The following is a 144,179-nucleotide window of genomic DNA, read 5'->3' on the forward strand; positions in this document are numbered from 1 at the left end:
ATCGTTACTGTTTTGCAATTCTTTCATTCATGTTTTCTATATATCTCTCCATCACCGTCTCGTTTCCTTTTCCCCTGACGCGAAACGTTGCCTCTCCAGAGATATATAAGAAAATAACTGCAGATGCTGGTACAAATCGAAGGTATTTATTCACAAAATGCTGGAGTAACTCCAGAGATGCTGCTTGATCTGCTGAGTTACTCCAGCATTTTGTTTCTATCCCCTACGGACAGTACTCGCCATGTGGGTAACCCTGCAGGAGGTCAGCCATCTTATAGTTCGTACTAGATGGTATCATGAATGGACAGAGCAACGAAGGACAGCTGCTCGTAATGATGGGGTGCATAATACACACAGACCACACAGGGAAGCACACAGAGGCCCTCGTCACTACAGTGTGACGACCTCAGAGAGATCCCCTCACTTGTCATAGATGATATTGCATGGAAACAGGCCCTTCAGCCCAACTTGCCCACACCGGCCACCATGTCCCAGCTACACTAGTCCCACCTGCCCGCGTTTGTTCCATACGCCTTCAAACCTGTCCTATCCATGTACCTGTCTAACTGTTTCTTAAATTACCTCCCCTGGCAGCTTGTTCCATACACCCACCACCCTTTGTGTGAAAAAGTTACCCCTCAGATTCCTGTTAAATCTATTCCCCTTCATCTTAAACCTATGTCCTCTGGTCCTCGATTCACTTACTCTGGGCAAGAGACGATATACCCGATCTATTCTTCTCATGATTTTATGTTCCTCTATAAGATCATCCCTCATCCTCCTGCGATCCAGCGGATAGAGTCCCAACCTACACAACCTCTCTTTTTAGCTCAGACCCTCTAGTCCTGACAACGTCCTTGTAAATCTTCTCTGTACCCTTTCCACCGTGGTCAGGATATCCCCAAATGGCGGTAGACTGCTCACTGCAACCAGACAGTGTGAGGTGCCCGCAGCGTGACGCTGGGCTACCCCGCTAATCCTCTCTGCACAGTGCCTGGTTGCCGCTGGCGCGATGCCAGCGCAGGTTTCGACGCAGTCAGATTGCAGTGCGGTTGCGTGTTGCTGCCCGGGCTGCCCGCCTGTATCTGCCACTTGTACGTCATCGTGTGTGTGTGCGGGCTTCCCAAGCACGCTGCATCGACCCAAGCACGGCTCCTCGCCTCATCCATTATTGATGGCTCCAGTCAACTCAGCTGCCAGCCTCCGCCGGAAACCCCCTCACAGGGAATACCGAGCACGCCGCACACCGCGAGCACCAGTGGCTGGCAACTACACGGCAACAGGTGCCCCCTCGCATCCCCACCCAGCCCCCCCCCCCCCACACACACACACCGCGAGCACCAGTGGCTAACAACTACACTGCAACAGGTGCCCCCTCGCATCCCCACCCCATACACACACACACTCACACACCACACACACACACCACACACACCACATACACACACACACACCACACACACATACACACACACACAGACACACGCTCACACACACACATACATACACACACACACACACACACAGACACACACACACACATACATACACACACACAGACACTCACACACACACACATACATACACACACACAAACACACACTCACACACAGACACAGACACACACACACACACACCGCGAGCACCAGTGGCTGACAACTACACTGCAATCCCCCGTGGACACATCCCCGCCCCGCACACACACACACACACACACCGCGGCCAGGACCCCCCCCCCCCCCCCTGTTCCCCGCACTGAGCGAGCAGCTTTGCCCTGGTTGCTGCCAGAGCGCCGGTTCGCAGCGCCTGTACTCGCTGCCACGCACCGAGACTTGGGTGCCAACATTCACCTTCTGCCGCGGAGAGGGGAGGGGCGGTCTGAGACTCGTGGGAAGGAACTGCAGATGCTGTTAACACCGAAGATAGACACAAAATGCCGGAGTAACTCAGCGGGACAGGCAGCATCTCTGGAGAGAAGGAATAGGAACCCATCTTCTCGACCCGAAACGTCAGCTTTGTGTGACTGTCCAGCCTGAGACTCCGTGGGATCCAGTCCGGACTCCAACCGGGACACGGGCTACACTCGGAACTGACGGGAATCGCGTGAGGGAGGGATCGCACCGGTGTATAAGCGCAGATAGCCGCACTCAGCTCGGGGCACACTGTCGCTACACACGGGACTGCAGCGCGGACTTTACGTTCAACGGTGCGAGGAGGCAATCGCCGGGGACACGCCAACAGAGTGTGTAGATAGAGGCATATTTATAGGGCAAGAGACTTCAGCAAATGCAGTGGGTTGATGACTGACGGGGGAAAGGTGAACGGGGAAGATGCGGCGGCCGAGATGAGCATCTCAGTCTGAAGAAGGGTCTCGACCCGAAACGTCATCCATTCCTTCTCTCCAGAGATGCTGCCTGTCCCGCTGAGTTACTCCAGCATTGTGTGTCTATCTCTCCCTGGGCATCCAACATCGCAGACTCGGGACGTTGACTGTGCCTCTTTCCGCAGGTGCGGTCTCATCTGAGCCTTTTCCAGCCTGTTGTTTTAGTTCTGATTCTCAGCACCGGCATTTTGTAACTGTTCTCCCACAATGTAAAACTTGGTTGATTTATAACATTTCCCGGGAATGGGCGACCTGTTTATTTCCACAGATGCTGCCTGGCCGGTAGACATATTTGCTTCCCACACACGTGAAGGCCATTCGCTCTATCACTGGCCATGCCAGCTCCCACTCCCCCACAACCTATTTCCCCCACATTTCCCATCAACTCCCCCAGTTTCTACGCTTCACCTGCACGCTAGCTCTTTACAGCGGCCAACTTACCCACCGATCTGCACGTCTTTGGGACGTCGGAGGGAGGAGACGGGGCATCGCAGGAACCCACTGGGTCACCCGGAGAGCGTGTAACCACCACACAGATATCTGTCAAGGTCATGATAGGACCCGGGCCAGCGCCCTTGAGGCAGTAACTCTGCCGTCTGCGCCACTGTCCCGCTCATCGCTGCTACATCCAACCTACATTTTACCTCGTTTTTCGAGAATTTTCAGTGATTTGCCTTTGGAAATAGTCCAAGCGGTAATCTACAATGGGACACGAGTATTGATCAAGAAATTATAGCGGGCTGCCACTCAATATTTGCGCTTTTCCCCCCACAGATCGCGGAGATGGGATTGGCCAATTCAACATAGATTAGAAGTCTGTGCAATACCAAATGCCACTTTCCGTGAACAACTCATAGCCCAGCCAGCGACCGGGACGGCGGAGGCTGAACCGCGTGTGATGAGGTGGGACTAATCGATGGTCCGAGAGAAAGATTAAAACATGGCAGTGATGGGAGAACATCACTGCAAGGGGAGAGTTGGCTGGTGCATTAGGGGAAATATCGGCATCGGAGATAGAACATAGATACACAGGAACAAGCCGTTTCTGAACTTGCCGAAAATGGGGCCCGAGCAAACTAATCTCTGTCTGCACGTAATTCATATCCACCCATTCCCTGTGTATCCATGAGTCTATCTAAAAGCTTCTTAAATGTCGTGATCATGTCTGCCCCCACCACTTCCCCAGGCACCCGCCACCTTCTGTGTAAAACACCTGCCCGCACGTCTCCTGTAAACCTCTCCCCTTAAAGCTGTGCCCTTTAGATAGGACTGGTCGGCTACATGGTCGGTCGTGTCTGCTCCACCTTGTCCGTTAGATCGTGGCTGGTCTTTTACCTCAACCCCACTTTTGTGCACTAACCTGGGATTTCATTAATATCCAAAAGTTGACCAATCTGTTTTGAATACGCACACGGACTGAGCATCCGAAGCTTTCGAAAGCGTTTCCATTCGCCGCGTGAAATTTCATTTCTCAGTCCAGAATGGCTGAGAGCCAACAATTGACTTTATTTGAAGATACAACAAGGAAGGTCAACAAGAATGGTGTATTTGACGTAATGGCGCAAGTTGTTTGCCAGGGCTCCAAATGGCAACATAAGATATAAAAACGCTTCTGGGATACAAAGGAGAGTGGCAAAATGTGTCCAACATTGGCGCAGGGTCCCAGAAAGATGTGCGAGATGGGCTTCATAATATCATAAGTGATAGGAGTAGAATTAAGCCATTCGGCCCATCAAATCTACTCTGCCATTCAATCATGGCTGATTTCTCCCTCCAAACCCCATTCTCCTGCCTTCTCCCCATAACCTCTGACACCCGTACTAATCAAGAACCTATCTATCTCTGCCTTAAATATATCCACTGACGTGGCCTCTGCAGCCGTCTGGGACACAGAATTCCACAGATTCACCACTACAGGCTTCGGACTGTAGGTGGGCTGGTCTGCTGGTGGCTCTGTCGTCAGTGGAACAGAAAAAAATGGGCCATGCAATTTAATTCAAAGAAGTGGGAAGTGCAATGGGACAAAATAGTGTGCCATGAATCGGAGGTTATTGAAGGCTGTAGAGAACAGAGGAACTTTGTAATGGGTACTAAAGGCTCTCTCAAAGTAGCAGCACAGATCAAATTGACATCTGGTTTCACCAAGGAGTAGGCCAAGGAGGACGGTGTGATCAGTGTAGACAATACTAACATGCAAGAGTTTGAAGAGGAGGAGTTTTGGGGCCTTTGAAGAGATTTCAGATGGATGTCCTCAGGGCCTGTTGCCATCCATCCCAGGTTAGTGAGAGAGGCAAAGTAGGACATTGCAGGAGATCTTGGTCATTGCATCTTCTCTAACTACAGGTGAGGCCCAGGGAATGTTGCTAATATTGTTCCTTTGTACAAGAGACAAAATCCAGGGAATTATAGGGCGGTGAGGCCCATGTCAATGGAAGGGAAATGTTTGGAGAAGATTCTTTGGGATAGGATTTATTCCCATTTGGAAGAGATTGGGTTAATCGGGGATAGTCATCATGGGTTTGTACATGGCTGCTTATGTCTTACCAACTTGACAAGTTTTTTGAGGAGGTGGTAAAGGTGATTGATGAGGGTAGGGCAGGTAGATGTAATCTACATTGATTTTAGTAACGCATCTGATAAAGTCCCCCATACTCGACTAATCCAGAAGATTAAGATGCATGGGATGAACAGTAACTTGATTGTACGGATTCAGCATTGACATACTGATCGAAGACAGGTGGAAGGACAATATTCAGGCTGGAGGTTTGCAACCAGTGGAGTTCTGCAGGGAAACGTGCAGGGACCTCTGTTGCTGTTGCTGGGGTGGGTAGTCGGTTTGCAGATGGCACCAAGATTGCTGGGACCACGAACTGTGAGGTGTGGGTGTCATAGTGTACAGCGAAGCATAGATCAGCTACGGAAATGGGCAGAGAAATGGTACAAGGAGTTTAATGCAAGAAAATGTGAAATGTTGCACTTTGGGTGGTCGAATGTAAGGGGAAACTATATAATTAATGGGAACATGCTCTATGGCATTTATGTACAAAAGGATCTTGGGGTCCAAGACCATAACTCCCTAAAAATGGCAACACAAGTAGATAGAGTGGTGAAGAAGGCATATGGAATGTTTACCTCCTTGGCTGGGGCATTGGGTATAAGAGTCAGGAAGGCATGATGCAGCTGTATCAGACTTTGGTTAGATTGCATTTGGAGTATTGCACAGTTCTGATCGCCCCAATACAAGAACAATGTGGAGGCTTTGGAAAGGGTGCAGGGGAAGTATTCCACAATGATGACTGGTTTAGAGGGCATTTGCTGCAGGTGGTGGTTAGACAGACTTGGATTGTTTTCTCTGGAGAGCCAGAGGTTAAGGGGAAAGTATATAATATTATGAGAGGATGGACAGTCAGAATCAGAGAATTCCACAAATTCACAACTCTCTGGGTGAATTCACAACTCTCTGGGTGGGTTTATAATTAGATATCAGTGGGTTTGTAATAGATGTCAGTCAATAGTCTGTCTCCTGTGATGGAGACAGTGAGATCTAGAAACGGTAGGGAGATGTCAGAGATGGTCCAAGTGCATTTGAGTGCAGGATGGAAATTAGTCGTGAAGTTGATGAAGTCAGTGAGTTCTGCATGGGTGCAGGAGGCAGCACCGATGCAGTCGCCAATGTAGCGGAGGTAGAGTTCGGGGATGGGGCCAGTGTACGCCTGGAACAGTGATTGTTCTACGTACCCGACAAAGAGGCAGGCATAGCTGGGGCCCAGACGAGTGCCCATAGCTACACCTTGGATTTAGAGGAAGTGGGAGGAGTCGAAGGAGAAGTTGTTAAGGATGACCAGCTCTGCTAGGCAGAGGATATATCTCTGTGACCTCAAGATAGCTGCAAAGTAAGAGATGTGAGGGAAACAGGGAAAAGTAAACCATGTGGAACAGGTGTGGCACAGCGGCGCAGCATTGCAGATTGCTTCCTTACAGCGCCAGAGACCTGGGTTTGACCATGACTACAGGTGCTGCCTGTACGGAGTTTGTATGTTCTCCCTATATCTAAAGCATGGGCTTTCTCCAGGTGGTCTGGTTTCCTCCCAAATTCCAGACGAGCAGGTTTGTAGAGTCATTGGCTTCTGTAAATTCTTCCTAGTGTGTAGGATACAACTAGTGTACGAGTGATTGTTGGTTGATGCGGACTTGGTGGGCTGAAAGGCCCATTTCCATGCTATATCCCTAAAAAACTAAAACAAAAAAATGGATGGCGAGAACATGAGAGCAATGAAGAGGGAAGAACAAAATAAAGAAGAAAGGAACAAAAGGTAAAGAGATAAATGGTGGAGGAGGGGTGAGGACCAATGTGGTGCTTGTGCTCACAGTGCATTTGGAAGCAGTACACATCAGACTCTCGATACACCAGTTACGCAAGTGATCACAGATAAATCATGGCTTCATGGTTTACAAACTTTCACAGTGCAGCATGCTTTACAAAATGGAACAAAATGGTTCTTTAAGAGTTTCTCGATACTCCACAGGCACGCAATAGAAAATCACTGTCTAGAAATTGCTTCCTGGTTAGATTCCAGACCTTTGTCCAACAGTGACACATGCACCAGCTGAAGACCAGGCAACACCAAGAAGCTGTCTCCAGTTGCAGTCTGTCCCATTGGGAGGATGGCACTTTTGATGCATCTGAAATGCTATATAATGTTTTCAAAAAGCTGTAGGGATCTCATGATATTTTCATCCTGTAATGAAGCAGAGACATAAAAGGTAATTGTCATACTGGGAACATGATTGGTATTTGTTTTGGTTATTATTTTCACATATACCAAGATACAGTGAAAAAAGATTGTTTTGCGTGCTGTCCAGACACGCAGAGGAGCAGTAGGAGGAAGAGGAAGATGTGGAGAAGAAGCAGGAAGCGGAGAAGATGCATGAGAAGGAGGAGGAGGAAGAGAAGGAGAAAGGGGAGCTCGATGAGAATGAGGAGGGGAAGTGTAGCAAAGCTATTGGAGAGGATTCCTAGGACAGGATTTATTCACATTTGGCAGGGTGAAGATGAATGATGAGGGCAGGGCAGTGGATGTCTACATGGACTTCCCTCAACTACATGACAAGCTCCCTCGTGGTAGGCTGATCCTAAAGATTAAGATACTTGCGATCCAGTGACTTGGTAACTTGGATTCAGAACTGGATTACCCAGAGACGACAGGAGTTTGTGATGAAAGGGTCATTCTGGTGGAGGTCTGAGACCAGTGGTGTTGCACAGGTATCAGTATTGGGGCCTCTGTTGTTTGTAATATGTATAGAGTCATATAGCATGGAAACAGGCCCTTCGGCCCAACTCTTCCATGCCGACCAAAATACCCCAACTAAGCTATCCCATTTGGCCGTGTTTTGCCCTTATTGCCCTAAATCTTTTTTATTCATGTACCGGTCCAAATGTCTATTAAACATTGGTTTTGTATCAGCCTCAACTACCTCCTCTGGCATCTCATTCCATATACCCACCACCATCAGAGAACAAAGAGACAACATTCATTGCCCTACTCTGATCATTCATCTTCATCACCTCCTCAAAAAACACTGTGAAAATGTTGCCCCTCATTGCCGATTAACTCTTTCCTCTCTCACCTTAAACCAATCTCATCTGGTTCTTGATTTCCTTAGTCTGGGTAAAAGACTACTTTCAACATTCTATTCCACTCTTTAAGATTATCCCTCAGCTTCCTGTGCTACAAGGAATAAAATTCTAGCCTCCAAATCTCTCCCAATACCTCAGGCCCTTGAGTTCTGGCAACAACCTTATAAATCCTTGCTGCGCTCTTGCCAGAATTACCCTTGCAACATAACACACAATACTTCCTGTAACACATTACTCCAAATGAGGCCTCACCAATGTCCTGTGCAACTGTAACATAACCTCTCAACTGCTATACTCAATACCCTGACTGATGAAAGCCAATATAATGGACGGATAAATATGTAGATCGGTTGATTAATATGTTTGCAGACAAGGGAGCAATGGCGGTTGTTACTAGGGGCCACAGTCTAAGAATAAAGGGGAGGCCTTTTAAAACTGAGGTGAGAAAAATCTTTTTCACCCAGAGAGTTGTGAATTGTGGAATTCTCTACCACAGGAGGCAGTGGAGGCCAATTCACTGGATGAATTTAAAAGAGAGTTAGATAGAGCTCTTGTCTAGGGGCTAGTTGAATCAAGGGATATGGGGAGAAGGCAGGCACAGGTTACTGATTGTAGATGATCAGCCATGATCACAATGAATGGCGGTGCTGGCTCGAAGGGCCAAATGACCTCCTCCTGCACCTATTTTCTATGTTTCTATGTAATAGAAAAATTCTGTAATTGCAGGCAGTGAGGAAGGCCACCGAAAAATACCAGTGAAAGATCAGCTACAGATGTGGGCAGCAAAATCACAGATGGAGTTTAATCCAGAAAGCATGTGGTGTTGCACTTTGGGAAGTCAAATGTAAGGGGAAAGATTACAGTTAACGCCAGGAGCCTTAGCAGCATTGATGTAGTGAGATCACAGCACCCTGGAAGCCGCAACCCAGGTTGATAGTGTGGTAAAGAGAGCGTATGGTATCTCACCTTCATTGAGTATAAGAGTCAGTAGGTCATTTTGCAGCGTTATAAATCTTTGGTTAGACTGCATTTGGAGTATTGGGTGCAGTTCGGGTCACCCCATCACAAGAAAGATGGAGAGGATGCAGAAGATTGCCCAGGATGCTACCCAAATTAGGGGTATTAGCTACAAGGAGAGGTTGGAAAAACCTGGATTGTTTTCTTGGGAGCATCGGAGACTGAGGGGAGACCTGATATAATTTTATAGAATTATGAGGCAGGGTTAGGGTGGACAGTCAAAATATTTTCCTAAGGGGGGAAATGTCATATACTAGAGCGCATGGCATTAAGGTGAGAGGGAGATGCTTAAAGGAAACTGAGCGAAGAGTGAAATGAATATTGCCCATCTGTATTTGCCATGGAGATGAACATGGAGATTGATAAATATGTATCGTTAATCCATATGTGAGGTACTGGAAGACTGGAGGGTGTCAAATGTTGTGACTTTATTTAAGAAGTGCTGCAAGGACAAGCCAGGGAATTAGTAGGCCCTGAGCCTAATAACAATGCTCGGAAAATTGCTGGAGTGGATTCTATGAGATAGGTCTTGCCGGTTTTTGGAAAGTTAAGAGGAAATCAGGGATAGTCCTTACTTCAGCACTTTTAGGAATAGACAGCATGCTTTGTACCTGGTACAAACATTCTTTGTAGTTTAGCAAGGCCTTTGACAAGATCTCACATGCTAGATTACATGCGACCCAGGGTGAGATATCCAATTGGATACAAAATTGGCATGGTAGAAGGAATCAGAGGGTGGTTGTGGAGGGTTGTTTTTCAGATTGGAGGCTTGTGACTAGTGGTATGCTGCGGAGATTAAGATTGGATTCCCTGCTCTTTATCATACGCAGTAATGATTTGGTGAGAATGCAGGTGGTAGTTTGAGGATAACACCTACATTCATGGTGTGGCAGATAGCAAAGAAGATCGTTGAAGATTATAACAGGATCCAGCTGAACTGAAGCAGATGGAATTAAACTCAGATCAATGTAAGTTGTTGTGTTTTGGTAAGTTAAACCAGGGCAGGACATACATAGTTAATGGCAGGGCCCTGAATAGTGTTTGTAGAGTAGCGAGACCAAGGAGTACAGATACATAGTTCCATGAAAGGGGCAACATAGGTCAACCAGGTAGTGAGGATACCATTTGGAACCCTAGGCTTCATCGGTCACACCAACTTGGTCAGCATGGACGAGTTTGGTGAAAGGTCCTGTTTCTGTGCTGTACTCTGTTCTGTGCCATGACTATAAAGCTGGATAGCTATCGGGGGGTGAAGGGACAGGAAGGCGTCAAGGGAATATAAAAAGGTTTATGAGCGGTGATGAATCAGATGGTTCATAATATGAAAGGGGGTAACATCATCCACATTAGTAAAAACATAGAAAGGCAGAATATATTTTAGACCATGTAGAATTGAAGTTGTTGGTGTTCAGAGCAACCTTGGTTTTCTTGTAAATGAATGATTCAGAATTAATATACAGGAACTGAAAGCAATAAAGAAGGTAAATGGTCTGGTGGGTTTTAGAATCATAGAGTTATACAGTACAGAAACTTCTTTTTTCCCCATCTTCTCATTGTAGACCAAGATGTTTGTCTAAGCCAGTCCCACTTGTCACCGTTTGGTCCATATCACTCTGAACATTTCCTTTGCATGTACCTGTTTGAATGTCTTTTAAATGTTGTGATTCTACCCACCTCTATTGCTTTAGCAGCTCATTCCATAGCTGCACCTTCCTCTGTGTGAAATGTTGCCCCTCAGATCCTTTTTAATTCTTCCCCCTCTCAGAAATCTAGGCCTCTAATTTTGGACTCCCATACCCTGAGAAAAAGACTGTGACCGCCTACTCCTCATGAATTTATATACCTTTGGTTGGTCACCTTTCAACCTCCAATGCTCCAGGGAAAATAGTCCCAGACTATCCTTATAAATCAAGCCCTCCAGACCTGGTAACATCTTGGTGATCTTTTTCGAACATAGTACAGTATAGTAAAGGAACATGTCCTTTGGCCCATAGTTTAGTTTAGTTTAGAGATACAGCGCAGAATCAGGCCCTTCGGCCCACCAAGTCCGCACCGACCAGCGACCCCCGCACATTATAGTATAGTACAGGAACATGTCCTTCGGCCCATAATGTCTGTGCCGACCATGATGCCAAGATAAATTAATCACATCTGCCTGCACATGATCCATATTCCCCCCTTCCCGGCATATTCATGTGTCTATCTAAAAGCCTCTTAAACGGCACTATCATATCTGCCTCCACCACCCCCCCCCTCTATGTAGAAAGATTAAACGTTGCTTTTCCCACCTTAGCTGCAGCCTCCAGTCTGTGATATGTCCACCCTGGGGAAGTGGTTCTTTTCCAGCTTAACGATGTTTCTCCTGCAACCAAGTGACCAGACGGCACACAATACTCTAACTCTCGTCTCAACAATGATTCGTACAGTTGCAACATGACATTCTAACTCCTATACTCAATACCCTGACCCATCAGGGCAAGCATGCCAAACACCTTCTTCACGTTTTGTCTGCATGTGCTGTATGTAATGTCATGGAAGTTTGTACTTGCAACCGTAAGTCTCTCTGTTCCACCACTTTGCTCAGGGCCCTACCATTTACTGTGTAAGTCCTGCCCTGCTTTGTCCTACCAAAGTGCAACTCATTGCATTTATCTGAATTAAACTCCATCTGCCATTCCTCAGTCCATTGGCCTAGTTGATCAAGATCCCATTGTAATCATTGATAAACTTCTTCAATGTTCACCATACCACCCATTTTAATAGTGAGCAAATTTCACCAGCAAACCATGCCATCTACATTCACATCCAAATCATTATTATAAATGACAAACAACAGTGGAACCAGCACCAATCACTTGTGGCAGGCTTCAGTCTGAAAATTAACCCTCTTCCACCATCTCTGTGTCCCACCTTCAAGCCAACTTTGTATCTAATTAGCTGGTTTGCCCAGGATCCCATGTGATCTAACCTGTGGACGGCTCGATTGTAATCATGTATAGTCTTTTCACTGAATGGTTAGCATGCAGCAAAAAGCTTTTCACTGTAAGTCGGTACACGTGACAATAATAAACTAAACTAAACTAATGCTTCCAGATCGGCCTATCATGCAGTACCTTGTTATAGGCCCATGTAAGCAACATCTTCTGCATTGCAGTCAATATTCTTGGTCATTTCTTCAAAATGCTCAATTAAATTGGTGAGATGTGATTTCCCCACACACAAACCCAAGCTATCTCTAATCACTCCATGCCTTTGCACATGCATGTGAATCCTGTCTTTCAGAATTCCCTCTAAAAACATACCCACCACTGATGTAAAGGTCTCCTGCAGTTTCCAGGCTTCTCCTTGCAGCCTTTATAAAATAGAGGCACATTAGCCATGCTCCAGCATCTCATCCGTGACTATCAATAATACAAATATCTCTGCCAGTGGTCCTGCAATTTCATCCGTAGCTTCCTACAATACCCTAAGATACACTTGAGCAGGTCCTTGGTATTTATCTGTGCATTTTGCTTTTTAATGCATTTTAAGAACGGTAGCACAGCAGGAGAGTTGCAGCCTTACAGTGCTGGAGACCAAGGTTCGATACCAACTACGGGTCCTGGCTGTACGGAGTTTGTACGTTCTCCCCGTGACCTGCGTGGGTTTTCTCCAAGATCTTTGGTTTCCTCCCACACTCCAAAGACGTACAGGTTTTTAGGTTAATTGGCTTGTTATATGTGTAAATTGTCCCTAGTGTGTGTAGGTAAGATAGTGTTAATGTGCGGGGATCGCTGGTCGGTGCGGTCTCGGTGGGCCGAAGGGCCTGTTTCTGCGCTGCATCTCTAAACTACACAAAAATATCAAGCCATCACTATCAACTTCCCCAGGTTCCAAATATCCATATAGAGTCATAGAGTGATACAGTGTGGAAACAGGCCCTCTGGCCCAACTTGCTCACACCGGCCAACAATGTCCCAGCTACACTAGTCCCACTTGCCTGCGCTTGGTCCATATCCCTCCAAACCTGTCCTATCCATGTACCTGTTTGTTTCTTAAACGTTGGGATAGTCCCAGGCTCAACTACCTCCTCTGGCAGCTTGTTCGATACACCCACCACCCTTTGTGTGAAAAAGTTACCCCTCGGATTCCTATTAAATCTTTTCCCCTTCACCTTGAATCTATGTCCTCTGGTCCTCGATTCCCCTCCTCTGGGTAAAATACTCTGTGCATCTACCCAACTATTCCTCTCATGATTTTGTACACCTCTATAAGATCTCTCCTCATCTTCCTATGCTCCATGGAATAGAGACCCAGCCTGCTCAACCTCTCCATATAGCTCACACCCTCTAGTCCTGGCAACATCCTTGTAAATCTTTTCTGAACCCTTTCAAGCTTGACAATATCTTTCCTATAACATGGTGCCCAGAACTGAACACAATATTTTAAATGTGGTCTCACCAACGTCTCATACAACTGCAACATGACCTCCCAAGTTCTATACTCAATACTCTGACTGATGAGGGCCAAAATGCCAAAAGCCTTTTTGATCACCTTATCTACCTGCGACTCCACCTTCAAGGAACCATGCACCTGTACTCCTAGATCCCTCTGCTCTACATCACTACTCAGAGACCTACCATTTACTGTGTAGGTCCTGCCCTTGTTCGACGTCCCAAAATACAACACCTTACACTTCTCTGTATTAAATTCCATCAACCATTCCTCTGTCCACCTGGCCAATTGATCCAGATCCTCCTGCAATCTTTCACAACCATCTTCACTGTCTGCAAAACCACTCACTTTTTTTATCATCAGCAAACTTGCTAATCTTGCCCTGTATGTTCTCAACCAATGACAAACTGTAACGGGTTCAGCACCGAACACTGAGGCACACCACTAGTCATCTCTCTCCATGGTATATGCAGGTGAGAAATATTCATTTAACACCTCACTCATCTCTTGTGCCTCCACACATAGGATAACTTCATTAATCTTTACTGGGCCCCATCCTCTCCTAAGTTACTATTTTGCCCTTAATATATTTGTAGAATTTCTTTGCCTTCCACCTTGCCTTATCTGCCACAGCTACTTGTACCAACAGCACATCTGGATAAAGAAACATTCTGTGTTAATCCAACTTGATTTGGACGAGAACATACAGGGCAAGATTAGCAAGTTTGCTGATGAGAAAAATGTGAGTGGTTTTGCAGACAGTGAAGATGGTTGTGAAAGATTGACCCGAAACATCACCCATTGCTCCTCTCCAGAGATGCTGCCTGTCCTGCTGAGTTACTCCAGCATTTTGTGTCTATCTGTGGAATAAGAATGCTCTTCCAATCCGATGACCTTGCTTTGCCTGAGGACTCCTGGCCTTCAATCGCCTCGGGAACTAGGAGCAGGTGAGACGTGTGGAATGTGCTTGCCATGTCAAGGCACTTACCAGAAGGCAGGATTCTATAAACTCGTCGAGAGTCACTACGCCATCTTTGTTTTTGTCCATTTTCTGTGAAGGTAAAGGTATTAGATTTCATTAGGAACTGCCGCCACATGATGCTGCAGACTTGACAGTACTCTGTTCCAAGCAAGGAGCGACCACAGTCAGTCCTAATCTTAAATTCCTGAGTGCATTAAGACTGAAATAATTTGAGAAAGTTAATCGCTTCATGTCCACACTCATCACTCAGAGGTCGAGGGTCAAAGGTGCATGATCTTCAACCTACTTGCAGTCATCAGATGAAAATGTTGAACTCTCCTGGACCTTCAGTGCACGGTCCAGGCCACTTCCCAAAGGGAGTGCTGTTCACCAATGGTGTAAATCTGGAGCACACAGCTCATGTGAATGATCAAATGTTATTACATTTACACCATCCCCTCATCCAAATCATTGATATAGATTATGAAACGCTGGGGTTCCAGCACTATTTGTCTATGGTTCCAACTGGCCAATTTGAGTGTGACCTCTTTATTCCCAGTCTCAATGTTATATCTATTAATCAATCCTCGGTCCCCACCAGAGTATCACCACACAATACTAAACCTGTTCCATGGGAATGGAGCCTTCCCTTGTAACGACTGCACTCAGGATCAGCCACATTGCTGGTCAGGTACCTACTCACAACAGTTTAATGGTGGTTTTCACTATCCTACTGAACAATGCCGAGATTGTCCACAACTTTCCTGCAGACGTTTGGCTAATTCCGCTCCTCGTGGCTTCAGGGCTACTCGGCAATGCAGCAGTGGGTTCTCCTGTGGACGGATCAATGCAGCCACTCTGTGACTGTACTGCTCATGGGACATGCATCTGAGGGTGAAGCCCCTGAAGAGTCAGCCACCTGCACAAGCTGCAGTGCAAGTGGTATCAATGCTGCTAGCCAAGAGAAGCCTCTTTGTGCACTCATAACCTTTGTATGTCCTGGGCTGCCTCATGGCCAGTGACCAACCTGCTGCGGACTGGTGCTTCCCGCTGTGCAATACCAGAATGAGTTCCATTGGTGGAGATGCAGGGACTGTGATGGGCCAGGGAGTGCTAGCTGCGATATATCAATCATCATTAGATGCGGGTGAGGTGCTGGATGAACGGAGGGGTGCCTAATAATGGAGGGGCCAGCAGGGCGGATAATGGTGCCTAATAATGGAGGGGCTTACTAGGCAGAATATGCAGGAAGGAACAAAGACAGACACAAAAAAGCTGGTGTAACTTAGCAGATCAGACAGCATCTCTGGAGAAAAGGAACCCTTTTTGTTAGAAATGCTATCTGACCCGCTGAGTTACACCAGTAGGTAGGTAGATAGGGTTCCGAGGCATGACATATATACATTTGGAAAGACAGGAGCTGATTAGTGATACATTTTGTACATGGGAAAATCATGATCGAGTTTTTCGAAGAAGTAACTAAAAAGGTTGTCGAGGCAAGGCTGTAGCAATCAATATGGACTTCAGCAAAGCCTTCCACATGTTAGGCTGCTTTGGAAGGTCAGGAGCATGAGATCCAGGGAGAGCTAGCTAACTGGATACAACATTGGCTTCATGGAAGGAAGCAAAGGATGGTGGTAGAAGGTTGTTTATCGGACTGGAAGCCTGAGACTGGTGGTGTGTTTCAGGGATCTGTGCTGGGCCCATTGCTGTTTGTGGTTTACATCACCGATTTGGATGAGAATGTACAAGGCATAATAAGTAAGTTTGCAGATGACACAAAAGTAGGTGGTATCTTAGACAGTGAAGATGATTATCAAAAATGACAACAGGATCTTGATCAGTTGGGCAAGTGACCAGAGGAATGGCTAAAAGATTTTAATGCAATTAAGTGTGAGGTGTAGGATTTTGGGAAGTTTTACCAAGGACTTTCAAAGTGAATGGTTTAGCCCGGGGGTGTTTTGTAGAGTACACGGATCTGTGCATACAGGTACATAGTTCCCTGAAAGTGGCATCATCGGTAGAAAGTTTGGTAGAATGGGATTTTGGTACCTTGGCCTTCATCAGTCAGGGTATTGAGTACAGAGTACAGTCTGAAGAAGGGCCTCGACCCGATACGTCACCCATTCCTTCTCTCCAGAGATGCTGCCTGTCCCGCTGAGTTACTACAGCATTTTGTGTCTGTTATTGAGTACAGAAATTAGGTGACTTGTTGTACAAGATGTTGGTGAGGCCGCCTTTGGTGTAATGTCTTCAGTTTTGGTCACCCTGCTACAAGAGGGAGGTCATTAAGTTGGAAAGAATGCAGAGAATATTTACAAGGATGTTGCCAGGACTCGGGGGCCTGAGGCATAGGGAAAGGTTGGTCAGGCTAGGACTTTATTCCTTGGAGTGCAGGAGGATGAGGGGTGATCTTATAGTAATGTATAAAATCATGAGCAGAATAGATAGGGTCAATGCAAAGAATATTTTACCCAGATAAAGAAAATCAAGAGCCACAGAATGTACGTTCATGGTGAGAGGGGCATGATTTAATAGAAACCTGAGGACCAACTTTTTCACTCTGAGGATGATGAGTATGTGGAATGAGGTGTCTGAGGAGGTAGTTGAGGCAGGTACCAAAACAGCATTTAAAAAACATTTTTAACAGATACATGGCTAGGAAGGTTTTGGCCCATGGAAGGATATGGGGCAAATGGGACTTGCTTCGATGGGGCATCTTGGTCGGCATATACGAGTTGTGCCAAAGGGGCTGGTTCCATGCCGTATGGTTCCATGGTGGCACGATGGCGCAGTGGTAGAGTTGCTGCCTCACGGTGCCAGAGACCCGGGTTCCATCCTGACTGTGGGTGCTGTCTGTACGGAGTTTGTCCTGTGATTGCATGGGATTTCTCTGGGTGCTCTGGTTTCTTCCCACATATAGATTTGTAGGTAATTGGGGTTCTATAAAATTGTAAATTGTCCCTACACTATATATGTGTGATAGTGCGATGATATAATGTGATTGCAGGTCTGCGTGGCTTCGGTGGGCCGAAGGGCTTGTTTCCACACTGTTTCTCTGAAGTCTACAGACTCTAGGTGGCCATGCCACATCATCCTGCGCATCACAGGTACTAAATGAATCCAAGACCACTATCCCCAGTGCCCCCCCCCCCCCCCCCCCCACCATCCACTTACGCACAGTGGCGCAGCGGTAGAGTCGCTGCCTTGCAGACCCAAGTTCGATCCTGACTACACGTGCTGTCTGTACGGAACCCATACCTTCTCCCTGTGATTGCATGGATTTTCTACGGGTGCTCCAGTTTCCTCCCATATTCCAAAGATGTACAGGTTTGGAGATTAATTGGGTTCTGTAAAATTGTCCCTAGTGTGTAGGTTGGAACTAGTTCCAGGGTGATTGCTGGCTGCACAGGCTTGGTGGACCTTAGGGGCTCTTTCCACACTGTATCTATAAACTTAAACAAAACCTGGGTCCCTTCATGGCAGATCATATGCCCCTCCTGCAAAGATGCCTGAAAGGGGCCTTACCTGAAAGAAGGTGTCCACATGATGCCTTGGAGCGTCATCCTTGAGCACGGGATAAGTGTACTTCCCCATCATGTTGTAGATGGCCCTCACAATGTCCGTCATCTCCTGCAGCATTGGCAACACAAACAGCTTACAGCCCCTTTTGCCTGCACCCTCCAGTTATGCACTCCATCGCCTCACAAGCAAATGTACTCACAAGGCCCTAGCTGCCCTCCCCATTTCCAACAACATACAAGTGAATGTCCGCCCTTCTCATCGACAGTGTCTCTGCCGACATACACACATCTGTCCTTCTACTCCATCTCCCGCCACTTTCCTTTCTTCTTTGTGGTGCAATCATTCAGCTTCCAAATGAGTTCCAGTCCACCTGTACACTTAAGCTCTATAAGAAAATAACTGCAGATGCTGGTACAAATCGATTTATTCACAAAATGCTGGAGTAACTCAGCAGGTCAGGCAGCATCTCGGGAGAGAAGGAATGGGTGACGTTTCGGGTCGAGACCCTTCTTCAGACACTTAAGCTCGTTGTGAGGTGTGGCACTTTGGGAGGTCGAATGTAAGGGGAAAGTATTCATTTATTGGCAAAAGCCTTAACAGCATTGATGTACTGAGGGATAAACAATAGACAATAGGTGCAGGAGTAGGCCATTTGGCCCTTCGAACCAGCACCGCTATTCACCGTGATCATGGCTAATCATCCACAATCAGTACCTTGTTCCTGCCCTCTCCCCATGTCACTTGACTCCGCTATCTTTAAGAGCTCTATCTAACTCTCTCTTGAAAACATCCAGGGAATTGGCTTCCACTGTCTCCTGAGGCAGAGAATTCCACAGCTTCACAACTCTCTGAGTGAAAAAGTTTTTCCTCATCTCCGTTCTAAATGGCCTACTCCTTGTTCTTAAACTGCGGCCCCTGCTTCGGGACACCCCCAACATCGGGAACATGTTTCCTGCCTCTAGCGTGTCCAATCCCTTAATAATCTTATATGTTTCAATAAGATCCCCTCTCATCCTTCCAGAGTATACAAGCCCAGTCGCTCCAGTCTTTCAATGTACCATCTTGGGGTCCAATTCCATATCTCCCTTAAAGCAGCAAAATAAGTAGATAGAGTGGTAAAGAAGGAGCATGGTATGCTTGCCGTCAATGAGTGGGCCATTGTCTCACCCGTGTTTTTATCCTTTTGCGAGCAAAGCACCAAGGCAAATTCCTTGTATGTATACATACTTGGCCAATAAAATCTTATTCATTCATTCATTCATTCATTCATTGAGTATTGGAGTCAGGAAGTCATATGCTGCTCTATAAGACTTTGGTTAGACTGCATTTGAGTACTACAGTTCTGATCACCCCATTACAGGAAGGATGCGGATGTTTTGAAGGCGCACAAGAGTTTTACCAGAATGCTGCCTGGATCAGGGGGTATTCGCTATAATCAGAGGTTGGACAGATTTACATTGTTTTCTCTGGAATGTCAGAAGTTGAGGAGAGGCCTGACAGAAGTATATAAAGTTATGAGAGGTATTTACAGGGTAGACAGTCAGAACCAACAAAGATTTGTCACAAAACAAAGATTTTCACTGTACACCCGTGCACATAATCTCTCTGTCGCTTTCTCTCTCTTCGTCTCTCTCTCTTTCTGTCTATCTCTCCACAGATATTGTCTTGATTCCGTGGTGTATCTCTGAACTAAACAAGTGTACGGGGTGATCGCTGGTCGGCGTGGACTCGGTGGGCCGAAGGGCCCGTTTCCGCGCTGTATCTCTGATCTGAACATAATGATAATAATAAAACAAACCAATCTGCCAAAGCTATCTGATATCCTATTTTTGCCATGCTGATTTCCAATGTACTCCTACTTCTCTTAAACTGCTCATGGTTTGCTTGATCCCAGCTGACTATACTTGATAGATGCATTCTTTTTCCCGACTAGCGTCTCAATATACAGGCACATGAGTGAGGTAAATGGAAAGAGGAAAAGATCCGAGCGCTTGTACAAGCGCTGGGGGTCAAAAATGTACACACAAATTTACCAGTTTCAAGCCTCTTTTAGTGCATTTCAAAGTAAAAACAGACATTACAAAATAATGTCAATATGTCACTGTACACTAATAACATTTTGAAGTAAATTCGCACATTAATTGATAATCAGCCCAAAAAGGTGGTAATTGGCTTTTCTGCTGTGTTTTATATTTTAACCCTGTCTTAATTAATTTAGTTATATAATCTTGCACTTAAATTTAATATTTACTCATTAAAGTTCCACCACTGATTTTCTGGCACTCTTGGTTCCAGAACTTTGCTGGTTTATCCAGCAGGCCAAGGAAGTTGGCTATGGGGATATATTTGCTGGCTCTAGCTGGGCTGGAGTTCCAGAACCCAGGCCGCAGGTTGCAAATTCAACCCACCGATCAGCCGTGTAAGTCCCGATGAGGTTGAGATTGGCTGCCTTACCCAGCCTAGGTGGCATATTTCCAGGGAGACTTCCATGGGGGGGGGGGGGGGGGGGGGGTTTCTCGCGGAACCCCTAGAGACCTCTAGTGGAACCTAGTGTTCATTACAAGTCTATACATCGTTTTAAAAAAAAATTCTTTCTTTTTTCGATGCGATTTCTCCGTTTATTTGGCAAAGTGAAAAATGCGGAAACCAAGCAAAAAGCGCGGAAAATGGATTTAAAAATTCACATGCCTGAATATACCCAGTCAACTAGAGCTCCTTAATCTTGCCATCTTTATCGATCACTCGAGCTGGCCCTGAATTTTCCCCAGCTCAGTTGTGGAAGCCTCTCTCTTACCAGATGTCCTTTTACCTGTTAACAGCCTCTTCCAATCAATTCTTGTCTAATGCCTTCAAAACTTACCTACCCAATTTAGGATTTTGATTATGGACCAGTCCTATTTATTTCTATAACTTTTAAAATTGATGGAACTATGGTCACTGGTCACCATGTGGTCACTGGTCACCATGTGGTCACTGGTCACCATGTGGTCACTGGTCACCATGTGGTCACTGGTCACCATGTGGTCACTGGTCACCATGTGGTCACTGGTCACCATGTGGTCACTGGTCACCATGTGGTCACTGGTCACCATGTGGTCACTGGTCACCATGTGGTCACTGGTCACCATGTGGTCACTGGTCACCATGTGGTCACTGGTCACCATGTGGTCACTGGTCACCATGTGGTCACTGGTCACCATGTGGTCACTGGTCACCATGTGGTCACTGGTCACCATGTGGTCACTGGTCACTGGTTATGGAGTGGCTCTACGTGAGCCACTCTACCACGGCTACTCTCTTGTTCCAAATATGCTTACAGAATGGCTTAGAATTCTCCTTAATCCAAGGATATTACATGGCCTCTTTCTGCCCACCTGGTTTTCTTCTTAAGTTCTATCCTAAACTCTTTATATTGCAATAAGCATTTGGGGCAGCACGGTGGCACAGCGGTAGAATTGCTGCCTTATAGTGCCAGAGACCCGGGTTCGATCCTGACTACGGGTGCTGTCTGTATGGAGTCTGTGACCGCGTGGATTTTCCCCGAGTGCTCTGGTTTCCTCCCACACTCCAAAGATGTACAGGTTTGTAGGTTAATTGGCTTCAGTAAAAGTTGTAAATTGCCCGTAGTGTGCAGGATAGAGCTAGTGTACGGTCAGCGTGGCCTTGGTGTGCTGAAGGGCTTGTTCCCGCACGGTATCTCTACCTCTAAACTAAAATAAAGGAACTCTCTGAATTTTAATTGCCTGCTTCCTTTCAAATACTTTTTTCATGATCAAACCTTGAATAATCTGTTATCCAAGGTTCCTTAATTTGAACACCTTTGCCTTTCACCATTATTGGAACATGCTGGCAATGAACTCTTGTCAACATGCTTTTAAAAGATTCACACTTGTCAGGTGTTGGTTTACACATAAGCATCTGCTCCCAATCTATTTTTGCCAGATCATTTGTTTTGCTATTGAAATCAGCCTTCTCTCAATTCAAGATCTTAACTCAAGGACTAACTTTCTTCACAGAAACATAGAAACATAGGTGCAGGAGTAGGCCATTCGGCTCTTCGGGCCAGCACTGCCATTCAATATGATCATGGCTGGTCATCTAAAATCGGTACCCCGTTACTGCTTCTTCCCCATATCCCTTGATTCCTTTGGCCCTCAGAGCTAAATCCAACTCTCTCTTGAAAACATCCAGTGAATTGGCCTCCATTGCCTTCAGTGGCAGAGAATTCCACGGATTTGTCTAGTGGCTGGTGGCATGGGGAGAGGGGAAACGGGGGGAAGAAGAGAAGAAGAGTCATTCCATAACTACCTTGATGTTACAGAATTATGCTCAATATTCCTACAGTTACCCACCCACTGACTCTTCCACTACCTGCCCACAATGGGTACAGCCTGGTCTCTCGTGGACTATCCACATATTGTCTCAAAAAACTCTCCTGGATGCACTTAACAAATTCCATCCTTTATAATTCCACAGCACTAAGCCAATCACAGTCAATACTGACATGTAAAAACCCTCCATGATGATAACTCTATGGCTCTGACACCTGTTCTCTGATGTGCTTACATATCTGAACTCAAATATAGAACAGTATAGGAACAGACCCTTAACCCCATCATGTCTGTGCCAATCAGGAAATAGGGGTGTGTGTGTGTGTGTGTGGGGGGGGGGGGGGGGACTGCCATGAGGAGGGAGGGGGACGGGGGGAACAAAGGAGAACTTGGCGTGGGATACTTTGCAACTTTGTCCTTTATGTGGTGACTCTTTGCATACCTTGGGTAGGCAATACAAAGAATATCACAGTGGCTTGTCACATGACAATAAAGTGCTCATTCATTCATTCATTCATTCATTCATTCATTCATTCATTCATTCATTCATTCATTCATTCAAAGTGATTGCCCCTCCCCTTTTCCTAATTTTTTCTCATACGGCCTCTTTGGACTGTCCCTCCAACATACCCTCCCTTTGTACCATTGCAAAGATATCCCTAATCAGTAATATAATTCCTCTTGTTCTTCTTGATTCAGATATATCAGCCAGGACTCCTGCTATTTCTTCTCTAGCTTCCCACAGTGTCCTTAAATATATCTGATCTGGCTGAGGAGATTTATCTACCTTCATACGTTTTGGGAAATCCAGCATCTCCTTGACTGTAATACAGACTATGCTCCATTTCTCCAGTTTCCTAGACTTCATATCTTTCTCCACAGTAAAACAGAAACAAATGTTCATTGAAGCCTTTCCCACCACTTCCACATATAGATGACCACTGTGGTTTCTGAAGGCCCCATTCTCTCTCTAGTTATCCTTTTTCTCTTAATATAGATTTAGATTTTAGATTTAGAGAAACAACGCGGAAACAGGCCCTTCGGCCAACTGGGTCCGCGCCGCCCAGCGATTCCCGCACATTAATACTATCATACACATACTAGAGACAATTTTTACATTTGCCCAGCCAATTAACCTACAAACCTGTACGTCTTTGGAGTGTGGGAGGAAACCGAAGATCTCGGAGAAAACCCACGCAGGTCACGGGGAGAACGTACAAACTCCATACAGACGGCGCCCGTAGTCAGGATCGAACCTGAGTCTCCGGCGCTGCATTCGCTGTAAGGCGGCAACTCTACCGCTGCACCACCGTGCCGATGTATATAAACTCCTTTTGGATAATCCTTAATCTTCTATGCCAGAGCTATCTCATGTACCTTTTTGCCCTCCTGATTTTCTAAGGCCTTCAATTCCCTATACTCCTCCAGGGATACACTTGATCCCAGCTGTCTATACACAACCTATGCCTGATCAGAGCCCCCAATTTTTCTCATCATTCCTACCTGCCTTTTCTTTCACACCAACAGGAACATGTCGAATATTTGCTGTGACCCTTTTTAAAACATCCCACTTTCTGGATGTCCCTTTGAATACAAACAACCTATTCTCATTAACTTTTGCAAGTTATTGTCTAATACCATGTTTCCCTTGCCCCAGTTTATAACTTGAGGACCACACCTGTTCTTATCCATAACTACTTTAAAGCAAACAAAACTGTGGTTGCTGATCCCAAAGGGCTCACCGACTTACACTTCAGTCACTTGCCCTGCCTAACTCCCACAAAAGTAGTCCTTTGTAGTGCCCTCCACATATTGCCTGAGGAGACTTTCACCACGCTTGACAAATTCCACTCCATCTGAGCTCTTGGCACGTTGGCAGTACACGACTCCCCATCTACTCCGAAAGGAAGCATGCAGGTACAGCAGGCAGCGAAGAAAGCCAATGGAATGTTGGCCTTCATAACGAGAGGAGTTGAGTATAGGAGCAAAGAGGTCCTTCTGCAGTTGTACAGGGCCCTAGTGAGACCTCACCTGGAGTACTGTGCGCAGTTTTGGTCTCCAAATTTGAGGAAGGATATTCTTGCTATTGAGGGCGTGCAGCGTAGGTTTACTAGGTTAATTCCCGGAATGGCGGGACTGTCCTATGTTGAAAGACTGGAGCGACTAGGCTTGGATACACTGGAATTTAGAAGGATGAGAGGAGATCTTATCGAAACGTATAAGATTATTAAGGGGTTGGACACGTTAGAGGCAGGAAACATGTTCCCAATGTTGGGGGAGTCCAGAACAAGGGGCCACAGTTTAAGAATAAACCTTCAGTATATCATCGTGGAATTTTGCTGTGATGTGCTCCTTAATCAACAAAGCAACCCCCTCCCCCCCTCCACTTTTACCCCCACCTCTATCTAGTCTATAGTAACTGTATCCTGGAACATTAAGATGTCCCTCTCAGCCAGGTTTCCATAATGGTTATGATGTCCCAGTTGCATGTAGCTATCCACAACGTGAATTCTATCAGGCCGCTAGCATTGAAATAAATACAATTTAATCCAACTGTCTTCTCTCACTCCCTGCCATGCTCCTGCCTATCCTGTTCATTGAACTTGCTGTCTTTGACGTCCCCGTGACTTCCAGCCTTCTACCTGCTGCACTGCTGCGTAGGATCCCGTCCCCCTGCCAATCTCATTTGGGCCCTCCCCGAATAGCACCAGCAGCCTCCCTGCTCAGGGTGCCCTCCGCCACTAGTGCACAACACTGCAGTGTGTACGATGATCACGATGCAATGCAGCAACTAGACACGGCTTACCTGACCAGGCACCTGTCCTCCGCCCCTCACATGCCGAGGCCATGCCAATGGGACCATTATTGCCAAGTTCCTCTCCAGGAAGCACCCTTTCTGATGTTGACATCTATTGTTAGTGTTTCCTGGTTGCTTGGTCAAGATCCTAGCACCATTGAGTAATCTGTGCTTAGATTGTGGCCCCCAAATCTGTCCCACACTCTGCCACCGTGTTACTGGATGCTCCCCTGCATTAAACCCCACATTACCATGTGCAGATTCTTTCCTGACAAACTATCCCTCATGCCCACTGCACTCAGGGCCTCATCCTTCCTTTGGTCCCTTCACTAACCTGGTTACAACCACCCTTTCCAATGTGACAGTCCCCCTCCCGTGAATCCCAGCCGACTGAACCGACATGGCGAAGAAACCCCCTCACACTGAAGCCCACGTCAGTGAACTCCAAACCTTCTGGTGATGTAGCTATCGGGTTGCTGTCTTACAGTGCCAGAGACCTGGGTTCGATCCTGACCATGGGTGCTGTCTGTACAGAGTTTGTACATTCTCCCTGTGACTGCGTGGGTTTTCCCCGGGTGCTCTGGTTTCCTCCCACACTCCAAAGATGTACAGGTTTGTAGGTTAATTAGCTTCGTTAAAATTGTAAATTGTCCCTCATGTGTGTAGGATAGTCTTAGTGTACGGGGTGATCACTGGTTGGTGTGGACTCGGTGGGCCGAAGGGCCTGTTTCCACGCAGTATCTCTAAACTAAACATTCTGATGTTCCAGTTCTCCCCATGAATATGTCCAAGTGATCAATCATTCAACCTTCTCCGAATGAAGCATATTTCCTGAGCACCTTCTCATCCAAACCATCCAACCTGGAGTTCCTGGCCTCTCCCCACACATTTGCTGCATGGCAAAGCAATGCCACCGCATCAGAGATCTTGCGACAGGCAGCCGAGCAATCTAGTTGCTTACCTCTTTATTGATAAATCCATCCTTGTTAATGTCATACAGATTAAAGGTCCATGTCAGCTTCTCATGAGCGGTTCCTCTCAGCAACATCGAAAGAGCCATCACAAAGTCCTGAGCATACAAAAGAAGAAAATGGATCACCCCTTGAATGTTAGCCCCAGGAAGAAGGGTCTTGACCTGAAACTTCACCCATTCCTTCTTTCCAAAGATGCTGCCTGTCCCACTGAGTTACTCCAGCTTTTTGTGTCTTTCTATGAGCCCTAGGATCCTGCTACCACTGATAAGCCCTGAGCCCTCATCCCACTCCTGGAGTGGGCTGCAATGCAGACAGTCTAACAAAGGGGGAGGAGGGATGGGCTGTGACAACATCCTGATTACAGTGAGGCTCATCCAAATACTGCAGATGTTGAGAAACCGAGATAAACAGAGTGCTAGAAACACTCAGCCTGTCACACAGCTTCTCACTGAGTCATAGAGGTATACAGCATGGGAGAGACCCATTGACCTAAACACATCCATATTGAGCTTGTTCTATTTGTCTGTATTTCGCCCAGATCCCACCAAGCCTTTCCTGCCTATGTGTTTATCCAAAAATCCTTTAAATGCTGCAATTGTACACACCTCTCCTCCCTCATCGAGCAGCTCATTCCATACACCCATCACCCTCTGTGTAGAAAAAAAACCTGCCCCTCACATCCACTTTAAATCTTTCTCTTCTCATCTGAAACCTACGCCCTCCACGCTGGCAAAATGACTGTGACCATCCACTTATCTATGTCCCCCATGATGTTATAAAACTCTATAAGGTCACCCTGAGCCATCTTCGCTCCAGGAAATATCATCCCAGTCTCTCCTTATAAGTTAACAAGTCCTGGCAACATCCTTGTGATTCTTTTCTGCACTCTCTCTAGCTTAATTGCACTCTAATATTTTGAACATCCTTCCATTATGATCATTGTGAACACTGAGTGTAGAAGTTGGGAGATCATGTTGCAGTTATACATGACGTTGGTGAAGCCACATTTAGAGTATTGTGTTCGTTTTGGGCACCGTTATAGGAAAGATGTTGTCAAGTTAGAAAGGGTGCAGAGAGGATTTCCAAGGATTGGAAAGACTCAAAAGCCTGAGATATAGGGAGAGGTTGAGCAGCCTAGGACTGTTCCTTGGAGAGAAGGGGGATGTGGGGTGATCTTGTAGAAGTGTACAAAATCATGTGAGGAATAGTTTGGTAAACGCACAGTCTCTCGCCCAGAGTAGGGGAATCGAGAACCAGAGGACATAGGTTTAAGGCAAGGGGAGAAAGATTTAATAGGAACCTGTGGGGTAACTTTTTTATACAAAGGGTGGTGGGTATATGGAACGGGCTGCCGGAGGAGGCAGTTGATGCTGGGACTATCCCAACATTTAAGAAACATATAGCCAGGTACATGGATAGGACAGGTTTGGAGGGATATGGGCCAAACACAGGCAGGTGGGACTAGTGTAGCTGGGACATTTTGGTCGGTGTGGACAAGTTGTGCCAATGGGTCCGTTTTCATGCTATGTGACAATGACTCTCTATGACTCTAATGTGTAGAATATCAAGTGTGATCACTCTCCACAATGTGAACAGCATCAGAGTGTAAACACTCAGTATGGAAATCCTCTAAATAAAGGTACACTCAGTGTGTACATTCAGTGTGAATATCCGCACAGCACAATCACCCTCATACAGTGAACATGTGATCACTTGCAATGTGTACAAAATCAAAGCAAGAACACACTCACAGTGTGGACACTGTCACATTGTGAACATCCTCACAGTGCAAACACACTCATGTGTGCACACTCTCACAGTATGTGCATCTGAACAATCTCTCGGTGTGAAAACACTCACCATGTTAACATTAACAGTGTGAACACACTCATTGTGTGCACACTTACAATGGGAACACTTACAGGGTGAAAACCTGCAAAATTAACGTCCTTGCAAAGTGAACACTCCCACGGCGTGTACAAGTTCAAGTGTGAACATCCTCCTATTGTGAACTTCCACAGTGTGCGCACACACACTGCAAGAACACACCCAGAGTATGAACATCCTCACAACACAATCACGCTCAGAGTGAATGCCCTCAAAATGGGTTCACTCTCATAATGTTTTGACATTTAGTGTCAACAGTCTCGTGCTGTGAGTACTCTAACAGTGTAAACATTCCAACAGTGTGAACAATCTCGCAATGTGAACATGAACAGTGTGCATATTCTCAGTGTGAACATTCATAGTCTGAACACATTTGAAGTGTGAACACCCTCATAGTGAACTGTGAGTGAACTAATACAGTGTGAACTGCATTACAATGCGAACATTTTTAGTGTGAAAACACTGAAGTTGATCACTCTCACGGTGTGAACATCCTTACAATGCTGTCACCCTGAAATCATGACTGCCCTCCAAACTTCACCACCCTTACAGTGTGAACACTCACAGTTTAAACACCCGCACAGTGCAGACTCTCAGAGTGAAAACAAAAGCTCACAATGCACTCATAATGTGAATAGCCCACAGAATGAAAACGCTCAGTGTAAACATTCTCACAGTTCGAACACTCACTGGGTGACCACACTTCAAATATGAACACACTCAGTGCAAATGCTCTCACAGAATGAACAGTGTGAGTACACTAACAGTATTAACATGCTCACAATAAATACCCGCACACGTCTGAAGTCACTCATTGTGTGAACGCCTTCACATTCTGAACACTCTCACACCGAATACAATTTCACAGTGTGAACACATGGTGTGAACACACACTGCGTGAAAACCTTCAGTGTGAACACATTCATAGATTGAGTGTGAAAATATCTCAGTAATATTATTCTCAAAGTCTGAACACACTCACCTTGTGAACAGACGCACAGTGTGAACACCTTCATAGATTGAGCACGTTCGTGGCACGAGCACATTTTCAGTGCAAATACATTCAGTCTGAATTTACTCAAAGTGTGAAGACTATCAGTGTAAAAGTTTGATGCGATGAGCATGTTCACAGTGTGAATACCCTCAGTGTGAACACTCACCGTGCAAACACCCTCACAGTGTGAACACTTAGTGTGAACACTCAAAGTGCGAACCCTCGCAGTGTGAACACCCTCAGTGTGAACACTCAGTGTGAACACCCTCAGTGTGAACACTCTGTGTAAACACCCCCAGTGTGAACACATGTGCATAGTAAGGAGGGCGGCACGGTAGCGCAGCGGTAGAGTTGCTGCTTTACAGCGAATGCAGCGCCGGAGACTCAGGTTCGATCCTGACTGTGGGTGCTGCACTGTAAGGAGTTTGTACGTTCTCCCCGTGACCTGCGTGGGTTTTCTCCGAGATCTTTGGTTTCCTCCCACACTCCAAAGACGTACAGGTATGTAGGTTAATTGGCTGGGTAAATGTAAAAATTGTCCCTAGTGGGTGTAGGATAGTGTTAATGTACGGGGATCGTTGGGCGGCTCGGACTTGGAGGGCCGAAAAGGCCTGTGTCCGGCTGTATATATATGATATGATGATGATAACACACGTGCAGTGTGAACATTCTCAGTGTGAACACCCTCACTGTGTGAACACTCAGTGTGAACACCCCAAGTGTGAACACCCTCAGTGTGCACACACATGTGCAGTGTAAACACCCTCAGTGTGAACACACTTGCAGTGTGAACACCCTCAGTGTGAACACTCAGTGTGAACACTCAGTGTGAACACTCACAGTGAACACCCTCAGTGTGAACACCGTCAGTGTGAACACTCAGTGAACACACTCACAGTGAACACCTTCAGTGTGAACACCCTCACGGTGTGCACACACATGTGCAGTGTAAACGCCCTCAGTGTGAACACCCTCAGTGTGAACACCCACAGTGAACACCCTCAGTGTGAACATGCACAGTGTGAACTCAGTGAACACCCTCAGTGTGAACACTCAGTGTGAACACACTCACAGTGAATACCCTCAGTGTGAACACCATCAGTGTGAACACTCAGTGTGAACACACAGTGAACACCGTCAGTGTGAACACTCAGTGTGAACACACTCACAGTGAACACCCTCAGTGTGAACACGCACAGTGTGAACACCCTCAGTGTGAACACCCTCAGTGTGAACACTCAGTGAACACCCTCAGTGTGAACACCCTCGCAGTGTGAACACCCTCAGTGTGAACACACTCAGTGTGAACACCCTCGCAGTGTGAACACCCTCAGTGTGAACACACTCACAGTGAACACCTTCAGTGTGAACACACTCACAGTGAACACCCTCAGTGTGAACACCCTCGCAGTGTGAACACCCTCAGTGTGAACACTCATTCACACCCTCAGTGTGAACACAGTGTGAACACCCTCACAGTGTGTACTCAGTGTGAACACCCCAGTGTGAACACACTTGCAGCTTGAACACCCTCACAGTGGAAATACCGTCAGTGTGAACACCCTCATAATGCAAATACTCACTTCCATAGTGAACAAGCTCACAACTGAAAAGCCTCAAAGTGTGAACACTCTCACCATTTGAACACTCTCAACATGTGATCACACTTACAATGTGAACACACCCATGGTGTGAACACTTACAATTTGAATACTCACAATGTTAACATGCTCACAATAAACATACTGTTTGTGCTATCTCATTGTGTGAACACCTTCACAGTGTGAAGACTCAGTGTGCACACACTCACCATGTGTACACAGCATGGTGTGAACACACTCATAATGTGAACGCATCCACAGTGTGAGCGCATTCACAGTGTGAACATACTCATAGTGTGAACACATTCACAGAATGATCACACTCACCACTTAAACATTTTCACAGTGCAAACATTCTCACAGTGTGAACACTCATAAATGCACACAAATGTAAATACAGATACAAGGAACTGCAGATGCTGGGTTTCAAAAAAAGACACAAAGTGTTGAGGTAACTCATCCGGTCAGGCAGCACCTCTGGAGGACATGGATAGGCGACGTTTGAGTCAACACACTCAAAATATGAACATTCTTAGTGTAAACACACTAACTGTCCAAATATCACAGCATGAATTCTCTCAGTGTGAACACATACATTGTGAACACTTACATTGTGAATATACTCACAGTATTAACATCTGTGAACATCTCACAGTGTGAACTCACTTGAACATAAATACACACAACTGTAAATGGAGAAACAATGACCTGAAGATACTGGGTTACAAAAATACACACAAAATGTTGGGGTAACTCATTGGGTCGGGCAGCATCTCTGGAGAACGTGGATAGGTGATGTTTCGGGTCAGGATCTTCAGGTAGATTGTGGGGGGGGGGCGGTGCAGAAATCTGGTAGGGAGGAGGGGAAGGACAAAGCCTGGCGAGTGATAGGTGGATACAGGTGGGAGGGATTTTTGATAGGCACATGGTTCGATAAAGACCAATAATGAAAAGAGAAAAGATGTGAGGTGAAGATAGACGTGGATTGTAAAGCTGAGGCAGGAATATAGGTGGAAGGGGAAGGGCAAAAATGGGTCCAGGTTGGGCTCAAGGAAGGGGGGTGGGGAGGACAAATAAAAGGGTTGTTTGAGGGTTAATTAGAAAATTCAAAGATAGTTATGTTCTAAGCTGGAGTATGAGGTGTTGTTCCTCCTGTTGTGTGTGGCCTCACTCTGGCAATGGAGGAGGCCAAGGACATAATGGGAGTGGGAAGGGGAGTTTAAAATGATTAGCAAGTGGGAGCTCCAGCAGGCCCTGGAGGACCGAGCACAAGTGTTGGGCAAAAGTCTCCTGGTCTACGCTTGGTCTCGCCGAAAGGAGGCCACATCGGGAACACCGGACGCAGCAGATAAGGTTCGAGGAGGTGCGTGTGAACCTACACGGACAGGTGTTATCTCTCCTGCGGTTTGTTGGGGAAAGTTCCTGGGGAAGGAATAGTTTGAGTGTGAAGGAACGAGTGAACCAAGGAGTTGCAGAGGGAGTGGTCTCCACAGCTGGCAAAGGGGGAGGGGATGGGAAGATGTAACTGGTGGAGAGAGCATGCAGGGATGTGCTTGCAATATGAATGGTCCTGCAACATGTACAGCAAGAGCAGAGCAACAAGGAGGCCCCCCTAAGGCAGCACAGTGGCACAGCTGGTAGAGTTGCTGACTCACAGCGCCAGAGACCCGGCTTCCATCCTTACCTCGGGTTTTCTCTGAGTTTTCTCCGGTTTCCTCCCACTTTATTTTTAGTTTAGTTTAGTTAGTTTATTGTCACTTGTACCAAGGTACAGTAAAAAGCTTCTGTTGCATGCTAACCAGTCAGCAGAAAGACCATATATAACAGTCAAGCCGTCCACAGTGTACAGATACAGGATAAAGGGAATAACGTTTAGTGCAAGATGAAGTCCAGTAAAGTGCGATTAATGGTAGTCCGAGGATTTTCAATGAGGTAGATGGGAGGTCAGGACCGCTGTCTAATTGGTGATCAGTAGCCTGATAACAACTGGGAAGAAACTATCCCTGAATCTGGAGGTGTGAATTTTCGCACTTCTGTACCTCTTGCCTGGTGGGAGAGGGGAGAAGAGGGGATGCAACTCATCCTTGATTATGCTGCTGGCCTTGCCGAGGCAGTGTGAGCTATCAATGGAGTAAAAAAAAGGGAGGTTGGTTTGCGTGATGGTCTGGGCTGCATCCACAATTCTCTGCAATTTCTTGCGGTCTTGGATGGAGCTGTTCCCAAACCAAGCTGTGATGCATCCTGATAAGATGCTTTTTATGGCGCATCTGTAGAAGTTGGCGAGTGTTGTTGGGGACATGCCAAACCTCCTAAGCCTTCTAAGGAAGTAGAGGCATTTGTGAGCTTTCTTGGCCATTGCTTCGATATAGGTGGTCCAGGACAAGTTGGCAAAAATGTGTGAATTTGTAGTAAATTGGCCTCTGTAAAACTGCCCCTAATATTTTGCATGTGAACGTAGAAGTGGGATAACGTAGAACTTGTGTGGTGACTGATCGATGGTCGGTGTGGACCCGGTGGACCAAAGGGCCTGTTTCCATGCTTTATCTCAAAATTAAACTAAACATGTGAATGAGCTCAGAATGTGAACACAACTACAACATGAATGAGTCTGCAATGTGAATGGCTTACAATGTGAATGGCTTACAATGTGAATGACTTACAATGTGAATGGCTTACAATGTGAATGGCTTACAATGTGAATGACTTACAATATGAATGACTTACAGTGTGAATGACTTACAATGTGAATGACTTACAATGTGAATGACTTACAATGTGAATGACTTACAATGTGAATGGCTTACAAGGTGAATGACACACAATGTGAATGGCTTACAATGTGAAGGACTTACAATGTGAAGGACTTACAAGGTGAATGACTGACAATGTGAATGGCTTACAATGTGAATGACTTACAATGTGAATGACTTACAAGGTGAATGACTTACAAGGTGAATGACTTACAAGGTGAATGACTTACAAGGTGAATGACTTGCAAGGTGAATGACTTACAAGGTGAATGGGCCTGCAAAGTAAATAGGCTTACAATGTGAATAGGCTTACAATGTGAATGGGTTTACAACATGAACAGGTTTCATTGTGAACGGGCCTACAATAGGAACAGACCCACGTCATCAGGTTTACAACATGAATGGCCTGCAATGTGAACTGGCCATTAGGTAGATATGTGCTGTCAGGTGGTTTCAAATAGTCATAGACACATATAGCATGGAAACAGGCCCTTTGGCCCAACTTGCCTATGCCGAACAAGGTGTCCCATCTGCACTAGTACTACCTGCCTGCCCATGTTCCTCTAAAGACTTTCTGTCCATGTACCTGTCCAAATGCCTTTTACATGTTGTTGCAGTATCCTGCCTCAACTACCTTCTCTAGTAGCACATTCCACATACAGTATCTTCCATCCTCTGTGTGAAAAAGTTGCCCCTCAGAATCCTATTAAATCATTCCCCTCTCACCTTAAACGTGGTTCTTGATTCCCCTACTCTGGGTATAATACTTTGTGCATCTATTCTATCTATTCCCCTCATGATCTTATACACCCCTCATCCTCCTGCACTCCAAGGAATAAAGTCCTCGCCTGCCATACATACCTCCCGGTAGCTCAGGCACTCAAGTCGTGGCAACGTCCTCATAAATAGTCTCTGCACTCGTTAACAACATCTTTCCAATGGAAGGGTGACTAAACCTGAACGCAATACTCCAACTGTTGCCTCAGCAACGTCTTGCACAGCTGCAACATAACATTCCAACTTGTACACTTAAAGCCCTGACTAATGAAGGCCAATGTGCCAAAAGCCTTCTTGATGACCTTATCCACCTGTGATGCCACTTTCAAGGAACTATGTACCTGCGCTCCTAGATCCCTCTGCTCTACAACACCTCCCAGAGCCTTGCCATATAGAACCCTGGTTCTGTAGTGTCATTTCTCAGCTGTGTCATGACCTCACTGATTGCCGGCTCAGTGTTGGCAAATGACCAGCCCGCAGATGGTGGCATAATTGTTGGCAGACCCCAGTTCTCACTGGGTGACCCCCTCCTGCCCCGGCGAATGATATCCATAAAGCTCCCCTACATCACCAATCTGTCATCCTGCACAGTTGGAGGCCTTGGCTCATGAAAAATACAGAAGCATCTTTAAATCAAAGGGGGTGGTGAAGGAAGAGATGAGAGATTTCTGGATGCGGATGCAGATTTTCTTCGTTACCTCAAATTTGATGGCTCCATTGTGAGTGCAGTCAAACGTATTGAAGAGGTAATGGGCGTACATGCTGGCATCTAGAAGGAAGAAACAGCGGTCGGTCATTACTCTGTCACCACTCCCTTGGTTCATTACAGCCTATCACTCCTACAAAAATCAATGTTACGTCACCTATCCCAATTGTTATTTAGCACAGAAGTTTTCGATCTCCATAATAGTTACGCACATCCACAGAAATCTCATCGTTCACACAATTCTTTTGATTATTTGTTGTTGTGTGCAGTGAAATCCACTACTTCATTCTGGTTGGCAGCATCATAATAATACATATCACTCCCTTTCTCAGTCCCACCCTCACACTCCCTCCCAGCACTGGTAGGGTCCCCAACCTTGTGGGGTGATTCTGCAGCGGCTCCTCCAACCCCCAAAAACACCCTTCCTCTCACTCCTTCCATCCATCACACCCCCTTCCCCTCACGCCCTCCCTCCCTCACAAATCCCGCCGCATCAGCCTCTCACTCTGTCACCCCTCACATCCCCCTCCCTCCTCTGAACACCCTTCATATCCCTCCCTCCATCTGAAACCCTTCCTCTCTATCACATCCTTCCTCCGTCCCCCTCTGCTCCTCACATCCCTCCCTCCACTTCACACACTCACTCCTTTTCCACACATTTCTCCTTCCCCCATCACACCCTCCCTCCCCCACACCCCTGCCTGCCCCTGATCCACCATCACAACCAGTCCTCCATTCATACCCTCCCTCCCTCATCCCCCTCTCCCTCACACATACTCACATGCCTCCTTCTCCTTCACAGCTTCCATCCCTCACATTCTTCCCTTCCCTTAAATCCCTCCTACTCTCCTCATTATTCTCCCATCCCTCCTCTCCCTACTTCCTCCCTACATCCACTCACACCTTGTCATCCTCTTCACACCCATCCACCCTCCCCTTCACATTCCTCCCTCCCCCTCACATCCTATGGCACGGTGGCACAGTGGCAGAGCAGCTGCCTCACAGACCCAGGTTCCATCCTGACGTCAGGCGATGTTTGTGAGGAATTTGCACATTCTCCCTGTGACCGCGTGGGCTTTGTCCGGGTGCTCCGGTTTCCTCCCATATCCCCGAGATATGCAGGTTTGTAGGTTAATTCTGTGAATTACCCCTAGCCTGCAGGAGTACAGGTGATCAATGGTAGGCGTGGACCGACGGGCCTGTTTCCAGGCTGTATCATTAAACTAAGCATTCCTCCATTTCTTCCCTCACAACCCACCTAGTCTGGTAGTGGGATGTGTTCCAGGAGCCCGACCCCTGTAGCTGGAGTCCTGACTGTATGTTGTCGAATCCTCACTGAGTTCAACCCTTTTGCCTGTTTTTGGCCCTTATCTCATGTACATGAGAGGCTGGATGAACTGGGCTGGAACGTACGAAGCTGAGGGGTTACTTTGTAGATTTTTGTGAAATCATGAGGGGAGTAGATAAAGTGGTCATATTCTTTTCCCCTGGGCGGGGAAAACTGTCCTTAACTGTCTTTTAAATCTTGTAATTGAACCTGCTTATACCAACTCATTTCCACATACCCATCCCAACCCCTTTTACCTTAAAGCTATGCTCTCTAGTTTTAAACTTCCCCGCCCAGGGGAAAAGAATATGACCACTTCATCTACTCCCCTCATGATTTCACAAAAATCTACAAAGTAACCCCTCAGCTTCGTACGTTCCAGCCCAGTTCATCCAGCCTCTCCTTATAGCTCACACTCCCAGTCCTGGTAACATCCTCATAAATCTTGTCCACTCCCTTTCTAGCTTAATCTCGTCCATTCTGTATGACCAGAGCTGTGCAGAATACCACAAGTATGGTCCGCTACCTATCCAGTTCTTGTAGATCGTGTTGTAATCTTAAATAACCTTCTTGATACCACCAGTTTTGGTGTTATAATGGAGGGCAAAATTCACTAACAATGCCAACATTCGGCACAGAATTTCTTAGCAGTTTCCAAGAGGGGTTTCTTGAAACAGTATGTGGATAGTACAACTCGAGGGACGACTATATTGGACCCTGTTATCCATCTATCCCAAGTTACCGAGAGAAAGAAGAGAGGAAATTGAAGGAGCCTTGACGAAGATCGTTCTACCTTCGTTAGCCGCAGGTGAGAACGGGAGAATAGCTAATGCAATTTATTTGTGTAAGAAAGGAAGTAGAGATAAATTATAGTCCCATATAGTATGCTATCCGGGAAGTTATTGAAGAGGATTCTTCAGGATATGATTTGCTCGCATTTGGAAGAGAATGGGCTAATTAGGGATAGTCAACATGACTTTGTCTGTGGCAGGTCAAATCTCCCAACTTGAATGAGTTTTTTGAGGAGGTAAGGAAGTTGATTGATGTGGGTGGGGCACTGGATGTTGTCTGCATGGATTTTATGAAAGGCATTTTATTTTTATTTATTTTATTTTTTAGATTTTTAGATACGGCGCGGAAACAGGCCCTTCGGCCCACCGAGTCCACGCCGCTCAGCAATCCCCGCACATTAACACTATCCTACACACACTAGGGACAATTTTTACATTTACCCAGTCAATTAACCTACATACCTGTACGTCTTTGGAGTGTGGGAGGAAACCGAAGATCTCGGAGAAAACCCACGCAGGTCACGGGGAGAACATACAAACTCCGAACAGATTATGGTCTGATTGTTACTTTATGATAAGCTGATCCAGTAGATTAAGATGGTATCATTGATGACTAGGTCATTTGGATTCAGATCTGACTTACTCATGGAAGACAGAGTTTGTGGTGGAAGGGTGTGTGACTGGAGGTGTAAGACCAGTGATCTATGCTGGGACCTCTGTTGAAGGCCTGTGCTGTAATGTGCTATGTTTAATGTTAACAACATTGTCATGCGAATCGTGAATGTATTTGGCAGTGGATGCAGCGCCAATCCCCATTGCACACCACAGGTCACAGAAAGAAACCCTCCACCACTGGACTCTGACTCATTCCACCAAGCCCATGTTTAACCTTAAACTTCAACTATTTATTTGCCCCCAATGATGCTGCTCAACACGCTGTGTCGCTCCAGCAAACTATTTGTTGCTCCAATTTTCCATCCAGTTGGGAACTCTCCCTGGATCCCATGTGATCTAACCTCTTGGACCAGCCTACCACGCAGAACCACACCAAAGGCCTTGCTAAAGTTATTGTACATGGTGTCCACTGCATTGCACTCATTAATACCATTCGTTGCCTCTTAAAACAAGTCATTAAAATTTATGAGATGGATTTCCCAGGCATGTTGGTTGGAGGATGGGCGATGTACGTTGAGAGGTGGGTTATGGTGTTGGGGAGGGATGTGTGACGTGGGTGGGGACAGGGGTTGTGAGGGTGGGGGCTGCATGATGTGAATGGGGAGATCTGTGAGGAAGGTGGAGGAGAGTTGTGTAATATGGATGGGAAAGTAGGTGACATGGGTAGTGGATATATGGATGAAGTTGATGATGTATTTGGCAAAGTGGATGTGGAGATAAACATAGCACAGTACAGCGTACAAACAGGTTTTTTCATAATGTGCATGTCCAATATGAACCCAACTTAAACAAATCACTTCTGCCTGCATGTGATCCATATCCCTCTACCCTCTGCATTTCCATGTGCTGAATCAAAAGCTTCTGAAACACTACCACTGCTTCGTATCTGCTTCCAGCACCACTACAATGCGTTCCAGGCACCCATCACTCCCTGTCTAAAAGAAATGTGCCCTGCACAGGGCAACACCGTGGCACAGCATTAGAGTTGTTGCCTTACCGCGCCAGAGACCTGGGTTCGATCCTGACCACGGGTGCTGTCCGTACCGAGTTTGCATGTTCTCCCCGTGACCTGCGTGGGTTTCCTCCCACACTCCAAAGACATGCAGGTTTGTAGGTTAAATTGGCTTCTGTAAAATATCCCTAGGCTGTAGGATAGAACTAGTTTTAAGTGTGATCATTGGTCGGCACTGACCTGTGGGGAAAGGCCTGTTTCTACGCTGTTTCTCTAAACTAAACTAAACTTTAAATTTGTAGGAAGGAACTGCAGATGCTGGTTTAAACCGAAGATAGACACAAAATGCTGGAGTAACACAGCAGGACAGGCAGTATCTCTAGAGAGAAGGAATGGGTGACGTTTCGGATTGAGAAGATGGGTCTCACCCCAAAACATCACCCATTCCTTCTACCCAGAGATGCTGTCTGTCCCTCTGAGTTACTCCAGCTTTTTGTGTCTATCTAAACTTTAAAATTTCTCCTTCTCAACTTAAAACTGCACCTTCTAGTCTTTGGCGTTTCAGCCCTGAGAGAAAGGCTTTGGCATATTCCACCTACGCCTCTCATAAGATTATATACTTCTATCAGGTCTCCCCTCATTCGCTGACCTCCAGAGAAACAATCTGTTTATCTAACCTGTGATCACACTCACAATGTGAACACACCCAAGGTGCGAACACTTACAATGTGAATAGACTCACTTGAGATTGTGGTGATGCGGTGAGATGAGATGTGGTGTGGGCAGTGAGATGGACAGTGTGGCCAGTGAGACAGTCAGTGAGGGCATTGACAGGGACAGTGTGGAGAGTGAGATGGACAGTGTGGCCAGTGAGACAGTCAGTGAGGGCATTGACAGGAACAGTGTGGAGAGTGAGATGTATGGAGTGGATGGTCTGGGTGGTGGGATGGACCGTGAGATAAAAGGTGTAGGTGGTACAATGGATCGTGTTATTGGTGAGACAGATGGTGAAGGGTGGTTTGACAGTGGTGTGGGTGGTGTGACGGTGGTGTGGCAGTGGTGTGAAAGTGGTGTGAGTGGTGTGAGTGGTGTGAGTGGTGTGAGTGGTGTGAGTGGTGTGACAGTGGTGTGGGTGGGTGGTGAGGGTGGTGTGGGTGGGTGGGTGGTGAGGGTGGTGTGGGTGGCTGGGTGGTGTGACTGGCTGGGTGGTGTGGGTGGCTGGGTGGTGACGGTGGTGTGGGTGGTGACGGTGGTGCGGGTGGTGTGGGTGGTGTGACTGGCTGGGTGGTGTGACAGTGGTGTGGGTGGGTGGTGAGGGTGGTGTGGGTGGTGAGGGTGGTGACGGTGGTGTGGGTGGTGTGGGTGGTGACGGTGGTGTGGGTGGGTGGGTGGTGCGGGTGGGTGGGTGGTGTGACAGTGGTGTCAGTGGTGTGGGTAGTGAGGTAGTCGGTATGGGCATTGACGAATGGTGTGTGGGCATTGAGATGGACAATGTGGTTGGTGAATTGGGTGGTGTGCATAAGAGGTTTACCAGAATGCTACCTGGATTTGAGGGGATTAACGTGGACTGTTTATTTCTGGAGTGCTGGGGGGTGGGGTTGAGGGGTGACCTGACAGAAGCATGTTGAATTGTGAGGCATAGAAATTGTAGACTGTTGGAACCTTTTCCCAATGGGGGAAATGTCAAAGACGGGAGGATGTAGCTTTAAAATCAGAGAGGAAACGTTTAAAGGAGATGTGAAGGGCAAAATAGTTTTGTTTGTAAAGGCAGAATTGGATGGCAGCCTGGAAGGTGCTGACAGGGGCAGAGATGGAGACAGATACTACAGTGGTGTTTAAGAAGCTTTTAGATAGATATATGGATATGCAGGGTATGGGGCATGTGCAGGCAAGGAAATTAGATGGGCATCATGTTCGACACAGACATCATTGGCAAAAGGTCAATTTCTGAGTGTGTTGTTCTGGGCAGCAACACTGCCAGAGAGGGCGGTGAGACAGAGGATGTAGGCAGTCAGATGGACCTTGTGGGCAGAGAAACGGATAATGTGGGTGGGAAAGAAACAGACGGTGTAGGTAGTGTGATCTTGACAGTGACAGACGGTGTGGGCAGTGAGACGGTGTGGGCAGTGAGACGGACAGTGTGGGCAGTGAGACGGTGTGAGCAGTGAGACAGATAGTGTGGGCAGTGAGACAGTGTGGGCAGTGAGACAGTGTGGGCAGTGAGACAGTGTGGGCAGTGAGACAGTGTGGGCAGTGAGACAGTGTGGGCAGTGAGACAGTGTGGGCAGTGAGACAGTGTGGGCAGTGAGACAGTGTGGGCAGTGAGACAGTGTGGGCAGTGAGACAGACGGTGTGGGCAGTGAGACGGTGTGGGCAGTGAGACGGACAGTGTGGGCAGTGAGATGGACAGTGAGATGGACAGTGCGACGGACAGTGTGGGCAGAGATGGACAGTGTGGGCAGCGAGATGGTGCGGGCAGTGTGATGGTGTGGGCAGTGAGACGGACGTGTGGACAGTGTGATGGTATGGACAGTGAGGTTGTCTCCACCCCAGGAAGAGGTTAGCTTTGCCTGTGATGGTGCCCCGTTACCTGGAGTCTGGCTGCGGTCCCAGGGCACACTGGCGCTATCTACATGCATGGACACTCTCCCCTTGCCATGTGAAGCAGCCTCCCACAGGTGCTGAGTTCCAAGGGCACACAGCAGTCCAGTGTAGACAGAAGCAGATGCAAGATACAGGGCAAGGTCAAAGAGTAAAGTTGATTGCCCCACTGCTGCCCAGCTGCCACACCTGCAGTGAGATGGCCACTGGGCAGAGGTGACTGTCTTCCCCAGCGGACAGTGTGGCTGCACAAAGCCCACATGACCCTTACTCTGTGTGGAGAGGAACTGCAGATGCCAAATACAGACACAATATGCTGAAGTAACTCAGAGGGTCAGGCAGCATCTCTGGAGAGAAGGAATGGATGACATTTCGGGTGTAGACCCATCTTCGGTAAACCAGCATCTGCAGATCCTTCCTACAACATTCTGGGAAATCTCGTCTGCTCTCTCTCCAATTAATTCTGTGCAGTAATATGGTGAGCATTGCTCAGTGTTATCAGACTGGTGTTTTATACAAATTCCAGCATGACTTCCCAGTTCTCAGCATTTAAAAAATATTTTCATCCTTGGCATTAGGGCATCGCTGACAAGCCCAGCATTTATCCCATCCCTAGATGGATGTGAGAAGGTGGCAGTGATCTGCCTTCTGGATCCGCTGTGCTGTCACTTCTCTCACTGCAACATTATAATATAATAAAAAGGAACTGCAGATGCTGGTTTATACCAAAGATAGGCACAAAATGCTGGAGTAACTCAGCGGGTAAGGCAGCATCTCTGGAGAACATGGATCGGTGATGTTTTGAGTCGGGATCCTTCTTCAGACTGAATGTGGGGGAAAGGGAACTAGAAGCAAGAAAAGACCAGGACAAACCAGGGCCGGCAACTGATAACCTCAGGCAGGGAGGTTCCCTGATAGGCTGATTGGTGTCTCGGGACAGGTGATCCCAAGAGGGATATATCGTTGGGAAGTGTGGAACTGGTTCACCAAATATTAGTGGTGCAAGGGGGGGCAAGGGGGAGGGCGGGGGGAAGAGGGTGGGGGGAGGGGAGGGAAAAGTATGTAAAAGTTACCTAAAATGTGAGATTTCAACATTCATACCGCTGGGTTGTCAGCCACCCAAGCAAATGATGAGGTTCTGTTCCTCCAGTTTGCTTGTGGCCTCACACTGGCAATGGAGGAGGCCCAAGACAGAAAGGTCAGTATGGGAATGGGAAGGGGACTCAAAATGGCGAGCAACCAGGAGATCCGGTGGTCCTTGGCTGATTGAGTTCTCTCACTGTATTGTTTCAGCCCTCTGGACCTGCGCTGTCATTCACTGTGATCATGGCTGATCCAAGTCAAGTCGATTGCTTGAATGGCTCAATATCCTTCAAGAGGAAAATGCTCCAATGGTGGGAATCACATAGGAAGATGGCAGTGGGTGTTGGAGGCCATTCACACTGGACATCACTACAGGAGTTCCCCAGCACAGTGTCCACAACCCAGCCATCTTCAGCTGCTTCATCTGTGACCTCCCTTTAGCAGAAGGTCAGAGGTGGTGATGTTTGCTGATTGTTCCTTTTCATTCACATCTCCTGATCAAATGCAGCAGCCCACACCTTCATGAAAGAGGACTGGGACAACATTCAGACATCAGCTGATCAGTGGCAACAAAGTTCTGCACCTCCAGAATGGCAGGCAATGAGCATGTCCAACAGCGGGAGTCAGTGGCATTGCCATGACTGAGTGCCTCAGTGTCACCAGTGTCACAGACTCACCTGCACCGGCTGCAGAAATGCTATGGCTACAAGAACTGGCTGGGTATTGTATGAGGCGTGACTCACTCCCTGACACCGCAAGGTCTTTCCACCATCTGCAAGGGGAGTAAGGAGTACTCTCCACTTGACAGGATGAGTGGCGTCCAACAACTCTGAAGAAGCTTGACACCATCCAGGACATTCTGCTTGTTTGGCACCTCATTTCAGCTGTGCTCGGGTGGAAAACCTCATCTTGGGAACCAAGACAGAGATATTGAGTGTAAGGGATGGCGTTCATGTACAAGAGACAGGGTGGGGAGGGGGGGGGGGGGGGGGGGGAGGTCTGGCCAAGGTAATTGTGGGAGTTGATAGGTTTATAGGAGATGGCAGTCAATAAATAGTCTGGGGTATGTTTGGAACAAGAACTGTTTGAGGAAACCAACTGGGATAGCAGCGGCCCATGCAAGTGACCATGGCTACATCGTTGATTTGAAGAATGTGAGAGGAGTCAAAAGAGAAGTTGTTAAGGGTGAGGACATGCGGAAGAGAGCGTTAGTTGAAGAGTACTGATTGGGTTTCTGTTCAAGGAAGTACCAGAAGGCTCTGAGGCCTTCCTGATTTGGGAATAGTGGTGTAAAGGGAGTTTGTAAAGCTGAGACGATGGTGGTCGAGGAATGATAAGTTATTGAAGTGGTGAAGAGGCTGTGAAGTGTAGGTCAGGAGAAACTGGACAAGGGGCACAAGATAGAATCTATGTACTTGGTAGTTAGTTTGGTGGGGCAGGAGCAAACAGAACCCGAGGGGTCTACCAAGGCACTTGCTGCTCATGGATTTTGGGAAGGAGATCGAAACAGGCAGTGCGGGGCTAATGAATCTGGATTGATAGATGGTAGCTTTGCTAAAAGATGTTAGTCAACATGATAGCTTTCTCCACCATTCTGGTTATTTCATGGTCACTGCTACCAGTGACCATTGGAATTGACATATTTTTAAATTCTAGATTATTCTGAACAAAATTCAAATTCCACAGCTACACTTGTGGATTGTAACTCGAGACTTCAAATAGTCTGTAACTGTTGTAATCTTTATACACCTTAGTCCATACCTATTGCCATTTAATTAATTACAGTCCATGGCTATATACTTCCTGACAACATCAAGGAGTTCTGAGAATTCACCAGTCATTTTAACCATTCTATAGACAATAGACAATAGGTGCAGGAGGAGGCCATTTGGCCCTTCGAGCCAGCACTGCCATTCAATGTGATCATGGCTAATCATTCTCAATTAGTACCCCGTTCCTGCCTTCTCCCCATACCCCTTGACTCCGCTATCCTTAAGAGCTCTATCTAGCTCTCTCTTGAATGCATTCAGAGAATTGGCCTCCACTGCCTTCTGAGGCAGAGAATTCCACAGATTCACAACTCTCTGACTGAAAAAGTTTTTCCTCATCTCCGTTCTAAATGGCCTACCCCTTATTCTTAAACTGTGGCCCCTTGTTCTGGACTCCCCCAACATTGGGAACATGTTTCCTGCCTCTAACGTGTCCAAGCCCTTAATAATCTTATACGTTTCGATAAGATCCCCTCTCATCCTTATTCTGTTCTGTGCTTCACTCTGTAGCTATCAGTGTCACCTTACACCATATGGCAAATGCAGCAGCAAGCTCCCATCACTTCACAGCTGTGTTGTGACAACAATTAACACCACTTGATGTGAAGAAATGTTGGAATGCAAGTCTAACATTTGTTCAGCAGGCGGGTTTCAGAGACAGTCTCGAGAAATGAGGGCTTGGCCAGTGAGTTCTGATCTATAACTAATTTCATTAATGTACACCAGTCTGCGCCTGCATACCATTTCTCAGCTGCTCGTCATTATGTCTGTGTTCATTCACCTTATTCTCCAGGGTTCTCCAAAATAAGGCCAATTGTAAAGGTACGAAAGAAAAACGGTCTGGAGTTTCCAGAGGAGGTACCTTAAGGGATAGAGTAAATAAGTAATGACAGATGTTTGAGCAAAATGCTTGATGGAATTTATCCTAATCAGAAAGAGTATCAGTGAGAAAGATGAGCTATCTGTGGTTAACAAAGGAGGTCAAGGAAAACATTCAATTTAAATCTAGAGCTCATAAAATGGCACGGCTAGTGATAGACTGGAGCACTAAAAGGCAAATAAGGAGGGAAAAAATTTGATTATGAGAGAAAAGTGGTATTATCAAAAAAAAGAGCAAGGACTTCAATGGATAAATAAGAAGGATGAGTGTGGACAGTGAGACTGAGGAATTAGTCGGGGAATGAAGGAAATGGTAAATGTTCAACCAATTACCGGGGGGGGGGAGGGGGGGGGAGAAGGAAAGAGGCTGCAAATAGCCAAAACAAATTTGATGGGCTAATTTCAAATATCCTGGAGGATACTATGGATATGATGTTCAGGGCATTGAGTCAGGAAGCCATGATGCCACTTTAGTTTAGTTTAGATACAGCATGGAAACAGGCCCTTCGGCTCACTGACTCCGTGCCGACCACTGTTCTTCGTACACTTACACTATTCTACACACGCTAGGGACAATTTACAATGTTACCAAGCCAGTTAACCCACAAACCTGTACGTCTTTGGGACGTGGGAGGAAACCGGAGCACCCGGGGAAAGAGCGTACAAACTCTGTACAGACAGCACCTGTGGTTAGGATGGAACCAAGGTCTCTAGCACTGTGAGGCAGCAACTCTACCGCTGCACCGTGCTGTAAAAACTCTGATGGGGCTGTATTTCCATTACTAACTGCAGTTTAGGTTGTTGTCTCACGGGAAGAATGTGGAGGCCTTGGAAGGGCTTTCCCCGAGGTCCCTCTTAAATCTCGCTCCTCTCAGCTTAACCCTATGCCCTCCAGTATTTGAGAATCCTCTACCCTGGAAAAAGACGGCAAGTGTTCATTTTACCCATGTTCCTCACAGTCTTATATGCCCCAATAAAGTCATCCCTTAGCCTCCTAAACTGCAAAACAAAGTTCCAGTCCGTCCAAGTTCATACCAACCTTATTGCCTATCTAGTCTTTCTATGCCGTGTCTACTCAAGTGCCTGCCGAAATGTCTCCTGAACTTCACCAGCTACTCTGGCAGTGAGTGATAACAACATGATGGATGGATCATCTTATGCCACTCACCTCCATGTGGAAAGAACTGAGAGTATATTTGTTTAAAAGTATCCTCGCTAACAACTCCACTGGGACATTCCTGGAAAGAAAAGAGAATTAAGAGCAAGGGTGGTTGTGGATCTACCATCCCACCCCCCCCCCCCCCCTCACTCCCACCCCTCTTCCCCCCCCCCTCACAACAGGGAGAGGAAATTCAACCGCCTCACCATGGATGGCCCTAGCAAATAAATGACACACCACGTGCCGTGCAACTCCTTGTCACTGCATCTTAGAATACACACCGGCAGAGAGTAGGGTGTGGAGAAAAAGGATGGTCTATGGTTTCTGTGAAGGATTCGACAGTGGAGCCACTATCCCACAGTCCAGAGACCCGGGTTTGATTCAGACCTCTGGTACCGTGTTTGCACGTTCTCCCTGTGACTGCGTGGGTTTCCTTAGGGTGCTCCCGTTTCCTCCGATGTCCCAAAGGCATGTGGGTTGGTGAGTTAATGCTGGGGTCCCTCGTGTGTAGGTGAGGCGTAGAACTAGGTGGGAGGGAGTGGTGCGTGGGAATCTCGGGGGAGGTAAATGGTATTGTATAAATAGGCATGGGCAGCGTGGGCTGGACAGCCTGTTCCTGTGTTAGTCTGGTTCATTACTCACCAGTACGTTGTGGGAAGTGCGGTGCCTGAGGTGCAGGGCTAGCTCAGTACTTCCCTGGCGTGAGAACCCTGCTCTCTGCTGTGGTAATCGCTGTCATAATGGTTCGGAGCCGAGGCAATGTACATTCTCTCTATCTCACCAATGGTAACACCAGTGCTAATGCCACCAAAGACATTGGCTTGAGTTGTTCAAACTGTGGCCTGATCACCATCCTCTGCTCTCTCCCCTGAGACTTGACCCCCACTGCACTGAGCTTCCCCAGTGGTTGAAGCACACAGAAGTCCAGCTTCTCCTCACTCTCCCCATCAACAAGCTGTCCCTCAATGTGATTTGCAACATAAGTGTATGACCCTTCAGCTAAATTAAACCCAGCCTGCCTCCTGTGGGGAGAACACACTGCTGCAGTGTATACGAGGCACACTTACGTTCTTGAATCCTCTGTACAGCACCTGGATCTCTCCCCTGGTGAAGTTGGTCTGTGCCTGCAGCTGTCCCAAGTCTTCAGGCCGATGGCAGACCGTGTGCATTTCCAGCTCATCTTCTATTTTGTCTGCAAGAAGAAAGTGGAAAAACTGTGAGGGGAAAACAAGAGAGAATGGATCTCCCGAACAAAGCAGAACCGCTCAGCCAAAGGTCACAAGCCCACAGCCCTGGCCGAACTAAGAGCGGAAGCTGAACCAGAGCAGTGAGCATTGGGTAAATGTGACTGCGATCTCCTTGTGTTCATTGACAGAATGTGTGAAGGGATGGCAATCATTGCCTGCTCCTAATTACCATTGAGAAAGTTATGGCGAGACAATACTTCTGTTCAAGGAGCTCCTAACAGGGCTGTTGGGAGTTCCAGCATTTAGTTCCAGTGACATTGAAGAACTAGTGATATATTTCCAGGTCAGGATGTTGAACGTGGATGTGGTGAAGGGGAACCTGCACTTGATGTTTCCATGTGTTTGCTGCCCTGCCCTTGGTGCTAGTACACATGGGGTGACAGATGCTGCCTGAGTGATCTGGGCAAATAGGCGTCATGTGCATAATAGATGATGCAGACTGTAGCCACCGAATGTAGCAGATGGAAACAGTGATTGTTTAGGAGGGTGGATGGTGTGCTCCATTATTCCAAGACGAGGTTGTCGTAAAAATTAACGGATCCCAGAATGAAATCAGTCACCTGCCAGTTCTGTTGAAGGATCCCAGTTCTGAACCTTGAACTACATCTCTTTCTATAGATGCTGCTGACTTGAGAAGTCTTTGTAGAAAGTTAAATCCAAGGAAAAGGCATATAAATTGGCCAGAAGATGCAGCAAACCGGTAGACTGGGAGAAATTTAGAAGTCAACAGAGGCGGACAAAGGGGTTAATTAAGAGGGGGATAAAGGAGCATGAACGAAAACCTGCGGGGAATATGAAAACGGACTCTAAAAGCTTCTTTAGATATGTAAAAAGGAAAAGATTAGTGAAGACAAATGTAGGTCCCTTATTAGGAGACAGGTGAATTTACAATGGGAAACAAAAAAATGGCAGAACAGTTAAACGAGTACTTTGGTTCTGTCTTCACTGAGGAAAACACAAACAATCTCCCAGAAATACTAGGGGACCAAGGATCTAGTGGGAGGGAGGAAGTGAAGCAAATCCACATTTGTCAGGAAATGGTGTGAGGTAAACTGTTGGGACTGAAGGCCGATAAATCCCCAGGCCTGATGGTCTGCATCCCAGAGTACTCGAGGAGGTGGCCTTAGAAATCATGGATGCATTGGTGATCATTTGCCAATGTTATCTAGACTCTGGATCAGTTCCTGTGGACTGGAGGGAAGCCAATGTAACCCCACTTTTCAAGAAAGGAGAGAGGGAGAAAACGGGAAATTATAGACCAGTTAGCCTTACATCGGTAGTGGGGAAGATGCTTGAGTCAATTGTTAAAGATGTTACAGCAGCGCATCTGGAAAGCAGTGATAGGATTGAGCAAAGTCAGCATGGAATTATTAAGGGGAAATCATGCTTGACTAATCTTCTGGAATTTTTTGAGGATATAACAAATAGAATGGATAAGGGCGAGCCAGTGGATGTGGTGTATCTGGACTTTCAAAAAGCCTTTGATAAGATCCCACACAAGAGATTAGTGTGCAAAATTAGAGTACATGGTATTGGGGGTAGGGTATTGACATGGATAGGGAACTGGTTGGCAGACAGGAGCAATGAGTAGGAATTAATGGGTCCTTTTCAGAATAGTAGGCAGTGACTAGTGGGGTGCCGCAAGGCTCAGTGCTGGGACCCCAGTTATTTACAATATATATTAACGATTTAGACGAGGAAATAAAATGGGACATCTCCAAGTTTGCGGATGACACAAAGCTGGTCGACGCAGACTCGGTGGGTCAGAGGGCCTGTTTCCACGCTGTATCTCTAAATTAAACTAAACTAAATAAAGAGCTGCAAATGCTGGTTAACACACAAAAGGGCACAAAATGCAGGAGTAACGCAGCAGGCCAGGCAGTATCCCTGAAGAACATGGATGGGTGATGTTTCAGCACAAGACTCTTCTTCAGACTAGATATAAGCTTCCTGGCAGGTAGGTTTGCTTGACCTACTAGGGGGACTTTACACTGGATTGCCAGGGGGCGGGAGGGGGTGGAGTGGGATGCAAAACAACTGTGAAGCATTTGAGAGGCTGGAAGTTGATATACAAGTCAATGATCGCACATTCAGTAGACAGGACAGGTGGAGTGAGGAAAGACTGTTTGGTTCAATTGCATTTATTTCAATGTAAGATGCCTGTCATGTAAGACAGGTAAACTCACGGCATGGGTAGGTGCGTGGGATTGGGATATTTCTGACCTTACAGAAACATGGTTAAGAGAGTACAGTGCCGGCACTCAATGTTCCAGCTACAGAGAGGATAAAGGTGGAGGAAAGGGAGGGGGAGTTGTATTTGATTAAGGAGAACATCGCAGCAGTGATCCGAGATGAAATTACAGAGGGTTCATCCAGTGAGGCTTTATAGGTGGAGCTGACAAAAACCAAGAGGATAGTACTATAATATATAGGGGATTTCACATTTTGGCATTGTGCAAAAGGCCCTAAATAGTCAACGAGGATTAGGGCAACTAATATGCAGGAGATTGCAGAGAGTTGCAATGATAGTATGGTAATAATAGTTGGGGATTCAAACTTTTTGAATATAGACTAGGAGCGCAATAGTGTTAATGGCTTAGATGAGGTAGAATTAGATGAGTGTGTTCAGGGAGTTTCCCCAGACAATAGGTTGTCCCCAGACAGAAGGTTCTCTGTAGGAAGGAACTGCAGATGCTGGTTTACACCGAAGATAGACACACAATGCTGGAGTAACTCAGCGGGACAGGCAGCATCTTTGGAGAGAAGGAATGGGTGACATTTCGGGTCGAGTCCCTTCTTCAGTCTGAAAGTCAGGAGAGAGGGAGACTCGAGATCATAAGTGATAGGAGTAGAATTAGGTCATTCTGCCCATCAAGTCTATCCGCCATTCAATCATGGCTGATTTATCCAGCGCTCCTAACCCCATTCTCCTACCTTCTCCCCATAACCTCTGGCACCTGTACTAATCAGGATTCTAGCTATCTCTGCCTTAAAAATATCATCCGACTTGGCCTCTTTATTCTGAGTCTATGACCTCTGGCCCTAGACTCTCCCACTAGTGGAAACATCCTCTCCACATCCACTCTATGCAAGCCTTTCACTATTTTGTATGGTTCAATGACGTCCCCCCTCATTCTTCTAAACTCATGTGGAGATATGGAAAGGCAAGGTGAAAAAACGACAGATAAAAGCAGACAATGATCAAAGAAATGTAGAATGGCTCACCGAGAAAACAGACGTGGCTGTGGTAGGGAGTATGGGTTAAAACATGGGCGTCGAGCTGGAGGCGGCAAGTCTTGACCAATCTTGTGAAATGGGGCAAGGCAAGTGACTGAGGTGTCAGTGGGGGAGCACTTTGGGACCAGTGACTACAGTTCTATTAGTTATTAAATAGTTATGGAAAAACACAGAACTGGATAACAAGATAAAGGTGTAAATTGGGGCCAGGCAAATATTGATGAGATTAGACAGGATCTTGCACAGGTTGATTGGAGGAAATGGTTTGCAGGCAAAGGGATGCCTGGCAAGGTTTGTAAAAGTGAGAATTAGGTCTGCATGTTAGAGTGAAATGGCAATGCAGGCAGTAGTAGGGAATCTTGGATGACCAGAGATATCGAGACTTTGTTGAGATAAAGGAGGCAAGGATGCAAGAAGCTGGAATCAGGTGAATCCCTGGAGTAAAGGGGATGCAGGGATATACTTTAGAAGGATATCAGGAGAGCAAAAAGAGACAAGAGATAGCTTTGGGAGAAAAGATCAAAGGGAATCCAAAGAGATTTTATGGAAATTAAGATGGAAAGGGTACAGAGAAAATTCAAGCTGGAAAGGGAACTGAAGATTTACGAGGATGTTGCCAGGACTAGAGGGTCTGTAGGAAGAGGTTGAGTAGGCTGGGTCTCTATTCCTTGAGGCGCAGGAGGATGAGAGGTGATCTTATAGAGGTGTATAAAATCATGAGAGGAATAAATCGGGTAGATGCACAGAATCTCTTGCCCAGAGTAGGGGAATCGAGGCCCAGAGGACATAGGTTCAAGGTGAAGGGGAAAAGATTTAATAGGAATCTGAGGGGTAACTTTTTCACACAAAGGCTGGTGGATGTTTGGAACAAGCTGCCGGAGGAGGTAGTTGAGGCTGGGACTATCCCAATGTTTAAGAAACAGTTAAACAGGTACATGGATATGCCAGGTCTGGAGGGATATGGACCAAACGCGGACAGGTGGGACTAGTGTCGCTGGGAAGTGTTGGCCAGTGTGGGCAAGTTGGGCTGAAGGGCCTGTTTCCACACTGTATCACTCTGTGACTATGATTAAGGGAAAAAGAGTAACCAGAGAGAGAATAGCAGCTGAAAAGACCAGTGCCCATCTAAGTAGGCATTTGCAAGCTTGACATTAGTGGTAGGTAAAGTACTGGAGGGGATTCTGATGGATAAGACATGTATAAATTTGGAAACAGAGGGGTTGATTAGAGATAGTCAGCACAACTTTGATAGTCAACTTGTGTGATTGAGTGTCACAAATTCAACTGAGTTTCTTGAAGAATCAACCAAGAAGGTTGTAGACTAACCAAGTCAGGGTGGTAGATGTGGTCCATGTGGGCCATATCAAAGCCTTTAATAAGGTTTCGCATAGTAGGCTGCTCTGGATGGTTACACGTGTGGTCCTGGGGAGTGAGTAAATTGGGTACATAATTAGCTTGATGTTAGAAAGAAGAGAGTGATGGAGGAACGTTATTTCTCTGACTAGAGTCACGTAACCAGTGGTGTGCATTAGGGATCGGAGCTGGGCCCTTTGCTGTTTGTCATCCATATCAACGATTTGGATGAGAATGTATAAGGTATGATTAGTAAGTTTGCTGATGATACTATAATAGGTGAAACCATAGATAGTGAAGAAGATTATTAAGAATTATATCAGGATCTTGCTCAGTGGGGTAAGTGGGCCAATGAAAGGCAAATGGAGCTTAATTCAGATAAGTGCGAAGTGTTTCATTTAGGTAAGTCAAACCAGAGTAGTTCTTTGAAAGTGAATGGCAGAGGCTTGGGGAGTGTTGCACACCAGTGGGATCGAGAAAACCATTGCATTGTTCCCTGGGAGTGGCATCAAGCGTGGACAGGGTAGCGAAAACTACATTTGCCCCACTAGCCTTTATCAATCAGGTCATTTAATACAGAAGCTGGATTGTTCATGTTCATAAGTATGATAGGAGAAGAATTAGGCCATTTGGCCCATCAAGTCTATTCCGCTATTTAATCACGGCTGATCTATCTTTCCCTCTTAACCACGTTCTCCTGCCATCTGCCCATTGAGGAGGCAAACAAGAAGATTGATAAGGCAAGGCAGCAGATGTTGTCTGTATGAACTTCACCAAGGCATTGGACAAAGTCCTGCAGGGTAACCTGATCCAAAGATTTAAGGCACACGGATACCAATGCAGGCTGGCTAACTGGATCCAAAATTGGTTTGGTGATGGGAGTCAGAGGGAAATGATGAATGGACGCTGTTTTTAAAAAATTGGAAGTCGGTGGCATAACCAGGGTTCATACACTTGGAACAGCAAAAAATTCAAGGACTTTTCAAGGACTTTCAAAGGTCCAAAAATCCAATTTTCAAGGACCACAATCCAGCAAACATTGATAAGAGGCTTGATGGTAAAGCAAATGAACTTAGGTCATGGTTAGGTACGTGCGACTGGGATGTTGTAACCATTACAGAAACCTGGTTAAGAGATGGGCGGGACTGGCAGCTCTATGTTCTAGGGTACAGGTGCTACAGGAGAGATAGAAGTGATGGTAAAAGAGTAGTTGATGTTCATGTACTGATTAAGGAGAATGTCACGACAGTAGTCCGAGATGACATTACTGATGGTTTGTCCAGTGAGGCCATATGGGTGGAGTTGAGAAATAAGAAAGGGATGATCACCTTGTTGGATGTTTACTACAGGGCCCCAAATAGTCAACAGGAATTAGAAGAGCAAATATGCTAGGAGAATGCAGGCAACTGCAGGACTAATAAGGTTGTCATTTTCTGGGGCTGGGACTGTCATAGTGCAAAGGTCTTAGCCTACAAACCTGCACGCGTTTGGAATGTGGGAGGAAACTGGAGCACCCGGTCACAAGAAGAATGTACAAACTCTGTACAGACAGCAACTGTAGTCAGGATTGAACCCAGGTCTCTCCCGCTGTAAGGCAGCAGTTTTACCGCTACGCCACCATGCCTGGCGACTTAGGGGTGGAATTTATCAAATGTGTTCAGGAACATTTCCTCAGGCAATATGCAGAGGGCCCTACACAGGCGAGGGAATATTGGAGGATGGCTAATGCTGTTGCCTCTATTGAAGAAGGGCTGCAAGGAAGAGCCTGGGAACTATAGACCAGTGAGCCTAACATCAGTGGATAAGATCTGAGGGATAAGATTTATTTGCATTTAGATAGACAGTGGCTGATCAGAAAAAAACAGCATGGATCTGTACGTGCGAGACCGTATCTCACAAATATGAGTCTTTTGAAGATGTAACCACAAAGGTTGATGAGGGCAGAGCCACTGACGTTGTCTATATGGATTTCAGCTAGGTATTCGATAAGGTTCTGCATTGCAGGCTGGTCTGGATGATTAGATCGCATGGGATCAAGGAAGAACTAGCCAACGGGATAGAAAATTGTCTTCATGGAAGGAAGCAGAGGGTGCTGATGGAAGGTAGTTTTTGGACTGGAGGCATGTGACTCGTGGTGTGCTTCAGGGATGTGATTAGTGGTGGGATGATATTGCAGGTGATGTAAATGTCGGAGGATGAAGTGTTGGATGCGGAGGCTGGTGGATGAATGGTGAGGTCCAGGGGAACTCTGTCCTTGTTGCATCTGGGGGGAAGAGAGAGCAAGAGCAGAACTACAGGACACAGATGAGCCATGTGTGAGGGATCCATCTATGACAGAAGGGGGAAAACACATTCACCAAGGCAAGAGGCAGTGTGGGAACATAGTCCAGATAACTGAGAGTCAGTAGCAGACCTCCCAACATTTGATTTTACAAATTCATAATTTTGATGTCCAAAATTCAAAATTTCACACCAAAATTCAAATATGGCACGTAATGCAACTTTTCAGCAAAAGAAAGGTATGTAGGGCAAATGCGCATACGTATTGCGCTACATTCATGTGTGAAAATCGACTATTATTTCCAACAGTCTGTAGTTCTTGGACTACATGTACAATGTCGGGCCTATCATGAGTATACTCTGCTATTTATAGAAAGGCTATTGAACCGAGTTACTTTTTGCAACGCAAAGAAAAAATTGTTTTGTTTTGTTTTTTCTATTTTGCTTTTTCCTTACACATCCCAATTCTCTTGGTATTGAATAAAAGAACAGTCATAAAATATATGATTAAGTTATGAAGAAAGAGTTGATACATGCGACTCGACTAAGCATACGGAAGTACTTGTGAAGTAAATTCGCACATTAATTGATAATCAGCCCAAAAATGTGGTAATTCTGCTGTGTTTTATATTTTAACCCCGTCTTGATTAATTAATATGGTTATATAATCTTGTACTTAAATTTAACATTTACTCATTACAGTTCCACCACTGATTATCTGGCACTTTGCTGGTTTATCCAGCTGGCCAAGGAAGACAGCTATGGGAATAAATGTGCTGGCTCCAGCTGGGCTGGAGTTCCAGAGCCCCGGCCGCAGGTGGCAAATTCAACCCACCGATCGTCCATGGAAGTCCCGATGAGGTCCAGATTGGCATCCTTGCCCAGCCTAGGTGCCACATTTTCGGGGAGACTTCCAGGGAGGGGGGATTTCTCGCGGAACTCTTAGTGACCTCTTGCGGCCGAATTGACAAATTGGCCATGGAAGTCCCGATGAGGTCAAGATTGGCTGCCTTGCCCAGCCTAAGTGCCACATTTTCGGGGAGACTTCCAGGGTGTGGGGGATTTCTCGCGGAAACCCTAACGACCTCAATTGACAAATTGCAATTACCGACTGTTCTGCAGAAAAATTGGAGACAAAAATCAGAATGGCGGAAATGAAATAAGAAAGTGGAAACTTTCCGCCAAATTCGGAAGGGTTGGGAGGGGTGCAATAGGTTCGTAGTTGACGTCAGTTGAAAGTCATAGTCATAGAGTGATATAGTGTGGAAACAGGCCCATCGGCCCAACTTGCCCACACCGGCCAACAAGTCCCAGCTACCCTAGTCCCACCTGCCCGCGTTTGGTCCATATCCCTCCAAACCTGTCCTATCCACGTACCTGTCTAACTGTTTCTCAAACGTTGGGATAGTCCCTGCCTCAACTACCTCCTCTGGCAGCTTGTTCCATACACCCACCACCCTTTGTGTGAAAATAGATTCCTATTAAATCTTTTCCCCTTAAACCTATGCTCTCTGGTCCTCGATTCACCTACTCTGGGCAAGAGACTTTGTGCATCTACCCGATTTATTCCTCTCATGATTCGATACACCTCAATAAGATCACCCCCTCATCCTCCTGCGCTCCAAAGAATAGAGTCCTAACCTGCTCAACCTCTCCCTATAGCTCAGACCCTCTAGCCCAGGCAACATCCTTGTAAATCTTCTCTGTACCCTTTCCAGTTTTTCCATAACATGGTGCCCAGAACTGACCACAATACTCTAAATGCGGCCTCACCAATGTCTTATACAACTGCAACGTGAGGTCCCAACTTTTATACACAATGTTCTGACTTCACAAGTTCCCACGTTATAGGAGTACAATTAGGTTATTCGACCCATCGAATTACTCTGCCATTCACTCGTGGCCACCTTATCCCATTTTCCTGCCTTCTCCCCATAACCCTTGATACCTGTTCTAATCAAGAGCTCTGCCTTAAAGATATGCACTGACTGATTAAGGCCAATGTGCCAAATGCCTTTTTGACCACCCTACCTACCTACCTGCGACTCGACCTTCAAGGAACCATGCACCTGCACTCCTCAATCCCTCTGCTCTACAACACTTCCCAGAGCCCGACCATTCACTGTGTAGGTCCTGCCCATTTTAGACTTCCCAAAATGCAACACCTCACATTTCTCTGTATGAAATTCCATCAACAATTCCTCAGCCCACCTGGCCAATCAATCAAGATCCTGCTGCAATCGTTCACAACCATCTTCACTGTCTGCAAAATCACCCACTTTTGTATCATCAGTAAACCTGCTAATCTTGCCATGTATATTCTCATCCAAATCATTGATGTAGATAACAAACAGTTACGGGCCCAGCACCGAACCCTGAGGCACACCACTAGTCACAAGCCTCCAGTTCGAGAAGCAACCTTCCACCATCACCCTCAGCTTCCTTGCATGAAGGCAATTTTCTATTCATTCGGCTATCTCTACTTGGATCCCTAGCGATCTAAACTTCCAGAGCAGCCTATCATGTGGAACCTTGTCGAATGCTTTGCTGAAGTCCATATATATACAACATCTACAGCTCTGCCCTCATTGACCTTTTTAGTCACGTCTTCAAAAGCTTCAGTCAGATTTGTGAGACATGACCTCCCACGTACAAACCCATGCTGACTGTCCCACATTCCAGGTACCTACCACACTATTTTAAAGACACACTGCACATCACCTTTAAACTTTCCTCATCGGACCTTAAAAAGCTATGCTCTGCTGTCTTTCACATTTCTAGGAAAAATATTCTGCTGTCTATCACATATAGAAAATATAGAATCATAGAAAATAGGTGCAGGAGGAGGCCATTTGAATGGAGGCATCTTTGCTTTAAGAACTGATCATCATGGCTGATCATCCACAATCAGTAACCTGTCCCTGCCTTCTCCCCATATCCTTGGTTTCTGCTCGCCCCTAGAGCTCTATTCAACTCTTTTTTTAAATTCATCCAGTGAATTGGCCTCCACTGCCTACTGTGGCAGAATTCCACAAATTTGATTGCTGTGGCAGTAGGTTAACTGTGGCACAGGGCTTGCTGAAGCTGACACTTCAGTTAAGTCTTCCTCCAGTGAGTTATGGCTCACTCTCCATGATTCCCCATTACTCATGTTGCTGTCATGGAGAATACACTTTCAGAGCGCTAGTCTGTTGCAGTGGGCACAGTATCTGCAAGCTCAGTAAGAAGCCCCTCCTCTGTACGTAAGCTGCAAGAGTAAGTTCTTAAAGCAAAGATGCCTCGTTTTCACAATTTGCTGAAGTGATCACAGATTTGGCTTTTGCAGAAAAACAGTGGCCATCTATGCACCAAAAAGTGTTTGAAATCTAATTTCTATGCAATAGTCACTAACTCCAATGTAATTTTGAAGTTTAGTTTAGAAATACAGCGCAGAAACAGGCCCTTCGGCCCACCGAGTCCGCACCGACCAGTGATCCCCACACATTAACATTACCCTTCACTCACACTATGGACAATTTACATTTATACCAAGCCAATTTGTTTAGTTTAGTTAACCTACAAACCTGTAGCTCTTTGGAGTGTGGGAGGAAACCGAAGATCTCGGAGAAAACCTACGCAGGTCACGGGGAGAAAGCCCAACAGACAGCTCCCGTAGTCAGAATCAACCCCAGGTCTCTGGCTCTGTTATGCAGTAGCGCTACCACTGTGCCACCGTGCCATCCTAATTCACGGATCTCACTGTTCAACCACTGCTTCTTGTAAGTGGCTGCGAAGCCCATTGGGCTGCCAAGGTTGCAAAAGGTGCTGCTGTATAAATGAAAGGCTTCCATTCTTTCAAGTGTTGCACGAGGGTGCACTACCAGGGGTGTATGACAAGAGTTCAATCCTGACCTCGGGTGCTATGTGTGGAGTTTGCACATTCTCCCTGTTATTGTGCGAGTTTCACCCAATGGCCCAAAGACATAGGAATGCGGAGCATAAATGGCCATTAAATTATGAGTGAGTGGTTGAATCTGGGGGAACAGATGGAATGTGGAGAGAATGCAATGAGGTCTGAACAAGTGTCTCAACCTGAAACGTCACCTATTCCGTTTCTTCAGAGATGTTGGCTGACCCGCTGAGTTATTCCAGCGTTTTGTGTCTATCTTCGGTTTAAACCAGCATCTGCCGATCCTTCCTACACAATGGGATCTGTCCAGGGTTGATGTATGGTGGTCAGTATGGACTTGGTGGGGTGAAGGGATGTTTTCATGCTGATATTGTGGCAGGTCACTGAAGATCACTCCAACATAGCAGCAACTCATTAAGTGATGAGAGGACTGATTCAGACCACTATCCCCCTACACGACAGGCTCATTGCAGGACAGGGAGAGCTAAGTCAGCCCCTTCCCAACACTGAGGAGGGGGTCAGCATGGTACATAACCTATCCCAGCTCAGACCACACCGTAACGGCTTCCAACCCACTGTTGCATTCTGAAAATCACAAGGGAAAATAGAATACCCCTTGTCCAAGCTGTATGGAAACATGCGACAACTGTACTGTATGTTTCCAGGGCAACAGGTGTTGCTGGGCTAGCTGTTGCAATGGCAACCTTTAGTTGCTAGGCTACTCTATCGCACATTAATGGCAATTTCCCAGCGCTAATTAAAGGTCACATAACAGACAGTACTGCGCCGATGGCCAACTCCTCCGATTCACCCTTAATCGCTAGTCGGTGTGGAATTGGTGGGCAAGGGGCCTGTTTCTGCACTGTATCTCTAAAGTCTAAATGTCTGCACTGGTCCCATTTTGCCCTCATTTGTTCTGTGACTTCTCTTGCGTGGAAGGGAAAGTCTTGTATGAAGGGAAAAGCAAATCAGCAAATGTTGCAGCTTTCTGGGTTGGCACCTCATCTTTCGGTGGACCTGGTGCCTCACCCGACATACCCCCCTGTACTCTCATTGGAAAAGGCTTGGTTGTAATGGTGGAATGTGGGACATTTACCGGAATGCTGTCTGGATTAGAGGGTTTCAGCTACAGGGAGAGGTTGCATAGACTTGCACTGTTTTCTCTGGAACGTCAGAGGTTGAGGGGAGACTTGACAGAAGTATATAAAATTATGAGGCATAAATAGGATAAACAGTCAAAACCTTTTTCCCAGGGTGGAAATGGCCACCACTAGAGGGCGTATCTGTAGCTGTGCTGTACTGCTCTATGTTGACATGCTGAACCCTGAGTTTACAAATTCTTGGGGTGAACATTCCTGTTGCTGTTAGAGTCATACAGCGCAGAAACAGGCCCTAAGCCCAAACTTGCCCATGACGACCAAGATAACCCAATACACTAGTCCCACCTGCCCTCATTTGGCCCATATCCTTCTAAAACATGTACCTGTCAAAATGACTTTTAAATGTTGCTATAGGACTTGCCTCAACTCCCTCCTCTGGCAGCTCGTTCCATATACCCACCACCCTCTGTGTGGAAAATGTTACTGCTCGGGTTCCTATTAAATATTTCCCTTGCACATTAAACCTAAGTTATTTGGTTTTTCTATTCCCACTCTGGGCAGAAGACTTAGTGCATTCACCCTGTCTACCCTCATGATTTTATACACCTCTATGAGATCACTCTTCAACCTCCTGCACTCCAAATGCATAAATTCCTAGCCTGCCTAACCTACCCCTATAACTCAGGCCAACAAAATGCAACACCTCACACTTATCTGCATTAAACATTAATCCACTCCTCAGCCCACTTGCCCAACTAATCAAGATGCTGCTGTAATTTTTGATAATCAACTTCACTGTCTATGATACCACCCAGCTCGATGGCACAGCGGTAGAGTTGCTGCCTTACAGCGTCATAGACCCGGGTTCGATCCTGACTACGGGTGCTGTCTGTAAGGAGTTTGTACATTCTCCCTGTGACCGCGTGGGTTTTCTCCGGGTGCTCCGGTTTCTTCCTTCATTCCAAAGATGTGCAGGTGTGTAGGTTAATTGGCTTCTGTAAATTATCCCTAGCGTACAGGGGTAGACTTGGTAGGCCTGTTTTCACACTGTATCTCTAAACTAGACAACTACTTTAATGTACCTGAGGCATACCCCTAGTCACAGGCCTCTAGTCCAGAAAAACAGCCTTCCACCATCACCCTCTGCTTCCTTCTATAAGCCAATTCTTTATCCAGTCGGATAGCTCTCCCTGGATCCCATGCGATCTAACCTTCCAGAGCAGCCTTGCAGAACCTTATCAAATGCGTTGCTGAAAATTATACAGACGTCTTTACAGTTCTGCCCTCATCAACCTTTTTGTTTACTTCTTCAAAAAACCAAATCAGATTCGTAAGACACAATCTCCAAAGTACAAAATCATGCAGATTATCCCTAATCATGCCCTGTCTATCCAAATGCATATTTATATCTTATCCCTGAGAGTATTCTTTGGTAACTTGCCTACCACAAATGGTAGGCGCCCAGGATTTTCCTTGCAGCCCTTCTTAAATAGAGACAGGACATTAGCCACTCTCCAGACTTCTGGCACCTCACCTGTGTCTAATCGCGATTCATATATATCTGCCAGGGCACCTGCAATTTCTTCTCTAGCTTTACACAATTTCCTCAGCTATCTCTGATCTTGTCTGTTCATAGGTTCTGGGAGCAAAAGTAGGCCATTTGGCCCACTGTCCATTCAATCACGACTGATCTATTTTTCCCTCTCAACCCCATTCTCCTGCCTTCACCCCATAACCTGATACCTTTACTAATCAGGAATCTATCTATCTCTGCCTTAAAACTATCCATTGACTTGGCCTCCACAGCTGTCTGTGGCAATGAATCCCACAGATTCATCATCTCTGACTAAAGAAATTCCATCTCATCTCCTTTTATTCTGAAGGTATGGTCTCTGGTCTTAGACTCTCCCACTAGTCTGGGAGAACTATCTACCTTCATATGCCTTAGGGTGTTCAGCACCTCCTGAGGTTCCACACCAAGATGATCGCCATGGTTTGTGAAGGGCCCTATTCTCTCTCTAGTTACCTTCTTTCCATTAATGTACGCAAGTTATCTTTGGATTTTTCTTAACATTATTTGCCAGAGCAATCTCTTGATCCCTCTCTGCTATCCTGATTTCCTTCCTAAGTATGCTTCTCAGTTCCTGAAACTCCTCCAGGAATACACGATACCAGCTGTTTATACCTGTCCCGTGCTTCCTTTTTTTCCCTGACCAGAGCTTCAATTTCTCTCATCATATAGGCTTCCTTATGCCCACCTTGCCCTTCACTCTAACGGGAACATCCATGCCCTGAACTCTAATCAACTTCAGCAAGTTCCTGCCTAATTCAATTAACACTGGGCTTGCTCCAATTCAGAATTTGAACTTTACAGAGAAATGTGAGTTGTTATATTTTGGGAGCAATAGCATGGGCAGAACTACACAGGGCTCTGGGGAGTGTTGTAGAGCAGAGGGATCCAGGAGTACAGGTACATTGTTCCTTGAAAGTGGCACCACTGATAGATAAGGTGGTCAAAAAGGTTTTTGGCACATTGGAGTCAATCAGAGCATTGAGTATAGAAGTTGGGAGGTCATGTTGCAGTTGTATAAGAAGTTGGTGAGGGCACATTTAGAATATTGTGTTCATTTTTGGGCACCATGTTATAGGAAATATGTTGTCAAGCTAGAGAGGGCGCAGATATGATTTACGAGGATGTTGCCAGTACTAGAGGGACGCATGTACCTGTCCAAATCTCTTTTAATGTTGTCATTGTACATGCCTCAACTACATCCTCCTAGATTCCTCTGCTCTGCAACACTCCCCAAGGCCCTACCATTCGCAGTTGAGGTCCTGCCTTGGTTTGACTTCCCGAAATGCAACATCTCATAAATACTAAACATGCCGTATACATTCTCATCCAGATCGTTGATATAGTTGACAAACAGCAATAGGCTTGGCACTGATTCCTGAGACACACCACTCGTCACAGGCAGTCCAATAAGCAACCTTCCACTCACTGCTTCCTAACATTATGCCAATTCTGTATCCAGTTAGTTAGTTCTCCCTGGATCTCACGCAATCTAATCTTCCAGAGCAGCCTATCATACAGAACCTTACCAAAGGCCTTGCTGAAGTCCATATAGACTGCAGCCCTGCCCTTATCCCTAATTAACCCCTGTCTTTCCAAATGCAAATATATCTCATCCCTCAGAATCCTTTCCAGTTACTTTCCTATCGCAGATGTGAGGCTCACTGGTCTGCAGTTTTCAGATTTTTCTTTGCAGCCCTTCTTAAATAGATGCACAGTATAAGCGGCTCTCCGGTCATCTGGCATCTCGTGTCTAACGATGGTTTGTATCTCCGCTGGGACTCCTGCACTTTCTGCCCCAGCTTCCCACAATATCCTTAGACATATCTGATCAGGCCAGAGAGGTTTATTTTCCTTCATACGTCTTGGATATTTAGTACCTCCTCGACTGTAATATGGATTGTCCTCAAGATTTTGCCTTTAACTTTCCCAAATTCTTTAGTCTTCATGTCTTTCTCTGTGGTAAAGACAAAGGAGAAATATTCAGTGAGGGCCTTCCCATCTCCTGCAGCCCCACACACAGAGGACCACTTTAACTTCTGCGGGGCCCTCGACTTATCACTTTTTCCTTAAAATACTTATAAAATCTTTTTGGATTTTCCTTAACCTTATCTGCCAGAGCTATCTCTTGGCCCGTTTTTTGTCCTCTTAATTTCTTTTAAAAGTAGGCTCTTCACCATTCCTCTGGGTCCCAGCAGCCTATATCTGACTCAATTCTCCTTTTTCCTGACCAGACCCTTAATTTCTCTCAGTATCCTAAATTTCTCTCATCATTCTCACTTTGTCTTCCCTCTCAATTGCTAAACTCCAATGTACAAATAAGGTGGAACTAGCCTTTCAAAAAGGTTTATAATAAAGTTCTTGCTTGTCCTCCTCTATTGATAAAGCCATGTATATCATCAGCCTTTTGTTGCAGTCTGCCACTGAGCCAGTTTTCCCAGTCACAGCTCTCTGTGAATTAAGCTGTCATGGCCTTTTTTAGTACCAGCACTGAGTCAGCAACAATGAGTGGTTTCCACTGGAAGGTTTTATATGTTGTACAGTCGGTGTCAGTGGGTCTCAAAAATAGTAAAAAGCCAGCTCCTTGTATCAAAAGGCACTGGTGTTGAGGGTAATGTTGCTGTCTTACAGCTTTTACAGTGCCAGAGACCCAGGCTTGATCCCAACTACGGGTGCTTTCTGTACAAAGTTTGTACGTTCTCCCCATGATCGCATGGGTTTTCTCCAAGATCTTCGGTTTCCTCTCACACTCCAAAGACAGACATGTCTGTAGATTAATTGGCTTGGTGTAAAATGTAAATTGTCCCTAGTGTGTGTAGGATGGTGTTAGTGTGTGGGGATCGTTGGTTGGCACGGGCTCGGTGGACTGAAGGGCCTGCTTATATGCTGCATCTCTAAACTAAACTAGATCAGGGAAGCTACTAGGAAGCATATTAGGCGGGCCAAAGGGCCTGTTTCTATGCTGTATCTCTGAACCAAACTAGATTAGGGAAGCTACTAGGAAGCATATTAGATGGAAAACCTAAATATTGATAGGAGCAAGGAACTGCAAATGCTCTTTTACAAAAATAAAAGCGCAGGAGTAACTCAGAGGGTCAGGCAGCATTCCTGGAGAACATGGATAGGTTATGTTTTGGGTCAGGACCCTTCTTCAGATGTAGACACCAAATATTGGCGCTCGGTGCATAGGGTTTTGATCATACTTACCTTCATTGGTCAAAAATTGAGTGTAAGTTTGGATGTCATATTGCAGCAGTACAAATCATTGGTTAGACATAATTTTGAGTATTATGTACTAGTCTAGTCACCACACATAGGAAGGGTATGGTGGTAGCAAAGAACATCATATCCTTCCTAAAGTGTGGTGACCAGACCAGTACACTACACTCAAAATTATGTCTAACCAATGATTTGTACTGCTGCAATATGGGTGAATTAGATCGGTTATATTTATTTTCATAGCAGATAAGCCAAGGGGGATGAGCTGAAAATGGTTTATAAAATTATGGAGTACACAGGATACATAGTCAGAATGTTTTTTTTCCCCAGGGAAGGGGAGCCCAGAATTAGAGGACATAGGTTTAATGTGAGAGGAGAGAAAATGAAAGGAGATCTGAGATGGGAGATTAAATGGAGGGGGGAAGATAATGGCAGACTTCAATGCATGCAGTGAAGGGTAGATCTGATTCATGTAAAAAATGACCTCTTGTCATGTGAAACAATACTGTACATCATCTCAATGGTATACAGGCCAAACACGAGGTTGGGGAGAATGAAGATAGACTCAAAAAGCTGGATTAACTCAGCGGGTCAGACAGCATCTCTGGAGAGAAGGAATAGGTGACGTTTCGGGTCGAGACCCTTCTTCAGCCTTCTACAGAATGGCTGTTCCTCGACATGCTGCACACACTCGGAGTGGATATGTTGTCACAGTGTGGTGTGTCGTGGAGCGACCCAGATTCACAGCACACAAAGCACAGCGCGACCCTCTTATCTCCCAGTCCTCCAGGAACACTGCATTCCGGAGTTCATTCTCAAATCAAACTCGAGGAAAATTACCTTTAGAGACCTTGAATATGCTTGCACGGGGCACAAGTTGAACCTTGTAACTTGCAGCTTTATGGATTCCCAGAATAGCTAGCATTCTTTACAAAGCAATACATCAGGGGAGCAAACAGAATGAAAGTAGGGCATGAGAGCATAAATTATCTTAAAACCTGCAGTGGAGTCATGGAGAGCAGAATATAAAACGATGAGAGCCATCGACAGGGCAGACATTCAGAACTGTTTTCCCAGGGAGGAATTGTCCAACAACAGAGCACACAGCTGTAAGGTGAGAGGGGGAAGGTTTCATGGAGAAGTGTTTAAAACACTGAGGGTGGTGGGGACCTAGATTTGCTGGGGATGGTGGTGGAGGAAAATATAATAGTGATGTGTAAAAGGTTTTTGGATAAGCCCATGGAAATCCAGGGAAGAGAGGGATATGGATCATGTTTAGTTTAGTTCAGAGATACAGCGCGGAAACAGGCCCTTCAGCCCACCGAGTCCGTGCCGACTAACGATCCCCGCACACTAACACTATCCTACACACACTAAGGACAATTTACAATCTGTACCAAAGCCAATTAACCTACAAACCCGCATGTCTTTGGAGCGTGGGAGGAAACTGGAGCACCCGGAGAAAACCCACGCAGGTCACTGGGAGAACATGTAAACTCCGTACAGACAGCACCCAGAGAGAGAAATCTCTCATTTCCCCTTCTCCTCTCTCAAACACTCTCTCTTAATGTCTCCCTCCCTCCCTCTCTCTCTCCTCTCCCAATCATTCTCTCACTCAATCTCTCCCCCTCTCTCAATCTCTCTCCTTCCCTCCCTCATGCTTCCCCCTTTCTCTCTACACCCTGTAACTCTCTTACCTCTTTCCCATCTCCCTCAATCTCTCTCTTTCCCTCGCTCTCTCCTTCTTTACTCTCTCTTCCCCCTCTCACCCTCCCCTCCCCTCCCCCCTCACTACACTCCCCTGCCCTGCACTAGTTTATAGTTTATTTTACATTGGCATGTTTAGTTTAATTAGCTTGACTTTGTAGTTTTGAGTGTTTCAGACTAGTTTTAGAATGTTTTTGTTTTAGTTTTAGAGTTGTTTCAGTGTATTAGAGTGCTTTAGAGTTTTAGTTTTAGCTTTAGAGTAGCTTCAGTGTTTTAGAGTAGTTTTAAAGTAGCTTAGTTTGTTTTAGAGTGGTTTTAGAGTCATTTAAAAGTAATTTAGTGTGTTTTAGTTTTAGTGTTTTAGTGTTTAGAGTAGGTTTAGAGTAGTTTTAGTGATTTCAAGTAGTTTACAAGTAGTTTTCACGTAGTTTACTTTAGTTCAGTTTAGTGTAGGTATGTAGGTTAATTGGCTGGGTAAATGTAAAAAAATTGTCCCTAGTGGGTGTAGGATAGTGTTAAATGTACGGGGATCACTGGGCGGCACGGACTTGGAGGGCCGAAAAGGCCTGTTTCCGGCTGTATATATGTGATATGATATGAAACAGGCCCTTCGGCCCAACTTGCGCACACCAGCCAACAATGTCCCAGCTACACTAGTCCCACTTGCCTGCGCTTGGTCCATATCCCTCCAAACCCGTCCTATCTATGTACCTGTCTAACTATTTCTTAAACAATAGGATAGTCCCAGCCTCAACTACCTCCTCTGGCAGCTTGTCCCATACACCCACCACCCTTTGTGTGAAAAATTTACCTGTTGGATTCCTATTAAATCTTCTCCTTCTCCTTGAACCTATGTCCTCTGGTCCTCGATTCCCCTACTCCAGGCAAGTGACTCTGTGCATCTACCTGATCTATTCCTCTCATGATTTTGTATACCTCCATAAGATCCCCCCTCATCCTCCTGCGCTCCAATGGAATAGAGACCCTGTCTACTCCACCTCTCCCAATAGCTCACACCCTCTAGTCCTGGCAACATCCATGTGCAGGCAGATGAGGTCTGTTCAGCTCAGCACCATGTACGGCACAGACATTGTGGGTGGATGGGCCTGTTCCTGTGCTGTGCTGTTCTATGGGATACGGCCCTTTGGCCCAACTCGTCCATGCCCACTATGATGCGCAGTCTAAGTTATTCCCATTTGCCTGGGAGTGGCCCAGATGGAGGCATACAGCATGGAAACAGGCCCTTCGGCCCAACTTGCTCATGCCGACCCACATGCCCCACCTGCCTGCTTTTGGTCCATATCCCTCTAAACATATCCTACCCATGTAGCTGTCTAAATGTTTCTTAAAGGTTGCGATAATACCTGCCTCAACTACCTCCTCTGACAGCTCGTTCCATACACCCACAACCCTTTTGTGTAAAATAGTTACCTCTCAGGTTCCCATTAAATCTTTCCCACCTCAACTTAAACTTATGTCCTCTGGTTCTTGATTCCCGTACCCTGGGCAAAAGACTTTGTGCGTTTACCCAATCTATTCCTCTTATTATTTTATACACCTCTATACGATCAACCCTCATCCTTCTCTGCTCCAAGAAATAAAGTCCTCGCCTGCTTAACCTCTCCCTATAGCTCAGACCCTACAGTCCTGGCACATCCTGGTAACTCTTCTCTGAACCCTTTCAAGCTTGATAACATATTTCCTTTAACATGGTGACCAATATCCCTCCAAAACTTTTCTTTAATATGTATCTGTCCAAGAGTTTCTTTTAAATGTATATCCAAGAGGATTTCTTTAAACAATATGTGGATTATCCAGCCTGAGAAGCGAATATACTGGACTTGCTGGGAAATGAGCCTGGTGTTTGAATGGAAGAGCATTTTGGGAATAGTGATCTTCTGTCCAAACGCAAGAAACCCAGTTGCAATAGGGGCAGAGACTCCTCGTCCTCATCTTTCATCCCATCAGCCGTCGCATACAGCACATAATCCTCCGACATTTTCGCCACCTCCAACAGGATCATACTACTAGTCACATCTTCCGCTTTCCCCAGAGACCGTTCCCTCTGGTTAACTCACCCCTTCCCATCCAAACCACCCCCTCCCCAGGTACTTTCCCCTCCAATCACAGGAGATGCAACCCCTGTCCCCATACCTCATCCTTGACTCCATTCAGGGACCTCGACAGTCCTTTCAGGTGAGGCAGAGGTTCACTTGTACCTCCTCCAACCTCACCTACTGTATCTACTGGTCTATGTGTGGACTCCTATATATTGGCAAGACCAAGTGCAGACTGGGCGATCATTTCGCTGAGCATCTTCGCTCAGTCCGCCATGGCCTATGTGATCTCCCGATTGCCAAACACTTTAACTCCCTCTCCCATGCCCACACTGATCTTTCTGTCCTATGCCTCCTCCACTGTCAGAGTTAGACCACATGCAAATCGGAGGAACAGCCCTTCATATTTTGCTTGGGTAGCTTACAACCCAGCGGTATGAATTGGATTTATCTATGGTCAAGTAACTCTTGCATTCCCACCCCCACCCTGGTTGTCCTACTAATTTCCTTGGCATCCTGCTGAGTTTCACTGATTGTATCAACTCATTATCATCTTCTCCACGGCCAACAATGGACCACTGTGTAGGAAGGAACTGCCGATGCAAACTTCGGTTTAAACCGAAAGCTGGAGTAACTCAGCAGGTCAGACAACATCTCTGGAGAAAAGGAGATGACGACATTTTGGGTCAAAACCCTTCTTCAGACTATTGTGGACCAATGTGGATGGTCCATAATATGGATATGTGGATATATAATATGGATATAATATGGATACGTGGATGTATAATAATAATAATACATTTTATTTATATAGCGCTTTTCATATACTCAAAGACGCTTTACAGAGATTTTGAGAGCATAGGGGAAATGAATAAATAGATAAATAAGTAAATAAATAAATGAACAGAGAAAGGAGACAGAAGGTGAGGTGACCTTCAGTGGTTGAAGGCAGTACTGAACAGGTGAGACTTCAGCGATGTTTTGAATGTGGTGAGTGTGGGGGAGTCTCTAACGGTTTGGGGTAGTGAGTTCCATAGGGTGGGAGCAGCGATGGAGAAAGCCCTGTCCCCCCAGGATCTGAGTTTAGTCAGATATGGATATGATATATCCATCAGATATGGATATAATATGGATATGTGGGTATATAATATGGATATGGATATAATATGGATATATAATATGGGTGTGATATGGATATGTGGATATATACTATGGATATAATATGGATATGTGGATATATAATATGGATATAATATGGATATGTGGGTATTTAATATGGATATATAACATGGGTATAATATGGATATATGGATATATAATATGGATATATAATATGGATATGTGGACATATAATATGGATATAATATGGATATATAATATGGATATGTGGATATATAATATGGATATGTGGATATATAACATGGATATAATATGGATATTATGGACTTCACCATTTCTTGATCATCGTTTATGGCTTTGAATTGTTCTTTTTGTCCTTTCATTCATTTGGTCTTTGTACCTTTTCATACCTCTAGTTTCCCTCTCCCCTGATGCTCAGTCTGAAGCAGGGTTTCCACCTGAAACGTCACCCATTTATTTTCTCCAGAGATGTTGCCTGACCCGCTGAGTTACTCCAACATTTTGTGTCTTTCTTCAGTGTAAACCAGCATCTGCAATTCCTTCCTGCATATCCATACGTTTTAAGATGGTTTTAAAACAGGGAGACGGCTAAACCTTACGGGAAAGTACAAAACTGGAGTAAGGCAAACTACAGCTTTAATAGGCAAGAGCTTAGGAGGGTACGCTGGGGACAATTGTTATCAGGCAAGTCTACATCTGACATGTGGGAGTCATTCAAATACCAGTTGATTGAAGTCCAGAACGGCATGTTCCTGTGAGGAGGAGGGATAAGGGTGGTAAAGGAAGGGAACTTTGGATCACCAAAGAGGTTGTATATTTGGTGAAAAGGAAAAAGGGAGCTCATGCAAGATTTAAGAAGATGGAATGATAGGTGGATGACACAAAGAGAGGGGGAGTAGGCAGGCAATGCTGAGGAAGCAGGGAGTATGCAGAAGGACTTGGGCAGGTTGGGACAGTGGCCAAAGAGGTGGCAAATGGAATAGAGTGCAGCAAAGTGTACGTCATGCACTTTGGTAGAAGGAATAAAGGTAGAAGGAATAAAAATAAGTATCTGAGGAAGGATGTGCTACTGCTGGAGTGGGTTCAGAGGAGGTTTGTGAGAATGATCCCGGTGATTGGGTGAGGTCCATTTGATGGCTCTGGGCCTGTGCTCACTGGTGTTTGGAAGGAATAAGGGACATTTCATTGAAACCTATTGAACCATGAAAGGCCGAGATATATTGGATGTGGAGAAGATGCTTCCAGTAGTGGGAGAGTCGAGGACCAGAGCGCACAACCTCAGAGTAAAAGGACGTTGTAAACTTGGTCAGGAAGAAAAAAGGAAGTATATGTCAGGTTTGAAGAAGGTGGAAGGAGGAATATAAAGTGAGTAGGAAGAAGTCAAGTGGGCGATGAGAAGGGGCAAAAAATGTAGTTGATGAGACAGTTTAAGGAAAACACCAAGGCTTTTTATCCGTACATTACAAGTAAGAAGGTGACCAGGAAGAAGGTAAGACCACTCAAAGATAAGAGAGAATCTATGAATCTATGAAATAGAATATAGCTTGGAGTCGGAGGATGTAGGCGAGGTACTAAATGAGTGCTTTGCATCTATATTCACCGGGAGGAAGGACTTAGAGGACAGCAAGGTCAGTGCTGAGGCTACAAGTATGTTCGGGCAGTTTGAGATTGAGAACGATTGAGAATTGAGGCTCTTGAAGAACATTAAGGTGCATCAGTCCCCAGGGACTGATGGGATTTATTACAGGTTATAGGCAAGAGAGGAGATTGCGGGCGCCTAGATGAAGATCTTTGTTTCTTCTGAAGCCACAGCTGAGGTCTCAGAGGACCAGAGAGTGGCCAATGTTGTTCCTTTGTTTAAAAAATGAAGTAGAGAATGCAGGGGACTAGAAGATGGTGAGCCTCACATCAGCAGCAGGGAAACTATTGGAGAGAATTCATTGGGATAGGATTGACTCCCATTTGGAAGAGAGTGGGCTAATCATGGACGGGCAGCATGGCTTTACTGATGTCTCACTAACGTGAGTATTTTGTGGAGATGACAAAGGAGATCGTTAAAGGCAGGGCGGTTGTTGATGTATACATGGATTTTAGTAAAGCTTTTGGTAAGGTTCATTGTGGTAGGCTGATCCAGAGATTAAGATGTACAGGATTCATGATGACTTGGTCGTATGGATTCAATACTGGCTTATTCATAGAAGACAGAGGGTTGTGATGGAAGGTGGATATTCTGCCTGGAGGTCTGTGACCAGTGGAGTTCTGCAGGGATCTGTGCTGGGACCTTTGCTATTTATGATATATATGAATGAGGTAGACATAGATGTAGATGGGTTTGTGAGCAAGTTTGCTGACGACACAAAAAGTTGAGTAGTTGCAGGCAGAGAGGAATGCTATTAGAACATACAGTGGGATATAGATCAGGTGCAGAAATGGCCGGAAAAAAGGCAGATGCAGTTTAACCCAAGGAATTGTTAGGGGTTGCACTTTGGGAGGTTGAATGTAAGGAGAGAGTATACAGTTAATGGCAAGACCCTTGAAAGCAATGATGTACAGGGGGATCTTGGAAGCCAAGTTCATAGCTCACTAAAGATGGTAGTACAAGTAGATAAAGTGGTAAAGGCAGCGTATGGTATGCTTGCCTTCATTGTAAGGGGTATAGAATATTAGAATCAGGAAGTCATGATGCAACTCTCTAGGACTTTGGTTAGGCTGCATTTGGAGTATTGCATCCGGTTAAGGTCGCCCCATCACAGGAAAGATGTGGAAGCTTTGGAGAGGGTGCAGATGAGGTTTACCAGAATGCTCTCTGGATAAAAGGGCTTCAATTACAGGGCAAGGTTGGACAGATTTGGATTGTTTTCTCTGGAACATCGGAGGATGGGGGGAGACTTGATAGAAATAAAATTAAGAGAAGCAGAGATAGGGTAGACAGTCAGAACGTTTTTGCCCAGGGTGGATATGTCCAATGTTAGAGGGCATAGCAAGAAGGTGAGAGGGGGAAGGTTTAATGGAGATGTGCGGGGGCAATTAAAAATCTTTTTTTTACACAGAGTTGTGGGGACTTGGAATACGTTGCCAGGGGTGGCGAATAGGTGACGCTTTGGGTCGGCTCTATATCACCGTCTACATCTCTCTTTTCCCTTCCCCCTGAATCACAGTCTGAAGAAGGGTCTCAACCCAAAACACCATCTATTCCTTTTCTCCAGAGATGCTGCCTGACCCACTGAGTTAGTCCAGCTTTTTGTGTCTATCTTCGGTTGAAACCAGCATCTGCAGTTCCTTCCTACTCATTCTCTCTAAATCTTTCTTGTCCATATACAAAATGTTGTTATTGTACCCGTTTCTGCCACTTCCTCCGGCAGCCCATTCCACGTATCCAATACTCCCCGGGGTCAGATCGCCCGGCGCGGGGGAGCTGAGAATCCCCCTCGATGCAGGAGCAATATAGCCCCGAAGAGGAAGCCCGCCGCCGGCTACAGGAGTAAGATCGTCCCGTCAACGGAACGTTAGAGGCCCCCGACCGCTGGAGGACAAAGAAGGGAGAGATTTAACTTTTTTTTCGCCTTCCATCACAGTGAGGAATGCGGAGGAGTCACTGTGGATGTTCATGTTAAAATCTATTTTGTGTGTTCTGTTGCTTTTTATTGGTATGATTGTATGGCAAATCAAATTCCTTGTATGTTGCAAAACATATTTGGCTAATAAAGTATGATTATGATGATTATGATCAAATCTTTCCTCTCTTATTTTAAACCTATGCCCACTAGTTTTGGCCTCCATTACCCAGGGGAAATGTCTGTGACCATCCACCTAAAAGAACAAATGAGGAGCCGGTGTGGGAAGACCGCTCGGGAGGGGGGGGGGGGATAAAGGAGGAGCCGGCGGTGGGGGACCGCTGTGAGGTGGGGGGGGGAGAATAAAGGAGGAGCCGGTGTGGGAAGACCGCTCTGGGGGGGAGGGGGGGGGGAACAGGAGCCGGCGTGGGGGGACAACTGTGAATTGCCCTAGTTCGTTGCTGCACCCCCTCCCATTGTCCATAAAAGCCCTGAACAGCTATGGTCAGGACTCTGGGCTCCAGGGATCTATGCCGAAAAGAACATGAGGCCATTGATCAACTCTCTGTCTGATGGGTTGAAATCCCACAGAATTTGCACATCCTCACTGGATGGATCCAAGTGATCGGTGAGTTGGTGAGTTTCTGTCCACATCCCAGATGATGAGCCAGCATGGGGCAGCAGTTGTGATGTAGTGTTTGAATGAACTGTGTTGAGGTGGTTACACACTGCATTAACTTGTACTGTTCCTTCCCAGAGAGTGTCTCATGGAACAGCGCAAACAGAGTTTTACTCTGTACCTAACCTTGCAATCTCTTTCATGGGAATGTTCATGCAACAGCGCAGAGAGAGCTTCATTCAGCTTCAACTTCAACTCAAACTGCACCTTTCCTGGGAATGTTTGTTTCAAAGAGAATTTTGCAAAACCACTCCTCTTCCAGTTTATACAGTAGGATGAAGAAAACAAAGAGCACGGTGAAAAGGGTGCATGGAGTGTCTCATCAGATCAAGGAAAATCCAACAGAAAATCCTCAGCTCAGAAATATTAAAAAATCAGGCAGCTGAAAATGATGTCAGACGAAAAGATGAAATAAATAACAAGGATCCATACCAACTGCACCAGGCCCTTGGTAAGGTTAAACAATGTACCGCCTCTCATTTGCCACCTCTCCGAAGCAACAGTCCAGCTCACACTCTAATCTTTGCCATGTTTCTCAAGCACTCAGGGTGGACGATGAACCCGTCCGGTAGGTCCGGCTCCAACGCCAGGGACATGGGAATAGCTCGGCTCACACACAAGGGACATTGGAATGGCCCGGCTCACACACAAGGGACATTGTCAAATTCGCTGATGACAACACCACCGTTGTGGGCCGGATATCAAATATTGACAAGACGGAGTACAGGAAAGAGATTGAGAACCTAGTGACCTGGTGTCAAGACAACAATCTTTCTCTCAATATCAGTAAGACAAAGGAGATAGTGATCGACTTCAGGAAGCAAGGTTGTACACATACCCCAGTTTTCATTTGTAGTGCCAAAGTAGAGATCCTAGGAGTAAATATCACCAGCAACTTCTCCTGGGCCACCCATATTGAAGCAACGACCAAGAAAGCACACCAACGCCACTACTTCCTAAAAAGGCTTAGGAAGCCTGTCTCCAACAACTCTCACCAACTTCTACAGATGCGTAGTAGAAAGCATTTTATCGGGATGCATCACAGCTTGGTTTGGGAACAACTCCATCCAAGACTCAAGAAATTGCAGCGAACCATCATACAACCAACCTCCCTTCCATTGACTCCATTTACACCTCACGCTGCCTCGCCATGGCCACCAGCATAATCAAGGACCAGTCTCACCCCGATCACTCTCCCTTCTCATCAAGCAAGAGGTACAGAAGTACGAAAATGCACACCTACAGATTCAGGGACAGTTTTTCTCAGCTGTTATCAGGCAATTGAACCATGCTCTCACCAGCGAGAGTGTGGTCCTGATCTCCCATCTACCTCATTGGTGATGTTGAACTATCTTTGAAGGATTTTATCTTGCACTAAATGTTATACCCTTTATCCTATATCTGTACACTGTGGATAGCTTGATTGTAATTGTGTATAGTATTTTCATTGACTGGATAGCATGCAATAAAAAGCTTTTTACTGCACCTTTGAGAATAATAAACTGAACTAACGATAATCTATTGTAATATACTGGATTTTTTAAAACGGATGTTTCCATTCAAATGCATTTCTGCTTTGTCAAAATATACGGGGTTTCAGCGAAGCCTGAAATAATTGACGATGTCCCTTCAATATCCAGCACACTTTCTGCACACCCGGGGGGATTCTAGTAGAAACAAAGAATTGCAGATGCTGGTTTACACCAAAGGTAGATGCAAAGTGCGAGAGGAACTCAACGGGTCACGCAGCATCTCTGAAGGAAAAGGATGGGTGATGTTTCTGGTTGGGACTCTTCTTCAGACTGAAGAACCTGATGTGATGGAGGGTTGGTGCATGGCTTGGGGAGGTGCGAGTTTCAGACCGGGCTGGGGTCTTGTTACCAAGTGGTGGGGGTGGGCGGTAATCAGGGCAGGGTCTGGCGCTGATGATTCATGCGCTGAGCTCACTGACAGCCTGGTCTTAGTAAATAACACACCCTCGTCACATGGTTGGTGTTGATAGCAGACACAAAATGTAACTCAGCGGGTCAGACATCATCTCTGGAGAAAAGGAATAGGCACACACCGGGATCGGTCGTGCACGAGTGTTGGGATTAGTGTTGGGTCATTGGAAACGCGTGTTCAATGGTCGGCAAGGAGTGGATGAGGCGAGGGGGCTTGTTCCACGCTCTGTCCCTCTCTGACTGTCGATGCTTCGTGTGTGTGTTGTGCCCAGCACACAAATGGCGCGGACTGAGCACGAACTGTGCAGCGTGTGTTTATATCCAGCGACCACAACCGCTTCCACTGTTTAGCTCTGCGTTTAAACGTTGTGCTAGACTGAACTACACTGACAAGTTTGGAATGGTTTTCATTTAACAAAAATAATAAGTAATCGACATCGTCCAAGCAATGCAAAATAAAAACAGAAAATGCTGGAAACACTCGGCAGGTCGGGCAGCGTCGGTGGTCAGAGTGACGGGGTTAATGATTCAAGTCCATTACCGTTTTATGTCAGTCTGAAGAAGGGTCTCGACCCGAAACGTCACCCATTCCTTCTCTCCCGAGATGCTGCCTGACCTGCTGAGTTACTCCAGCATTTTGTGAATAAATACCGTTTTATATTCACGTTTCCAGCATTTTGCATTTGGACCAACTTGGAAGATGATCTTTGCATTTCAATAAATAACATTTATTTAAAGTAAAATCCGACATCGGCCGATCTGTAAATCGCCTGTTTATGCGGTTAGCTCGGCGGTCCCGGACAAACTACACCGAGCTGTCTGTCACACACAAGGAGACATAACAGAGTGAAGCCTGGTTTCGCCACAGGCCGCTCACGGCGGGACATAGGACAGGACAGGACGGCTTGGATGTTGTGCATACGCGGGCCAGGACACGCACTCGCTCACGGGTTGTGTGTTTACAGCGCCGACGCGTCTTTTCCCGGTAAGTTTTAAACGTGAGCAGCGTATCCCGGCACGGAAACTTGCCCGGTTTCCCGAGCCGCACTTCACTTCACACACAGAGCACGTTCCCCGGGAATGAGGACATGTTGCTGCACTTGCCCGGCCCGGCCTGGCTCAGCTCAGCCCAGCCCGGCATCGCGGACGTGCAGCCCATCCCCAATCACCACCGACTCTCGCTTCCTTTCCTACCTCGCGAATGCCTTCTTTGCTTGGTCTGGAGCGATAACGTCCCCACCACCGCGCCCATTCTAGCCGGCACTGTCACTACAGGTGTGGGGCCTCTCCTGCTTTGCTCTGGCTCGCTGCTGTCACTGGTCCAGGCGGCTGTGAACGCCGCTCCACTGGTCCAGGGGACTGTGAACGCCGCTCCACGGGCACTGGTCACTGGTCCAGGCGGCTGTGAACGCCGCTCCACGGGCACTGGTCACTGGTCCAGGCGGCTGTGAACGCCGCTCCACGGGCACTGGTCACTGGTCCAGGCCACTGTGAGCACCGCTCCACGGTCCAGGCCACTGTGAACGCCGCTCCACTGGTCACTGGTGCGGGTTACTACTGGCTGGCTGGCTGGCGTCGCTGGTTCGGGTCCCGGTGAACGCCTGCTCTCTGCTCTGCTCCTGCCCCGGGTCCCGTTGGCTGGCGGTTCTCGGTTCAGGTTGCTGTGAGCTGCTCCGGCCACGCCGACGAGGGTGTTCCCTGGCTGCCCAACGCTACACAGTTACGAGCCCGTCACCACCACCACCACACTGACGCAGTGGGCGAACACGGGAACACTGCTCCAGCCCACTGCCACCACCGGCCCCACTCGTACAGCGCTCACACCCCCGGGTTTACATCCAGCACACGCCGGGCTGCAAGGGGTTAAATCAAGGCCACCGGACAGGCGGGCAGTAATGCCGCTTGCTGCTCACAGGCAGAGAGCATGGTGTTGAATGGTGGTTGCAGCACTAGTGGCGGGCCAGGCGGGAACACACGCCCGGGTACAAGCGTGGACCTCCTTCCCCAGGGATCAGTCAGGGCATGGTTGCTCGACCCTGAGGTCAGAGGTGTCTGGGGAGAGAGAGAGAGAGAGGGGTGCGAGCTAAGGCTGGGAAATGGCCACAGGTCCCAGAAGGTCGTTGGCGAAAGGGGGAGGAGTTGGCCTGTTCCCCAGGATGTGCAATCAACTCTCTTCACACTGCCCTAACGGGGCACCCAAACATCGACGCCCCAACATCACCCGTGCTTCTTGTTGCCGGAGATACACGACACAATAAATACCGTGATCACACTCAATGATTTCAACCGCCAGAATATTGACTATGTCTCCCATTCTGTGAATGGAATTTGTTAAATGTGTCCAAGAAAGCTTCCTTAATCAATAAATCAATATATATATATATATAGGTCCCGACTAGAGAGAGTGCAACGCGACATCCTCTCCGTGAAAGAGCTGCTGCAAGTGACTGAAGGGGCAGTGGGGACCATAATACTATTAATTTCAAAGTAGTTATGGAGAAGGATAGGACTGGTCCACAAGCAGATGAACTCCAGGCATGGATGGGTACCTACAATTTAGCCATAGAATTATACAGCATGGAAATAGGCCCTCCGGTCCAACTTATCAATGCCAACCAACATGCCCCATCTACACTGGTACCACCTGTCTGTGTTTGGCCCATAACCCTCTAAATCTATCCTATCCATGTACCTATCTAAATGCTTCTTAAATGTTACAATAGTACCTCCCTCAACTAACTCCTCCGGCAGTACATTCCATACACCCACCACCCTTCGTGTAAAAAAAAGTCACCTCTCAGATTCCTATTAAATCTTTCCCCCCTCACATTAAACTTACATCCTCTGGTTCTCGATTCCCCGACTCTGGGCAAAAGACTGTGTGTTTACCCGATCTATGCTTCTCATGGTTTTGTTCACATCTTTCAGATCTCCCCTCATCCTCCTGTGCTCCAAGGAATAGAGTCCAGGCCTACTCAACCTTTTCCTATAGCTCAGGCCCTCGAGTCCTGGCAATATCCTCGTAAATCTTCTGTGCACCCTTTCCAACTGGACAACATCTTTCCTTTAACATGGTGACCAAAACTGAACACAATACTCTAAAAGTGGCTTCATCAACGTCTTTTGCAACTGCAACATGACCTCCCGACTTCAGTACTCAATACTCTGATCGATGAAGGCCAATGTGCCAGAAGTCTTTTTGACCACCTTATCTACCTGTGACGCCAGTTTCAAGGAACTATGTACCTGCACTCCTAGATCCCTCTAACACTCCCCAGAGCCCTAACATTCATTGTGTAGGTCCTGCCTATGTTTGATTTTCCAAAATGCAACACCTCACATTTCTCTGTATTAAGTTCTTTCAACCATTCCTCAGTTCACCTGCCCAACTGATCAAGATCCTGCTGCAATCTTTGACAACCATCTTCACTAGCTACAATATCACCTACTTTTGTATCATCTGCAAACTTGCTAATCATGCCAAGTACGTTCTCATCCGAATCGTCAATCCATCTTATTCCATGGCCGTAACGAAAACCTGGCTAAGAGAGGCACATGACTGACAGCATAACCTTTCGGGGTACAGGTGCTACATGTGTGAAATGGAGGCAGGGGTAAAAAGGAGGGGGTGTTGCTTTATTGATTAAGGAGAATGTCACGACCACTGTCCAACGTGTCAATACTGATGGTTCGTCCAGTGAGGCTATATGGGTGGAGCTGAGAAAAAAAATAGGATGATCACCTTATTGGGAGTGCACTACAGGCCCCCAAATTGGCAATGGGAATTAGAAGAACAAATATGCTGGGAGATTGCAGGCAGCTGCAAGACCAATAGGGTTATCATAGCAGGGGATTTGAACTTTCCTAATATAAACTGGGACTGTCATAGCGCCAAGGGCTTGGAAAGGGTGAAATTAATCAAATGTACTCAGGAACTTTTCCTCAGGCAATATCAATCTCAAGGGAGAGGGCAAAGTTTGATCTACTCTTAAGAAATTGGGAGGGGAAATTGATTGAAGTGTCAGTAAGCAAGTCTTTTCGGACCACAGTGATCACAGTTTTATTAGCTTTAAAATTGTTATGGATAAAGACGTTAAAATTCCGACTTGGGGCAAGGCCAATTTAGATGGTATTAGATGGGAACTTGCTGAAGTTGACTGGATTAGGTTGTTTGTGGGCAAAGGGACATCTGTAAAGTGGAATGCTTTAAGAGTGCGATGATGAGAGTTCAGGACATACAAGTTCCTATTAGAGGGATGGCCAATGCTGGTGGGAGTAGGGCAGCTTGGATGCCGACAGCAATTGAGGTTCTGGTCAGGAAAAAGAGGAAGGCATTGGACAGATAAGCAGCAAGGATCTTCAAGAACTGGGGAGCAAACTTAAGAAGGAAGTCAGGCGGGCAAAAAAGGGGCAGGAGATAGCTCTGGCAAATAATATTAAGTAGAATCCAAACATTTTATAAGTACATTAAGGAGAAGAGGGTTACTGGAAAGAGAATTGGGCCCCTCAGAAACCATAGCCATCATCTGTGTGGAGTCAGAGCAGATGGGTGAGCTATTCAATAAGTATTTGTCCTCTGTTTTTACCATGAAGAATGACATGAAGACTGGGGAACCTGTGACAGTTAATGGAGATGACTTGAGGATAGTCCTTATTATAGTCGAGAAGGTGCTGGACATATTTGGGCAAATGAAGGTAGATAAATCTCCCTGGTCTGATCAGACATATCCAAGGATACTGTGGGAAACTAGAGAAGAAATTGCAGGAGCCCTGCCTGAGAGATGTGAATCATCATTAGACACAGGTGAGGGGCCGGAAGACTGGAGGGTGTCTAATGTAGTGCATCTATTGAAGAAGGGCTGCAAAGAAATACTTGGCAACAATAGACCAGTGAACCTAACATCTGTTATAGGCAAGTTACTGGAGAGCATTCTGAGAGATAAGATCACCTATGTGCATTTGGATAGACAGGGGCTGATTAGGGACAGTCAGCATGGTTTTGTACGTGGAGATGGTGGCATATGAATCTAATGAGTTTTTTGAAGAAGTAACCAAAAAGGTTGACGATGATAAAGCTGTGGACATTGTTTGTATGGACTTCAGTAAGGCATTTGAAAAGGTTCCACATGGTAGGCTGCTCTAGAAGGTTAGATTGCATGGAATCGAGGGAGATGTAGCTTACTGGATAGAGAATTGGTTTAATGGAAGGAAGCAGAGGGTGACGGTGGAAGGTTGTTATTTGTTCTGGAGGCCTGTGACATAGTATGCCTCTGGGATCGGTGCTGGGGCCATTGCTGTTTGTGGTTTATATCAATGACTTGGATGATAATGTAGAAAGCATGATTAGTTTTTTTGCAGATGACACAAAAGGGTCATAAGTTAGACTGTGCAGATGGTTATCAAAAATTATCGAAGGACCTTGATCAACTGGGCAAGTGGCTGAGGAATGGCTAATGGAATTTAATGCAGATAAGTGTGTGGTGTTGCATTTTGGGGGTCAAACCAGGGCAGGACCTTCACAGTGAAAGGAAGGGCCCTCAGGAGGGATACAGAACCAAGTGATCTTGGAGCACAGGTACATAGTTCCCTATAAGTGGCATCACAAGTTGACAGGATGGTCGTGAATGCTTTCAGGCTGGCCTATATCAGATGGGACATCTTGGATGACATGGACAAGTTGGGCTGAAGGGCCAGTCTCCGTGCTATGACTCTATGACAGCATGGTGACCTGTTTCAATGACTCCCATCCTCAGGCACGATGCGTATCATAATGCAATGCTTTAAGAAGATGGTTATGGCAAAAATCAACTCCTGCCTCAGTATTGACCTTGATATGTTTTAGTTTGCATATCACCACAACTGGTCAACAGCAGATATTATCTCACTGGCTCTCCACTCTGCAGTGGAACATCTGGATTACAGGAACACATTTGTCACACTGCTGTTCATTGACTACAGCTCGGCATTCAATACAATCATTCCCTCCAAACTCATCAGCACGTTCCAAGTCCTGGGCCTTTGAAACTAGCTTCTTGACTCTTTCATCAAGGATTCCCACTATCCTGGCCATGCTCTCTTCCCGCTGCTACCATCAGTACAGATGCCTGAGGTCCCACACCACCAGGTTCAGGAAAAGATGCTTTCCTACAACCATCAGGTTCTTGAACTGACCTGCCCAACACTCACCATACCTTAGCAATGAAGCACTCTGGATCACTGTTTGCACTACTATGGACTTTTAATTTCAAATTGTTGTTGGCACTAATGGTTTGTTTTTGTTGCACAATCTTTTTTTGTCTTTTTATTGTCTTTTAGAATTTATCTGTAATTTATGTATTATGTATAATTTCTGTTTTGTGTGCGCTGCCTATGTGCCTGTGATGCTGCTAAACAAGATTTTTATTGGACCTGTACCTCACCATATTTGTACAACTGACAATAAACTTGACTTAAGTTGTGTATATAACAATAAACTCCACTTGACTTAAACTGTCTACCTGTCACCTCATGGAACTATGTACCTGCACCTTTAGACTACTTTAGAGATACATCGTGGGAACAGGCCCTTCAGCCCATTAAGTCCACGCCGCCCAGCGATCACCTCATACACTAATTCTAGCTGACGCACGAGGGACAATTTACAGAAGCCAGTTAACCTACAAACCTGTATGTCTTTGGAGTATGGGAGGAGCACCTGAAGAAAACTCACGTGGTCAAATGGAGAACGTACAAACTCTGTACAGACAGAACCCGTATTTAGGATTAAACCTGGCTCTCTAGCGCTATCAGGCTGCAACTCTACCGCTACACCATTGTGCCACCCAACCTCTCGGCAGATGCTGGTTTAAACCGAAGATAAACACATAAAGCTGGAGGAACTCAGCGGGTCAGACAGAATCTCTGGAGAAAAGGAATAGGTGATGTTTCGGTCGAGACCCTTCTTCTGAAGAATATGTGGAATTTCTGAAGAAGGGTCTCGACCCGAAACGTCTCCCATTCCTTCTCTGCAGAGATGCTGCCTGTCCCGCTGAATGACTCCAGTATTTTAAGTCTCGCTTGGTCACTGTTTCACAACACTCACCTGCCATTTACTAAGTATGCCCTGCCCTGGTTTGTCTTCCCAAAAATGCAGCACATCGCATTTATCTGAATTAAACTCCACCAGTTATTCCTTGACCCATTGGCCCAGTTGATCAAGATCCCATTATAATTGTAAATAAACTTCTTCACTGTCCATTATACAGTGATGTTTGTTATCAGTCTTATGTATAACACACAGAATGCATTTGTCAGGAAACGTATATCCTCAGTTGTATCAGTAAACAATGGATATTGAACAAGGTAGGTGTAGAGGTTTATCTGGAGTATCGCAAGAGTACTTATCAGGTGTGTATATAACTTGTGGGATGGATTAGGCCATGGGTATATAAGACAGGTGTGCAGTGGATTTGATGAAGTGAATTTGGATAATGGGGGCTGTTTAATCTGGGTTATATATCCAATGGGTGTGAAATAAATGGCGTATAAAAGAGGTGTGATGGACTGGGAGGTCTGTAATGGGCACTGTGATGAGCAGACTCTGGACATTACATAGCAAATGGGAGGTGTAACAGCCGGGGAATGTCAACGTTAGTCATACAGTGGGTGTAGTGTGCAATAGGCAGTGTAGATAGGACCATAGTCTATTTACAGAATTGTGCAATACAGAAATAGCCCATTAGGCCCAACTTGTCCATTCCACCCATGATGTCTGTCCACATGAATCCCATTTCCCTGCATTAACACTAAATCTACCTGCATCCTTTACATCCAAGTACCTGTCCAATTGCCTTAAAAATGCTGTAATTGTATCTGCCTCTACTTCGTCTGCCCGCTCCTTCCACATAACCACGTGTCAAAAACGTATCATTCACATACTTAAGGGGTAATAGTCTTCCCCAATTCCACTGACCTGAAAAGGTACTCGTTTCTCTTCGCATTGATTCTGCCTGACTACCTGACCATTAAGACATTTTCTGCTTGTTTTATTTGGGTCTTCCAGTATCTGCAATCCTTTAGTTTTAATCACAATGTGCCTAACTCTTAGCTGCTCCTCTCAGCACTGGGCAGTCTGACGGGACCTGGAATATTGTGTGCAGTTCTAGACGCCAAACTATAGGGAAGATTGCGGTTAAACAAGAGGTAGCGCGGAAATGATTCACATTGCTGTGACTAGTGGGATGAGCTCTAAGGAGAGACAGGGTAGACTAGGACTGTTTTCCATGTAGCATAGGAAGCTAAGGGATGACCTTACAGAGGTCTGCGATATCACGAGGGGCACAGATAAGGTACATGATCATAAGGTGAATGGTTACTGTCTTTTTCTCCCTCAGTACAATGCTGAGAGCCACCTGTAGCCGGTCAATAGACCAGTAGCAGTTAACTAGTGCCACCAGGAGCTAGTCGCCAGATTAATGAGATAGTTAGTGCCCATTGCCCCCTCACATCTGTGAGCTGGGAGTCAGCACGATTTCATGGGTACAGGCTGTCGTTCCCCAGTGTATGATGGACCCAACACCCAGCCGGCATTTCCGTCAGTGCCCTGGCGAGTAGCTGCAAAACACAGCTACTTTGATCCACTGTTGCCACGGCAACGGCAAGTTCCACTCGCACACTGCCTTTTACACGATGAGTCTGCATCGTCAAAACAAGGTCCAGTCTCAGCCACTCCTTTGTCTGACAGGGCTACAGATTGAGGTAAATAACTGTTGGGGCAGACCGCTGTCATACTCAGTACAATGTTGATCCCCTCAGTGACACACTGACCCCTTCAGTAACATGGAGACCCCACCGTATTACACAATACCCTCAGTACAACACAAACATCTTTGGTACATCGCCAACCCCCTCAGTAACATGGAGACCCCCACCGTAGAACACAATACCCTCAGTACAACACAAACATCTTCAGTACATCGCCAACCCCCTCAGTAACATGGAGACCCATTCAGTACAACATCAGCCCCTCAGTATAATGCTGTCTTCCTCAGTACAATGCCGACTCCTGCAACACACCATTCTCTCAAAATAACACCAGCTCCCTCAGTACAACACCGACCCCCTCAGTACAAAACCGAACCCCTCAGTACAACACCGAACCCCTCAGTACAACACCGGCCCCCTCAGTACAACACCGGCCCCCTCAGTACAACACCGACCCCCTCAGTACAACACCGACCCCCTCAGTACAATATGTATAGTCATGCAATGCTGACCCCTGCATTACAATGCCGACCCCCTCAGTACATCGACCCTTCAGTGCAATGCTGACCCCTGCATTACAATGCCACTCCCTCAGTACAATGCCGACCCCCTCAGTACAACATCGACCCTTCAGTGATGCCGTCCCCTTCAGTACAATGCTAAATCGCTCAATGCATCACCAACCCCTCTCAGCAACACACTGACCCCCTCAATTCAACACCGATTTCCTCTAACTCGCTGACCCCCACAGTGTAATGCCGATCTCTTCAGAATAACATCTTGGTACACACGGACTCATAGAACGATACAGCGTGGAAACAGGCGCTTCAGCCCAACTTGCCCACGCCAACCAACATGCCCCATCTATATTGGTCCCAGCTGCCTGCGTTTGACCCATATCCCGCACAACTTATCCTATCCATGTACCTATCTAAATGCTTCTTAAAATTTGTGACAGTGCCTTCCCAACCTCCTTCTCTGGCAGTTCGTTCCATACACCCACCACACTTTGTGTAAAATAAATTACCCCTCGGGTTCCTCTTAAATTGTTCTCTCCTCACTTTAAACCAAAATCCTCTGGATCTCGATTCCCTTACTCTGGGCAAAAGACTGTGTGTTTACCCAATCTATTCCTTTCCTAATTTTGTACACCTCTATAAAGTCACCCCACGTCCTCCTGCACTCCATGGAATAAGGTCCTAGCCTACTCAACCTCTCCCTATAGCTCTTGAGATCGGGCAACATCCTCAGAAACCAACAGTAGAGTTGCTACCTTACAGTGCCAGTGTTTTCCGTGTGACCTGTGGGCTTTCTCCGGGTGCTCCAGTTTTCTCCCACACTCCAAAGACTTACAGGTTTGGATAGGACAGGTTTGGAGGGATATGGACCAAGCGCAGGCAAGTGGGACTAGTGTAGCAGGGACATGTTGACCGGTGTGGGCAAGTTGGGCCAAAGGGCCTGTTTCCACACTGTATCACTCTATAACTCTATGACTCTAGGTTTTGTAGGCTAATTGGCTTTGATAAAATATAAAATTGTCCCTAATGTGTTGGATAATGTTAATGTACGGTGTGTTCGGTGGTCAGCGCAGACTCAGTGGGCCAAAAGGCCTGTTTCTCACTGTATCTCTAAACTAAACTAAGCTAAACATCTTTCCTATAACATGGTAACCAAAACTGAACAAAATACTCTAAATGTTACCTCACCAACGTCTAATACAACTGCAGCATGACCTCCCAATTTCTACATTGATCTCACTGTCTTCTTCACAGGAGATAAACTATCGACTGATGTCTATTATAAATCTACTGACTCCCACAACTATCGAGACTACAATACTTCCCACCCTGCTCCTGCAAAGACTCTATCCCCTACTCCCAATTCCTCTGTCTATGCCGCATCTGCGCCCAAGATGAGGTGTTCCATACCAGGACATCTGAGATGTCCTCATTCTTTAGAGAATGGGGATTCTCTCTTCCATCAAAGATGAGGTCCTCATTAGGGTCTCCTTGATATCCCGCAGCTCCGCTCTTGCTCCCCCTCCCCAGTCACAACTTGGACAGAGTCCCCCTAGTCCTCACCTTTCACCCCATCAGACATTGCATACACCACATTTTCGCCACCTTCAATGTGATCCCACCACTAGCCACGAATTGCCATCTCCACCCCTTTCCGCTTTCGGCAGAGATCGTTCCATCCGCAAGTCCCTGGTTAACTCATCCCTTCCCCCCCAAACCACCCCCTCCCAGGGTACCTTCCCCTGCAACCGCAGGTGATGCAACACCTGCCCGTTTGCCTCCTTCCTCAACTCTGTCCAGGGATCCCAACAGGTGTGGCAGAGGTTCACCTGCACCTCCTCCAACCTCATCTACTGTATCCTCTGTTCTAGGTGTGGACTCCTATATATCGGTGAGACCAAACGTAGACTGGGCGATCGTTTCGCTGAACACCTTCGTTCAGTCCACCTTATCATCATATATATACAGCCGGAAACAGGCCTTTTCGGCCCTCCAAGTCCGTGCCGCCCAGCGATCCCCGTACATTAACACTATCCTACACCCACTAGGGACAATTTTTACATTTACCCAGCCAATTAACCTACATACCTGTACGTCTTTGGAGTGTGGGAGGAAACCGAAGATCTCGGAGAAAACCCACGCAGGTCACAGGGAGAACGTACAAACTCCTTACAGTGCAGCACCCGTAGTCAGGATCGAACCTGAGTCTCCGGCGCTGCATTCGCTGTAAAGCAGCAACTCTACCGCTGCGCTACCGTGCCGCCCACGTGATCTCCCGGTTGCCAAACACTAACTCCCCTCTCAGAGTGAGGCCAAACACAAATTGGAGGAACAGCTTCTCATATTTTGCTTGGGCAGCTTACAACCCAGCGGTATGAATATTGATTTCTCGAACTTCAAGTAACTCTTGCCTCCCCTCTCTCTCCGTCACTCCCCCACGCTATTTGTCCTACTAGTTTGACTGTCATCCTGCTGAGTTTCACTGTTTGTATCACTCATTATCATTGTCCCCGCAGCCAACAATGGACCATTGTAGGTTCCACCATTCCTTGATCAACGTTGTTCCTTTTGTGTTTTATCCATTTGTTCTGCGTACCTTTCATATCTCTCGTTTCCCTCTCCCCTCGCTCAGAGATGCTCAGTCTGAAGAAGGGTCTTGATCCGAAACATTACCTATTCCTTTTCTCCAGAAATGCTGCCTGATCCGCTGAGTTACTCCAGCTTTTTGTATCTTTCTTCTCTATTCAATACTCTGACTGATGGTCAATGTGCCAAAAGCCTTTTTGACCACTCTTTCTCCTTGTGACGCCACTCTCAAAGAACTATGTAGGAACATAGAAAAATAGGTGCAGGAGTTGGACATTCGGCCCTTCGAGCCAGCACGGCCAATTCAATATGATCATGGTTGATCATCTAAAATCAGTACCCCGTTCCTGCTTTTTCCCCATATCCTTTGATTCCTTTAGCCCTAAGAGCTAAATCTAACTCTCTCTTGAAACCATCCAGTAAATTGGCCTCCACTGCCTTCTGTGGCAGAGAACTCCACAGATTCACAACTCTCTAGGTGAAGACATTTTTCCTCATCGCAGTCCTAAATGGCCTACCCCTTATTCTTAAACTGTGACCCCTGGTTCTGGACTCCCCCAACATCAGGAACATTTTCCTGCATCTAGCCTGTCCAATCCTTTAAGAATTTTATATGTTTCTATAACATCGCCTCTCATCCTTCTAAATTCCAGTGTATACAAGCCCAGTCGACCCATTCTTTCATCATATGTCACTCCCGCCATCCCGGGAATTAACCTGGTGAACCCACACTGCACACCCTCAATAGCAATAATGTCCTTCATCAAATTATGAGTCTAAAATTGCACACAATATTCCAGGTGCGGTCTCACCAGGCCCCTGTACAACTGCAGCAGGACTTCCTTGCTCCGAAACAAATCCTCTCGCAATGAAGGCCAACATGCCATTAGCTTTTTATGTACCTGCACTCCTTGATCCCTCTGCTCTACAACACTTCCCAGAGCCCTACCATTCACTGTGTAGGTCTTGCCCATGTTAAACTTCCCAAATTGCAACAACTCACATTTCCCTGTGTTAAATTCCACCAACCATTCCTCAGCCCACCTGGCCAACCGATCAAAATCCTGCTATAATTTTTGACAGCCATCTTCACCATCTGCAAAACCACCCACTTTTGGTCATTGTTTCTCAGTGGGACAGTGGGTGGCACAGTGGGTAGACATTGTTTCTCATTATCGACGCATATCAGTACAACACCAACACCCCATCCTCACCCCTGTACAGCATTGACATATTTAAGGGACTGTCCCACTGAGGCGATTTTTTAGGCGACTGCCGGCGACTGTCATAGTTGTAGCAGGTCGCTGAAAAAACGGCGACTGGACCCCCCCTACGACAATGTCTACGACAAGCTACAACAACCTACCACCTAGACGACGTCAAGCTACGGCAAGCTGCCGACAACCGGCGACCCAATCGTCGTGAGTAGGACGTCCACCTACGACAACCTACGACCACACAGGCGACAACCTACGACAACCGAAGTCAACTATCCTCAGTACTCTTTACCCCTGGATAGAAAAATCAAATATTAGCGGTCACAGCTTTAAGGTGAGAGGGGTAAAGTTTAAAGGAGACCTACGGAATAAGTTTTTTCCACAGAAGGTGGTGGGTGCCTGGAACGTGCTGCTGGGGTGGTGGTCGAGGAGGATGCAATGGTGGTATTTAAGAGATCTTTGGATAAGCATATGGATATGCCATAAATTGAGCGCAATATGTACAAGCAGACAAGAGTTGGTCTTAGCATAATGCTCGGCACAGACATTGTGGGCCGAAGGGCCTGTTTATGCCCACCCTGAAGAGGGAGTCCACGAGCCCGGCCCCTGCTCGCCTCTGTGGACCAGAGAGGAGGGTGGATAGGATCAAGAAGCCGGCAGACGCAAGAACAAAGAGACAGTGAGACAAACCGGAGGGGTCGTGTAAGAAGTGTAGATTTCCACAAATCGTTTAACTTCTATATAAGCGTTTTATTACAAATACAATGCAGAGAGCAAGTGAGAAAACCTCTGCATGGCACACCTCATGGTTACAAAGTGAAACGAATTTAATCAGCAGCATAATGCCGTTAACACTACAAAAGTCAGGCATGGACCTTAGATCAGGTCAGCAATACGAAAGTCAGGCATGGATCAATCCACCTAGGGGATTGATCTACAACTTCCCTTTTTAGGGTTTAACCTTACAACTACTTACAACTTACAACTACACACAAGCATGCAAAAGCACAAAGATAATAGACTGACGCACAGCAACACAAAGTACAAGGCAGCATAAAATATGGGATGATCATGTCAGCAAGAGTCCTGGGAACACACCTAGACGTAGTCCTTATATCGTGGATAGGGCTTGCAGATCTGTCCCGCACGAGTCCGATAAGGCCCCTCCGAGGCCCCCTTCGCTGGGGATGCTGCAACCGACACTGGCTTTCCCAGGGATCCCACCACAGGCCTCGCAGGCGATTGAGACACTGGCACCAGCCCCACTGGCGGCACATTCACCGGTGTTGAAACTGTCTTTTGCCCCAGGTCTGTGGGTACTTGACCATCGTTACCTCCATCCGACCATAACACATCGCCCGGGTCATCCGGCAACTCATTTAGGACCCACTGTGATGGCATCGGCTCGCTCACCGGCAAGATGTGTCTCCGGTTCTGCCTGTACAGGCCTCCTTCCGATTGAATGAGGTGAGACCGGGGCTCCGCACACACCTCCTGAACAACACCCATGTGGACTGCAGTCGGACAACCTGACCCACAGACAACGGGGGAAGGGGGTGGCAGGATCGGTCGTAACAAACCTTCTGGGTCAGCCTCTTGTGGTGCAGCAGGGTCTGAACAATAGCAGGGTCGTGGACCTCCGGCTGAAGCAGCTGTTTGGAAATGGGCAGTGTAGTGCGGGACCGCCTGGACATCAGGCGCTGAGCCGGAGAGCCGAGAGTTGTGTCCCACGGGATGTTGCGGAGATTGAGGAGATCCAAGAAGATGTCTGAACCCGATGTGCTGGACTTCTCCAGGGCCTGCTTCGCACTGCGGACTGCCCGCTCCAGGGCCTGCTTCGCACTGCGGACTGCCCGCTCCAGGGCCTGCTTCGCACTGCGGACTGCCCGCTCCAGGGCTTGCTTCCCACTGCGGACTGCCAGCTCCAGGGCTTGCTTCACACTGCGGACTGCCCACTCCAGGGCCTGCTTCACACTGCGGACTGCCCGCTCCAGTGCCTGCTTCCCACTGCGGACTGCCCGCTCCAGGGCTTGCTTCACACTGCCCGCTCCAGGGCCTGCTTCGCACTGCGGACTGCCCGCTCCAGGGCCTGCTTCACACTGCGGACTGCCCGCTCCAGGGCTTGCTTCCCACTGCGGACTGCCCGCTCCAGGGCCTGCTTCACACTGCGGACTGCCCACTCCAGGGCCTGCTTCACACTGCGGACTGCCCGCTCCAGGGCCTGCTTCACACTGCGGACTGCCCGCTCCAGGGCTTGCTTCGCACTGCGGACTGCCCGCTCCGCTAGCCCGTTCGACTGCAGATACTCAGGGCTGCTGGAGACGTGTCGAAAGTCACAACGTTTCGCAAAGTCCCGGAAACGCTGGCTGGCTGGTAAACTGCCCAGCATTGACGGAGACAAGGGTGCAAGGTGTACCATGGACAGAGAAATGGCGGCTGAGCTTTTTGATGACAGCCGCTGCGGAAGTGGAGTAAAGCACGTTGATCTCGAACCACCCCGAGTAAGAGTCCCCCAGGATGAGGAACCGGTGACCGTGCCATTCGAAAAGGGCGGCAGCCACTAGGGACCAGGGGAGGTCAGGAACGGGGTGCAGCAGCAGCGGCTCCTTCTGCTGGTGTGGCGTGATACTGTTACAAACGGCGCAGGACTGCACACGCTGGCGTATAGCGTCAGCCATACCAGGCCAGAAGAACATGTCCTTGCCCGCCCGCACGGTCTGCACCGGGATGCCCTCTGTGCACGGCATCGTAGTACCCGCGCTGGAGTGAGGCTGAGATCACAGCCTTGTGACCCTTCCGGATGATCCCGTCGTCAATAGTAAGCTCGTCCCTGATAGGAAAGTAGGGCTGAACGGCCGGCGGAAGTACATGTAGTTTGCACGGCCATCCATGCCTGATGACAGAGGTGAGTGTCTGAAGCGTGGTATCTTCAGCCGTGCAAGACACCAGGGCGTCCCGACAGGAGGGATCTATGTGGTCGATTGTCAACACTACCAGGGAGTCCCTCTTGGCAGCATGTTGTGCACAGGACTTCAAAGGGGCACGAGACAGCGTGTCAGCCAGGTACATGCCCTTGCCCCGTTTGTAAACAAAGGTAACGTCATATTTCTGTGGCCGCGGCACCATACGCTGCAGCCGCGCTGCGTGTATGGGTTTGTTGATAATCGTCACCAACGGCTGATGGTCTGTCTCAACAGTCACCAACCGGCCGAAGATGTAGTCATTGAACTTGACACAAGCGCAGACCACCGCTAGCAGCTCCTTTTTGATCTGCGTGTACCTCGTCTCTGTTTCCGTCAACGTTCTAGACGCATATGCAACGGGCCACCCAGCTTGCAGGCATGCAGTGCCGAGACCGTACTGGGAAGCATCACAGGTGAGTGTGACGGGCTGGTCAACGTCGAAATAAACCAGTGTAGGAGGGCACGACATTTGGATTTGAGCGTGTCGAAGGCACGTTGTTGCAGCTCGTCCCATAGCCAGGCAGTGTCTTTGTGCGTGAGCTGACGCAGAGGAGCCGAGAGCTCGCTAAAGTTGGGAACGAACTTCCCGAGATAATTGACCATGCCTAAAAACCGCTGTAGGCCGGTAACGTCAGTCGGCGCCGCCATTGCACCGATGGCCGCTGTCTTGGAGGGGTCAGCCTTGAGACCCTCGCTGGTAAAAATATGTCCCACATAATTCACGTACCTTCCGCGCCCTCAAGGTCGGCTGCGGGAGGCGGCACCTGAACACAGGGGCTGAACGGTGGCCGGGCAAAGAGCGGGACCACGGGTCGCTGGCCGATCCAGGTCGAGGTGACGCCTGCCGCAGGCCGCAGCCATCTTGAATCAGGCACCGCTCCAGGAGATCAAGTGCGTGGACCAGACACGAAGAGTAATAATTTACAGAACTGTCGGCAGATAAAGAATCTCACTGTACCTCGGTACATGTGATAATAAAGAACCATTGAACCATGGGATTACAGGGCTTCTCTGCTGTGCTAAGCAAATATTTAATGGGCTACGGAACATGTTTTACCAAACTGAGAGGAACCAGGTCTGTGAGCACAAAGCTACAGGGACGCCCAGCAAGAAGAGAAAATAAACCTACTTTCCCAGAGGCATCCGAGACTGGCCGCTGGCGACTGATGTAGTCGTTCACAGCAGATTGCGAAATATACTTTAGCTGCTGCAACCATAGTACGTGACTTGCTGCAGTTAAGTTGTCAACAAGTAAGGTATAAAAAGCCTGCTCTGCTGACCTGAGTGAGCAAAGCAGTCGTGAGATTTGACTTTAGTTTAGTTTAGAGATACAGCACGAAACCTACAAACCTGTACGTCGTTGGGGAGTGGAACAAAACCGAAGATCTCAATCGGCCTCCGCTGCCCTCTGTGGCAGAGAATTCCACAAATTCACAACTCTCTGGGTGAAAAAGTTTTTTTCTCATCTCAGTTTTAAATGGGCCTCCCCTTAATCAGGAACGGGGTACTGATTGAGAATGATCAGCCATGATCATATTGAATGGCGGTGCTGGCACGAAGGGCTGAATGGCCTCCTCCTGCACCTAATGTCTATTATTCTTGGGCTGTGGCCCCTGGTCAAAAAATAAAGGGGAGGCCATTTAAAACTGAGATGAGAAAAACCTTTTCACCCAGAGAGTTGTGAATTTGTGGAATTCTCTGCACAGAAGGCAGTGGTGGCCAATTCACTGGGTGAATTTAAAAGAGAGTTAGATAGAGCTCTTGGGGGCTAGCAGAATCAAGGGATATGGGGAGAAGGCAGGCACAGGTTACTGATTGTGGATAATCAGCCATGATCACAATGAATGGCGGTGCTGGCTCGAAAGGCCAAATGGCCTCCTCCTGCACATATTTTCTATGTTTCCATGTTTCTATGTAATATCCACACGGTCACAGGGAGAACATACAAACTCCGTACAGTCAGCACCCTGAGTCGGGATCGAACCCAGGTCTTTGGCGGTGTAAGCGTTGTAAGGCAGCAACTCTACCGCTGCGCCACTAAGCCACCCTGACTCTTCTTCTTATCTTTTCTGCCACTACTATCTGACGGTGGTAGAGTTGCTGCCTTACAGCGCCGGAAACCCAGGTTCAATCCTGTCTGTGTGGCGTTTGTACGATCTCCCTGTGATCGTGTGGGTTTTCTCCAGGTGCTCCGGTTTCCTCTCACACTCCAAAGACGTACAGGTTTGTAGGTTAATTGGCTTTGGTAAAAATTGTAAATTGTCCTGCGTGTATAGGATAGTCCTAGCATATAGGGATCGCTGGTGGGTGCGGACTCGGTGGGCCCATGGGTCTGTGTCTGCATTATATCTCTAAACTAAACTAAATAAACGAAATTAAAAGTATCCATGTGAATTCCAGGTAGGGAAAAGGGCACTGCCAAAGTTGGAATAACCGTGAGTAAAATGAAAATAACTCAGGTTCAAGTCCTATTTGAGTGGGTTTGAGTTACACCATATGATAATGGGAAATTCACTATGTAATGGAACCCCTGCCAAGGCGATGCTGGTAGCATATATGTATGTACATTACAGAGGAGAAAGTATTCAGTACGTAAAGAAATGGACAAAATAATGAAAATAAGAGCGAACCACGAGTACGAATCAGAAAAAGAAACCACAAAATCCTGACCAAGATCATCCCCTGTCAACGGGATGGGTTTTGCATCACTGTGCAACCCACTGTGTCACTCACTGCCACCCACTGCACAGTGCCACTGCACAGTGCCACCCACTGTGTCACCCACTGTGCCACTGCGCAGTGCCACTGCACAGTGCCACCCACTGTGCCACCCAGTGTCACTCACTGCCACCCACTGCACAGTGCCACTGCACAGTGCCACCCACTGTGCCACCCACTGTGCCACTGCACTGCCCACAATCTTGACCAACAACTTCCAGTATTTCTTTGCTTTAAAGTGTTAAAGCCTAAATGTTTCCTTAAGGTCTGTCTGATTCTGTTCTTGTCTTGTTAACTGCCTAACCCTTGCAGAGTAAGTCTTTAACTTGTTTAGAGTGTTAAGTATCGGTGTCTTTTTAAACATTTTGCAAGAGTTGTTGCCCTTGTGAGTTAATTTGATGGGAATGAATGAAGGTGGGGGGGGGGGGAAGTGGGTGGGGACAAGTGGGGGCTAGTGGGAGAATCAAAAGGGCAGAAAAGGGATGTTACTTAAAAGTAGGACTATCTCAGTGGGAGAGGCAGCATCTCTTGAGAGAAGGAATGGGTGACAATCTCATGGGTTGTGAGGAACCGATACGTCACCCATTCCTTCTCTCCAGAGATGCTGCCTGTCCTGCTGAGTTACTCCAGCATTTTGTGTGTATCTTTGGTGTAAAACAGCATCTGCAGTTCGTTCATATACATGTTACTTAAAAATGATGGAGGAGGTCGAGGACTGAGAGGTCTGTGTGGGAATGCGAAGGGAAATTAAAATGGTTCGCAACCAGAAGTTCCAGCAGGCATTGTTGGACTGAGCACTAATATTCGGCAAAACTGTCGCCTCATCTTTGCTTGGTCTCGCCAATGTAAAGGAGACCACATCAGGAGCATCAAATGCAGAAGATGTGGTTATAGGAGGAGCGTGTGAACCTCTGGCTCACCCAGAAAGGCTGCTGTGGTCCCTGGATGGAGGTGCGGGAGAAGGTCTCAGGACAAGTATTACATCCACAGTGGTTCAAGGGGAAAGTACCTGGGGAGGGGATGGTTTGGGTGGGAAGGGATGAGTGAACCAAGGAGTTACGGAGGGAGTAGTCTCTAGGGAAGGTGGAGATGTAAAGATGTGACTGGCCATGGATGTCATTGGGTGGTGCCTGCAATGGCTGCCTCGCCAAATGTCTGTTGCATCCCTTCCTTCTTTGTTGTTTTATAGTCTGTGTTAAATGTATGTTTTGGTGTTCTGGCAGCTTGTTCGATACACCCACCACCGTTTGTGTGAAAAAGTGTCAGGGGCACGGGGGGAAGGCAGGTGAATGGAGTTAGAAGGGACAGTTTGAATGATTGAATGGCGGAGTATAGACTTGATGAGCCGAATGGCCTAATTCTGCTCCTATCACTTATGACCTCAGATTCCATTGGCCAAACTGATCTCCCGGTGGCCGAGCACTTCAACTCCCCCTCCCATTCCCAGTCTGACCTTTCTGTCATGGGCCTCCTCCAGTGCCATAGTGAGGCCCACCGGAAATTGGAGGAACAGCACCTCATATTTCGCCTGGGCAGCTTGCAGCCCAGTGGTATGAACATCGACTTCTCCAACTTTAGATAGTTCCTCTGTCCCTCTCTTCCCCTCCTCCTTCCCAGATCTCCCTCTATCTTCCTGTCTCCACCTATATCCTTCCTTTGTCCCGCCCCCCTGACATCAGTCTGAAGAAGGGTCTCGACCCGAAACGTCACCCATTCCTTCTCTCCTGAGATGCTGCCTGACCTGCTGAGTTACTCCAGCATTTTGTGAATAAATACCTCAGATTCCTATTAAATCTTTTCCCCTTCACCATAAACCTATGTCCTCTGGTCCTCGATTCACCTATTCTGGGCAAGAGACTCTGTGCATCTACCCGATCTATTCCTCTCATGATCTTATACACCTCTATAAGATCACCCCTCAACCTCCTTTGGAGTGCAGGAGGAATAGAGTCCCAGCCTGCTCAACCTCTTCCTTTTGCTCACATCCTCTAGAATATAGTCCCAGCTGACACAACCTCTCCCTATAGCTAACACCCTCTAGAATATAGTCCCAGCCTACACAACCTCTCCCTGTAGCTCACATCCTCTAGTCCAGTTCAGTAATGCAAAGAGGGAACAGTGCCCTGGAGCGGATTGTGAAGTTAGAGCTCCCCCTGTGGGGCATCAATGAAAAAGATCCAACTTGTAACTGCTGGAAATCGGCCAAGACTCTCATTCCAAAAACTAGCTTTATATACCCACTGGTGTATACTTCCCTAAGGGTTCTGATTCATGGCACACTGGCACCAGTAATGGCAAAGGGAAAGGCTGTTCCTTTGGGCTGGGCTCTACCTGAACTGTGTTGGAGAATCCCAGAGCTGGGATTGGAGACAGAGCTTTAACCTAACAAGGAGAGGGGAAGGTCCCAAGAATGGAGGGTTTAATAAATCCAGAGAAAATGAAAGGTCAGTGTGCAGGATAGCGAGGGGGATGCTGGCAGGCAGATGACAGGCCAGCACAGAATTGTAAATGAAAATATGTAAACCTGAGCATGTCTAGAATTGTAAATCACTGTAAAAAGTGGAAGCTTAACATTCCTTATTCAAATGCAATACGATAAATGAATTGATAGCATAGAGAGCAATATGAATATGATCTCATAGCAATTGCAGAAACATGGTTGCAGTGTGATCAGTTCCCATTTCTCAATATTCCAGGCAATTATCTACTCAAATAAAACAGGATAAAAGGGAAAGGGAGAGTACCTCTGTTAATCAAGGAGGGTACTGGAGGATACTGACCTGCGATATAGAGGCAGTGCGTACTGACTTGGAAGCAGTTTTGGTGGAAATCATGCATGGCTAAGGAAAGAAGTGGGAGTAGTCTATCCTTCCCAAAATGTGATCTCACCACAGGGCAGAGATAGATTGGGAAATATCAAGGTCATGTTTGTAGTGACATGTGAATTGTGAAAATCACAATTATCAAAGGTGATTGTAATCAACACGTTGATTGGATGAATCAAATTGACAAATAAATTATAGAAGAAATTGCAGAGTGTGGCAGGGGATGCTTTATAGACCAGTATATTGTGGAGTCCACCCAGGAATGGGCTATCACTACCTCAAACCATCAGAGACTCCTCCTCACTCACCACATTCAAAACATCACTGAAGTCTCACCTGTTCAACACTGCCTTCAACCACTGACCGTCACCTCACCTTATTTTTCCTTTTCTGTTCGTTTACTTATTTATTTATTTTTTTCTATGTTTTAGTAAACCCTGTAAAGCGTCTTTGAGTTTTTAGAAAAGCGCTATACAAATGTAATGCATTATTATTATTATTATTATTATCTTAGATTTGGGCTTACGTAATGAGGAATGATACAATGTGGAAACTGGCCCTTCAGCCCAACATACCCACATCGGCCAACATATCTCAGCTACACTAGTCCCACCTGCCCACGTTTGGCTCATATCCCTCCAAACCTGTTCCATACATGTACTTGTCTAACTGTTTCCTATATGTTGGGATAGTCCCTGCCTCAACTACCTCATCTGGCAGCTTGTTCCATACACCCACCACCTTTTGTATGAAAAGGTCACCCCTCAGATTCCTATTGAAACTTTTTCCCTTCACCTTAAACCTATGTCCTATTGTCCTTATTTTACCTACTCTGGGCAAGAGACTCTGTGCATCTATCCGATCTATTCCTCTCATGATTTTATATACCTCTATAAGATCACCGCTCATCCTCCTTGGTTCCATGGATAGTACCACTCCTGGCAACATCCTTGTAAATCCTCTCTGTACCCTTTCCAGCTTGACAACATCTTTCCTATAACATGGTGCCCAGAACTGAACATTACTCTAAATACGGCCTCACCACCGTCTTATACAGCTGCAACATGACTTCCCAACTACTATACTCAATACTCTGACTGATGAAGGCCAATGTGCCAAAAGCCTTTTTGACCACCCTACCTACCTACGACTCGACCTTCAAGGAACCATGCATCTGCACTCCTAGATCCCTCTGCTCTACAACACTCCCCAGAGCCCTACCATTTACTCTGTAGGTCCTGCCCATGTTAGACTTCCCAAAATGCAACACCTCATATTTCTCTGTATTAAATTCCATCAAAGATTCCTCAGCCTACTTGGCCAATCGATCAAGGTCCTGCTACAATTTTTTACAACCATATTCACTGTCTGCAAAATCACCCACTTTTGTATCATCTGCAAACTTGCTAACCTTACGTTCTCATCCAAATCATTGATATAGATGACAAACAGTAATGGGCCCAGCACCGAACCCTGAGGCACACCACTAGTCACAGGCCTCCAGTCCGAGAAGCAACCTTCCACCATCACCCTCTGCTTTCTTCCATGAAGCCAATTTGCTATCCATTCAGCTATCTCTTCTTGGGTCCCATGCAATCTAACCTCCCAGAGCAGCCTACCATGCAGAACCTTGTCGAATTAATGAGGGATCTTGTTAAAAATCCCCATGACAGTAGTGGACACAATATTGTACAATTCTAAATGCATTCTAAGGATGCACACCATAATTCCAGAACAAATGCCTTCAATTTAATTCAGCGACTATAAAGATATGGGGAATAGTTTTCTGGGGTGAACCAGGTAAATAAGCTAAGAGCCAGACAAATAGAGGAACAATGTCAGATATTAAAACAGCTGGTCTTTAATGCTCAGTAAGAACTTATCACCATCAAAAAGCAGGATTCCACAAGAGGGAGGCACAATCCATGATTAACAAAAGATGGGCAGAAGGGTCTCGACCCGAAACTCAACCCTATTCCTTCTCTTCAGAGATGCTGTTTAACCTACTGACTCCAGCTTTTTGTGTCTATCATAGGTTTAAACCAGCATCTGCAATTCCTTCCTACACATTTTGTCTGCACCTCTAAAATGATCACACCGTGATTAACAAAGAAGGTTAAGGATAATATACCTTCAAGGTCGGCAAGGAGCGGCAGGTGAAGGAGCGAGTGATGGGATTGGCTGCAGAAGTTAAAGCAGCAAACTAGTAAATTAGCTAATTAGTTAATTGAACAGCAAATAAAAGCAGGGCTTGCTCTAGGGGAGCAGCCTTGTTGAGGTGAAGTGCCTTGGTGAGTAAAGTGTGAGTCTTTGGCGCTGAGGCTCCACACTTGATTTGAAATCTGTGATTTTTTTGTCCACTGAAGAAATGGCAGGCAAGTTGTTACAGTGTGTCTCCTGCAGGATGTGGGAAGCCAGGAACACCGCTGGTGCCTCTGACAACTACACCTGCAGAAATTGTGTCCAGGTGCAGCTCCTGAATGAATGTGTTGGGGACCTAGAAAAGCAGCTGGATGACCTCAGGGCCATCCGGGAAAACGAGAGTTTCCTGGACAAGACCCACAGTGAGGTTGTCACACCGACGATATAGGAAGAGCGAAGGTGGGTGACTTTGAGAAAGAGGAGTAAACGTGGAGTGCAGGAGAACCCCGGTGGCTGTACCTAATGAAAACAGGTACACACTCTTGGGAGCTATCGGGGCAGACGACGCTTCCAGTCCGAGTAGTGGACAGGTCGATGGCTGCAATCCCAGCGATGAGACTTGACTGGCGAGACCGAGGTCAGGCAGAGCCATAGTGGTGGGTGACTCCATTGTCTGAGGTGCGGACAGGAGATTCTGTGGCGGCAGGCGAGACTCAAGGATGGTGTTTTGCCTCCCTGGTGCCAGGGTTCAAGATATCTTGGACTGACTTAGAACATCCTCGAGAGGGAAGGTGAGCAGCCGGAAGTGGTTGTGCATGTGGGCACAAACAACGTCGGGGGAAAGAGGAAGAAGGTTCCGCAATGTGAGTTTAGAGAGTTAGGAAGAAGGCCGAAAAGCAGGACTTCCTGGGTGGGTATCTTTCGATTGCTCCGAGATGGATTCTTAGAGCTGCTTGTACTGGAGTCTACCAGGGAGCTGGCAATTCTGGATGTAGTGTTATGTAATGAACCGGATTTGATGAGGGAACTCGAGGTAAAGGAACCATTATATGATAAGTGACCATAATATGATAAATTTTAATCTGCAATTTGAGAGGGAGAAGGTAAAATCAGAAGTGTCAGTATTGCAGTTGAACAAAGGGGTCTATGGAGGCATGAGGGAGGAGCTGGCCAAAGTTGACTGGAACGGGACCCTAGCAGGGATGACAGTGGAATAGCAATGGCAGGAATTTCTGGGAAAAGCCAGAAGATGCTGGATCATTTCATTCCAAATAGGAAGAATGATTCTAAGGGGTGTAAGGGGCGACTGTGGCTGACAAGGGAAGTCAAGGACAATATAAAAATAAAAGAGAAGACGTCTAACATAGCAAAGATGAGTGGGAAGCCAGAGGATTGGGAAACTTTTCAAAAACAACAGAAGATAACTAAAAAGGCAATACAGGGAGAAAAGATGAAGTACGAAGGTAAGCTAGCCAAGAATATAAAGGAGGATAGTAAAAGCTTCTTTAGGTATGTGAAGAGGAAAAAAATAGTTAAGATGAATGTGACTCCCTTGAAGACAGAAACAGGTGAATTTATTATGGGTAACAAGGAAATGGCAGACGAGTTGAACAGGTACTTTGGTTCTGTCTTTACTAAGGTAGACACAAACAATCTCCCAGATGTACTAAGGGACAGAGGACCTAGGGTAATGGAGGAACTGAAGGAAATTCACATTAGTCAGGAAATGGTGTTGGGTGGACTGATGGGACTGAAGGCTGATAAATTCCTAAGGCCTGATGGTCTGCATCCCAGGGTACTCAAGGAGGTGGCTCTATAGATTCTGGATCAGTTCCTGTGGATTGGAGGGTAGCTAATGTTATCCCACTTTTCAAGAAAGGAGGGAGAGAGAAAGCAGGGAATTATAGACCAGTTAGCCTGACATCAGTGGTGGGGAAGATGCTGGAGTCGATTATTAAAGATGTAATAGTGGTGCATATGGATAGCAGTAACATGATCGGTTCAAGTCAGCATGGATTTACGAAGGGGAAATCATGCTTGACAAATCTTCTGGAATTTTTTTGAGGATGTAACAAGTAAAATGGACAAGGGAGAGCCAGTGGATGTAGTGTACCTGGATTTTCAGAAAGCCTTTAATAAGGTCCCACACAGGAGATTAGTGGGCAAAATTAGCGCACATGGTATTGTGGGTAGGATATTGACATGAATAGAAAATTGGTTGGCAGACAGGAAACAAAGTGTAGGGATTAACGGGTCCCTTTCAGAATGGCAGGCAGTGACTAGTGGGGTACCGCAAGGCTCGGTGCTGGGACCGCAGCTATTTACAATATACATTAATGATTTAGATGAAGGAATTAAAAGTAACATTAGTGAATTTGCAGATGACACAAAGTCGGGGGGAAGTGTGAACTGTGAAGAGGATGCTATGAGGATGCAGGGTGATTAGGACAGGTTGGGCGAGTGGGCAGATGCATGGCAGATGCAGTATAATGTGGATAAATGTGAGGTTATCCACTTTGGGGGCAAGAATGGGAAGGCAGATTAGTATATAAATGGTGCCAGGTTAGGAAAAGGGGAAGTACAACGAGATCTGGGTGTCCTTGTGCATCAGTCACTGAAAATAAACATGTAGGTACAGCAGGCAGTGAAGAAAGCTAATGGCATGTTGGCCTTCATAACGAGAGGAGTTGAGTACAGGAGCAATGAGGTCCTTCTGCAGTTGTATAGGGCCATGGTGAGATAACACCTGGGGTATTGTGTGCAGTTTTGCTCTCCTAGTTTGAGGAAGGACATTCTTGCTATTGAGGGAGTGTAGCGTAGGTTTATGAGGTTAATTCCCGGGATGGTGGGACTATCATATGATGAAAGAATGGAGCGACTGGGCTTGTATTCACTGGAATTTAGAAGGATGAGAGGGCACCTTATAGAAACATATAAAATTATTAAAGGATTGGTCACGCTAGAAGCAGGAAACATGTTCCTAATGTTGGGGGAGTCCAGAACCAGGGGCCACAGTTTAAGAATAAGGGGTAGGTCATTTTGAACTGAGATGAAGAAAAACTTGTTCACAGAGTTGTGAATTTGCGAAATTCTCTGCCTGAGAAGGCAGTGGAGGTCAATTCACTAGATGCTTTCAAAAGAGAGTTAGATAGAGCTGGCAGAATCAAGAGATATGGAGAGAAGGCAGGAACAGGGTACTGATTCTGGATGATCAGCCATGATCACATTGAATGGTGATACTGGCTGGAAGGGCCGAATGGCCTCCTCTTGTCTATGTATCTATGTATAATGTTGAATTGAAATGAAGATGTACAAATGGCTAAATTAAAGTGATGAGTGGAAAGGATTGGGGATGTGCAAAGATTGGGCGGGGGGGGTGGGGAAGTCAGTCTACCCCACGACAGAAGGGGAAGGAGTTGAGTATGATAGCCACAGGGAAGAAGGATCTCCTGTGGTGTCTCGCGGTGACTGTGCCTGGAGTCTCGCGGTGACTGTGCGGATGATGTCACACGTGAGCAGCGGGTTGGCGGACGGAAGAATGTAAACAGCCACCACAAAGGCGTGTGAAAATTTCCTGCGGCGTACACAGTAGTGTGGACGGAGGCCCACAGCCCTCCGTTCAATGTCCGGGCTACACACACACTCTGTAACCGTGATGTGGCCAGGGTTGCACCATTTGTTGTTAACGAGAATAGCAAGTCCCCCACCCTCACACTCGTCACTCTCTCTGCAGTCCCTCACCGCCCGAACAGTCTGAGAGCCGTCCACACTCGCGTTGAACTCAGGGATGTTCTCGCGGAGTCATGTTTACGTGAAACACAGCACACTGCTCTCACGGTGCTCCCTCTGGGTCCTCACTAGTGCAGCTAGCTCGCCCATCGTGTTCGCCAGCGATCTTACATTTCCCATCGTGATGGAAGGCAAGTATGGCTTGTGCCTCCTTTTCTCTGCACGTCGTTTTATTCCCACCCGGCATCTCCAGTATTTCCTCCTCAGTTCCTTGGGGATTTCTGGTGTAACGTGGTGAAGCCAGACGGGAGGGGTGGTCGGAGCTTCAGCAGGTGATCCCTGGTGTAGTCAACAGAGACAAGCTCCTGGTTTGTGCCGTGCAGAGACAGAGACACGGTGAAAAAGTATCTCCCCAACGAGGAAAGAGATTAAAAGTATCCCCCACCACAACATGGTGCAATAAACTAACCAACTAACTGACCAAAAACATAAAATAAATAGTAATCGGAATAGGATCATCGTCTGCTTTGATTTGTCATTTTCACACCTTACCCATCCACATATCTCTAGTATCCCTCGCCCCTGACTCCGTCTGAAGAGGGGTCTCGACACGAAACGCCACCCATTCTTTATCTCCAGAGATGCTGCCTGTCCCCCTGAGTTACTCGGCATTTTATGACTGACATTAAAGTAAACGAACTTCAATGGACCTGTTTGATTCAATCCCCTTAAATCTTGCATGCATTCCTGTTTTATTTTTGACCAAATTTACAACCTCTTTGGTCATCCAAGGTTGCCTTACCAACTTCAATCAATAGCTGGGCTGGGAGCTGCAGACTGCCTGTGTGAACAGCAGAGGGCAGCAATGACCCAGTTTCATACATGTCACCCCCAGCTCTCTATCATGGACCTTACAGAAGCCTGACTTTCTCTGCATTGACTGTGAGCTGCCGTGCATGCTGGCATTAGGAGGAAAGAGGGCGAGATGCCACAAGAAGGTGGGACAGATGAATGTGTGGAATCTCTGCTAGGGCAGAGGTGACCTGTACAAGAGGGAGCCATATGTTGCATTTTAACCAGAGGCGAACCAATATGCAGGTTTGCCACCACTTCTTCTCACGATGGTTTAAAGTAGATGGGGATCTAGTGCAGGAGTGAGGCAGGTGAGTGTTCAGTTTAGTTTAGAGATACAGTATGAGAGCAGGCTCTTCGACCCAGTGTCCACGCCGACCAGTGTACAACTTTCATCCATCCACTAGTTCAATCCTATAAACTAGGGACAGTTTACAGAAGCCAATTAACCTGCAGACCTGCATGTCTTTGGCAAGTGGGAAAAAACCAGAGCACCTGAAGAAAACCCACGCAGTCACAGGGAGATCGTACAAACTCAGTACAGACAGCAGCTGTAGTCTGGATGGAACCTGGGTCTCCGGCGTTGTGAGGCAACAACTCTACCGCTGCACCACCATGGAATCCGGTACCAAAGGTGATGAAAGCAAGCTCAGTAGGTAGGGAATGAGGAAGCACTATTGGATTAAGTTGTATTTATTTCAATGATTAGGTTAGACTGGCAAGGCGGATAAACTCAGGATGTGGGTAAGTATGCGTGACGGGGATGTTATAGCCATTACGAATGCTGCCTAAGGGAGGGACAGGACTGGCAGCTTAATGTTCCATGGTATTTGTGCTATTGGCAAGACAGAGATGGGGGGGGGGGGGGGGGGGGGGAGAGGAGGGGCGGTTGCTGTACTGATTAAGGAGAGCATCATGGCAGTAGCCTGAGATGACATTACTGATGGTTCAGCCAGTGAGGTTATATGGGTGGAACTGAGAATTAAAAGGGCGATGATCTTCTTTCAGGCCCCCAAATAGTCAACTGGAATCGGAAGAACAAATATGCCTGCAGATTGCAGGCACCTCACAGGGTGGTCATGGTAGGGGGGTTTTAACATTCCCAATAGAAACATAGAAAAATAGGTGCAAGATAGATGCAATAGGTGTATTTTTGTGTCCTTTTGTCCTCACCTGGAATCATTTTGTCACAGAATATTAAATGCCCCATCATGATCCATATCAAGCTTGGAGCTCTGGTCGATGAGTATCCCTTCCATTTACCCTTTGAGCCTTGACACCAGTAGTCGAAGTATCTGTACGTCCAGCCAGTTTAGCTCACGTTTGTAATCATAAGTTGCCAATCTCGGGTATGAAGTGCCTGCCAGTGCCGTGGTACCCTGTGGCTGAGAGAACCGGGTCCTGCACCTCCAGCATGAACCCCCCCTGCTGTGCTTCCTCAAAATCTTTGGAGCCATTCGGGATGAATGTTATGCCAACCCTATCGATCTCTCTGGGTCACTTTATCTCACTCCCACCTGACTCCAGGTGTCTGAAACCATGACATTACGGAGGCCCCAGTTTGAATTCGAGTCCAAGATGAAACCAAACAGTGGACAACAAAATTACAACAAACCTCTTGACTTTTTCCAGTTCTTTCCTACTCACAGTGAAAGCCACAGGTTTAAACTGAATAGCCTTTAGCTCAAGTTTTTTTTTAGAGATTCAGTGTGGAAACAAGCCCTTCGGCCCACCGGGTCCGAACTGACCAGTGATCCCTGCGCATTAAAACTGCCCTACACACGCTAGGGAATCATTTTACATTTATACCAAGCCAATTAACCGACAAACCTTTGGAGTGTGGGAGGAAACTGATCTCAGAGAAAACCCACACGTTCACGGGGAGAACGTACAAACTCCATACACACAACACCCGTAGTCAGGATTGAACCCAGGCTCTGGCGCTATAAGGCAGCAATCTACCGCTACACCACCGTACTGCCCTCAAGGCTGATAGATTTTCAATAAATGGTGATAAGCCTGAAGAAGCCGGCACAATCTCAAGCTATAAAGTTGTTTTTCTTTAAGCCGATGGGATGTGTTTTTAGTGAGGCTGCACCACACTGTGCGGCACTTTGTAATGCATTGCTGAATGGCTCTGTGTTTCATGCTTCATTAAACAGCACAATCATGGCGGGGTCACTTCTGGTAATGACAGAGGTCTCTGTCCCTGTTGGAAGTAAGCTCATGTTTCTGAAAATGTACCAACTGCCAAGGAGTTATGCAGCACAGAAACGGGAACTTCAGCCCACATTGCCATTGCCAATCATCTATATTAATCTCATCTCCCAGCATTTGGTCTGTAGACTTCTCAGCCTTGACAATTCAAGTGCCGGTTAAGATATTTTTTCAATGTTGTGAGAATCTCTCTCATAGAAACATAGAAAATAGGTGCAGGAGTAGGCCATTCGGCCCTTCGAACCTGCACCGCCATTCAATATGATCATGGCTGATCATCCAACTCAGTATCCCGTACCTGCCTGCTCTCCATACCCCCTGATCCCTTTAGCCACAAGGGCCACATCTAACTCCCTCTTAAATATAGCCAATGAACTGGCCTCAACTACCTTCTGTGGCAGAGAATTCCACAGATTCACCACTCTGTGTGAAAAATAACTTTCTCATCTCGGTCCTAAAAGACTTCCCCCTTATCCTTAAACTGTGACCCCCTTGTTCTGGACTTCCCCAACATCGGGAACAATCTTCCTGCATCTAGCCTGTCCAACCCCTTAAGAATTTTGTAAGTTTCTATAAGATCCCCCCTCAATCTTCTAAATTCCAGCGAGTACAAGCCGATTATCTCTCCACTATTATCTCAGTCAGCATGTTGCGGATTGCAACCACTCTCTGGGGACAATTAATCTCTCTAATCCACTCTAATCCTCTCACCTCAAACCAATGCCTTTAGGTCCAAGTCTCTAATACAAGGAAACATTTCTCACCATCTTCCCCTTCGCTGGCTTCTTAATTTTGTACACTCTGTCAGGTCTCCATTAATCTGTACTTGTAAATTTCCCCGGTGTGGGACGAATAAAGGAATATATTATCTATTCCCCTCTAAGGAAAACAATGGCAGCTTCTCTGTTCTCTCCTCCATATTACGTATCGACCAGGAGACGGATGAGGTATTAGATAGGTTATCGTAAGGTGGTCACAAATAGGGAACAGGCAGAAAGTAGATGGGTGACCACCAGGAAAGGGGATAGGCACAGAGTGGTGTAGTCCAGTGTGGACACTCAACACGCCAACAGCCATGCCCTTTGGATGGTGCTGGGGGAGGAGGGTTGGGGATGACTGGTCAGCAGCAGCAGCAGTGGTCTGCAGAGTCGGTCCGGACACTGAGACATAGCAGAGAAGGGAAAAGGCAGACAGAGCCTAGTGATCAGAGACTCGTTAGTTAGGGGGATAGACAGGAGATTCTGTGATGAAACTCCAGTAGGGTGACCGGGTCCAGGACATCTGAGCAGCTGCAGAACATTCTCTAAAGGAAAGTTGAGCAGCCGGAAGTCATTGTGCATGTGGGCACAAATAACATAGGTAGCAAAAAGGGATGATATCCTGCAAAGTGAATTTAGTTTAGTTTAGAGACACCGCCATGCGTTCCGCACACATCTTCCCATCCCCTCCCCTTTCTGCATTCCGCAGGGACCGTTCCCTCCGTAACTCCCTGATCCACTCGTCCCTTCCTACCCAAACCACCCCGTCCCCGGGCACTTTCCCCTGCAACCGCAGGAGATGCAACACCTGTCCCTTTACCTCCCCCCTCAACTCCATCCAAGGACCCAAACAGTCTTTCCAGGTGAGACAGAGGTTCACCTGCACCTCCTCCAACCTCATCTATTGTATCCGCTGCTCTAGATGTCAACTTCTTTACATCGGCGAAACCAAACGCAGGCTCGGCGATCGTTTCGCTCAACACCTTCGTTCAGTCCGCCTTAACCAACCTGATCTCCCGGTGGCTGAGCACTTCAACACCCCCTCCCACTCTGACCTTTCTGTCATGGACCTCCAACAGTGTCATAGTGAGGCCCACCGGAAATTGGAGGAACAGCACCTCATATTTCGCTTGGGCAGCTTGCAGCCCAGCGGTATGAACATTGACTTCTCCAACTTTAGATAGTTCCTCTGTCCCTCTCTTCCCCTCCCCCTTCCCAGTTCTCCCACTGTCTTCCTGTCTCCACCTATATCCTTCCTTTGTCCCGCCCCCCCTGACATCAGTCTGAAGAAGGGTCTCGACCCGAAACGTCACCCATTCCTTCTCTCCTGAGATGCTGCCTGACCTGCTGAGTTACTCCAGCATCTTGTGAATAAATACCGCCATTCAATATGATCATGGCTGATCGTCCAAAATCAGTGCCCCGTTCCGGGTTTTTCCCCATATCCCTTGATTGCTTTAGCTCTAAGAGCTAAATCAATCTCTCTCTTGAAAACATCCAGTGAATTGGCCTCCACTGCCTTCTGTAGCAGAGAATTCGACAGATTCACAACTCTCTGGGTGAAAAGGTTTTTCCTCATCTCAGTCCTAAATGGCCTTCCCCTTATTGTTAAACTGTGACCCCTGGTTCTGGACTCCCCCAACATCGGGAACATCTTTCCTGCATCTACCCTGTCCAATCCTCTCAGAATTTTATATGTTTCTAAAAGATCCCCTCTCATCCTTCGAAATTCCAGCGAATACAAGCCCAGTCGACCCATTCATTCATCATATGTCAGTCCCGCCATCCCGGGAATTAACATGGTGAACTTACGCTGCACTCCCTCAATAGCAATAATACATTGTAATAATACAGAACTTTATTGTCATTCGGTACCGAGATACCGAACTAAATTACATTTCCAGCAGTCACAGAACACAACAAAAAAGAAAAAAACACAGGACACACGACCCCATCACAAACATCCATCACAGTGACTCCAAACACCCCCTCACTGTGATGGAAGGCAACAAAACTTCCACACTCTTACCCCCCCCCGCGCCCAAGGACAGGCAGCTCGACCCCTACCGAGGCGACCGACCCGCACAGCCCCCGCAAGGGGATGGAAGGCCCCGCGGCCGAGCCGCGCCGGCGATGTTAAGTCCAGCGTCCGTGCCGCGCCAGGCGATGGTAGGCCCCGCGGCCGAGCCGCACCGAGCGCTGAACCGTCACGCTGCCGAGCCGCACCGAGCGATGGAAGGCCCCGTGGCCGCGCCGGGCGCTGAACCGTTCCATGGCCGAGCCGCGGCAGGCGATGGAAGGCCCCGCGGCCGAGCCGCGCCCCGGGGAAGAGACCTAAAAAAAGAAAGGTTTCCCCCACCCCACCACCCCCCACCCCACACATACACAGCCAAAAACAAAAACCATCCCAACACCAACACACAAACAAAAAAAAAAGGAAAAAAGACAAACAGACTGCCAGCGAGCCACAGCCGTTAGGCGCAGCCACCCCGATAATAATGTCCTTCCTCAAATTAGGAGACCAAAATTGCACACAATACTCCAGGTGCGGTCTCACCGGGGTCCTGTACAACTGCAGTGGGACCTCCTTGCTCCTAAACTCAAATCCTCTCCCAATGAAGGCCAATATGCCATTAGCTTTCTTCACTGCCTGCTGTACCTGACTTTCAGTGACTGATATGCAAACACACCCAGGTCTCATTACACCCCCGCTTCTCCTGATCTGACACCTTCAGATAATAATCTGCCTTCCTGTTCTTGCCACCAAAGTGGATAACCTCACATTTATCCACAATATACTGCATCCGCCATGCATCTGCCCACTCACCCAACCTATCCAAGTCATCCTGCAGCCTCATAGCATCCTCCTCGCAGCTCACACTGCCACCCAGCTTTGTGTCATCCGCACATTTTGAGATGTGACATTTAATTTCCTCGTCTAAATCGTTAATATATTTTGTAAACAATTGGGGTCCCAGCACTGAGCCTTGCGGCACCCCACTAGTCACTGCCTGCCATTCTGAAAAGGACCCGTCAATTCCAACTCTTTGTTTCCTGTCTGCCAACCAGTTCTCTATCCATGTCAATACCCTACCCCCAATACCCTGTGTTCTAATTTTGCACACTAATCTCTTGTGTGGGACCTTGTCAAAGGCTTTTTGCAAGTGCAGATACACCATATCCACTGGCTCTCCCTTATCCATTCTCCAAACCTCCACTGTTGAAGTACCTCATTCGTTTTCAGTTCTCTACCCTTACCATACACCTCCTTTATGTTTTGTTTCTCAAGTCCTCGATAATCTTTGACATCCAAGATTTTCTGGACTTCGCTAGATCGTGTAGGCAGTGGGCCAGAGAGAGATACAGCGTGGAACAGGTTCTTTGGCCCTACTGAGTCTGTGCTGACTAAAGTCTTCCCTCCTACACCAATTCTTCAGCCATGATTCACCTGGCCTATGCTCCTACTCTTCGCTCACTCGCACTGCCACCTGCACCAGGGATTCCTCATTCTAGCCACGTTAAAACAAAAGAGATCAGTGTGCATTGCCACAAAGGAGCAGTTTGCGAGGCCGTGAGCTGAAAAACTTGCAAATGGTGAGAACAGTTTGAAAGCAGCAATAACATAAATCTGGAAAATGATTACGCAGGTGAGGCTGGTCAGTGTCACTGAATGACCATGGCCTAAGCTAACCTTCAGCATTTCATTAAATTTGAATAACTACATTTGTCAATCAATTATGCAAAGTCATTAATTTTGGGTGGCACGTTGGCGCAGCGGCAGGGCTCCTGCCTTGCAGTACCAGAGACCCGGGTTCGATCCTGACTACGGGTGCCGTCTGTACGGAGTTTGTACTTTCTCCCAGTGACCTGCACGGGTTTTCTCCGAGATCTCCGGTTTCCTCCCACACTCCAAAGATGTAACGTTTGTAGATTAATCAGCTTGGTATAAATGTAAAATTGTCCCTCGTGCGTGTAGGATAGTGTTAATGTGCAGGGATCGCTGGTCGGTGCAGACGTAGTCGGCCAATGGGTCTGTTTCCACGCTATCTCTAAACTAAACTAAATTCAATTTATATAAAACTAATTAAATCAATAAACGGGAAGCAAGAGGACGGGTTGCTACTGCAGCATGTGTGAGTCTACGGACATTTTTACCCGTGTCAACTATACCTGCAGTAAACGTTTGTGGTGAGGAACTGGAGTCCTTGTGAAACATCAGGGAGGGGAAAGGTTCCTTCGACCTTTTTGCTTTAAGTCAAGTCAAGTCGAATTTATTTGTCACATACACATACACGATGTGCAGTGAAATGAAAGTGGCAATGCCTGCGGATTGTGCACAAAAAAGAATTACAGTTACAGCATATAAATAAAGTTAATAAGTTACTATAGTGTAGACAAAAATTTAGTCTCTGGAGTTATAAAAGTTGACAGTCCTGATGGCCTGTGGGAAGAAACTCCGTCTCATCCTCTCCGTTTTCACAGCGTGACAGCGGAGGCGTTTGCCTGACCGTAGCATCTGGAACAGTCCGTTACTGGGGTGGCAGGGGTCCCTCATGATCTTGCTTGCTCTGGATCTGCACCTCCTGATGTATAGGTCCTGCAGGGGGGCGAGTGTAGTTCCCATGGTGCGTTCTGCCGAACGCACTACTTTCTGCAGGGCCATCCTGTCCTGGGCAGAGCTGTTCCCAAACCAGACTGTAATATTGCCGGACAGGATGCTCTCTACAGCCCCAGAGTAGAAGCAATGAAGGATCCTCAGAGACACTCTGAATTTCCTCAGTTGTCTAAGGTGGTAAAGGCGCTGCTTTGCCTTACCCACCAGAGCGGGTGGTGCTGTCTGTACGTAGTTTGTACGTACGTACGTACTTTAGGAAGTAACCATGCCTCTTAGATGAAATGCTTTACAACTGACTGCAAATGTGGCAGCTGTGGGACTTCAGGAGTAGTGTGATGAAACTATGCCCTTGCTCTTATCCAACAGATTCAATGTTCGAACAACCTGTGTGGATCAGTGTGGGAGTGTAGGGAGGGTAAAGTGTTGTGGCACAGCAAGCATTCAAGTTGGCTTGAGGGGTGGATGTCCTAGTAAGGGCCAGTACAGTGAAACAATGAACAGCGTCCTCTGCAGCCTACCTGCTACCTGGATGATACATCCCCAAGCTCGCGAGAATTTGGATCAAATTGGTGGGTGAATAATAAATTGCTGTAATCCCTGCGGAGTAAGGTTGGATTTGGACAAGTCTGGGCAGCTGGCATCTAAAGCTAAAAGCAGAAGCGTAGCATTATTATATCTTGATTTCAACCCGAACCACAAATAAAATGGCAGTGTTACCAGGATCAACAAGATGATTGCATAGTTCAGTGACTAGCATGGAAGAGGTGGGACAGAGAGAGATGTTCCACTGGGACTGACTGCATCTGAACCATATTGGGACGACAGGTACAGAAAGTCCAATGATTGGGGAGGTCGATAGGGTTTTCATGTTAATAAGGAGCAGTAAGGAGCTGGGAAGTGAGAGACAGGGAGCCGTGCACTGACAGGTCGAGAAAAAACTATACCAACACAAATAGATCATTGTACAAAAAACAGATGCTAACCTGCTTAACAATGTTAAAAGGTGAAATGTGTGAATTAACCAAAGCAAGATGAACAAATAAATCTTCTTTACACACTTTCCAGCGTCATGGAATCTGCTATAGCAGGGTGACCAAGACTGAACACAGTGTGGTATCACCAATGTTTTGTACAAATTGTCATACAGTAAGAAACAGGCCCTTTGGCCCAACTTGCCCCTGCCGACCAACATGCCTCTTCTACACTAGTCCCACCTGCCTGCATTTGGCCTATATCCTTCTGATCCTATCATTTCCATGTACCTATCCAAATGGCTTTTAAACATTGTGGTAGTACCTGCCTCACTACCTCTTCTGACAGCTTGTTCTATGTACTCACCACTTTCTGTGTAAAAAAGTCGCCCATCATTTCCCATTAAATTCCACCCTCCCTCAACTTAACTCTATGTCCTCTGGTTCTTGATTTCCCTAATCTGGGTAAAAGACTGTGCATTTACCTATCTATTCCTCTCAGGATCTATTACACCTGCAGCCCTTCTTGAAAAGAGGCACAACATTTGCCACCCTCCAATCTTCCGGCACCTCTCCTGTATTTAAGAATGACTCGTAAATTTCAATCTGGACATTCACATGGAGAGGAAATGTTTAGAAGGTTAAGGACCAAACAATAAGGTGACAACGATAAACCAATACCAATTTTTGCAGATGCACCATTGAAAGCTTCCCATTAGAATACATCACAGCTTGATGTTGTTACTGCTCTGCCCAAGAATGAAATTACAAAGAGCTGTGTATATCGTGGGAGGATCGTCTGGAGGAGGCCCGCGAGAGGAAGAAGACCAAGTACTATGAAGAGCTGGTCATAGACTGCCGTCAGCAGGGCTGGAAGGCAAGGTGTATGCCCATTGAGGTTTTGCAGGGCAATCGCTCTACAAGGCCTTGAGTGCACAAGGCAGGAGAAGAGTCATCAAGAACACCACAGAGGCAGCGGAGAAAGCCTCGAGATGGCTCTGGATCAGGAGAGGAGGTCCATGGGGAGGAGCGAACGCCACCTGAACACAGGTCGTGGTCTGATCAACCGCGGTTGGGTCGCCCGGGCGAGGGTGTCTGATGTTGAAAGACCCGAAACACCCAATGACCCCAGGTTACATCACTGATGGTATGTTCTCCTTGGAGAAAAGGAGGTCTTGGGGAGATTTGATGGAGGTATTCAAGATGAATGAGTTTCAAGTAGGGTAGACCTGGACAAAAGTTAGTAGCGAAATAGAAGGTGGAAGGTTATTTTGCGGCCGGTTGCACCATGGTAGAACTTGCTGCCCGTGAGGGTGATACAATGTGAATAGATGATTGTGCCTAGTGCGCAGGGATAACCTGCAACCCTGCGTTTGAAGAATGGAAATGTGCTGGGCTTTTTGAACAGGGGAAGGGAGCCAGTTCGATTCCCCTGTACAGAGACAGCATGGACTCAATGACCTCCTCCTCCTCCTCAAATGGGGCTTCCTGTCCAATGACGACACTGACTGTTCCCCGTGCTCTGCACAGGCCTCCCTTCCTCCACCTGTGTCCTCTCGACCTGGTCCTCAAAGACATTGCCTGAGGGCCTGATATCCACAAGCTTCCATAACTGACAGCAGTACATGCGTGTCATGGAAATGAAGACCTCGGTCACAGGTCAACCCTGCCCGTTGGGGTGTTGGCCACTAGTTCCAGACTGCAGTTTGACCCGCCCGACTCTGTGAATCCTCTGTCAGTTGGGAGCTGGATAGCTCTTGCACTTCAACCTGTAAAGTTTGCTCTCAGGTCTGCCTGAGGTCTCTCTCAGTGTTCACATCAGCAATCTGTGTCTGCAGCCTGGCTATTTCCTTTGTTCTCTATCCTCTAGGTACAGAGTGTAGCAGCTCAACATCTTGCCTGCTCCGCACTGCAATCAGATTCCAGAGGTGTCACCATGGAATCTCACTCTGAGTTTGATGTAACCCAAAGTTCTCTGGCCATTCCCACCACAGATGCTGCCTGACCCACCAAGTTCCTGCAGCAGGTTGTTGTTTGCTGAAGATTCCAGCATCTGCAGTTTCTTGTCCCTCATTTGACTGGGAATCATCTCATTCACACGCTGATTGCCAGAGGCGGTAGTGGAGGCAGATGCAATAGTCGTGCTGTTTATGTGGGTTTTAGACAGGCACATGGAATTGCAAGGAATAGAGGGATATGGGTCAGGTACAGGCAGATGAGATCAGTTTAACTTGACATCATGTTCGGCACAAACATTATGTTCCAGTGCTGTACTGTTCTATATTTCATGTCCTCAGCAGGAATCCAAGGACTACAGCACATAGTCAGCCAGGGTCCTTCTGGAGCCCCTGGCCCCACATGCCCTGACCAGGACCATTCTGTTCTCTCACAGTGGGAGCCATGGTGAAGGGGACGAGGGAAGGGGACGAGAGGACTTCTCTTTGGAGATGATAGACACAAAATGCTGGAGTAACTCAGCGGGGCAGGCAGCATCTCGGGATAGAAGGAATTCCTTCTCTGCTGCCTGTCCGTTGAGTTACCCAGCATGTTGTGTCTATCTACAGTGTAAATCAGCATCTGCAGTTCCTTCCCACACACTTCCCTCTGGAAAACCTTTATTTATCATTTTGATTATACTTTCTTTCCCTCCTTCTTTGATTTGATCTTTTTATATAAGTCGTTTGTCATTGCTACTTTTTAAATGAAGAATACTGACCTCAGCATCCACAATTATTGTTATCCTAGGAGTGCTCTCTACAACGTTTGAAACTGCAAAACCCAGTGGCATGAAGTATATGGTCAAATTAAAAATTGATATGTTTTAATTTGCTCGTATACTTCATGCCACTGCGTTTTGCAGATTCTGCTTTTTAAATAATCATTTACATCTCAATTATCGGCTGCATCTTCTTGCTGCTGAGTTATTTACTTGTGCTTTTACCCGGAACGTGCTGACCCTGCTCGTTAAACTAAGCTTCACTTTGCTGCAACTGCGACATCCTCACAACTCATTTACTTTATGGCCGTTCATTTGCTTGTAATTTGTTTTTTTAATGTCTCATCTATTACCCTCTTCTTTTTACTGATGCTGTGCAATTTGATCACACTTCAAATAATAGTAGTAAAGGGATCAGTCCATTGAGAGCAAAATGCAAACCACTGGAAGAACTCAGCGGGCCAGGCAGCATCTGTGGAGGCAAAGGGATGGTTGACATTTAGGGTCGAGACCCTGCGTCAAGAAAGGAGATCCAGGTAGCTGGTATAAAGAGGTGAAAGAGATGGATGAGATGGTCAGATGATAGGTGGAACCAGGTGAAGAGAGGGAATATGGACAGATGGAATTAGATGTGGGGGTGGAGGGTTGCTTGGCATTGAGAGACAGTGGCTGGTGGACCATAGGTACATTGGTAAGCAGTGGCAGATGTTATGGACAGAATTCACCGTATAGACAATAGGTGCAGGAGGAGGCCATTCAGCCCTTCGAGCCAGCACCACCATTCAATGTGATCATGGCTGATCATTCTCAATCAGTACCCCGTTCCTGCCTTCTCCCCATACCCCCTGACTCCGCTATCCTTAAGAGCTCTATCTAGCTCTCTCTTGAATGCATTCAGAGACTTGGCCTCCACTGCCATCTGAGGCAGAGAATTCCACAGATTTACAACTCTCTGACTGAAAAGGTTTTTCCTCATCTCCGTTCTAAATGGCCTACCCCTTATTCTTATACTGTGGCCCCTGGTTCTGGACTCCCCCAACATTGGGAACATGTTTCCTGCCTCTAACGTGTCCAACCCCTTAATAATCTTATATGTTTCGATAAGATCCCCTCTCATCCTTCTAAATTCCAGTGTATACAAGCCTAGCCGCTCCAGTCTTTCAACATATGACAGTCCCGCCATTCTGGGAATTAACCTAGTAAACCCACGCTGCACGCCCTCAATAGCAAGAATATCCTTCCTCAAATTTGGAGACCAAAACTACACACGGTATACCAGGTGCAGTCTCACTAGGGCCCTGTACAACTGCAGAAGGACCTCTTTGCTCCTATACTCAACTCCTCTTGTTATGAAGGCCAACATTCCATTGGCTTTCTTCACTGCCTGCTGTACCTGCATGCTTCCTCTCAGTGACTGATGCACTAGGACACCCAGATCTCATTGTACGTCCCCTTTTCCTAACTTGACACCATTCAGATAATAATCTGCCTTCCTATTCTTACCACCAAAGTGGATAACCTCATACTTTTCCACATTAAACCGCATCTGCCAAGCATCCGCCCACTCACACAACAGAGATACTAAAGACAAATGAAAATTCTAGGGCAGGACTCACCCATCATGCACAATGAAACAAAAGCTACACACAAAAGCTTTCTTTCCTCCCCCCCCCCCCCGCCTCCTACCCTCCTAATCAGTATGAAGAAAGATCTTAACCTGTAACGTCACCTATTCATGTTCTCCAGAGATGCTGTCTGACCCGCTGAGTTACTCCAACATTTCTTTCAAAAGCTAGATTCATACAGCATGTAAACAGGCCCTTCAGTCCAGCTTGCCCATGCCGACCAAGGTGTCCCATCTACAGTAGTCCTACCTGTCCATGTCTGTCCCATATCCCTCTACACCTTTCTTACCCATGTATCTGTCCAAATGTCTTTTAAAAGTTGTTATAGTATCTGCCCCAATGACTGTTGTGGTGACCGTATAATAACAGAAGCCTTACACCTGGATAACGATCCAAAGACTTTATTAACTACATAGCAAGCACGACCTCACGCCTGCACGTTCCACTTACACTAACTCGAATCTCGCAAGCAGTGGTCACTCAAAAGCTAATGGGGCGTAACTACAAAAGCACGATGCATAACATGAGTGACACCATTACACTAATCTACATCCCCCCTCTTAAAGAATCAACAACGATACAGACCCATAAACTAAGCACGTCATGTATAACAATCGATGACAAACTGGAGGAAAGTTAAACATAGTCCAGATACTTCACAACCGGTCTGCAAACACGACCAGCACGTGTATGATAGAGACCATCTCCATTCTTCTTATCCGGGGAGAGAGCAGGTGATTCCACAGGCGAGGGAGACTGAATCAACGTTCCTGGAGACGAAGCAGGAAACTGTGGAACAGGCGATGAATGTGGAGGCGAAGATGGAACAGGCAGAGGAGCTGTTGCAGACATGGATGTTGTGCTGGCAAAAGCATGCGAGTGCCACTAGGCGCAAACGGAAGTGAACTTGTACGATCTGGATTATACTGAGGAGGAACTGGCTCGTTCACAGGCAGGATGTGTCGCCTGTTACGTCGGTAGGTACCGCCATTGGCACTAACAATATATGAGCGAGGCTCTGAAGCAATTCCAGAAATTACTCCGATACGGTCATGGCCCCTGTCAGTCTGTAAGCGGACCACCTGCCCTTTGGTCAGCGGTGGCAGTGGCCTACTTGTCTTGTCAAACCATCGTTTCTGAATGTCACGCTTCTGTTGCAACCTGGATTGAACCTCCTCCGGTGGAAACACTTGTGGGACTAAAGCCTGATTGGCTACAGGCACTGTGGCACGGGTTTGCCTTGACAATAAACGTTGAGCGGGTCAACCCAAGATGGGGTCACGGGAGATTCTTGCTATGGAGGGCGTGCAGCGAAGGTTCACTAGGTTAATTCCCGGAATGGCGGGACTGTCGTATGTTGAAAGGCTGGAGCGATTGGGCTTGTATACACTGGAATTTAGAAGGATGAGGGGGGATCTTATTGAAACATATAAGATAATTAGGGGATTGGACACATTAGAGGCAGGAAACATGTTCCCAATGTTGGGGGAGTCCAGAACAAGGGGCCACAGTTTAAGAATAAGGGGTAGGCCATTTAGAACGGAGATGAGGAAGAACTTTTTCAGTCAGAGAGTGGTGAAGGTGTGGAATTCTCTGCCTCAGAAGGCAGTGGAGGCCAGTTCGTTGGATGCTTTCAAGAGAGAGCTGGATAGAGCTCTTAAGGATAGCGGAGTGAGGGGGTATGGGGAGAAGGCAGGAACGGGGTACTGATTGAGAGTGATCAGCCATGATCGCATTGAATGGCGGTGCTGGCTCGAAGGGCTGAATGGCCTACTCCTGCACCTATTGTCTATTGTCTATTGAGATGTTGCGTAAGTTAAGCAGATCCAAGAATATGTCCGATTTTGCTCTGTACCAACGTTCCATGAGCTGTTTAGCACTTTTGACAGCCCGTTCAGCCAGCCCGTTAGACTGGGGATATTCCAGGCTGCTGGTGATGTGGTGAAAATTCCAGTGTCTAGCGAACTCCCTGAATTGTTGGCCGGTGAATTGACTGCCGTTGTCAGTTAGCAGTTTGACCAGGGATCCGTGGACTGACAAGTGGCGAGATAACTTCGAAATCACTCCGCTGGAAGTGGGGCTGCTGAGAAAATCAATGTTGAGCCATCCTGAATAAGAATCCACGAGCACCAGGTATTGTTTGCCATGCCAATCAAATATGTCAGCTGTGACTGTAGACCACGGGAGCTCAGGTACCGGATGTGAAAGAAGCGGTTGCTTTTGTTGGTGAGGAGCCAAACTATTACACACTGCGCAGGATGCCACATTCTCGATGATGTATTCGGCCATGCCAGGCCAGTAAAACATGCTTCTCGCCCGTGAAACAGTGGCTTCAGCACCCGGGTGTCCCGCATGGACCGCGTTAAAATACCGGTGGTACAGCGAGGCAGGAACCACGGCCTTGTGTCCTTTTAAAATAATGCCATCTTGTAGCACCAGCTCGTCTCGGACAGCAAAGAAGGGCCGGACTGGCAGCAGAACGTTGTAGTGCTTGTCTGGCGAGCCGCGCTTAATGACGGAGGTTAGCGACCGTGAGGGACTGTCAACAGCAGTGTGGGCAACCAGGTACTCCATGCAGGACCAAGGGATAAAAGGCACACACATCACAACAAAGTCATCATCCGGCGAGGGCGGACCCTCGCATGTCTTCCAGGGGTGCACGCGAAAGAGTATCGGCCAGGTGCATATCCTTACTGGGTTTGTGGATCAGCACCATGTCATATTTCTGAAGTTGTAGTAACATCCGTTGTAGGCGCGCTGGAGAGGTGTGGATAGGTTTGTTGACAATGTTGATCAGAGGTTGGTGGTCAGTTTCAATTGTGACAGTGCGGCCAAAGACAAAATCGTTGAATTTCTTGCAGGCAAAAACAACCGCTAACAGTTCTTTTTCAATTTGGGCATATCGTTGTTCTGTGTCAGTCATGGTGCGCGAAGCATAGGCAACAGGCGTATTGCCATTGCCATCATTCTGAAGGCATGCAGTGCCCAGCCCGTGTTGTGAGGCATCACAAGTAAGAGTAATCGGTAATTTAGGGTCAAAGTAAGCCAGAGTCGGAGCAGCCGACATCTGCCGTTTAAGAGTGTCTAATGCAGTCTGTTGTTGCTCCTGCCAAGTCCAAGCAGAGTCTTTGTGTGTAAGCTGGCGTAATGGGGCTGAAATTTCACTGAAGTCCTGAATGAATTTGCTCAAATAGTTGGCCATGCCAAGGAATCTCTGCAAACTGAGCACGTCTGTGGGTGCTGGAAGCTCGTTGATCGCACTAGTTTTCCCTGGATCAGTTTTGAGGCCGTCTTTGGTAAATGTATGGCCTAAGTATTTTACCTAATTCACTCTGAATTTGCATTTTAGAGGATTTAGCTTGCGATGGATGGCCTGGGCACGCTTCAACACTAGCGACAGATTGGCATCGTGCTCGTTGACCGTTTTTCCAGCAATGATAGCGTCCACTACAATGGATCACGGGTTGTGATGTATACATGCAACAATATGGTACAGCTGCTATGTGATGTATACATGCAACAATATGGTAAAGCTGTGCCTGCGCATTTGCTAAAATACACAGAGAGTTAAAATGGCGATCTTGTGTCCAGACGCGTGTTGTTTTGGTCTCCCACTCAATGCGTGCTTTTGAGAATGATAATGAGAATGATATCATTAATTGGCGACGAGGATAAACTTGTTTTGAAGTTTTGCCTGGTGACTTGCTGGTGTGGCTACATTGCCTATTTTTGGCTCAATAGGGGAATTTGATGTGGCACAGGGCGACTGGGTGCAGTACGCCGAGAGCATTGAACATTACTTCCTAGCCAACGACATTACAGATGCAGGAAAGAAGAGGGCCATCTTGCTTTCCGTGTGTGGAGGACCAACGTACAGATTCATCTCGAGTTTACTTGCTCCACAGAAACCTGGGCAAGTTGAATATTCTGAGATTGTGTCAACAGTCACGAATCACAAGGTCCCGAAACCGTCCGTCATAGTCCAGCGTTACAAATTCAACTCTCGTCATCATCAACGGGTGAGCCAGTCTCTGATTATGTGGCCGAGTTACGTCACCTCGCTGAACATTGTGCTTATGGTTCGAATCTCAATGAAATGTTACGTGATCGTTTGGTGTGTGGGATTGATGATGACCGCATTCAGCGACGTTTATTGTCGGTAGCCACGCTGGATTTCGACAAGGCACTTGGTATCGCCACCGCTATGGAGACGGCAGACCGCAACACGGCTGTTCTCCGAGACGGGAAACAAAAGCCAAGCCAAGCGATAAACAAAATCGCGAAATCAAGGGGGCCTCACAGTGGTCAGCCCAAGCGGGGAACCGTAAGAGGATCTTTGTGTTATCACTGTTGTGGCTCTCCCCACGCTGACCTGAACGACTGTCCAGCGAAACAGGTGGAGTGTTTCAACTGCGGGACAAAAGGGCATTTCTCACGGGTGTGCAAGTCGAGTGGGAAAAATGCTCAGCGTGGAAGAAAAAAACAGCAGAAAAAGCAGTCAGCCGGAAAAACGAATAAAAGCCACCAACTGACCGAGGAAGGTGATGTGTATGGTCTTTATCATACTAAAAGTGAGAAGAAGAAAGTTACTCCTTTCACTGTGAACATGTGTGTGGGGGGAAAGACTATCCCCATGCAAATGGACACCGGAGCTGGAGTTACGCTTATCAGTGAAGAGACGTGGAAGAACCAGTGGCGAAAAGGTGAAAGGTTACTGTAAGATTTGAGAAGTTTTCCCTCATTCTGCAAGCAACACCAAACCAAAGAGCTGCAGTTTGGACATTTTAAACGGGAGACTGGGGCTGATAGCGGAGAAAGGCTGCGGTCAGTTTACCAAGGGATGTCACACTCTGTGGGTCCTAAGATGGCCGCAGGACCTCGTGACCAGCCACAAAAAGCAAAAACCTTACAGCCCAGTCTCTAGGTTTCTGCAAAGCCACGGCCAGAACAATGGATGGATATTGGCCATGCAGAAACCTGCGAAACCAGGTCGAAGTCCAGACACTGGGGCACTGACATCAGCATACTCACAATGCCCCAAGCCGACCTACACAGTTAATCTCGTTAAGGGGGCACAATAGCCCATAGAAAACTACCTGGTAGGTGATGGGAAACCAGTTAAACCCATCACCTCGCAACGAAATACCAATTAACACCGTCTGGCCATCCCCGGTACCCCCGGACATAAGCGCAGATCAAAGGGAAAACTCAATACATATCTTTTAAACAAAGAGATCCCGAGATCTGGCGGGAGATAGGACGGGTCAGAATAGTATAACTGGCCACGACTTTTGGGTTTTAAACTCAAGAAGAAATACTGGAAGTCAAACGGATGCAGGAGGAAGAAAAGACAGGCAAGAAGAAGCGAAGTGCAAGAGAGAGGAACCGGCACGCAACTCGAGTAGAAATACTGCAAGAAAACCTGCAAGGAACGCAAGAAACGGAAGGAAGAAACTCAGGGGACAAGCACGACCCTCACGGAAAGCAGCGGAGAAGCAGTACGAACAGCCAGTAACCCCAGTAATAGCCCCATGGTGAGCATGTACCCTGATCCTGCATATCCTGGACAAGTTTAGTGTAGAGGGGAGGGTGGTTTGAATAAACGTGGGTGTGTAAAGGAATATGTGTTGGTCAATTTTGCGATGTGTCGTACGTTCCCCATCTTACAGTCGTGTATATGTCTTGTAGAACTGTGCGTTTTAGGATTCATAGTCAAAAGTATTCATGTAATTCGGTATGTGTCTTATAGATATGTCTTATAGAACTGTATAAGTATTCATGGACAATAGTCCTAAGCGCTCAATAAAAGCCTTTTCCATTTAAACCCTGGTCTTCAAATCTGGTCTGGTTGAATTTTTCTGCACTATAAATGCTCCTGCATCTAAGTCCAGTGTCTAGAACCGTAGGGGGTGAGTGGGTCGAACCACTCACGGGGAACCAGTGTGCGCGGCCTGGTCAAGGGATCAGAGCAAGGCACGGGGACCTTAGGTCGGGCGAAAGCTCGGCGCAGAAACCCCTTACATACGCCTTCGTGATAGCACCGTGGTTCTCCGTACTTACACTGGAGAGAAAGTGGAATTGTTGGGAGAATGTTTGGTGGCCGTCTCTCACAACCAGCAAACAGCGACGCTCAAGCTGCTGGTAGCGAAGGGGGCGGGACCAAGCCTACTTGGCCGAGAGTGGTTGAAAGTTCTGCGACTCAACTGGCAGGAGGTGAACCAGGTCAACGTGAACGACCGCCTGCAGAGCCTCCTCTCCAAATACAGTGACCTCTTCAAAGCGGAACTCGGGACGCTCAAGGGCTTCGAAGTTGACATCTACATCGACCCGGCCGTACCACCGAAATTCATCAAGGCTCGACCAGTGGCGCTGGCCCGTCGCGATCGCGTTGATCGCGAATTAGATCGGCTACAGGAGGAGAAAATCATAGAACCCGTTCAACACTCAAAATGGGTGGCACCGATTGTCTCCATTGACAAGGCAGACGGTAGCGTGAGAATCTGCGGAGACTACAGTTTAACATTGCAGACAGCAGCTCGATCTGATACGTATCCGATACCTCGGATTGATGAGTTGTTTACGAAGCTGGTGAAGGGGAAGCAGCTCACCAAACTTGACCTGTCGCACGCTTACCAGCAGTTGGTTTTGTCATCCAGATCCCGTGAACTGGTGACGATAAATACCCATCGCGGTTTATTCCAATACACCAGAATGCCGTTTGGCATTTCAACAGCACCGGCTGTATTTCAGCGTACGATGGACAATCTTCTGGCGGGGATTTCTGGGGTTGCGGTGAATCTGGACAATCTGCTCGTCACAGGTAGTTCTGAGGAAGAACACCTCGACAACCTCGAACAAGTCCTCCGCAGGCTCCAAGATGCAGGCCTACGACTGAAACGGGAAAAATGCACCTTTCTCGTCAATGAAGTCCAATACCGGGGCCATAAGGTGAGCGCTGAAGGGCTGCAGCCAGTGGATGAACAAGTCAAAGCCATCGATGAGCTGGCTGAACCGAAGAACGTCAGAGAACTGAAGGCATTCCTTGGGATGCTGAACTATTACGGCAAATCTCTGCCTAATCTCTCAACCTTGCTCGAACCACTTCATCAACTGCTGCACAAAACGGTTCGATGGCACTGGGGACCAGCTCAGCGGAATGCGTTCGCACAAGCTAAACAAAGCCTGAAATCGTCTAAAGTTCTGACGGACTTTGACAGCATCAAGCCGCTCGTTCTCTCCTGTGATGCCAGCCCTTACGGAGTAGGGGCAGTGCTGTCACACGTCATGGAAGATGGCACGGAAATGCCAATAGGCTACGCATCACGCAGTATGAATAACGGCGAACGCAACTACTCGCGGCTGGATAAGGAGGGTCTAGCCATAGTCTTCGGCGTCAAGAAGTTCCACACATACTTGTACGGACGACGATTCGTAATCAACACCGACCACAAGCCGCTTCTTGGGTTGTTCAGGAACGACAAGGCCATTCCGCTAATGGCTTCGCCGCAAGTGATTCGCTGGTCGCTAACACTGGCAGCGTACGATTACGACATCGCGTACAAACTGGGCTCAGCTAACGCCAACGTAGACGTGCTTAGCCGACTCCCACGACGAGCGACGGTATTGCAAGCGCCAATACCAGGGGAAATCGTCTTTCTGATGAGAAATCGCCCATCACTCCGTCACGTGTTCGCAACATGACGCAGAGGGATCCGATTCTGTCTCGTGTTCACGAATACATCATGAGCAGGTGGCCAGACAAACCACCAAATGATGATTTCAAGCCCTACTTCAATCGCAAAGTGGAGCTGAGCGTTCACGAGGGTTGTCTTCTCTGGGGTAGTCGTGTTGTACTACCACCCCAATGTCGCTCGCAAATGATCGAGGAAGTGCATGATGCCCATCCGGGTATTGTGAAGGTGAAAGCGATTGCTAGAAGTTGTGTGTGGTGGCCTGGAATCGATAAGGACTTAGAGCACAAAGTCCGAGCGTGTTCAGAATGCCAAATGCATCAGCGGGATCCGCCCAAAGCACCATTGCATTCATGGGAGCATCCTAGTCAACCGGGGTCGCGAGTTCATGTCGATTATGCCGGCCACAGGGAAAGATGTTGCTTGTTCTCATCGACGCATATTCAAAATGGATTGAAGTGCATATCACAAGTGAATCAACCAGAGACGTCACTATGGACAAGCTTCGCTTCGTGTTCGCGACACTTGGCCTTCCGCATACACTGGTTTCTGACAACAGCCCATGTTTCACTAGGAAAAGTTCGCAAAGTTCATGAAAGCGAATGGCATTCGTCATGTCAAAAGTACGCCATACCATCCAGCAACCAATGGTCTCGCAGAGCGCGCCGTATAGACGGCGAAGGCAGCACTCCACAAGATGTCGGGACCATTGCACGCGCGTGTACCTCGATTCATCATCTCGTATCGTTCAACGCCGCAAACTTCTACAACGCAAACGCCGGCTGAAATGCTGATGAAAAGGAAAATTCGCACGCTTTTCAGCATCGCGGTGCCAGATGAAAGAGCGACCATTGGTGACAATCAATTCTCACAAAAGTTGCACCACGATTCGCGCCCAGCTCGAGAATTTGCGGAAGGAGAGAGCGTGCTAGTGCACAACTACACAAGAGGGGAGAAATGGGTACCAGGACGCATCGCAAAGAAGCTAGGTCCTGTCTCGTACCAGGTCGAGGTTCACGTCAACGGGGTAGAAATCTGGAAACGTCACGCAGACCAGATTCTGAAACGCAAAATCGACTCTCCCACAACCAACGAAACGGGAGTTTCGATAGATTTCGACATGGGTACGCCCACAGTGCGCGATGAAGATGTCAACGAAAGAAGCATGGCACAGGAAAACTTAGACACAAACAACCACGATGACACCGTCGAGGACGCGACATCAGAGCGCAACGAAGAAAGCAATTCAGGGCGTAAGCAGTATCCAAAGTGAAATAGAAAGCCACCGGATTACTACAGATTCTGAAAATGAACGATTTTGACAACGGACTTGACTATACGGACTCGGTTATATGGACAATGTAAACGCAACGAAAATTGGTTATCATTAATGGAAAGGATTGTAACATGAATACTCTTTCGGCATTACATTGAAGATGATACTCACATTCAAAATAAGAATTGGATATGTAAACTTTGATTTGGATTGTAAATACATACAAAATGATGCATGTTTTTGGACTTACTTAAATTGGGTTTTGTTATAGAAAAATACTTTGGAAACAATGGATAAAGATCATTATGATATTGGATTGTGTTATACATATTAGTATGCTTTAGATGGGAAAAAAGTATCACAATTCTAAGGGGGTTGATATGTGATGTATACTTGCAACAATATGGTAAAGCTGCTATGTGATGTATACATGCAACAATATGGTAAAGCTGTGCCTGCGCATTTGCTAAAATACACAGAGTTAAAATGGCGATCTTGTGTCCAGACGTGTGTTGTTTTGGTCTCCCACTCAATGCGTGCTTTTGAGAATGATACTGAGTAGAACGTATCAGGGTAGCCCGCAAACAATTGTTCCATGGCTTGTTGAAATACTTCACTGGCAGAACATATACCAAAAGGCATCCGAAGAAATTTATAACGTCCGAATGGAGTGCTAAAAGTTGTCAGCTTAGAGGAGTTATGTTCCAGTGGAATCTGCCAAAATGAACTCTTGGCATCTAGCACCGTGAATACAGTTGCTTCAGCCATCTGCGCAGCAATCTCATCCACAGTGAGCATGGGATATCGTGGTCGTTTGATCACTGCGTTTAAGTCCTTGGGGTTGATACAAATCCGTATCTCGTCTCTGTTCTTCTTAGCAGCAATAACCATTGTGGAGACCCAGTCTGAGGGCTCAGATACGGGAGTAAGCACACCCAGAGACACCATTCTGTTAAGTTCACTTTGAACACGATCCCGCATAGCGTGGGGAATCTTATGAGCCGGATGAACACCTGGGATTGCCTCAGGGTCAATGGTAATTGTGTACCTGACAGGCAGCTTGCCCAGCTTATCATTAAACAAATCTTTGTATTGTGTCAGAATTTGATGTGTAAAATCACAGTCTGTAGTCAGAGGACAGACAGAAGGGCTGAAAGTGATCAAACCCATATCTAGGCATGCATCAGCACCCTGTAGGGATGGTACATTCTCACGTACCACGTAAAAATCCAGGATGTGGGCACGTGAGTTGAGACAGCAACGTAACTCAACTTGGCCGATGGGGTGTACTCGAGTTCCAGCAAACGAGACAAGTGATGCAGCTGTTGGAAATAAGGTTTCTGTCTTTTTCATCTTCTGGAAGACAGCCATACAGATAACATTGCAGCGTGCTCCCGAGTCGACTTTGAGATAAAGGGTTTTGCCATTAATGAGCAATGCGACCTTGGGATCTAGCTGTTGGTGCACTGAATTAGACAAAGCATGTATATCAATCTCTGCACTTTCGCCAGCTGTTTGTACAACCATGGGAACTGGGTGTGAGAACTCAAGAGATTGAACCTTCATCATGGGCAAGTGAGTTGACTGACTGTCTCGTTTGAAATCTGTTACTGCGTGATCGACAACACTTAATGAAATGGTTTCGTTTGTTGCAGAATCGACAGTTTCCATACGCAGGGCAACGATCACGAACCGCGACATGTGAACCTCCACAGTTGAAGCAATTATCGATCAATCTTAGCTTGGTGACCGGCACTTGAGATAAACGAGGAGAAGTTTGATAAGACATGCTGGCTGCATTCATTTCACGAGCAGCAAAGTGTCCCAGAGTCTTAATGTGAGCATCAGTCAATTCAGCTATGCGACAGCGGTTTCCAGCAGCCTCTAAGGTTAGGTCATCTTCCCGCAGTAATTCATCGCGCAACTTATCATTCAGTATGCCATGGATTAAACGATCGCGAACAAGACTATCGTGAATAGCTCCAGATTCGCATCGACTAGAGATATGCTTGAGCGCACTAATGTATAACTCAACAGGTTCCCCTTGTTTTTGGCTCCTTGAAAAGAATTTATGGCGTTCAATGCTCACATTGATTTTAACTCACATAATTGTCGGAATTTACGTAGGAGACATTCAGGGTCATGGACAGACTCCGCAACAATATGGTCACCATTAGCGTCAACTCTAGTGGTGCATAGTGAAATCGTCTGGCACCACGAGCAGCTTCCGTGCCCGCCAAATTAAGAAGGATTGACGCACGAAGAGCAGGAACAGCGTAGGGTATGCAGCATCAATGTAGATTGAAAAATCCTCTTCAAAGACACGCCACCGTTCCGCGAGATCTGCATCAAACACCAAGACCTCCAGTTTCCTAAGAGCAGAAGCCATCGCACACAGTAGAAAAATAACAAACTAAGATAAAACAAGAGGAAAACAGTAGAATTTGGAGTAAGTCCGTACACTTCTGGCACCATGTTGTGGTGACCGTATAATAACAGAAGCCTTACACCTGGATAACGATCCAAAGACTGAAGAAGGGTCTGGACCCGAAACGTCACCCATTCCTTCTCTCCTGAGATGCTGCCTGACCTGCTGAGTTACTCCAGCATTTTGTGAAACAAATACTTTATTAACTACATAGCAAGCACGACCTCACGCCTGCACGTTCCACTTACGCTAACTCGAATCTCGCAAGCAGTGGCTGTTGTACTTCGTGGTCCGGTATCTGTTGTACCTTTGTTATGACCCTGGACGGACCACAAGCACACGAGTTTAAAAGGTTATAATGCTGGAGCTTAAATCCAGGCTGTTTATTCCATGGCCACCTGGAACCAGAGTGACCACCTAATCACCTCATTCTCTTATATAGACATTACTACACAGGCAAACAAAGTAGTCCTTGTGATACAACAAAGTAGTCCCTGCAATATCACAACAGTGGCCGCTCAAAAGCTAATGGGGCGTAACTACAAAAGCATGATGCATAACACGAGTGGCACCATTACACTAATCTACCCTCTGGCAACTCATTCCATAAACCCACCGCTCAATGTGTAAAAAAAGTTGACCCTCAGATTCCTATTACATCTTTCCCCTCTCACCTTAAATCTATGTTCTCTGGTTCTTGATTCCCCTACACTGGGTAAAAGACTATGCATCTACCCAATCTCCTCCCCTTATGCTTTTATACACCTCCATTACATCACTTCTCAACCTTCTACACTCCAGGGAATAGAGTCCTAGCCTGCCCAACCTCTCCCAATAACTCAGGCCCTTAAGCCCTGGCAACATCCTCATAAATCTTCTCTGCACTCTTTCCACCTTAACAACATCTTTCCTATAGCAGAATGAACAGAAGTGAGCACAGTACACCAACTGTGGCTTCACCAGCACTTTGTTTATAACATCCCAACTTCTCTACTCAAACCCCTGACCGATGACAGCTAAAGTGCCAAAAGCCTTCTTGACCACCTCACCATGTGAGGCACCCGACTATGACAGAACAGGGAAAACACACAAAGAAAGAGGGCATCTCAGATGTCCTTGTATGGAAAACCTCATCTTGGGAGTTGATGTGCATTAAACTCCATTAACAATTCCTCTGCCCTCTTACCCAACTGATCAAGATCCTGTTGTAACCTTTGATAACTATCTTCACTATCTACAATACCACACACCTTTGCTGCATCTGCAAACTTGTATAATGCTGCCTTGTATGTTCTATGGCGTCAGGGATGACACTGGGTTCAGCGGTGTCCACTTCGTCACGTGCAGCATGGTGAATGTACATGGTTTATTCTATTCAATGGTAAGAAAGGACAGGACCACATGGGGGTGCTACCCTCCGCAGCAAAGCACATGTGTGGTGATGCTGGCAATCTCGGGCTTGTATCGGCAGCTCAGTCCTGGCCCTCAAAGGAGGAGTGGTGATCTCAGGCTTCTTCCTGCAGTTTACCCTTGCCTCGAGAGGAGGCGCTGTCAGTACAGATTTCTTCCTGGTAGCTCAGCTTTGGGTTTGAAGAGGCAACATTGGCAGTCTCTGGATTACCCTGGCAGCCAGACAGCCTCTGTGTGTGGGCACAGACATTCATTGTGACATCTCAGGCTTGCCCCGGCTACTGTGTTTGTCTCTGGGAGAGGCACTGGCTTTCCAGAGCTTCTTTCCTGGCAGTCCAGTCTTGACCACATGGTGACACTGGTTCTCTCTCTGCTTCCCCCAAGGCTGGAATGCTTTGGTATTAGGGAGTAGACTGACAAGGTTCAAGTGGCTAACCAATATCAACTGATTGGCCCCAGATGTTCCCAAAGAGGCTAGGGATTGGCCTCTCCTGGCCTGTCTGCCAGTTAAAGTGATCCAAGGGAGAGAGCGCTGTCACAGTTCTCATCCAAATCGTTGATATAAATCACAAACAGCAAAGGGACCAGTGCCGATCCCTCAGGCACACCACTAGTCACAGGCTCCCAATCCATAAAACAATCCATAATCCACCATCATCTTCTGCTTCCTTCCATGAGGCCAATTTTCGAACCGTTCGTCAAGCTCTCCTTGGATCCCATGTGATCTAACCTTCCAGAGCCACCTACCATGCGGAACCTTGTCATATGTTTTGCTGAAATCCATATATACAACATCTACAGCTCTGCCTTCGTCATCATGTTTGGTCACATCTTCACGACACGACCTCCCAGTTTACAAAAGCATGCTGACTATTCCTAATCAGCCCTTGACCATCCAAATACATTTATAACTTATCCCTCCGAAAGTTATCCCTCAGAAAACTCACTGGCCTATAGTTAGGCCCACTGGTCTATAGTTAGGCCCACTGGCCTGTAGTTAGGCTCACTGGCCTGTAGTTCCCAGGGATTTCCCTGCAAGCCTTCTTAAATAGAGGCAGAACTTTTTCCACCCTCCAGTCTTTCGGCACCTCACCCGTATTTGATGATTCATATATCTCTGTCAGGGCTCCTATAATTTCCTCTCTAACTTCCCACTGTGGCCTCGGATATATTAGATCGAGCCCGGGAAGTTTGTCTACCTTCATACGCATTAGGACCTTCAGCACCTCCTCGACCGTAATACTGACTGCCCTCGAGAAATGCCCTCAATACTTCCATTAACTGCCCCAAGTTCCCCCGTCATCATGTCTTTCTCCATGGTAAACACAAGAGGAGAAATACTCATTCAAGATATTGCCTATCACCTGTGGCTCCACACGGAGATGATCCTGAGGGGGTCTATTTTCTCTCTGGTTGCCCTATTTCCCTCAATGTACTTATGTTATCCTTAATATTACCTGCCAGAGCTATCCACTGCCCCCTTTTTGCCCTTGGTTTTCCTTCTTTAGATGCTCCTCAGTTCCAAAAACCTTCTTCGCCACCCTGCCCACCTGTAAAACCATTTTTATGGAACTATGAATGAATGCTTTATTGCCACATGTGACAAGTCAGTGAAATTCTTTGCTTGCATGGGTATGCAATAGTCACCACATAAAGAGCGCCGACAAAGTATCCCGCCCCAGGTTCCCCCCCCCCCCCCCCCCAGCTTACCTCACACCAGTCCCCCCATGCCGGGTCCTCCTTTATTCCTTCCCCCGGCGGCGGCAGCCTCACTCCACATGGTCCATCCTCGTCCATCGGTCGGCGCCCTCTCCACATTCACCACCGGGTGCTCTCCTGATGCCTCCATATACTCCTGATGCTCATACCTGACCTGACCTGACCCAGACCTTCTTTTCTCTGAACAGAGCCTCAATATTTCATGTCATCCAGTGTTCCATACTCCTACTAACCTTGCCCTTCACTCTAGCAGCCAGATGTAGTCCTCGAACTCTCGCTATCTCACTTATAAAAGCCTCCCAAATGCCCTGTATAATACTGCCCGCAAACAACTTGCTCCAATCAACTTTTGCAAACTCCTGTCTAATAAATACCATCAAACTTTGCCTTGCTCCAATTTAGAACTTTGACTTGCGGACCAGTTCTGTCATTAACATAATTATATTAAAACTAGTGGAAATATGGTCACTGGTTCTAAAGTACTCCCCCACTGACACTTCAATCACTTGCCCCCTGAGAGCAGGTCAAGCTTTGACCTCTCCCTTTTAGGACCCTCTATAAACAACTGAGCAAACTTCCCTGAAGAAGGGTCTCGACCCGAAACGTCACCCATTCCTTCTCTCCCGAGATGCTGCCTGACCCGCTGAGTTACTCCAGCATTTTGTGTCTACCTTCGATTTGAACCAGCATCTGCAGTTTTTTTCCTTCCCTGAATGCACTCAACGAATGCCATCCTATCTAAACCCTTAACACTACGGCAGTCCCAATTTATATCAGGGAATTTAAAATCTCCTACTATAACCAACCTATTATTTTTTCAATCTTCCGTCATATTTGTCCCTCTAGCTCCCATTGATTATTTGTGGACCAACAAGGTGATCATCCCTTTCTTATTTCTCAGCTCCACTAATAAAGCCTCAATAATTTAATCTCGCACTACTGCTGCAATGTTTTTCTTTAGCCAAAAATGCAACTCCCCCTCCTCTCTTTCCTACACTTCTATCCTGCCTGTAGCACCTGGAACATTACACTACCATTACACTGTCATCAGCGGTCTTAACGACTACCGTCCGGTAGCACTCACACCGGTCATCACAAAGTGCTTCGAGAGACTGGTCCTGCAGCACATCAAAGCCAGCCTCCCACCCACCTTCGACCCACACCAGTTTGCCTACAGAGCAAATAGGTCTACAGGGGATGCCATCGACACTGCTCTTCACACTGCACTGACCCACCTTGAACACCAGGGGAGCTATGTGAGGATGCTCTTCCTCGACTTCAGCTCTGCCTTTAACACGGTCATCCCGAGCAGACTGGTCACCAAACTTTCCGACCTTGGATTTTCCCAAACCATCTGCCAATGGATCAAGGACTTCCTGACCAACCGCCCCCAGACAGTCAAAATAGGCCCTCACCTCTCCTCCACCATTACACTGAGCACCGGCTCACCACAGGGCTGTGTGTTGAGCCCCATCCTTTACTCCCTCTACACTCACGACTGCGCCCCCACCCATCCCACCAACACCATCATCAAGTTCGCGGATGACACGACTGTGGTTGGACTCATCTCAGAAGGAGATGAGACAGCCTATAGGGATGAAATCCAAAGGCTGGCAGCATGGTGTTCAGTGAACAATCTGGTCCTGAACTCCTCCAAAACAAAGGAACTTATAATTGACTTTAGAAAAACCAGTGGAGATTACGACCCACTCTACATCAATGGGGTCTGTGTGGAAAGGGTACCAGCTTTCAGGTTCCTGGGTACGCACATCGCAGAGGATCTCACCTGGTCTACCAACACCATCACCACAGTAAAGAAGGCACAGCAGAGACTCCACTTCCTGAGGATCCTCAGGAAAACCAACCTGCAGGAGAAGCTCATGTTGTCCTTCTATCGCTGCTCCATCGAGAGTGTGCTGGCATACTGTATAACCACATGGTATGCCAGCTGCTCAGAAAAGGACAGGAAGGCCCTTCAGAGGGTCATCACGACGGCCCAGAAAATCATCGGTTGCTCACTGCCCTCCCTGGAGCACCTGTTCAGCCTACGCTGCCTCAGTAGAGCAGGCAAAATAATAAAAGATCCATCCCACCCCGGCCACCGTCTGTTTGTTCATCTGCCCTCTGGTCGACGTTTCAGGTCGATCAAATCCCGAACAAACAGACTTAAGAACAGTTTTTACCCCAGGGCCATACGAGAACTGAACACTACCTTGCACTAGGCAACACCGTTAAAAAATCGGTCATATAATTGTATTTAATTGTATTTATGTATTTATTTGTTTTTGCATTTATTGCATATATGTTTGTACGCACCGTCAGGATTGGCTATTTTTTAATTTCGTTGTACTCGTTGCAATGACAATAAATGAATATTATTATTATTATTATGTCTCTTCCTTAGCCATGTTTCTGCAGTGGTTATAATATCCCAGTCACGTAACCAATCCATATCCTGGGTTCATTCACCTTACCTGTCAATCCTCTGGCATTGAAATAAATACAATTTAATCCAACAATCCTTCCTTAAACGTAGACACAAAATGCTGGAGTAACTCAGCTGGAGAGAAGGAATGGATGACGTTTTGGGTTGAGACCCTTCTTCAGACTGAGAGTCAGGGGAAAGGGGAACGAGAGAGAGATATAGAACAAAGAAATGAAAGATAGGCAAAAAAGTAACGATGATCAAGGAAGCAGTCCATTGTTAGCTGTGGACGAGGTGAAAATGACTATACAGATAATGAAACTCACCAAGATGCCAGTGAAACTAGTACGACTTGGGTGGGGGAGGGACGGAGAGAGAGGGGATGCAAGGGTTACTTGAAGTTAGAGAAATCAATATTAATACCGCTGGGTTGTAAGCTGCCCAAGCGAAATATGAGGTGCTGTTCCTCAAATTCCTGGCCACTGTGATTCCTGGGCAATTTGAACGTCAAATGCCATTGCCGCTGTTACTTAACAACTCTGAACATTGCACACTGGCTTGGCTGCCTTCATTGTCAGAGTGAGGACCACGCTGCCAGCAGCAGCCAGAGCAGCCTCATATTTCAGGACAGCCCAAGAAGATTGGCAAACCATACAGTTGTTCATATTGTCCATAGGGACCTGTGAAACCAACGGCTGGGCTGCCATTTCTGGTCTTTGATGCAGACTTTTCCATTTGATTGTTGCAAGCATTAGGTTTTGTGTCCAGATTCCAGACCTTATCTGTGAGTTTGAAATGTTATTATTGCATTCAAAGGAATGTAATATGTAGCAGGGGATTTGAAGCTTTGAGCCGACTATGAATGGAACTGCATATATTGCAGAAACTTTCAATCCAGTGTTGAGAGCTAGCATTCATGTGCTCAGAGTGACACTCAGAATTGTCAAAGCCTCAAGGTGCTGCAGTGCAAAGTTACTGACCAAAACTGACAGTGAACCACAGGAGGGGATATTGGGGTCAGGAGATTTAATGAGACTGGAACAAAGGGCAGTTCAACACAGGAACAGGCCATTTGGCCACTTCATGTGCTCTGACTGTGATGCCAATCTAAATTATTCCCATCTGGATATTCCCGCCTGTTCCATGTCTCGGAGTTATACAGCAGGGAAACAAGCTCTTCGGCCTGCCCAAGTTGTCCATGCCGACCAGATTGCCTACCTGAGCTAGTCTAATTTGCACGTGTTCAGGCTCCAAACCTTTACTATCCATATACTTGTTCAAATGTTTTTTTGCATGGTAGCTGCTTCCATATACCCACCACACTCTGTGAAAGACTTATCCCTCAGGTCTCCTTTAAATTGTTCCCCTATCACACCATACACCTGTGCTGTCCCCAAGTGCAGATAGAATCATGTGGAATCATACAGCACAGAAACAGGCCCTTCGGTCCAACTTGCACATGCCAACCATGAGGCCCTCTCTATGCTAGACCCACCTGCACGTGTTTAGCCCATATCCCTCTAAACCTTTCCTATCTATGTCCCTGTCCAAATGTCTTTTAAATGTTGTTATAGTATCTACCTCTTCTGGCAGCGCATTACATCTACTCACCACCCTCTGTGTGAAAATATTTCCCTCGTCCCAATGCTGAAATCTGAAGCAAGAAACATTGATTGTGCTTTTACAGAATATAAGGTTAGGCCACATTTGGAATATTCTGGTCATCCCTTTAAAGGAAAGATGTGGAGGCTTTGGAGAGGATGCAGAAGAGATTTATCAGAATGTTGCCTGGATTAGGGGGCAATTGGTATAAAGGGAGGTTGGATAAATATGGATTATTTTCACTGGAGCGTTGATGGTTGAGGGAAGACCTGATAGAAGTATGGAATATAGAACAGGATAGTACAGAAACAGGCCCTTCGGCCCACTAGATCTGTACAGAATATGATGCCAAATTAAATGAATCTCTGCCTGCATGTGATCTATATCCTTCCAATCCCTGCATGTGTCTATCCAAAAGTCTCTTAATTTCCACATTATATCTGCCTCCACCACTCCCCATGATACCCCTGGTTCCAGGCATCCGCCACTTGCTGTTTAAACAAAAAGCCCCACGTATCTCCTTGAAACTTTGCACTTCAGGGGACAAGCAACATCAATGGAGAGTTAATGTTTTCAGACTGAAAATCCTTTGAGAGAACTGCGATAGAGACAGACTAAGTCAGTTTTAAAGTGCAGAGAGGAAGGTATGGACACAACAAAGCGAGTACCTGTAATGATGTTGATTGAAAGAGAGATTATTACAGATACCCCCTTTGTCCTATCCATCCATCCTCCCCATTCTTCGCAAAAATGAACTTCCTGAAGAATGCTCTTCAACCTGAAATGTTAATTAACTCTATTTCTCATTCCTCCGCTGTTGTTAGACCTGCTGAGTGTTCCCAGCACTTTCTGCTTGAAATCAGTCAAGTAAACCTCGGAACTGCTGCATCAGCATCCTTTCTTAAATTAAAATCCTAATGTTGCACACAATCCTCCAGAAGTGGTCTTGCTGATGTCTTATTTAACTGAAGCATAACTTTCGTACTTTTGTATTCAAATCTCCAGCAATAAATTAGAGCAGGGTCTCGACCCAAAACGTCACCTGTTCTTTCACTCCAGAGATGCTGTCTGTCCTGCTGAGTTAGCTTTTTGTGTCTATCTTCGGTTTAAAGCAGCACCTGCAGTTCATTCCTACACAGAACATGATTTGCTTTTTTACTCACTGTGTCTGCATTGCAGCCTTTTACAATTCATGCTCTAAGACTCAGATCTAACTGCAGCTCAGGAGCACTGCAGACTTTCATTACGTGTTTTGTTTTATTTTTCCTATCAAATTGGGCGATTTCACATTTTTCCATATTGTACTCTATTTGCCAGATCAATGGCAACTCACTTAGTGTCATAGACACCTACTGCACAGAAATTGGGCCCTCTGCCAACCAAGATATTCCATCTAAGCTCATACCATGTGCCTGCGTTTTGCCCATATCCCCACAACGTTTCCGAGCTGTCTTTTAAATATTAGAGTCATAAAGTATTTCATCCTCCAACACCTAGACCGCCAGGGGAACCTATGCAAGGATTTTGTTTGTGGATTTTAGCTCTGCATTCAACACGATTGTGCCAGAGCTACTACACTCCAAACTCTCCCTGTGCCTGAACCCCTCTGTCAGTGGATCATCAACTTCCTGACAGACAGAGGCTGGGAAAGCACATCTCGGACCTGCAGACCCTCAGCATAGGAGCACCGCAAGGCTGCGTACTCTCCCCTCTCCTTTACTCTCTCTACACCAATGACTGCACCTCCACAGCCTCCTCTGTCAAGCTCCTCAAGTTTAAGGATGACACAACCCTGATTGGATTGATCCAGGATGGGGAGGAATCTGCCTACAGAGGGGAAGTGACACAGCTCGCGTCCTGGTGCCATCGCAACAAAAGACAGAGGAATTGATTGTAGACTTTAGGAAAGCTCCCACTCCCCCCTCCCCACTCACCATCAACAACATCACAGTCATATCTGTGGAGTCATTTAAGTTCCTTGGAACCATTATCTCCAGGGACCTTAAATGGGAGGCCACCATCGACTCCACAGTCAAAAAGGCCCAACAGAGGATGTACTTCCTGCAGCAGCTGAGAAAACACAATCTGCCCCAGGCAACGATGGTCCAGTTTTATACTGCCATCATAGAGTCTGTCCTCACCTTCTCCATCATGGTCTGGTTTGGCTCAGCCACCAAGCACGACATCCAGAGGCTGCAGCGCATTGTTCGATCAGCCGAGAAGGTTGTTGGCTGCAACCTTCCCCCCATCGACGAACTGTACACTGCAAAGGCCAGGAAGAGAGTGGGTAAGATCATCTCTGACCCCTCTCACCCTGGCCACAAACTCTTTGAAGCACTTCCCTCTGGAAGGCGACTCCGGACTGTCAAAGCCGCCACAGCCAGACATAAAAACAGTTTTTTTCCACGAGCAGTAGCTCTACTCAACAGCCAAAAGTCTGCAGCCTCCTTTTGCTCTGGTATTATATTTCATTCTTCACATGTTTAAATTATAATGTTTTATTTTTCACCATCTACTATCTATTGTGTTGTTACTTGTGAGCAAAGGACCAAGGCAAATTCCTTGTACGTATACATATTTGGCTCATAAAATTTATTCAATTCAGTCCCTTCGGCCCAAATTGCCCTCACCGACGCACTGTACCTCTAAACTAAACTAAACAGCAGAGGTCCCAGCACAGATCCCCGCAGAACTCCACTGGTTACAAACCTTCAGCTTGCATATTCTCATTCTACCACAACCCTCCATTGCATCCTCTATTCCAGCATAACGGCATTTACAGTAAGGTGACCAAATGTGAACACAATACACTATGTGTGGCCTCACCAATATATTTGTTTTGAGTGGTGTTCCCACCGGACTCTGCCTCTCAATGTGCGGCGGTATCAGAACCTGAGGTTGTGGTCTTCCCCCACAGAGCCTTCACTTTGGCTGCACCGAGCTCAGTGCATCCTACAGCGTGAATTCCTGCAGGCTGCACAAACAATAGGTGGTGCGGCAACGTCTAGCTGACAGGCCCATCCTTCGCAACACCAGGGACAAGTAGAAACTCAGCAGGTATTGACATAATAATGGGCCAGATGCCATTATTCACTGACAGACCAACAAGGTTAGAGCACATCAAAGAGAGTCTTTCTCTCAGTTGATCATCTTCCAGCAGCACTTGATGTCCATCTTAAATTTGTCCCTGAGAACAGCACGCAAATGAGAGAGTCCTCTATTATGAAGCAGTTTGGGATGAACCATGACATGGATCTTCTCCAGACCCTCATTGCAAATCCACACACTGCACAGAGGCGGACAATTGTCCTTCTCCATAAGAGCCATCTTAAAGGCAACGTGCATCAATAGCGAGACTTCAGTGGTACAGGAATGATCTGACTGGAAGGACCCATCTCATCACCAGCCAAGTGAGGTGTTTGTGCTTTTTGGCAAGTTCTTTGTCTTTATGCACAGCCTGATGCAGCCACACACAAACATGGCCATCAGGATGAGGGTGATGTTGGGTACCCTTTCATCATCTTTGTCTGTGGACTTGTGCATCATGACCTGTTAGACCACTCCATCATTGATTTCCAGATGAACTGGAAGAGGGCTTGGGTAATTGCCAAGGTAGAAGAGCTGGGGAACTGGTTACACCTGTCCCAAGAACAGCAATCCCAAGCAATCCCACAGTCCAAGTCCCAAGAGCACTGTGACTTGGACTGTGGAAGGGCAGCACCTGTCCCAAGAACAGCAATCCCAAGAGCACTGCACATGCCATGACCAAATATTTCCTGGCTATCGAGAGGGAGTTTAGAGTTCAGTTTAGAGATACAGCGTGGAAAGAGGCACCTCGACCCACCCGAGGCCACATGGACCAACAGTCACCCGCACACTAGTTCTGTATCCTACACACTAGGGGTAATTTCTACAAAAGCCAATTAGCCTACAAACCTGCATGTCATTGGAATGTGGGAGTAAACTGGAGCACCCGGAGAAAACCCTCTTGGTCACGGTGAGAACGTGCAAACACCGTGCCACCGTGGGTCTCTAATGCTGTAAGGCAGCAACACTATCGCTGTGCCACCGTGCCACCCTTCCAGTCCAGGTTTTGTTTTGACCTTAGCTATCCACTCCCGTCAATTTTTGTTGCAGACATTGGCCCTTCCAAACCACACCCCAGCACCTTCAGGTAGTCAGTCCTGATGGCAAAGGAGATAGACAATCAGTTGGCCCAGTCTGAGGCATAAAACACAACAAAATACATGAAATTAAAATGACGAGTGGAAAGTCCAGGATTGGAGATGTGCAAAGATTGGGGTGGGGAGCCAGCCTACCTCAAAGGCCCCGCCTTATTCCATCTTCCTAAACCTTACATATGCTTTTCTTACTTGTCTTTTTTTCTTTTTGACTAAATTTGCATGTAAATTATGAGGTTTGCCATAGGAGGGGATTTTAATTTTACCAATAAAGACTGGGACTGTGATAGTATCAAGGGGTTAGACAGGGTGGAATTTTTCAAACGTGTTCAAGAATGTTTCCTTAGCCGGCAGGGTGGCACAGCGGTAGAGCTACTGCCTTACAACGCCAGAGACCCGGGTTCAATCCTGACCACGGGTGCTTGTCCAAGCAAAGCAGTCAACGACATGAGGAGCCACAAGAGTGCAAATACCTCAATAAGTATTTCTCTCTCTTAATGTGGAGAAAGATGTGCAGACTAGGGAATGCAGGACAGGAAATGGAGATGTCTTGAGCTCAGTCCGCATTACAGTCGAGGAGGTGATGGCCATCCCAAGGCTTACAAAGGTAGAAAGATCTCCTGGACTTAATCGGATATATCAGAGAACACTGTGAGAAGCTAGAGAAGAAACTGCAGGAGCTCCGACTGTGAATGAATCATCATTAGACAGGGGTGAGGAGGGGCTAGAAGACTAGAGGGTGGCTCTTTTTAAGAAGGGCTCCAAGGAAAAACCTGGGAACCTGGGATGAATGACCCTGTGGTAGGCAAGTTACTGGAGAGGATTCTATGGGATAAGATGTTGGCATTTGGATAGACAGAGGCTGATTAGGGATAGTCAACATGATCTTGTAAGTGGGAGACAATGTTTTATGAATTTGATTGAGGTTTGGAAGAAGTAATCAGAAAGGACCACAAGGGCAAGGCTGTAGACACTGGCAATATGGACTTCAGCAAGGCCTTTAAGGTTTCACATGGTAGGCTGCTCTGGAAGGTTGGATTGCATGGCATCCAGGAATATGCTTGGATACAGAATTTGCTTCATGAAAAAAGCAAAGGGCGGAGGTGGATGATAGTTACAAAATGCTGGCGTAACTCAGCGGGTCAAGCAATATCTCTGGAGAGAAGGAGTAGGCGATGTTTCGGGTCGGAACCCTTCCTCAGACTGATGGTGGTGGTGGAAGGTTGTTTTTTAGACTGGAGAATTAGTGCTGGGCCCATTGCCGTTTGTGGTTTATATCAACAATTATATGAGAATGTGCAAGGCATGATTAGTAAGTTTACAGACAACACTAAAGTAGGTGGTATAGTAAAGTAGTAGGAAAGTGAAGATTGCTATCACAGATTGCACCAGAATCTTGATCAGCTGGGCTTGTGGGCTGAAGAATGGCTAATAACTAATGCAGATAAGTGGGAGGTGTTGCATTTTGGGAAGTCAAACCAGGGCATGACTTTTACAGTGAATGGCAGGTAGGGTTGCCAACTGTCCCGTGTTAGCTGGGACATCCCGTATTTTGGGCTAAATTAGTTTGTCCCGTACGAGACCGCTCCCCCCCCGTATTAGGCCCGGGAGGCACTGTAGGCCCAGACACTGTAGGTCTGGACAGTGTAGGTCCGGACGCTGTAGGTCCGGACGCTGTAGATCCGGATGCTGTATGTCTGGACGCTGTAGGTCCGGACAGTGTAGGTCCGGACGCTGTAGGTCCGGATGCTGTAGGTCCGGACAGTGTACGTCCGGACAGGGTAGGTCCAGAGGTCCGGACACTGCCTAACGGAGGTTGTGTAGCAACCCGCTTCCCAGTCCGGGTGGCCGCCATTGGTGGAGTGGGAGCACATGGCCGCTGGCTGGGTGTGGTCATGTGGGGCGCGGGGCGGTGATGTCACCTTGTCCCTTAATTGGGAGTGAGATAGTTGGCACCCCTAATGACAGGGCCCTGGGGAGTGCTGTAGAACAAAGGGACTAGGAGTGCATATACACAGTTTCTTGAGTGTGGAGGCACAGGTAAATAGGATGATCAAAAAGGCTTTCGGTTACATTGGCCTTCATCTGTTACAGTACTGAGTATAGGAATTGAGACATCATGTTACAGTTGTACAAGACATTAGTGAGACTGCTTTTGAGGTATTGTGTTCAGTTTTGGTCATCCTGCTATAGGAATGTCATTAAGCTGGAGAGAGTGCAGAGAACGTGGCCAGGACTCTGAGGCCTGAACTATAGAAAGAGATTATGCAGGCTAGGATTAGTGTGAAACTTTCACCCAGGATAGGGGACATTGAGAACCAGCTGACATAGGTTTAAGGTGAGAGGGCAAGATTTGATAGGAACCTGAGGGGCAAACATTTTCATTCAGAGGGTGGTTGTGCCAAGGGGAAATGATTCCTTGACGATTATAAACAAGTGGTGGCAAATTGCAATAACTTTACAATCATAATTTCAGTTGGTTAGTCCATAGGTACTCTGTCAACTTCCAGTAAGAAGTGAGCACATGGCCGACATACTGGAGTGTGGCTCATCTCTCATTGTTAACTGAGCATCAAAGCTGTGCATGTAAAATCGGCAGCAGAAATAATAGGCTCAATACAAGTGTTTCATGACATCAGGTTATAGAAATATAATTCCAGTTACACAGCTTCTTTCTCATGAAGTTGAACTAATCTGAAATAGGACAAAGTTAAGATTATTCTTAACAATCTCCATGAATTTTCATTGGCAGCAAAGCATACAGGTGCTGGAGCACACTGGCCCCAATTCCACATCCCAACATTTAATAGACAATAGACAATAGGTGCAGGAATAGGCCATTCGGCCCTTCGAGCCAGCACCACCATTCAATGTGATCATGACTGATCATCCACAATCAGTACCCTGTTCCTGCCTTCTCCCCATACCCCCTGACTCCACTATCATTAAGAGCTCTATCTAACTCTCTCTTGAAAGCAACCAGAGAATTGGCCTCCACTGCCTTCTGAGGCAGAGAATTCCACAAATTTACAACTCTCTGAGTGAAAAAGTTTTTCCTCATCTCCGTTCTAAATGGCCTACCCCTTATTCTTAAACTGTGGCCCCTGGTTTTGGACTCCCCCAACATCAGGAACATGTTTCCTACCTCTAGTATGTCCAATCCCTTAATAATCTTACATGTTTTAATAAGATCCCCTCTCATCCTTCTAAATTCCAGTGCATACAAGACCCCCATCTTTAAACCCCCAAAGCATTGCCATCCGCACCATCCACTCCTTGCACCAGCCCTCCCTTGTCCCATCACACGCATTCACTTCACCTTCATATTCCCAGTCCCACTCTCCACATCCTCTCTACTGGCCATCACCCAGTTCCAACCCTTATCTCGCATATACCTTCCCCAAATCCCTGTCCCACCCTCATTATAATCTTCTATCTAATTCTGTCCCCAAATAATTCCATAGCCTTTGCACCACCTGCCCAATTCCCTCCAGACCGGTGTCATCTACCCAACCTATTTTTCGTCCCACCCCCACCACTGGTCCACTCTTCCTGTCCCACACCTTGACAGATCCCGTATGTCATCGCATGTGCTTACCGTCTCGTACCTCCCCCATACTCAATCTCAACCCTGCTATCATTTGGATTATCCCCTGTCTCAATCATGAATTTTAATACTAAATCATAACTCACTGCCACAATGACTACAATCCAGTGACTCGAACAACAACCATCATGTATAGGTCTCCTCAATATTCCGCAGCTCCCCTCCCCCCAATCGTAACAGGGTCAGAGTCCCCCTAGTCCTTACCTTCCACCCCATCAGGAAGTGGCGGCGTTGCGCAGCAGCCCGTTTCTCTTATGTGTTTTTTTTTGGTTTTTGTCTTAATTGTAGTGTTTAGATGTGATGTAGTGTTTTTTGTGGTTGTGTACTATGTGTGGGGGGGGAACTATAAAATTGTCTCTTCCGAACGGAGACCCGACCTTTTTTTTCTGGGTGGTGTCTCCGTTCCCGCTGCGGCTTACCATCGGCCAAACACCTCGAGCTGGCGGCCTCCACCTGGGACCACCTGGGGCTCTGGTTCGCAGAGCCCGCGGACCGGGCTTACCATCTGCGGAGCTGGCTTCCTTCGAAGGCTGTGGTGGCGCTGCGAGTGTGGCTGCGGCTCGCCTTCGGAGGCTTCGGCCAAGGGACCGCGTGGATATCGGAAGCTCGCAGGCCCCTGGGTGGGGGCCGACATCGGGAGCTCTGGCAGCGGCAGAATCTTCGCTCGCCTCGAATCGCGGGGCTTGGGTCGACCCGCCGTGGACCTTTCACTGTCCGGCGCGGCCTGAAATAGGCCGTGGGATTTTTTTCTGCCCAGCGGGGGCTCCAATGTCGGGAATCACGACGTGGCAACTTCAACAGCCTGACCGCGGGAGAAGACGGCAGGGGAAGAGAAAATACATTCTGGCCTTCCATCACAGTGAGGAGGTGACTGGAGGAGACTCACTGTGATGGATGTTTCTTTTTTTGTTTTGTGTTGGTTTGTGATTGTGTGTGTTATTGCTTATTTTTATTGCTCTTATTGTTGGACTGTAGGTAACGGAATTTCGTCCAAAAGACATTTTTATTTGGATGACAATAAAGGTTATTCTGATTCTGATCAGCTGTCGCACACAGCACATAACCCTCCAACATTTTTTGCCACCTCCAACGGGATCCCACTACTAGCCACCTCTTTCCAACTCCACCCCTTTCCACTTTCCGCAGAGGTCGTTCCCTCGCAACTCCCTGGTCAACACTTCCCTTCCCACCCAAACCACCCCCTCCCCGGGTATTTAACCCCTGCAACCGCAGGAGATGCAACACCTGTTTATATACCTCCCCCCTCGGCTCTGTCCAAGGACCCCAACAGTCTTTTCAGGTGAGGCAGAGGTTCACCTGCACCTCCTCCAACTTCATCTACTGTATCCGCTGATCCAGGTGTGGACTCCTACATATCGGCGAAACCAAGCACAGGCTCGGCGATCGTTTCACTGAACACCACCACTCAGTCCGCTAGACCTACCTGATCATCCGGTTGCTGAACACTTTAACTCCCCCTCCCATTCCCATACTGACCTTTCTGTCCTGGGCTTCCTCCATTCTCAGAGTGAAGCCCAGTGCCCAGTGAAGCCCAGCTTACACCCCAGTGTTATTAACATTGACTTCTCTAACTTCAAGTAACCCTTGCTTTCTCTCTCTCTCCAACCCTCCCCCTTCCCAGTTCTTCGACCAGTCTTAC

At 46.9% G+C, this 144,179-nt stretch overlaps 1 protein-coding gene across 1 annotated transcript; it reads right to left on the bottom strand.

Annotated features, from left to right (window-relative positions):
• Nucleotides 1-3,875: 3,875 nt before the first annotated feature.
• On the bottom strand, nucleotides 3,876-76,944 carry LOC144600233 (A-type potassium channel modulatory protein KCNIP1-like). Its single transcript, XM_078411781.1, has 8 exons — nucleotides 76,181-76,944; nucleotides 47,079-47,203; nucleotides 46,021-46,090; nucleotides 34,768-34,838; nucleotides 26,048-26,155; nucleotides 17,962-18,066; nucleotides 14,461-14,523; nucleotides 3,876-7,122 (listed from the first exon to the last, which is right to left on the bottom strand). The coding sequence occupies exons 1-8, from the start codon at nucleotides 76,236-76,238 to the stop codon at nucleotides 7,075-7,077; spliced, it is 648 nt and encodes a 215-aa protein (XP_078267907.1). The 5' UTR covers nucleotides 76,239-76,944; the 3' UTR covers nucleotides 3,876-7,074.
• Between the last annotated feature and the right edge of the window lie 67,235 nt (nucleotides 76,945-144,179).

The sequence above is a fragment of the Rhinoraja longicauda genome, chromosome 14, assembly GCF_053455715.1.
Source record: "Rhinoraja longicauda isolate Sanriku21f chromosome 14, sRhiLon1.1, whole genome shotgun sequence".
Classification (NCBI taxonomy): Eukaryota; Metazoa; Chordata; class Chondrichthyes; order Rajiformes; family Arhynchobatidae; genus Rhinoraja; species Rhinoraja longicauda.

Coding starts and splice junctions, on each gene's coding strand:
- LOC144600233 (XM_078411781.1), bottom strand. CDS start 76,238: ATGGGCGCGGTGGTGGGGACGTTATCGCTCCAGACCAAGCAAAGAAGG. Junction 47,204..76,180: donor GCAAAGAAGGCATTCGCGAG/GTAGGAAAGGAA, acceptor TTCTTCTTGCAG/ACAAAATAGAAGATGAGCTG. Junction 18,067..26,047: donor ATGGATTTATCAATAAAGAG/GTAAGCAACTAG, acceptor CCAATGCTGCAG/GAGATGACGGACATTGTGAG.